This window comes from Anastrepha ludens, chromosome 6, assembly GCF_028408465.1.
Source record: "Anastrepha ludens isolate Willacy chromosome 6, idAnaLude1.1, whole genome shotgun sequence".
NCBI classification, from domain to species: Eukaryota; Metazoa; Arthropoda; class Insecta; order Diptera; family Tephritidae; genus Anastrepha; species Anastrepha ludens.
In genome coordinates, this window is record NC_071502.1 from 109,566,838 (window position 1) to 109,711,016 (window position 144,179).

Here is a 144,179-nt window from a genome sequence, read left to right on the forward strand (position 1 = left end):
GCCTTGTGACTTATTAATAGTAATCGCGAATGCAAGGCGAACAGGAAATTGAAGACGTTTGAATTCAAACGGCATATCCGATGATATCATTGGTATTCGCGGTATTAAAACGTCTTCACCAGAATATTTTCCATTCAAAATTGTTGCTACAATGACGTTATTCATCAATCTCTTAACTGTTAATCGAGTGCCATTACATAGTCGTGGTTGATTTATGCTTCTCAACATAATAATCGGTGCTCCTATTTTCGAGTTTAGCATGTGTGGCGGTAATCCAGGTAAATCAGGGAATTCAAAAATTCAGTGGGATAATTTACGATATCATCTTGATTTGTAACAGTGTCAACGGATCGATATGCTTGTTCTGGACTTGGTATGTTAGCCAAAATAGCCGCATTCATTTCATTCACATATTTATTTTTGCCAGCCATGATGGCTCGTTCACTCAAGGAATAACAGGCAGTGTTTGTCTAAAATCACCTGCGAGCAGCACTAAGGCACGACCAAACATTTTATTTTTACTACGTAAATCTCGTAATGTCCTATCAATGGCTTCCAGTGACTTTTTATGTGCCATCGTGCACTCATCCCATACAATTACGCTTGCGAAAAAGCGGAGAAGGACAAGATAACTGTTCTATTCCCCCCCCCCCCGCTTTAACCCAGCTATGTGTTCAGGTGCAAATGACTTTTTTGCGTGAAGTCTGATATAAAATATGTTATATCTACTCTTCTTAAATTTATATAAACTTTTCCAGGCGAAGTAAAAAAACTGACATATATTTGCTTCAACCGTATATTTGTGAGTACACAGGTAATACGTAAATATATGAATGATATAGGTAATATCTCATATTAGCATAACCTTTCTGTAAAAAATGTAACATTTTAAAATTTTTTTAGAATTTTTTTTTTAATTTGCAATAATAAGTGGTCTTCCTCTTCCTCTTCCTGTAGCTATTCCTTTTCCTCTTCCATCTCCCGCTCTATCTCCTTTCTCAGCTTCCATCTGATACCCATATTGTACAAACACATCCAAGGGTACCTTGGTCCACCTTTTCAGCTATATCTCGAGACCCTGGTCACTCAGAGATCTAAAAAATACTCTGTATTATAGCACTCATCAGTAGCTTTGATTTGATACCCACAATGAAAAACACATCCTAGGGTTACCCGGGTCCTCGTTTTGGCCTTCGGCAGCGCCACCTGGTGGCGAGTGGAATTAATTAGCATATTATACTAACCTTCACTGTGGAAAAAAATATATATATACCAAATTTCATAATAATCGGCCCAGACACACACGACCAAAATGTATTCAATTCTAATGAATGCTATGTGCGGTACAAAAAATACGTGCGGCAAATAGCAAAAACACACTCACTTAACCGACGCACCGCACACACACGCGTTATCGGATTTCAACCAAACTTCACAGAAACCTTTGCCAAAGCAACACCAACAATGTGTGAAACTTTCATTGTTTTCCTGTTGCTGACATTACCCCGGACAAAAGCACACTTTTTTTCGGCTTAATTTTTATATATATAGATATAGATCAAACATAAAGGGTCTTTAAGAAGTGATGCCTAGACGGCATCTTTTCTTATGTAATCTTTGGCATTTGCCAAGTGCCGAGGGTCTTCGAAACGTCGCCCAAAGTCAGAGAAGAGAGATGGCACTACAGTATAGCCACTTCGTCTTTTAATGATATATTTTCAAGATTATAGCTGGGCTATCTTAAGACTGAGTACGTCATGAAATAATACGCAGAAGCTTTCTAATGATTCTGATTAAAATGGTTACGAAAAGTGTAAAAAATTAATTGACTTAATTGTGTAGTGTGAGACAAGTGTCTCTATGTATCAAAATTATTATTAAATAGAAAGAAACAAAAACAATATTCTCAGTGAAACTTTGAACTGTCAGTGCAACTGGCGATCATGGCGCACAAACAAGGCTGTTACAAACTATGTATAAATATTATTGTTGTTAAGCGAAACGAATGGTGTTAGTTTACAACTGTTCGATTGATCAAGCAATCGACTGACCAGCAATTGCAAGCAAATGAAATGATATATGCAAAATGGGGCAATTTAGTTGACCACTTTGTTGCTATAAAAAAACTCATTCAGCGCTTTTACAATCGTACTTTGTCTAATAAAAGAGATATACTCAATTTTTTACTAACGAGGCGTAGCTATTCTTTTGGCTGGGAGAGTAGCAAAGATAGTGGCAGTCTCCCTGGTTCCACTCTACTTGTATAAGTGCAAATTATGACAATTTTTAAACAAGCACTGGTAGGCATATCTTATAAGAATGATGAAAATTCTTGAAAATTTAAAACGATTGAAATTCAATCAAATTGTGTGCCAGTTTAATTGCAATGATGCATTATGGTGAAGTCAGGAATGAGTCTAATGGGCTTGGAGATCGAGAAAAGAAATTCATTGATTAATTATCAAATCCTCTCATAAAAAAAATATATAAAACGAGTAAAAAATTATAGATTTTTCTGGAATATTTAATTTAAAAAAGGGAGAAAAACTTAGAAATAGGCATTTGCACATATTCAGGAATCTGACCATAAAATTGCATATAAAATGAAATAATAAACTCGAACATACAATGGGGAATTTTTTAAGAGCTATAGGAAAGTTTTTGAAAAACAACATACGTAAAATTCAGAAAAATGCATGAAATTTTTATTTAAATCGATAGTGCAGTCCATTCAATTTAATGTTTGAAGATTATTTCATGCAAATGTTCACCGCGACTGCGCTTCAAATGGTCCATTCGCTTAGTCCAATTTTGGCAAACTTTTCCCAATGCTTCGGCCGGTATCTCACATTGAAATGCTTTACTGTTGTCTTCCAATGCGTTAATTGAAGCAGAATTGTCTGACTAGATATGAGCTTTAACATAGCCCCACAAAAATAATCTAAAGGCGTTATATCGCACGATCTGGGTGGCCAATTGACAGGTCCCGAACGTGAAATAAAATGTTCACCGAACTCGCCTCTCAACAAGTCTATTGTTACGCGTGCTGTGTGGCATGTGGCGCCGTCTCGCTGAATCCACATGTCATGCAAGTCAAGCTCTTGCATTTTGGGAAAAAAAAGTTGGATATCATTTCACGGTAGCGCTCACCATTCATAGTTACGTTACGATTCGCAGCATCTTTGAAGAATTACGGTCCAATGATACCTCTCGCCCATAAACCGCACCAAACTGTGACCTTTTCTGGATACATTGGGGCTCTTGCAATTCTACTGACTGATCTTCACTCCAAAATCGACAATTCTGCTTATTTACGTACCCATTGACCCAAAAATGAGCTTCCTCGCTGAACACAATTCTTCGGTAAGAAAGTGGATCTTCCGGCCAACTTTCCAAGAGCCCATTCACCAAAAATGCTGCGTTGCGATAGGTCGTTTGGCTTCAATTCTTGCATCAGCTGTATTTTGAAAGGCTTCACACCTAAATCCTTTCGGAAAATTTTCCACGTTGTTGAGTAACAGAGGCCGAATTGCTGCGAACGGCGACGAATCGATAATTGATGGTCATCATTAACTCTGGCCGATACAGCTGCGACATTTTCTTCAGTTCGCACTCTACGTAAGCGTGTTGGTGGTTTGATGTCCAATAATGTAAATTTGGTTCTAAATTTAGTCGCAATAGCTCGAATAGCCGCTTCAGTGGGTCGATTACACTGACCATAAAATGGAAGAAGCGCGCGATAAACTTTCTTAACAGAACACACATTTTTACTTAGTATAATAAAATTCAATGATTTGCAAGCGTTGTTCGTTTGTAAGACCATTCATGGTTAAATTATAGACCAAACTGAAGATGTTTGACAGTGAAACAAAACACGAAACGTGCGTCAGCTGTTTAAACCAACTGTTTAAAAAGATAATAGCTAAAAAATCACCCGTTATATTGTATAGGTTCTTATAAGAGTTGTGTTGAAAAAATATAGTGAATTTTGATTTTTCTCTACAAATATTTATTTATTCATTTTCAAATTTCTATTTTACCCCCTTCAAAGTAGTCCCCTTCAGATATAATACACCTGTGCCAGCGATTTTTCCAATCCTCGAAGTAGTTCTTATATGCACTTTTCGGCATGTCCTTGAGCTCTCTCAGCTTTCATGTATATCTTCAATCTTTGGAACAGAAAAAAGTCGCAGGGAGTCAAGTCTGGTGAATACGGTGGTTGAGGTATGTTAACAGTGTGCTTGTGTTTGGCCAAATAATCTCTCACAAGCAAAGATGAGTGACCAGATACATTATGATAATGCAAAAGCCATGCATTTTTTTCACAAATACGCACGTTTTTTTCGTATCGCCCCACGCAAACGGCGCATGTAGATTCCCATCACTAAAAACTATGTTTCTTTTAGTAAAAAAAATTATTTAAAAACAAAATTGGATGATTAATTTTGTGGCATCCTGTATTCAAATTTTAAGTCACTCACTAGCCCACCCTCCTGCTCTTGTACTCAATGCCTTTTTTCATTCCCTTTGACCAGAATGAGATTCATCTTTAATACTGAAACTTCCAGAACAAAAGCCAAAATTTCACTGTGCTCTTGAATATTCATAAGGAAATGACTAATTGGCTGCATAAAATTTGAAAAGATGCTTATGAAATATTAATTGCTTTTGTTGTTCCTTTTTTTTCGGCTTCACTGCTTCACAATAAATTTCGCAATACTTGTGCGCTTCAGGTGGATTTGAATTCAAATGCGAATTGCATAGAGCAAATATTGATCTTTGGCGCAATGAAATGTAAATGATAACAAAATGATAAAAAAAGTTGGCAGAATTAAGCAGCAAAAAAGGAGAAAGAAAATTGCAAACAAATTCTAAAAAGTCAATAGAAATTTTCTTGCGCTTGTTTATATGTATGTATTGTTTTTTTTCGCCCTATTTGCATTTCCATTGTACAATGCAAACAATCGGAAGAAAAATCCGAATAATTGCTAAGCAGCAGTAATAGCAAGAAAACACCGCAACAACAACAAATCCAATTATTACGTATCCATTTATAAAAACAATCATAACAATAGCTATAAGAGCACCACACATCCAACCGCAATAACAAAACAACAACAAAAAGTTAATAAAACCGTAATTGTAGCGACACAGCACACACATACAACAACAAAGCGATCGAAATTCAATGGCTACGCAGTCACATAACTGGGGTGGAAAAGGGAGTTAAGCACTGCACGTCCCAAGAACCAAAGAAAGGCAGTGCGCACCTACAATAGAGGTGTGTGTGTGTGTGTGTGAGTGGAGGTGCGACTGGCGTACGCTTTTGATGCGGGAGTGCAAATTCTTACGTAGTGAGCAATACTTGTCTATACGAGTGTATGAGCGAGTGAGTATGTCTGGTATTCGGATGCTCTGCCTATCTGTCTGCGCTCAATGCTAATGTTTATATTATGAGCAGCAACAAAAATAACATTACCGTTAATAGCAGAGTTAGCGAAAGCAGCAACAATTTTAGGAATCAGTGTATGTACAAAATCAAGTAATGCAAGACTCACAAAAACAACAACAACCAAAGGCAACAACTAATCGAACAGAATGGTGCGCACGGAACAATGCACGGAATTGAAATTCAAAACATTTTGAATAGAAAAAAAAGAAAAAAAAAACCAATTTAGGAAAAAAATTAAACCTGCAATATGTGGAATTGTGCAATAATTGAGGCGTGCGAAGCAAAATGCGAAGCAAAATGCAAAGCATTGGCTGTACAATAGAAGAACACTAACATTTTCACATCTAAGTAATGAATAAAAAACTAAAAATTGCAGGCAATTAATAAAAAAATAATAATAATTGGAAGCAATTCGGAAGCGCTGATGAATATGAGTTTCATTTGCGCAATAAAGAAGCAAAAATAGATTGAAATGAAATGGCATGGAGATTGATGGAATTGTATAGAAAAAATTAAAAGATTTAAAATTAAATTGAATGGAATTAAATGTAAAATAACGGAATGAGATGGAAGTAGAGAGCATATAGTAATATAAAATGGAACGGAATAGAACCAGTAAGTTAACTGGAGGGAAATGGAGAGTGAATTAGAACAGAATATAATAGTGATGGAATACATTGAAAGAAAATAGTTGAGGAGTGAAATACTGCAGACTTGAAAGCAAAAATAAAAATAAAAAACAGCATGAGATGAAATGGAATGACATGTAAAGAAACGAATACTATAAAATTTGATAAATTAAAACCTAATGGAAGCATTGAATAAAAAGTTGAAAAGTTGAAACTGGTTACAGAAATACTTTGGCATATAAAACGATGAGGTATTGAAAGTTGAAACACCAAAATTAAGAAAAACATTTTTCTAATAGCGGTCGCTCCTCGCCAGGCAATGGCAAACCTCCGAGTGTATTTCTGTCATGAAAAAGCTCTGCCGTTCGGAGTCGGTATGAAACTGTAGGTCTCTCCATTTGTGGAACAACATCAAGGCGCACACCACAAATAAGAGGAGGAGCACGGCCAAACACCCAAAAAGGGTGTAGGCGCCAATTATAAATATATATATATATATATATATTGAAAGGATATTATATTTTGGAATAAAACGTAGTGAAATGGAATAGAATTGAGTGAAAATAAAACAACAAAATCGAAACAATGTATATTGTCTCATAATGAATGGAGTTTAATAAAATGGAGTGGAACTGAAAAATAGCATAAAGTGGAAATACAGCGGAAAAAATGAAATTAAATTAAATAAGCGCAACGCACAATAAATTTAAATAAACAAATTTAAGTAAAGAAATATGTCATTAATTGAATTGTGAATTGTTAAAAAATTGCTTAAATTAAATAAAGATTAAGTAAACAAAAAACAAAAGGGAAAACTAGAAAAAATGAATTAAAATAAAATACTGCATTTTAAAAATACATAAAAAAATTAACTCATTGATATAAAAAAAACCAAGCAAAGTTAAATTAAACAAATTCAAATAAAATATGGTAAAAAACTTGAGTAACATAGGCAATTTAAATGAAACAAATTAAATTAAACAACTTTTTTTAATAAGTAAGATAAAGGAAATTTAAAAAATTTATAAAAAAATAAAACAAAAATAAAAATGTATTCTAAAATTAATTTAAATTAAAAATTTTAAGTAAAAAAGTATGATATAAATTGAACAAAATTAAAATTGGTTACAGAATAATAAAAAAATGCAGAAGAAGTTGTTCAAAATAATTCAAAAATTATAATAAAAAAATAATTGAATAAATTAAAGTAAAAATAAAAAAAAAAAAATATTTACAAAAAATTTAAGAAATTGAGTTAATTGAATACATTATAAAAAAGTTAAAAATAAAAAAAATAAACTTAAATAAAATAATGTAAATTAGAATAAGTAAATTCAATTTAAATTAAAAAATTAATGAAAAAATAAAATTAAGAAAATAAATGAGAGTAAAACAAATTTAAATAAAATACTGGAAAAAATTTAAATAACATTAACAATTAAAATAAAATAACTTAAAGTAAACAGCTTATTTTAATTAATAACACAAGAGAAATTTAAAAAAAATTAAACAAAAGAAAAAAAATTAAAAATGTACTGTTTAAAATAAATAAAGAATTCAGGAAAGAAGTGTAGTATGAATTAAAATAATTCAATAAATAGAATAAATCAAAGTAAAAATAACAAAATCAAATACAATAAGAAATACTAAATAGAATAAAATAAATTAAATCAAACTTAGACAAAAAAAACTAAAATAAAACGCAGCAGTAAAAAAAACTTAAATGGGATGTAATAAACTAAAATAAAAAATTACATAAAATAAAGTGGCTAAAAAGAAAATAAAGTTAAATAATAGACAGCTCCCTGGTAAACGTCAAACTGCTATATTTTTTCTTGCCATTTGTTAATTTTTTAATGACAAAGTGATCTCTTATTTTGTTGTTATTTCCCTTATTTATATAAATTTTGATTTAAATTTGGGTCTTGTACTACTCCCTTCTCCTCGTACGAACTCGGGTTGATTAAAACAAGTCGTCCAATTGCTGGATATATGCATAAGACGAAACAAAATAGAGCTACTGTAGATAAATTTGAAATATAATCGCTTTCGGGTGTTAATTTTCCAAGCTGGATGCAAAAGTAAATTAACTAAAATTTTATCAAATTAAATGAGAAAAATACTGCTGATATTCGTAATTTTTGGTTTGACTGTGCTAGAATTTTTATTTCATTTAAAATAATTTCAGAGATAAAACAAAGCAAAACCCAGACAGCTCCTCGACTACTCATTCAGAGCATTTCATGCATTTTAATCAAACGCTTGCCTCCTTGGTAGTTGCCATAAGCTCTTTTGTTTACTATTTTAGTCATAAGCACGACCTGCCTGAATTCATGGCTGATTTATTAACTCTATAATGAACTTCAAGTACTCTTTCTCACAGAAAACATAGAATATTTTACAAAGTTTTCGAATTAGATTGACCGCACAAACAGGCCAAACAGTGAATCTGGCGAGTATCTGTTCATTTGCGTGCTGAAATTAACTCCGGTGTAGCCAATTACATGCAGACAGCCCCAGACAATTCTAATGAAATTCCTCTTCATGCATTCTATGAATTCCCCAATTGCTCACATACCTTTCCTTCGCTCAGCAAGCTATAAACAAACTTAATCATTTATTATTTCTTGCGCACATCACACTTGAATGGAATATTCGTTTAAATTGCTTAACGATTCTAATTGTTAGCGATCCATATTTTAATTGTTCAATGTCTAGGACAATTAAAATTACTTAAGGCTGTCATGAGTCTCGCAGGGACTTGATGAAATTCGCGGTCAGTTATAAAATAAGTGTAGATAAATTTATGAATGGGGATTCGGTGAAAAAAAATTAAGATTTCAGATGATATATGGGCAAGCTTTAGTTAGGGTATTCAATGAATTATGATTGGGGAAGAAATATAACTCATGATGCTGTTGCGGGTCAGCTGCCAAGAAGGGTAAGGAAACTCCTATACTCAAAATAGATTTAGGCTTAAAAGCTAACTGCATATTATTAATTTGAATATGTGCTAAGAAAGTCCTGGAAATGTACATAAATATTTTTGTATGAATTTGTAAGCTCATAACACTTAAACACATATTCGAAAATACTTTCTTTTTGCTCAATCATTCATTTTTCTTTTGTGTTCTTATAATTTTCTCAGTGCATTCACATGAATTCGAAACCTGTTCGGTACATTTATGACTTTAATTGGGAAATGAGGCGCAAATAGTAAAATGAAAAACTCAAACAAATGTCAGAAAATAATTACCAGCAAAACATGTCCAAAATTAATTTAGCCTATGTTCTACAACAATAACAACACAAATCAAAAGCCAAACAAGCATGAACTAAGTTGTATACAATACACTAACAGAAAAATACGCAGACGAAACAAAAGTTTTAGTCAAGCAAAAAAAAGTCGTATAAGAAGTCAATGAAAATATGTCGCTTACACAGCCCAAAAGCGGAATTCAAGCCAGCCAGTCAACCTCAGTCAACAGCGCATTGTTTCCAAATATACAACATGAAACAAAAATAAACAAAAATTAATAATAAAAACAAAACATGAGAAAACTAAGAAAATAATAATAAAGCAATAAAGAGATAAAAGCAATATTTTAAAAATTTTAAAATAAAAATAAAAATAATTGTAGAGTCTGTTTCTAATTTTCAATTTAGGTAGACATTTGGAGATTTTTTATGCGCTTGCTGGATTTACACATAGGCGACTACGATCGATTTAGACTGTTTAAATAGCCAATTGCTTAAGTTTCTCGCGCTTTGTCGTGCACAGTCAAATGGATCACTACACGAGTTGAAATGAAGTCTGACAGGAAACTAATTTTAATTAAATGATAGAAGCCGGAGAAATTTCGATCAGTGTTAGTCCATAATTTTTCGTTTTAAAAAAAATTGTAAAATTGAAATTAGGAAAGATTCCAAAGTTGAAATTGGGTAGCGCCATAATTTTTTATATAAAAAAGTTAATGAGAAAGCATTAAAGTAGAATAAAATTTAATTTTTTAAGAACAAATAAAAATTAAGCTTATTAATAAAAAATAATTGGGGCGAATGGAATTGCCGCCTAATTTCTCGTTTTGAAAAACTACAAACTAAGTATAAAAAATTAGAAGGCAATAATAAGAAATAGGAAATGGTGGGCAAAGGATTACCCAATAATTTTACGACATAAAAAAATTAATGAAAAAAACATTAATGAAGGCTTTTTGAGCGGGTAAGAATATTTACCTTATGATATCTTGGCAACGAAAAAAAATTAATGATAATAACAAAAAATAATAAATGAAAAATATAATAAAAACAATAATGAAAAACAGGAACAGTAAAAAAAGTAATTTTTTATCATAAAAGGCAGCTTTTTAAAATAAAATAAAATTTAGATAAAACAATTTTTAGATAAAAAAAATTTATAATAATATAAAAGTAAATAATAATAATGATTAAAAATAATAAATAAAATAAATAAAAAATATAAAAAATAAGGAAGGAAAGGAATTTAGGACAGTGAAAAAAGTAATTTTTTAGTGTAAAAACAGTTTTGTAAAATAAAAAATGTGAGGAGACTTATAATTTTTATTAAAAAAAAATAATGCTTACAGTAGTAATAATAAAAATAATGATACGAAATGAAGAATAAAATAATAAATAAAAAATATATTGTAATAAAAACAATAATGAAGAACATGAATTTATGACAGTAAAAAAAGTAATTTTCTGGTATAAAAAGCAGTTTTTTAAAATAAAAAACGTGAGGAGACTTATACCTTAAAAATGTAATACAATAGTAATAATAATATCTCACTCCCAACCAGGGAAGAATGGAAGACAAATCTTACCGAAATCGATCTGATTATATATAGAGATGGTTCAAAACCAGACGATAAAGTGGGATTTGGAATCTTTTCCAATTCCGAGCACTCAGCTCATCTTATACCCACTCAGATGTGGTTCGATCCTGTCTTTTTTCTCTTAACGAGATAAGTGTTCAGAATTCTGTCCAAGTTATCTGGATACCGGGTCACAGTGTATTCGAAGGTAACTGCAAAGCTGATGAGCTCGCGAGAGCTGGAGCTGCGCAATCAAATGTTAGTAACTTACCCACAATCCACATGCCGCTCTCAACATGTAAAATGATCATTGATCGAGAATTTCACAGCATTGCTGATCGAGGGTAGCGAGTGGAAACTACTTGCGTTACCACCAGACAAATCTGGCCATCCTACAATCTGAAACAGACAAAAACCCTTATAAGTCTTTCGAAACACGAACTAAGGCATATAATATCTCTTATCACCGGCCACTGCCTTTTGGGCACTCACGCACGTCGGCTCGGGGTTCCTCAAAACGACCTGTGCATATACTGCGAGGACGAAGATGAGGAAGTATCGAGCAGACTTTGCTGTGCAGTTGTCCCGGTCTAGCCAGAAGTCGACTCGCTCTTATTGGCTCTCCAACAATTGACAATCTTTCAGTATTCTCGAACCTGAGAATCGAATCTCTCATTAAATTCTCGAAACGAATTAATATTTTGCACCAAAATCTATAGTCAAGATCTCGGTTAGGGGGGGGGGGGGGGGGAGGGAATAAAATAATTTTTTTAGTATAAAAAGCATTTTTGTAAAATTAAAATTTTTAGTAGACTTATACCATAATTTTTAGATAATAAAAAAATCAATAAAAAAGTCTATTGAAATAAAATGAAAAAGTCAGAAAAATAACTTATATCAGTTTCTTGGCATTTGTCCAATTTATTTATTTATGAGAAATATAATTATGAAAAATTTTATTACATTACGAATTACATTTTAGCTAAAGATTATGAGCTACTTTTTTTATTTTTTTTATCGATATTTGAAACGATTGTATCCATGATTAGCCCAAATTTGTCTCGCCGCTTAATCTGGCTATTCACCACTTTGGAACACTGTTGCTCTCAAAAATTATTATTAAAATATGCTTAGTTCATTCTCTAATCAATGCAATAATAATATTGGGTTCAAACTTTATGCAAGATTTATAAAAATGCGAAAAGTTTTAGCAAAACTCTCAACGTTTTTGATAAAAGGGTTTGTTTTAAGTAGTAAAGTCCTCAACAATGACAAACAAAACTAACACTTCATAAGTTTCTCATCATGCCCCATCCTATTGTATGGCGCAGAAACTTGGATGATGACAACATCCGACGAGGCATCCCTTGAAGTGTTTGAAAGAACGATTCTGCAGAAGATTTTTGAGCCTTTGCACGTTGGTGATGGCGAGTGCCGCAGGCGATGGGACAATGAGCTGTATAAGCTCTACGTTGACATAGACTTAGCACAGCGCATAATGATCCAGCGGTTCCCGCGGGCTAGGTCATATTCGCCGAATTGATACAAATGCAGCGGTTCCGAAAGTATTCGATGCGGTACCAACTGGTGGTAGCAAAGGAAGAGGCAGGCCTCCTTTACGTGGGAAAGATCAGGTGGAGAAGGACTTGGCTTGACTTGGTGTATCCAACTGGCGCCATTTAGAACGAGAAAGAAACAACAGGCGGGCTTTGTCGAGCTCGGCCAAAATCACGCCAATTCAGAGGAAGAAGGAGTTTGAAAAAAAGTTTAGGTGTAGAATTTTATAGCCTTATAAGTTGTATCATAATAAAGTACTAGTTTGAAATTTTGATAATTTTTCCTCCTAAAAGTTTTGCGCATTTTCTCCAGTAACGAAATCACGACATTTTTTATATGAAGTAAATGCAAAACGAAAATTTTGAGTGACTTCGAAATTATACTTTTTGGACTAAAATTTAATGGGCTTTGAAACAGCGTATACAAATATTTCCCAAAAATTCTGATTAAAAATTTTAAGACTTTGATGATAATTCAGTAATATTTTTTTTCATTTGCACAAAGATTGAAACTAGGTTTTATATGGCTTTCATAGGAGAATGAACTATATTTTCGTGAAGAAACAATTAAAATTTAAAAATAGATAGGTAAATAGTCAATATTTGGTACTTTTATAATAAATTCGATAGATGACACTTGCATTAAGAAAGCTAAGAAAGAGCATCTTTACATATCAAAAAACATTTCTATTTCCCTAAATTTTTTCCTCATCCATGCCGAAGTCTCGAACCACCGTAGTTTATTACATTTAGTGAAGTTTAAAAATCCAAGTCATTGCAAAAACGTTTAAGCGCTAAATGACGCTGCTGACAGCGCCACAACTCAGAGCCAACCGGCCAGCCAACCAGCCAGCCAACCAGCCAGCCAACCAGCCAGCCCAATTGTAGCCACTAAGTACTTACTTAGCAAACCACCGTTATTCATACGTACATACATACATATTTATTTTAGTATTATTGTTAAACTGGTCAAGAAACGGCAGCGATTGTGGTTTAACTCATGCACGTATGAACGAGTATATGACACGCGCTTGGAAACGTTTTGCCTTCAAATTCACCGGCCAGCTGCTCATTAAGTGGCTCATTATGTGAGATGTGTGTCGCGTCGCTAAATGAGCGAAAACGAGATTTTTAACGCCGACGATTACGAAATATTCCACAAGATGCTGGAAGGTAGACACACTAATGGGCTGAGAGGCAGTACGCAATTTAACGAAAGTAACAACTAAATAAGTGAACTCGCTCTGTTGCATGAGAAATTCGTGTTTTCTGGTGTTGCATAATGAAAATTTTTGGCAGTAAAATTATTGATTGATTGAATGGAGTTACAGAGAAGTAAGGATGCATATGGCATAGATGATTCACAACTGGCTGCGGCAGTTAAATGGTTTTACAAGATTAAGAAATCGGCGTTTAATGTATGGGAAAATAAAGACACTGGTGAGCAAAACTGGATATAGGTGATTTTTTTTGCGGAAAAATCGCTTTGATTTTTAATGTATCTTTCCTTTTAGCTGATCGTTTTTTGCCTTTATTCCATATAAAAATGAATTTCTTTAGGTAGGAAACACGCTGGACTGCATTTTTGTAAATTGCACTCTCGAATAATATGACCCTCATCATTTAAGATGTATTAAGAATTGATATCTATCACATGCACCAATGACAAACGCAGACAATTTCTTTGGAGGGATTTAAAGTATTTTCTTTCTATATTATAAGTTCTAGCAGATATGCGTTTCGTGCTCCCAAAGCTCTTACCTGTGTAGGCCTGTGTCCTCCAATGACAATGTGCCAATCCACCAATCCCTTGTCAAGTAAGAACCGAGCCGGCCAAAGCCGTACTGGCAGATAAAAACAAATTTTTCACTCTTCTACGCTTATCTATGCGATGAAAATTAGGAAGGATAAAAAGCTCGAAAAACTCTGTCACAAAAAACTCTCAAATAGAGGAACTATGCAGAAACCGGAGTTCTAGCATAGCAGTTGATGCTAAACTTCCTCGTCACAAGAGCCCTTGAAATAACTCTTAGTAAGTGCGTCTCATCTCCTTGAAATAAAAGAATTATTAGGGAAATAAGGATGTCCACACCTATGCAATAGAGGCACCAATATTTTTACTAGGCGTTATCAACATACCCATTTCTCTGAACTTCGGACAAAACTCACTATCCGCAAACAGGGGTTTGAGGGTCGGGTGGGGCAATATTTCTATGTAGGAAGGATTGGAGCGATGAGAAAATCTGCACCCAGGCTGGCACGTCTGTCCTCACTTACGGCTCCAGGAATCAAGAGTCGGGATAGGGACTTTTTTTTCAATCAGCCAATTTATCTATGTCCTTTGAATTGACGAATAAAAAAAAAATAAACAATTGGCGCGTACACTTCTGTTAGGTGTTTGGCCGAGCTCCTCCTCCTATTTGTGGTGTGCGTCTTGATGTTGGTACACAAATGGAGGGACCTAAAGTTTCAAGCCGACTCCGAACGGCAGATATTTTTATGAGGAGCTTTTTCAAGGCAGAAATACACTCGGAGGTTTGCCATTGCCTGCCGAGGGGAATACTTTTAGTGTTTATCAGTTAGAAGTCTTTGCGATCCTGCAGACATGCAAAATACGAGGGAGATACTAACATTTTTTCCTATAGTCAAGCCGCGATCAAGGCTCTGACGACGCCATGGTGCAGAACGGAGCTAGTAAACACCTGTAAAGGGGAGATCAAATCTCTTGGGTGTGCAGGTAACATTTTTTTGATCTGTGTTACAGAACATAGGAACATAGATGGAAATGAAATTGCTTATGAGCTTGCCAGGAAGGGAACTGAATTGGTCTCAGAGATCTCCTACCTGGTCAGCGGCATCCACCTGACTGTTGCTAAAGGGGGATGGCACAACTTATTTCTCAGGAAACTCATGGAGTTTCATTCCTTCATGTGCTATTTCATAAATACTTTGGCCTCAATACAATAAATGGTGAGCTCAAAAAGTTCTGTGAACTCCACGTTTTTCAATTTCCAAATTAGTAGGCGGGTATTTACCGGTCATTGGACGATCGGCACGCACGCAGAAAAGCTAGGTTTACTATTTTATCCCCATTTCAGAAGCTGTGCGGACCTTTCAGGGAAGGATAATGTTGCGCACTTTCTCTTTAAATGTTCGGGTTTGGTAGCTAGACGATTCAGGTCACTAGGTGCTCCTTTCTTCGACTGCCTGGGGAAGTGCGCCAACCTAAGTCCCATCAATCATCTGTATTGCATATCGCAGGCAGTATATATCTTCCTGCTCATAATGGTTTCAAAACGGCGCTTTAGTGCTACTTGGGGGTACCAGAGTGGTACTTCAACCATTTCACCTACCTATCAACATAGTTTTTTTACAAGCAAAATTTTTTTAACAAACATAGTAATTTATTCAAAGGCACAAATTTTCAATTACCAATGTTCGTAATTTTTAATTCATCAGCGCTCCTTAGCCAGTAGTCATTAACCATTAACCATTAGGAATTGGTAAATAGTCATTACCCAATGCTCATGTCAAAAGAAGCACTGAAGTGGACAGCATCTAAGGATCATAGGTTGGTAGTCGCTAGCAAGTGTGAGTTCGTTACTAGTCAGTAGCCTTATCTGAAGAAATATTTGTCAGTACTCATTTACATCTAATATGGATCAGTGTAATTTGTCAATAGTCCTTGGTCAATAGTCAGTAGGCAAGAGATATCGAGCAGTAGTCACTAGTAGATTGTCGTCAATAGCAAAAATCATTGGTCAGTAGTAATTTCTTAGGAAATATTGATTAGTAGTCATTTCCTAAGGGTCCTTAGCCACAAGTTACTAGTCATTGGTTTAATATAATTGCTCAGGCGCATATGGAAAGTAATAATTTTCCGGTAGTTAATGGTTCATTTGGCAAAGGTCATTACGATCCTTGATAAGTAGTCACAATTATCATTAAAAAATTGTCATTAGTCAGCAGAAATTTTTAAAGAAATATTGATCAGCACTTATTATCTAAGGGTCATTGGGTATAAGTCTTTAAGACTGGAAATTGGTCACTAGTTAGTAGTCAAATTTCAGAAGCATTGATCAGTTTAAGGCTCAATGGTCACTAGTCATTAGTCATTAGTCATTAGTCGTTAGTCATTAGTCATTGGCTTATAATCATTGTGAAATGCCAGTTGACTTTAATTATTTCCTATGGCAACTGTTGGATTCGTCAAAAGTTATTGGAGTCCTTGATGCAAAGGCTCGCGCCAATTGTCATTATGCAGAAATCATTATTATTATTATATTATTATTTTTGAGTTGTGTGAAAGGGCTTAAAGAGATAGAAGCTCTGAGGAAGTAGATTGGTGACATCGTATCGAGCAACATAGTCAGCAAAATGCCTGAAAGTGAGGATAGCTGGAACATGGTAAAGAGATACATCGAAGACTACGTACAAGGCGAAACTTCACAGACAGATGCACAAGAAGACGAGCCAATAGCATGAAAGCTAGCTACAAATACGGTGGACATAGACGTGGGTGAATCAAATTGGTCCTTTATGGATGTCTTCTTCTGGAATGGCTTCCTTCTGGACACTCCCTAAGTAATGCAGGAAGTAGTACGGGAAGTGTGTCTCCCTAGAAGGAGAGGAGCGATTATTTTAATGGCCACACCACTAAACGCAGTAAACGACGGTCGCTGTAAGTGCGAAGGCATTTTGAGCACATCTCACCCAGCAAAGAAAACAAAAAATAAAGTATTATTACTTTAATTTTTTTCCTTTAACTCCTATTGGAACATAAAGCGTCAACTAAGTATCTTCGCCAAAGCACACGGTTTTGAGCTATATATCCCAGCTCATTCTATGTTAAACCAAGAGAGTTAATTTCAGCTAGTGTTGAGCATCCCCAGATGGTACATGACCTACCCATTCCTCAGATAGGCTGTTGGAAGAGCTTCCAACGTAGGGCTTGCCTAACAACATTGTCACCATTTTTCCTAAGCGTATGCCCTATGTGGCCCTATAGTTCACTATGAAGCGGAGAAATAAATTTGGGTATATACCTATGTCCCATATATATATATATATATATGTCCCATCGACTCCCATCTCTTTTTTCGAATTTCAGTCGTCACGTCAAGCTGGTTACCTGTTTTTAGCGGGTCCGAATAGGCTATTGCATGGGTCCATAAAATTCGCAAAATATGTGACAGGAAGTGGTTGGCAAAAATTTGCAGGCACCTCGTGATTGTCGCGGTTACTTTCCATGTGGTGCAGTAAAGATTGATCAGTAAGAAGTAGCCAGCATTGCTAGAGTTTTAAAAGTCATTGGTTACAAGCCTTTATATATATATATATATAATTGGCGCGTACACCCTTTTTGGGTGTTTGGCCGAGCTCCTCCTCCTATGTGTGGTGTGCGTCTTGATGTTGTTCCACAAATGGAGGGACCTACAGTTTTAAGCCGACTCCGAACGGCAGATATTTTTATGAGCTTTTTCATGGCAGAAATACACTCGGAGGTTTGCCATTGCCTGCCGAGGGGCGACCGACTATTAGCAAAATGTGTTTCTTAATTTTGGTGTTTTCACCGAGATTCGAACCGACGTTCTCTCTGTGAATTGCGAATGGTAGTCACGCACCAACCCATTCGGCTACGGCAGCCGCCTTTACAAGCCTTTAGTCGGTAATAATTAGGCAATAGTGAGTTATTGGTAGACAAGTGGAGTAGTACTGAGTTAAAATCAATACCCAATACTCGCCACTAGAAGTCACTAAGCGGTGGTAATTAATCCATCGTCGTTGCTCAATAGTTTTTGTTCATTGCTTATTTGTCATTCAAAGAAATCTCGGACATGGACTTCCATTGTCCGTATGCCATTATTCGTTTTCAAAGTATCGGCATTTATGGCAATAAAATTCTATTCATTTACTCTGCCTCTACTTCAGACCTTTGCTCTAGACAAAAAGGAGCGTTTGGTCTGACATCTAACGAAATAAATTATCTATTGTGGTCTTCTAGCTTATCTTCTCTCTTAAACTGAAATCCATTAAAGAAACAGACAGCAGGTCATGACTACAGGCAGGCTTTCTCATTATTGCGTCGTTTAACTATAATATTGACAGATAAAATTACCATCTTTTATTTTTATTTCCAATATTTTCTCATTTCTCAGAAACATCAAAAGCAAGAAGAAATGATTGAAAATATACCATTTAGTAGATTATCATATTTAAATTCAGGCACAAATCCTGCGTGCAACCGCGTTTATCAATCATAGGCAGCATAACAGTGAACGATCGTACATACACTAGCACTTACATATAGTCATTTATTCTACCTTGCAGCCTGCGAAATCCGCAGCAACCAGCACTGAAGGCCTTGACATGATAAACGACTGAATGAGTGGCTGAATGAATGATTGTATTTCAAAGCAGCCGAAGCCTGAAGTAGATGTTGCACTAATAAAAGCAACAACTGCAGCCGGAGCAAAACGAAATGACGGGGAACAGCAGCCACTGCAACTGAAAATAGCCAGCAAAAGTGAATAAAAAATGTACTCGCTATCAGAGTCAGTAGGAAAAGTGCCAGCAACTTTACAGTGCCCTTAAAATGAATATTCATATGTACCTATACATATTTACATCGACAAGTGTGTATATATTTGTATAATTGTGCGCTTGTTGCATAAAACACTGACCGCAAGTATTCCTGACTTGTTGAGTTTTTTCGTTGGTTTTCTTTTGCTCATGCAAATAGGTAGTGCTTCTAGCCAGCAGGTAGTGGTGGCTGTTGCAATGTCTGCGTACCAACATGCAAATAGGGAGAACAGTATTTGCATTCCAGCAAACGCACACACACATGCACACATGGTATATATGGTGAATGTACATATGTATACGTGCAAACAAACATTGTTACTAAATTACACGCCGCATACGAGTTGGTAAATACTCCGTTCAGAAAGCAAACAAGTGTGCCAAAGCAGCTAAAGAACAAGAAGAAAAAGAACAAGAAGAGGGAGGTGATGAAGAAGAGCGAGAATATGCATATAACCCTGTAGAACAGCAAATGAGGAAATAGCAGCTGCTACAGCAGCAGTATGATTGAGAAGAAGAAGGCCATTGACTTGGACGCAGTAGGCAAATGAGTGCTACTGCACTAGGACTGTTAATATTTACATGCATACCAGCAAGCATGCATACATACACACATACATACATAGCAAACAAATCCATATATAAGCACTACACACTTCCCGAGACTTGTATGTTTATTATTGGGCGTTAATAGGTTATTAGGGTGTCGCCTGTAAGGGGCTGTGGTGAGTTTATGAGAGTAAGCGAACGTGAGCGCATAGTCGTGGGTACGTGTGGAGCGAGCGAGAGAGAAAGGTAGACAATTGTTAATATATATTGTTCCGGGGTTGTGGAGAATGCAACCCTTAGCGTTCGAGCGCACAAAAAAGGTGAAAAGAGAAGTGACGCTCTTTTTCGCAAAAATGCTGGGAATGCAAAAGAGAAAGACAAATTCAATAATTATGGAAATATTTTCTGAACAAATTTGAGTGGCGTACACTTATATATGATTTCATTCGACATGAAAAAATTGAAAAATTTTAATTAAAAAAAAAAAAATTGTACTCAACTATTTACAATTTAAGAAAATTATTTTGGGAACTTTAATTTTTAAAGCTATACGTATTAGTAGCCCGGATATAAAGAAAATATATGCTATAATATTTTTTCTAATCTCAGAATATTTCTTTATATGACTAACTTTAAGACTGAATATCGTTGAAAATCGCTACGCAGATCGGTAAGTGATCCAAGTATGTGTCTAAAATAGTAGTACACATTTTTTTCTGAAATATGATTCATTTGTTGTCTTGAGTTTAATAAGAAATAAATTGAAAAAGTTAAAAAAAAAATAATATTATAAGTTGAATATTTTGGTATTTGGAGAAAACCAATTGTATTTTTTTTCTTATTTGATATTCCTTGGATTTTACCAACAAAAAAAATTTTTAAATCTTAATTCATGTTTTTTTTTTGTGGTATTTCAAGTTTCTTGGATTTAAATTAAATTAAAAATACTTAGTTTTTCTTGGACTAATAATATTGGAACATTTTTGTGATTATGTTTTTCTTTAGTAGTCAAATCTTTTTGGTCCCAACATTGACAATAAAAATTATGGTGCATTATGCTAATGAAAAAAATTATATTGTTTTAATGAAAGTTTGTCAACTAAAAAAAATTTTTTTTTACTACTTTTCACTACTGAAGAAAAAAGAAAATATATGTAATAAAAATAAATATAAAAAAATTAAACTTTTCTTCTCCTTAATATTGGATCATTTCTTAATCATTTTGTTTTTTGGAATTAAATGTTTTTTGGTCTAAATAGTGGGAATAAAAGTTATGAATATCTATACTAATATTATAAAGAGGAAAACTTTGTTTGTTTGTAATGAATAGGCTCAAAAACTACTGGACCGATTTTAAAAATTCTTTCACCATTCGAAAGCTACATCATCCACGAGTAACATGGATTATATTTTATTTTGGAAATAGAGCTCAAGATATAGGTCAAAACGTGGACCCGGGTAACCTTCGGATGTGTATGTACAATATGGGTATCAAATGGAAGCTGTTGGTGAATGCTTTAGTCCAGAGTATTTTTCATGCCGCTCCGTGACTAGGGTCTCGAGATAGAGACCAAAACGTGGACCCTAGAATGTGTTTGTACAATATGGATATCAAATTGAAGCTGTTGGTGAATGCTTTAATACAGAGTATTTTTCATGCCGCTCCGTGACTAGGGTCTCGAGATATAGGTCAAAACGTGGACCCGGGTAACCTTTGGTTGTGTATGTACAATATGGATATCAAATGAAAGCTGTTGATAAGTGCTTTAATACGGGGTAATTTTCATACCCATTGATGACTAGGGTCTGGAAATATATACCAAAACGTGGACCCGCCGTGTCTTTGAACCGAATTAAACCAAACTTACACACATTGTTAAGTAGGTATTGAAGATGATTTCCGTATAGTTTGAATACCTATTGGTAGATATGGTCTCGAGATATAGGTCAAAACGTGGACCCGGGTAACCTTCGGACGTGTATGTACAATATGGGTATCAAATGAAAGCTGTTGGTGAATGCTGTGGCTCGAGATATAGGTCAAAACGTGGACCCGGGTAACCTTTGGTTGTGTATGTACAATATGGGTATCAAATGGAAGCTGTTGATAAGTGCTTTAATACGGAGTAATTTTCATACCTATTGATGACTAGGGTCTCGAAATATATGCCAAAACGTGGACCCGCCGTGTCTTTGCACCGAATTAAACCAAACTTACACACATTGTTAAGTAAGTATTGAAAATGGGTTTCGTAAAGTTTGGTTGTAATTCGGAGCACTGGCAACGGGTACAGAGTTCTTTTGAACCAGCCATAATGTCGCTTACTTTTTTAACGCTTGGGGCAGAACTGAACTGTCAAATTGACAGTGTGAGTTACAATGTGTCAATATTTCTTTCTGATTTGGATGCCATAAGGAAAAAACGTAAGTGCAACATGTAAAAATTGTTTGTGAATTTTTTTGGAGTGGATTTTGGAACAGTGAATAATTTCTTACGAAATTTGAGAATTTAATGTGAAATCCGAATGAAATTATGTGTTCGTGGAAAAAAATTTTTTTTTCGTTTTTTTTTTTGAAAAATATAAATGTAATTATAATTGTTAAAAAAGCTCCAATGCTTAATAAAACATATAAATTGAAACGAAAAATGCATGGATGATCAGGAAAAAAGACGATTGTTTATTCATATGCGTTGATTTGAAATTTAAAAACAATCTTCTTGTTTCCTGATTTTCAATTTATATTTTATATTTACTCAAAAACAAATAGAAAAACAAAAAATATTGTTTATGCCAAAGCGCTTGAATAAAGAATAAAGAAATAAATAATATGAAAACCATATATTTTCTGTTCTAAACCATATCTATTCTATTTTAGTGTGCCCAGCGAAGCGGGCCGGGTTTGCTAGTCAGATAATAAAAAATAAATTTTAAACTAATTTTATTTTAAGAAAATTATTTTTATTTAATTTGCTTGGTTTTAATATTAGAAACAACTTTTTTTGAATTAAAGTTTTGAATAAAAAATTTTTTTAATTTAAGTTTCCGTAGTCTTAATATTGGAAATAAAAAATATGAACATTTTATTAATGAAGAAAAAGGAAAATGTAATTAAAATAAATTAAAAAAAGTTTACTTTTTCTTGGACTTAGTATTGGAAAGGAAATGTATGGACGTTTTAGTAATGTAAAAGAAAAGTGTATTTTTTTAAATAATTTTTTGTTTCAGTTTTTCCTGAACTTAATATTGGAACATTTCTAATTATTTTTTGTTGTTTTTTAATTAAGTTTTTTGGTCTAATATTGGAACTAAATATTTCTTCAAAATATATTTCTTTTTTTATTAAGTTTTTTTTAACTAAATTTTGTTTTAATTTTTCTTGGTCTTAATATTGGAAATGAAAAATGTGAACATTTTATTACAGAAGAAAAAATAAAATCTAATTAAAATAAATTAAAAAACAATAGTTTTTCTTGGACTTAGTATTAGAGAGAAAAGATATGGAAATTCTAGTGATGAAAAAATGCTTTGTTTTTAATAATTATTTATAAATATTTATTTTATTAAAATTTAATAATTTATTTTGCTTTAATATTGAAAAGAGAAGCTATGAGCATTTTTTAATTAAATTTTTTTAATTTAATTTTTGCTTACCTTAATTGTGGAAATAAAAGAAATGAACATTTTAGTAATGAAAATTTTTTTTTAAGAATTCTAATTAATTTTTTTTGTGGTGTAAATATTGCAGGTAAAAATTATGAAATAATAAAATATTTTTTTTGTTCGTTTTATTAGATTTTCTTGGACTTAATATTGGCGGTAAAATATTTTGTCAGCTATCTGGACTTAAATTTAATTTAGAAAGTAATTCAAAGCATTATTATTAATTTCTTTTCCCCAAGCATGACAAAAACCAAATTTGCTTAAAATCACATCGCTGAAGAATTAGCTAAGAGAAAAATGTCAGCAAAAGCTCATGCCCTCCTGAATGCCACAAGTGTTGCAATGAGCGCGAGAAAATAGTGAGAATGCCAACTCATGGATGTTGGCAAACCAAAACACTCTTGACACGAGCAACAGCGCCAGATGTGGCGGCAAGTGGCAAAAGTATACAGCGCAATGCCAATAATGTTTACTTCATTTTTGTTTTGTTTTAATTTATGTACTTATTTTTTCTTTTGTTTTTTGCAACAGAATTCGTAAAGCAGCAAATATCCAAAAGCAGCCAACTGTGGCAAGAGTAGAGGAGCCACATAATCATTTTTCACACTAGTTGCTTAGTTGAGAAATTCACCACATGCACTAACACAAACACGTGAATTGGATAACGTAGCTCACCACTGCTGGACTACTCGAGTGGACCGAGCAAAATCGCTCGCATAGCTGCCAGCAGCTGGTGCTTGGCATTTTTCACAAAGTATCGGGTTGTTGAGCGTTGCGGACGTGTGTTGACCTGAACGCGGGCGTCAATCGGATATTAAAGTGAAAGAAAAATAAATTTAATAAAACTTAAAAACAGCTAAGTAGCAATTTGAGGAATTGGACAAATTGAAAAAAAAAAAATTAATAAAAAATAAGTAAAAGGAAATAAATAAATAATTAAAAGAAAATAAATAAATAAAATTATCTAAAAAATAGGTGTTTAGCTAAGAACACAAAAAACAAAAACAATAACAAATATACATTCAACAAAGCGATTAGCGGCTTGGCGCTTGTGTAAGTGAAAACTTTATTAGCAGATTTACTGAATTGAATTCATTCACGCTGTTCGCTTATTCTTTGCTCGCAGCCACTGGCTGGCTGTGTGTCGTTGACAGGCCGACTGTGAAGCGCGCCACACAATGCATTACATTTTTTTTTATTTTTTTGTTAAATATTTTTGCCAAAGACCAGTTCGTGTGTAGGGGTGTGGGAATTTGTGCGGGAAAATATAAAATTTATTTTGCATATGGCCAGTGTGACACTGATTTGTATACCGCCGGCACTGCATGTGAACTTTGTGCAATTTTTAGTGATTTGATGGAAGACAAAATTGTATTTTGTATCAGATTTGTTGTAGAAGGAAAGGATTATTTTGAATTTTGGTTAACAAATTTAAGAAAACATTTACAATCAGAAGGTAGAAAGATTATCGATCTGTTAAAATTTTCCAATAAGTAAAGTGTTCCAGCAGCCAGAAAAGGCTTAGTGGACTATAACAGAAAAAAACTAGATTTAAATAAAAAAGGTGGAACCAGAATAAAATAAATATACCTTGAACGCTGCTGAATCCAGATCTGCTTACGCATGACTGTTACTCGATCAAAACTAATAGAATTTGAGTCTTTTCTGGTGGTGTTACAAAGCATGATGAAAGTAAATCTGAAAAAAGAGCCTAGAAAGAAGAAGGCTAAGTCTCTTAAACTGGTATTAAACCGTGGTGCTGTGCCAGGAAAGTTCTTACTGGGAATGTAGAATCTTAAGAGATTTAAAATTTATAAATCTCCCTGAGAACAAATAAAGAACGCTTTTGGGCATTCTCACAAGTCACTACAGACTGTGAAGGCAGGTACACAGGCTTGGAGCATTGTCTAATTCTGCGTCGCGTCCATAGAGATATTATCAGCCATGGTGCTGAACTGTGATGAGGCGAGAAGAAGAGTCGAAAATCTCCTAAATCTTGGTCTGATAGGAACAAAAAAACATATAGTCAGCACATAGCCCACTACCAACTTAGGTTCTTTTAAATAATTGGGTCTCGTTAAGAAATTGTGAGTAGTAAAGGACATAACTCGAAGGATATACCACAATTTCAGATATGTATGTCAGTGATTGTATGAATCTGTGGCTTAAATTCAATAAATAAGTTTGAGCATACAGATAGCTTTGTTTCATTTTTATGCCAGCTCCCTCCAGTAAACAATCCTAATATTAATTTCTTCTATAAATCGAAATCAGAATTTACGACAGTGAATAAAAATTTAGATTATTTAAAAAAATTCAATAAAAAAAGTTCATTCTAATTTAAGTCGACTATCTACTACGGTATGTAAGATATGTAAATAATCAGGTCCGACGAGAGGGGGTGGATCGGGGACTTTTCACCCCGGGTCCGAAGTTCTCAGAGGGGCCCGGGCTCGAGATTATACGTACTTATATAAATTAAACATAATTGAAAAGGACCCACATTTGCAATTTTCCCCCGGGGCCCGGATATGCTCTCTACGGCCCTGTAAATACTCGTAATACTCAGCTATATATTACTGGGTTGGATACCAAATAAAACAAATTCCGGAAGCGACCATCACCCAACAAAAACGAGCAAACATTAGAGTTCCGTCCTACCAAGATAAGGCTTCTCATAAAAATTTGTCAGCCATTCGGAGGCGGCTTAAAACTCCATTTGCAAAACAACATAAAGATACACTCCACAAATAGGAAGGGGAGCTCAGCCAAACACCTTACAAAGAAGGTACACGCCAATTATACATAAAAAGGCCACACACGCACTAAGATAAAAATTGGAAATCAACTAAAATTAATTAAAATTAACTAAAATATTACGAGTTAATTCTGAAATAGCTGAAGTGCCTTGTCTTGCCTTTAAATTCCATTAGCTCAATTTTATTTCACACATCTCTTTTAGTGTTTGCAGCTTAAGAACCTTTTTTACGTACCTGTCCAACGAAACTCTTACTTAACCGGTTTTCACTTTGCGCTTATGCACTCACCCCATTAGAAATTGGCACAATAAAACAACAAAAATAAATAAAATAAAACAAAATAACTGTAAACAAAGGCAAAACTCTTGGAAAAAGTCACAACTTGCCACTTTAAAGTCACATAAAAAGGCGCGTGCAGTAGCAACCGTGACCGTCGCCACAAAAACCAACAGAGCAACACCTACGCAATTTTACGTTGTACCGCCACTCGCATTTCGAAGCGCCCACACTGTGGTAAACAATAGCCGTTAGAGTGTTAGCACCCTTGTGGCATTACTGATATTATCATATTGATTATTTTATTTTTGTTGTGTGCTTTTCGCTTAAGATTTGTTATTGTTGTACATTTACTATTACTCCCAGTAGCGCGTGCATCCACGCTTGTCGCTCAACCGTCATTCAGAAGTGTATTTACTCGCATATCTACTTGTGTGTATTTAGTTAGGGGAGCGTTGGCGTGCGGTGCGTATACGTAACTTGTTGATACTCGAAAATGAGAGAAGGGACTCTAAGCCAGTAGCGTACGATTTGTGGTTTTCAAAGCGCGATAAGCGTATGTGAATATATATATATATATAAATGTGTGGAAGTAAAGAAAAATAAAGTATAACAAAAATAAAAATATTTATATTAAGGAATTTTAATTAATTTGGTAAAACAATTATTTTCGTCTTCAGAGCAGAAATATTCGGTATTGTTCATGATTTAGACAATTGTGTATATGCCAGGTATGTAATTGTGGTTACTGAATTAGGTTTGCTTAGGCGGACCGCTGTTAAAACTAATTCACTACGTCACTACATAGACTACTTGTGGTCTCAATGCTATTCTTATTTGCCTTTAAATCGGAAGCGCTCCAAGTGAGTCTCTATGAAAACTAAGTGGCAGAGCAGTAATCCAAAGTGCATTTTTCGCAGAGATAGCCATTTGAAAAGCAAGCAGAAAATGAACTCTGCGTCTCTTTATACAGTCGGTTGTATAATTATAAACGAAGAATTATCATACTTACCTTTTTTACTTGGAGTTAGAGAAAATATTTTTACATGCATTTTTGGGCCAAAAGTGTTAAGAGAAAAAAGTTTTTAGATTATTCAAAATATCTGTTATTTACTCACGCGCGTTATGTCTGGTATTTCAATTCTTTTTAAGAACTTTAAAAATCCGATTCGGCGTTGAATCAAGTAACTTTTGGACTAGTAGCGTGCTACGCGAGTCCAAGGAATGAAGAATGGCATCTTTCAACTATTTCTTTGTGGAGTACTGCTTATTTTTTCCATAAGCCCCTCTCACGTTCCCCATGATATTGATATCTCGAAAAATTGGTGGCCACTCTAGAAAGGGAATAACATTGTTCAACACACCAACTCAAGGTGGCATGAGATGAATGACAGGCCGCATTATTTTGCTGGAAAACAAGATCTTCGACAGAATACACATTGAGGAATGGTAGTAATTTATTCGAAAATAAGCTCATATTCTCTTCGGGTCTAATGCGTGTTGATGGAAAGGGAACACTGACTTTTCCAAGTATACTCCCAGCCCCTCACACTATCAGGTAACCACCGCAAAAAAATTATTGTTTTTTAAATGATCTTGGCTCTAAACGCAAAGCTCGCCAATGCTTACTAAATCCATCTGGCCCATCTAAGTTAAATTTATTTTCATTAATTGGCAAAATTTGAAAAACCTATATGTTTTTGAAAAGCTATTTTATTTATTTTGACCTAGCATATTCCAAAATGATCTACATATGTAAGACTTTAATTGGCAAAATTTGAAAAACCTATATGTTCTTATTTATTGCAAAATGATCTACATATGTAAGACTTTAAGTATTTTTCAATGCATCTACAAAATGGAAGTTAAAAAAATTGTGTGCAACATTTAATTTTTGCTGCTGAGAGGCGAAGGTCAGGAATTTATAATTTATTATATTTGCCTTTCTGAAAAGTGTCGACTTTTATCGAAGTACTAATTTTTTTTTTTTTTTTTTGTTGAAAACTAAAAACAAATCGAGAGATAAAATTAAAAAAATCCCATAACTTTTTCGAAAAATTATACATTTTTTCTAACAAAATTTGTCAACTTTTTTCGAAGTACTCACCTTGTTTTTTTTGAAAATTAAAAAAAAACAGTTCAAAAGGTAAAATTCAAAACATTCAAAACTTCATCGAAAATTTACATCTTTTTTCTAATAAATTTTTTTTTTCGACTTTTCTCGAATTACAGAAATTTTTTGGTTTTTTGTTGAAATTTAAAAGGAAAAATCAAAAGATCCTTAACATTTTTCGAAAAAACTTCACATTTTTTCGAACAAAATTTATGGCAACTTTTCTTGAAGTACTGACATTTTTTTTTATTTGTTGGAAATTGAATAAACAAAATCAAAAGATAAAAATCAGAATATCCATAACTTTTTCGAAAACTTATACATTTCTTCTAATAAATGTTTGTCAACATTTTCGAAGTACTCAAATTTTTTTTGTTGAAAATTTAAAAAAAATTCAAATATCCATAACTTTTTCGAAAAATTACAAATTTTTTCCAACAAATTTTTTGGAAAACGTTTAAATTTCTTATAAAAAATTCGAAGCTGATTAAGTTCAAAAACCTAGTTTTTTAGTAACTCCCATACTTCATATCGTTCACCCTGTATATTATAATGAACGAAGGTTTTCCGTCTCGTTTTGTAATCAACGGAAGAACCGCTTCTTCCTATTAGTCGGCCCATTTCTCGAGATGACTTTTTTTAGAAAGCAAAGGCTAAAATGTTACCTTTTTCCAATTCTATAAGTTGTCTGCCACGCGGCATTTTAATAAAAAATAAATACTAATATAAAATGGCAATACACCTCAAATGTCTAGATTTTGCTTTTATAATTGCGTAACACTTACATTTGTTTACTCTCTTCTTGCCTCCATTTAGCAGAGAAGCTATTTAGATTCACACAGTAAGGTATTAATATATCAATCCCTGCTATGGGTAGAGGCACTCAATCACACACAACGGCAGAAATTTAGATAAATGTTCTTTCCAATGCCTCCAGATAAAATGCAAAGATTATTTGAGCTTATACAAGTAATACTAAAATTTTGAGACTCCGAAACCTTAAACGGTGGTTAAGCCTCTTTACACAAGGTACCGACAGGAACAACAGTACGAATATAAGCGTTTCGTCAAGCAGACATTGAGGCAACAGTTTGAAGAAAAGCCTTAATTTTTTTCTATTAACAGCTCTCAGCTATAAGATTTGAGTGCACTTAAGAATCACCAGTGGTATCAGTTTTGTGATAGAATTAGTATCAACGGTTGATTGATTACCAAAAAAGATTCACATATCACTGCTTGCATTTTGCCTTCTTCTGCTGCCTCCTTCCTCTCGTTTTCTGAAATGAGGTGCGCCAATACACGGAATCGCTAGAAAGCCGTTTCCAGCCACCTGTTTTCTGACAAAGATCTCTTGCCAGCAATTAAGCTACTTTCCATTTCGCCATTCTGATTAAAGTAGAGAGATGTGGTTTCTAACCACTTCTGCAGCATGCATTTATTGCTCACACTAGCTGGAAGTGGCCGCCGCTTAGGCCAATAGGATATTTTAGCAGAAGCAGGCATTGCCGCACAAAGCGTAAGCTCAATGCTTACTCAAGTCTGTTGACGAGCTAGAGTACTGGTTTATCATGTAAACCTTACCTTTCAAAATAAAAAAATAAAAAAATGCATGTGCCTTGATATTTAAATTCTTCAAATATATCACTCACATATATATATAAGTAATTATTTATGGGGTGGAAAAAGGCGGAAAATATGTTTAGCAAATTTCTAAAAAATTAAGAAGATTGAAGATCAAAACCATCCATGTTTCATTTCTCGCTTTTTTTTCTTATGAGACTTACATTCTGTCAAAAAAGTACCCTGGGGATTTTTCAATAAACGCAAAATAATTGTTTAATCATCAAAATTTATCTTGTCGCCTTCAAAATGGGCTCCATTCGAAGCAATACACATAGCCCAATGATTAGTGAAGTCATCAAAGCACCTTTCAAATGCTTTTGGAGAGATCTTCTTCAGCTCATTCAGCGAGTTCTCCGTAATGGCTTCTAATGACTCAAAGTGGCCTTCGCAGAGCTGCAATTTAAGTTTTGCGAAAAGAAAAATGTCACAGAGGGCTAAATCTGGTGAATACGGTTGTTGTTCGATGACATTTGTCGAGTTTTTGGTCAAAAAAGTGTTCACAATATGAGCCTTGTCAGACGTTGCGCTATCTTGATGCAAAATCCATGAGTTTTCTTTCCACAAATTAGGCCGTTTCCTACGCACACTCTCTCTCACACGCCGCATAACTTCCAAACAATATTCTTTACCGTAGAACCATTTAGAATGAATTCCGAGTACACAACTCCACGATAATCAAATAAAACGAGTAGCAGACTTTCATTTTTCACCGATTTTTACGTGGTGTTTTAGGTTTCGGTGGATAGCGCAATTCAGCCGCCTGTTGTCTAGTTTGCATGTCAAACTCATGTACGCACGTCTCGTCACTTATTATGATGCGTTTGATAACCGTTGGGTCCGAATTCACTTGCTCAAGCATGTCTTCGGCCATCCTCTTCCGATGAATTTTTTGAAAGTATGCCCATCATGCCCAATTGATGTTGTAAAATATTACGAATTGATTCGTGAGACACGCTAAGGTCACGAGATGCCTCCCTCAAACTTTAATGATAGTTTTCCAGCATAATTTCCTTTGTCGACGTTTTCATCCGTTGAAGACGTTGATGGGCGACCAAATCAGGTCAAATCTTCCACGACTTCTAGACCCTTTGCAAAAGCCTTATACCACTCATATACCCTTGTATTTGATAAAGCGCACTCGCCGCAGGTTTTCTGCAACATTTTCAATGATTCGGCGAACGAAATGCCGTTCAAAACACAGGCAAATTCTTTGTTCGATATTTTTATCCATAGTGAAAATCGCAGAGCACACCTGCGGCTTACTGATATAATTAAATGAAAAAAAACGAGTTAATTGACAGATCATGCTCAAACTCTGTCGCACTATAGAGGGCAGTTCTATCAACATACCAGCAAAAAAATTTGATCCTTTGACAACGACGATATGTGTTTTCAACAAAGTGGTGCCTATGCCTAAACAGCCCACGAGTAAATAATTTTTTGCAAACGAAATTCGCGGAAAGAAAAATTTCACGATATTATAATTTATTAGCCACCAAGATCGCTTGATTTAATGCCGTACCAGCTGCCAGAATACGTTTTTTAGGAGAAAAAAATTCTTGAAGTATAATCAAGAATCATTTTTTTTTTAATTTGACGTTGGCATATTTTCTTCGCTGCGAAGTAAAAAAGTAAGCATCTTTTATACTGTCGAAAATCTTCTTCTTTCTTTTGATGTGAAAGTAGGAGGGAAAGGTTGGCAGAATAATTTTTTGACTGAAAACTCCCCTTATAACTTAAGTCTAGACTTCCGTGTCATTTCTATGCTTTCGAAGCGGCGCTAGCTACTATCAAGAAGGTAGTCATTGAGTCATTGAACTATTCAGTCCTTAAAAGGGTAAAAATATATTCAGTCAGAAGGTAGCCAAAGTCATTGCCGTTGCATTTGAATATTTCGCTACCTCACAAAGTTCCATTATTACCCAGTTGGCTAAGCAGACATCTCATGGGGTGATTTCTGTGCGCAAAGAGATGGTATGGGTGCCCTTATGTAATAGTTTGTAACTTTGAAAAACTTCAGAACTTCATAAAAAATATGAAAAAAATAAGTAAGTAGATATAAAAATTATGAAAAAAATGGAACAGTAAAGTTTTCTTAATACCTACTATTATTATTTTTTTTTTTGCTTGTTTGTTTATGGCCTAGATTTTCTAGTTGCTCATCAAATGTCAAATCCTTTTATTTAAAAAAGAAATATTGTTTTATTTCATTAAATACAAAAAAAACAAACACGTTCATAAGTCACTCGATTTTGTTATTTAATTGACTTATTTTGAAATCATTTACTTTCAGGTAAATTTATTTGATTTCAGCCAGCTGTTGAGTACTAAAAACGGAGAGGGCAATTAAACGCCGATAAAAGCAAATACAACCTACAAAACAGAAGGCCAAGTAAAAGCAAAATAACAATAAAAGAAAAACAAAACCAAAAGCAAACAAAAAATACTATAAAATAAGAACAAAAAAACAAAAAAAACATGCGTTAAAAATTCCAAAATTACAGCTGTGCGATATCCGCATATATTGAGGAAATACCATCACTCCAACACATACACCAAAACACACACACGTACATGGCAGCTTAAACAGCTGTAGGCAGTCAACAATAACTCCTACGCAACGCAGAAACTACAAAGAAAAAATTGTGTGAAATTTCACAGAAAAATTTCGTTGAAATCACAAAAAAAAATTTATAAAAATAAAAAAAGAATATTGCGAATATTCACAATCAAATGAATTAAACAATAATAATAAAATATGCCAAAGTGATTTGTATACAATACTGTAACCAAGCGTTGAAGAGTGCGAATAAAATGGCTAAGTAAACAAAGGTAAGGAAAATTGCGAAAAAAGTTGTGAAAAAAAACAATAAAAATAAACATTGTGAGGGAAATAAAAGGAAATACATAAAAAAATCGATGGGCAATAAAATCGATTGAATAAATATAGCTGTCTGTGTGTGACTGACGATATTTAGTGGAGGAAAGATTGCGAATAGCTGAAGGTGTGTCATAAAACTTAGTTTAAATAAAACAATTAGGAATAGCGAGCGAGAGTGTTGAAGATGTGTTGAAAGTGGCAATCTCCGTAATTAATATAATAACTAAAAATAAATCAAAATGAAATGTTAACTGAAAAATAAATTAAAAAAAAAAAAACTGCTGTAAATAGTTGTGAAGCAAGTTTTCAGCGTGAAGAAGTTAAAATACAGCACATTATAAAAGTCATAAGAAATCTTATAAAACCTATGAAGTGAACAAAAGTGTTTTTTAATCTAAAAATCTGGGTGTTGCAAAAATAAAGCTTAGAATTTAAGAAAATATACAAAAATGTTTGAAAAAAAAGAATTTTAAAAGCCAAAAAATTCATGCGTTGAATACAAAATATTACAAAAAAAACGCCAAAAAACAAAATAAGAAGAAACGCCATAAAATTCAACTCACCATTTTGAGAAAAAAAATCAGATTATCGCAGCAACAAATTTAATGGATTAATAACTGATATTACGCGTACTCACAAATTCAATAAAAAAACCATACTCTTGTATAGCAACTTTTTAAGTTTTAAGAGCAAAGCAAACTCTTGAAACTTAAACTCAAAACTGCATAGTAACAACCACCTTTAACACCACCTAAACACCAATTTGCCATCATGTCCGAGACGCAAGACAACAATGGCGATCAGCAGTTGCTGCAGGAGGAAGCTGGCGGTAGTGAGAATAAAATGAAGTCTCGCCTGCGTAAGGGCGCACTAAAAAAGAAAAATGTATTCGCGGTTAAGGATCATTGCTTTATACCGCGTTTCTTCAAGCAGCCTACATTTTGCTCGCATTGCAAGGACTTCATATGGTGAGTTGTTAAAAATAAATAAAAAATAAATAATTGGCGCGTACACTTCTGTTAGGTGTTTGGCCGAGCTTCCCCTCCTATAACGCACACCACAAATAGGAGGAGGAGCTCAGCCAAACACCATGGTGAGTTGTTAGTATGTAGAAATTGTTCAAATATAATGTAATAAGGAATAAGTTATTGCTTAGAAGAAACTCGAATTCAAAAAAAAATAACTATTGCTTACTTAGCACAAAAAAATATAAATTAATAAGTAAAATAAAACCAAGTAACAATTCGGGAAATATTCGAAGACTCATTTGTGTTGAAAACTAGTTTTATGTTCATCATACGCCATGTACTACCTAGCACTTATCGACAGATAGCATACAATAACTGAACGCTTCCTAAAATTAGTATAGCGGGAACGTAAGTTCAGCCAAAAGCTAATATATAATTATATAACCCGCGTGCGCTTTAAGTTCAAGTAAGCCGCATTTCTTTACTCACTGGAAAAAATTTCATAAAAAGGTCAACTTTCGGTGACTTCAATACTAATTCTCTGGTTTCTCTTCAGTTGTTGAATAAATCTGTCACTTTTCACTAAAAACCCTACGTTAAGTCCAATCGTGCACTTTTCTACTCTTATTTCATATAGGGTGGAACCTCACCATTGCACCATCCCGCATTCACACATCATCTGGAAGTAGATCCCAGTGAGACCGTGCACTTATGGTTCTAAGTTGAATGGATAGGTGAGGTTAGGTTAGCCTGGTTGGCAATAAGCCACGCATAGACCTTGTGGTTCCTAGCGATACCAAATTAAATGAACATGAATACTGGAAGTAGACATCATGTAGGATGTCAGCGCTTTTGGCGAATGTAAACAGAGCTGCGAAGTCCGCTTTTGAGACGTCCTCCAGACCCTCAAAGTTGGATGGATATTTTCGTGGAAGAATATTACACCTGGATCTTAAATCTAGGCTTCCATATCATTGCTATACTTTCAAAGTGGAGATAACCACTAACAAGGAGGCACTCATTTGGCTGCTCATTAATGTTATATCCTTTAAGGAGCTAATAAGTGTATTCTTATAGGCAAATTGCAGTCAAAGCTCTTACAGTTGCATCTGAGAATCTCGTTACCTCAAGAAGCTACATGACTAACCAGTTGGCTGGGCAGACATATTAATACATGTTTTCTTCGTACAAAGAGGAAGTAAGGGTTCCTTTGGGTACTTGTGGTCTGCTTTTGGCTAGGTGGGCCTGAAGCCAGATTAGCAACCAATGCGCAAGTACACTAACATGCGTAGGTCCATGCCACGGTAGGTCCATTTGCCTCCACATATTGGAAAATTATTATAAAGAATGCTTATAAAGGTCAGAATGCCGTAACTCTCTATAAGGTGAGAATTAGCTTAAAATCGAGTTCCATCTACGATGTGGAAGATAATGAGGTGGAATTATCCCGGCATCAGGTATTTCTACTGTTTCCTTTGAGCCACCCCTGAAAAGCCATTAGTTCTGGATACTAATGGCCTGTGAAATTTTTCTATTATCTAAAATCCTCCATCGTTCAAATTTATCTTTATTCGCATACTCTTGCCCTTTCATACTCTTTCCCATTGCTTGTAGCACAATTCACAGCTCAACGTAGTCGTTTAAGAGCACCCGTCTCCTGTAGAGGACAATCATCTCACTTAATTTAACTTACTAAAGAGCAGCACTTTAATACATTTTTGAAGGGGTTAAAGCTTTTTAGTTTTTTAACGAACTGATCAAATAACATAAAAAATATAACTTTTCACACATTTTCGTTATTAATCATAAAAAATTGGCTGATTTGGCAACGAGTAAAACCACCTTTGTATGTAAAGGCGGTTTGGTTTATGACTGGCTTTGCCTATTTCAAGGTGCAATTTATGGTACTTCATATAAAGAATACGATGTGTACGAAATTGCCTTTAGATATGACAAATTTACTTTAACGAATGGAAATTCAAATATAAATTTAGTGCTGGTAGCCAACGTAGTTGTAGCTAAATTTGTTGGTGCTGACACTACCATTCGGAAGTGCACAGGTTCAAATCTCTTGACATGAAACCCTATTTGTGAGACACATTTGTTTCTAATAGTCATTTTTTCTAATGGCCACTCCTCTGTAGGCAATGGAAAACCTCCTTCGATTGTATTCCTGCCATAAAAAAGCTTCTCTTAAAAAACTAACTGCCATTCGAAGTCGGCTTAAAATTGTAGGTCCCTCATTTGTGGAAAAAGATCAAGGCGCACACCACAAATAGGAGAAGGAGCTTGACCAAACATGAAACAGCGATGTCAATGTCAGATGATGTTTCAGTGGTTTTAAAAAATTTTGAAAAATAATTCTTAAAATAATACATATACCTATTTTCCATTTTCTGAAGCTTCCGTTTTCATTCAAAAATAATCAATAAGTCGTTTGAGAGACAATGTAAATTTAAAATCGCAATATTTTGTTAACAAATCTGGTCTCGGAACCGTAATCTTTACATATTTCACAGTCATGCACTTGGGAGTAAAATAGCGCGGAATCTAAAGGTCTGTAATATTGCTTAAAAGTGCTTTAACCGAGAGGTAATTTCAAACCCAGCCCTTCAGGAAATAAAACAAAAAAAAAAAAAACTGAAAAACCCCCATTTGAAATATTTTAAAAAATATCGCCACTTTAATGATATTTGCATCCAGACTTATTTTTTTTATTATTACTTCATACCAAAATTGATTCAAAGTCATAATTTAAGACTCATTACAGTTGTCTACATTCTAACATAAACTCAACGAGAAATGAAGTCTTTAAAATAGCTTCAGGGGAATACTAAAACAATAGTCAAACAATCTGAGTCTTAATCCTAGGTTAAAATAAGAATTAAAGGTGATACTTAGCGTTATCGTGTGGATAACCTTAGGCAAGCGCCCGATTACATCTCCAAGTTTATCGATTTATACTACTTGGCTAGGCTTAAATTTCGCCCAAGGCCAGAATTCTTGAAAACATTGAGTCCCCACAAACAAACAAGCAGAAGATTAGGTGAAAAAACCGCAGTTTGCACTTAATATCCCTTCACCTTTAATATTTTGCCCTTCAGTGTCTTCAACATTTCCTCTTTTATGCGTTATTTAGGCGCTGCAGCCGCAGCTCACTGCGTAGCCGTTGGCCTTTAATAATATTATGTTATTTTCAGTATTATAAAAAATGCTTTAAGTGTATGCGGTAGCTAAAGCAGAAAACCAACGCTCGCTTGCTGATGGCTTGAAAGCCATAAAACCATAAAAATAAATAGAAAAAATATATAAAAAAAAAAATTAAAAAAATATTTATATTAGATAGGCCTGCACTGCCTGCGCTATCCGTGTGCTTTTGCACGTGCTTACATATTTGTTTTTGTTATTGAATGTCAACCACCAGCAATGTTGTAAACTAATATTGCAAATTGGTTTAAAACTACTGCGGTCGGCAATACGTATCACCTCGTCAAACAAAAGATGATACGCTAGCTTGTGGTCTTGCCAGCTATGGTACATTGTTGTCTATCTTTCTGTTCCGCCAGCCCACTCACACACACACCACCACCATATTTCATCGCTCCAAAAGTGTAGGGTAAATCGACACTGTAGCCCGTCATTCAAATAAATATACACAATTCAATTTTCACGCCCAACTGGTGGTAGTAGTCGTTCATTGCATGATGAGCAGGGCGGCTGCCTATCAGTCTGGCTAAGTATTGTGTAAAGTGAATCAGTCACATATTTACTGTCGCCCACTTTTGCGTCGCTGGTGTTAATTGTTATTTCCTTTTGTTATTGTTACATTTCGCATTTTGTGCCTTTATTGGCTCCATTTAAAAGATAAAGTGGAAATACGAATAACGCAAAAAGCAATCATGAAAAAAGTGTGCGTGTGCGCGTAAGGTGAGAAAATGGGGAATGACGGATTTCGCGGAATTGTGTCAAAGTGAATGATGTTTTTGACGAGTAAAATACACAGATGCGCACACCTCCCCATCTATAGAATAATAACGTGTGGGAGTCAGTGTGTGTGTGCACCTTTCACAGTGTGTAATCTAAGTGCTCCCACGCGTTCTCCTCACAGCGTGAAAATAATTCATTTGATCATTCACCTACGCCCTACCTAAAAACTGCGAAATAGCGTACGTGCGAAACTTGTTTCGTTATGCAGGTTGCCAGTTTTATCATTAACGCGAAAAATTTTAAGTATTTCCACTCAAAATTTACAGCTCATAAAAAGTTCAAAGTTTAATGCGCTGTAACAAATAGTTTTCTTATATAGTTGACAAAATGAGGAAAAATTAATAAAATAATTATATTTGTGGGGAAAATGCCTGTAGTTATCGTTAAGATATCGATAACAGTGCTCAAAAATATATCGATTATTTTTCAGATATATATGAAAATACCTGCTGCTTTTAGAAATATACCCATAATTATAAAAAAAATAACAATAAATATATATCAATAAATTTCAAAGTAATGTGGACATTTTTAACACACATTTCCAAGCGTATTAGAATCTCTAAAATGTGAAAATATGCAAATATGCAAATGGGGGAAATAAGTAGCATCGTATACGCTTGACAAACAAAAAAACTTTTATAAAAAAATACATTTACAGAAAAAAATCGAAAATTATTTTAATTAACGAAAGTGTTTTTTTTTTTTTTTTTTTTTTTTTTTATGGAGGTGGCAAAAAGCATTGAAAGCCGAAAAGTGTGAGACTTGTCTTTCGACTCACCCACTAAAAACCCCACCCCAGCTCCGTTTCCCTCCCGCGGGACGACCGTTAGGTAATACTTCACGGGAGGGGGAGCGGCCTATTGCCTCTTCATGAAAATCTGCGCTGATGTTAAGCACTTCGCAGTTTGGTATTTACTTATCCTTAAGTATTAATTCTGGGAGGGAAGCGGCCTATTGCCTCTACTTGAAAATCTGCGCTGCTGTTCAGCGTGACGCAGTTGGTGATTCCTAATACTAATATTATTAGGTACTACTTCACGGGAGGGGGTGTGGCCTATTGCCTCTACGTAAGAATCTGCGCTGTTGTTCATTGTGACGCAGCTTGGTAATTACTATCCTTGCCATGTTACTGACAGCGGACCAATGTTCTTCTGAGTCAAGCATGAAATCTACTAGGTTGCTAACCATTATTGGCTTCCCCACCCTATCACTTAATTCTACTCTTTCCAGCTCGAAACGGGGGCAAACAAAGAAAACATGTTCTGCATCTTCAACTAGACAATCGCAAAAGGTGCAGTACGGGTCATCTTCGTGCTTAAATCTATGCAGATAAGCTTTAAAGCATCCATGCCCACTAAGTACTTGGGTCAGGTAGAAATCTATCTGACCATGCTTTCGATTTATCCATCTTGTGATATTCGGGATCAATTGATATGTCCATCGTCCGTTCATGGAGTTCTTCCATTCCTCCTGCCAAGTACGGATGCTTCGCTCCCGTTCAGTCCTTCGGTTAGTCAGCTGTGGATCCGCTCGATGTTTTTTCATTTCGGCGAATTCTAGTGCAGTCAGCTTAACTGGTAGCATACCCGCGAGGACTAATACAGCATCTTCCGATACTGTGCGGAATGCACAGTACACCCTGAGGGCACATAACCGGTATACCGATTTAATGCCTTTCATGTATGTGCTGCAGTTAGTTGCTTCGACCCAGGCTGGTACCGCATATAGCAAGATAGATGATACCACACTGCGAAGCAACTTCCTAGAAGCCTGCTTAGGTCCTCTCGTATTCATCATAATACGTGTCAGTGCGGTTACAGCCTTCGCTGCTTTATCGCTGGCGTATGTTAGGTGCTGTTTAAAGCTCAACCTGTGGTCAATCATTACCCCAAGGTATTTGATGTACAACTTAGACTTTAGGGCGTGGTCACCTACTCTGAGATTTGCTGTTTCGACTATTTTCCTGCTACTGATGAGAACTGCCTCTGTTTTATGGTTTGCAAGGCTTAAACCACTATTGCGCAGCCAATCTTTTGTGATTTCGACCGCTTGGTTGCAAATCGCTTCGGCCTGGTTTAGGAATTTAGCAACGACTACGATTGCAATGTCATCAGCAAACCCTATGATTTGGGATCCTGGAGGTAGTTGGAGACGCAAAACTCCATCGTACATTATATTCCAGAGGAGTGGGCCCAACACTGACCCCTGTGGTACTCCTCCGGTTACTCTGTACCTTTTCATTCCTTCGTCGGTTTTGTATTGCAGCACTCTGTTAGTGAAGTAGCTTGCGACAATTTTCCAAATGTAGGCTGGGACTCGGAAATTCTCCAGCGCATTTAGGATTTTGCCCCAGTTTGCTGTATTAAATGCATTTTTTACATCTAACGTTGTGACTAGGCAATACTCTTTATCTCCGTAGAGCCAGCGAGAACCTTCAATCGCTTTGTGAGCAATGCGCTTAACCGCTATAACAGCATCTGTGGTAGAGCGTGTTTTACGGAAGCCATATTGGTGCGGCGATAACCCTCCGGCACTATCGATGGAAGATTCCAGGCGATTTACAATTAGCCTCTCTAATATTTTCCCTGCCGTGTCCAGTAAGCATAGTGGGCGGTAGCCTGAGGGATCTTCCGCCGGCTTAGACCCTTTTGGTATTAGCACTAGCTTTTGCAGTTTCCACTCTTTCGGGAATGTGCATTCTTCTAGGCAGGAGTTGTAAACATCCACAAAGATTTCTGGATGCTTTTGGATTGCCAACTTAAGAGCTTCATTCGGGATCGCACCGGGCCCGGGTGCCTTATTGCCTTTGATCTGTTTGCAGATGTGCAAAATTTCGTCCGCGTTGGCCAGGCACCGATTTCCATCGTCTTCCATACAGCTGGCAGCATTGGCTGCGATGCCTTGCTGTTGGGGGAACAATGTTTTGACCACGTTGCGCAGAATAACCGGGCACGTCGTGGGCAGCGGTTTGAAAGCTTTTGTTTTTTTCATCACCAGCTGGTATGCAAATCCCCATGGATTGCTGTCAGCATCCTCGCATAGTTTTTGAAAGCACTGGCGTTTGCTGCTCTTAATTGCGTTTTTTAGTCTTTTCCTTTTTTGTTTAAATAGAAGTCTGTTCCTTTCAAAGCTGGTCGTACCTCTCGACCGCTGATATGTTCTTCTTGCTCTATGGCATTCTTCGCGAGCTGCCGAGATTTCTTCCGTCCACCAGTAAACAGGCTCTCTGTGGTTTTTATTAGGCCTTGTTTTACTCATAGCAGCTCACTTTAGTGAGTTGCCTCATGACTTGGTTAGTTTTTTCAGCCGCATTTCCAGTAGGTGTAAAATTTGCCATCATTATCTCGAACACTTCCGGGTCCAAAGTTCCAACCCGGTACCTGACCTCGTGCGAGTTAGATGGCTTCGGCCTATCATGTTTGCCTATAACGCAAAGTATTGCAAAGTGATCGCTACCAGTGTAATACTGGCTAAGGGACCATCTCGTACTACTCACGAGGCTAGAGCTAATAAATGTCAGGTCGATTATTGACCCTTTCCCTGCTCTTTGGAATGTTTGCTGGTTCCCGGTATTCATAAGCGCTATGTCAAGCATAGCGAACGCTTCTAAAAGGGCTTTACCTCTAGGGGTGGTTCGAGGGCATCCCCAGTTCACTGCCCAAGCGTTAAAGTAGCCTGCTACAATGACCGGACTATGATCTTTAATGTCATGTGCAAGTTCTTCCAGTGCGTGTATGGCTTCCGCTAGGGTTAAGCTAGGTGGAAGATAACAGCTGTAAACAAACAGCTTACCAACACGGGCTCGTACATAGCCACGAGTTGCGTTTTTATTTGTCATTCGTGGCCTAATCATTCCACAATTCCATATAGCTGATTTGCCTGTTGTGTCGGATACCCATTTCCGTGTTTATAGGGTTCGCTGAGTATTGTAATATCTACATATTTTGTGCTCTCGTACAGACTGTTCGAGCAGGCTTTGAGCCTTCTCGCAGTGGTTTAAATTCAGTTGGAGAAACTTCATTTATGGCGCATTTCTTTGAGTGCTCTTTGATATAAAGGGCACTTGTTGCTAGTCATCGCGTGTGCGGTGTCGCTTATTTGTTTCTTTTTGCAAATTAAGCAACTTGCTGTTTGGGTGCAACTCTTCGCCTGGTGATCTTTACTGCCGTATTTAAAGCAGGACTTGGTGAAGTCGTCCGTACTTTTGCATCTCGCTGCGACATGCCCGTACTCCATGCACTTGAAGCACCTTTTCGGGTCAAGTTTTTCTCTAATACGGCAGATAACTAGGCCAATCCGTATTTTTCCTGCAGCTGTAAGCTTAGTGGCGATCTCTGGTGCAACTTTAAGGGTCGCCGTTTGCGTCCCACCATAAGCTTTTCGCAAGTTGGCAACTGCAGACAAAGGCACATTTAGTTCCTTGAATTGGCTAGTTATAGCTTCATGGACTTCGTCTTTCGTCGTGATTTCGTCGAGATCACGAACTTCGATTTGGCGTAGTTCAGTTAGTGTCCTTACTTCGACTACATCTCCTAAGGCAGCTTTAACTGCTTCGTTGATCTTCAGAGTGTTTGGATCAGATGATCGCTCAAGCACCAGTAGTAAGTCCCCTTTTGCAGTTTTCTTAACACCATATACTTTAGAGTTAAGCTCCTGTAAACATGGCTCTGTTTTCACACGTTTCAGAATGTCAGCGTATGAGACATTGCCAACGCTTTTCACAACGATCGCGTCTTTACGGGGCGGTCTCTGTCGCCTGCGATTTTCCCTCGTGTTGCCTTCGTCTCTTTGTTTCCCGTCTATTTTTGGACTTTTATTGTTGTTTTCTTTACGGTTTTTCTTGTTTATTACCGTGTTCCATCCTTCGGAGCTTGTTTGCTCTTTTGTTGATACCGGCGTTGCCTTCAGTGTTCCAACGCGGTCACTTTTGCTCTTTTTTGCCGGGCTTTTCCGTGCAGCGACTGTTTCTATACACCTCTTTGGCGTACCATCCGTGACGCGCTTTATGAGAGGCGATGTTTGCGTGCATTCATTTTTTGCTTCGAGTACAACACTTTTGGTCCCTTTTAACATCCTTATTCTGGAAGTCAGAATCGACCTTTCTAACTTCTTATGGAGCTCAGAAATGCTCGAAACCAGATCACGCATTGGCTGGTTAATATTACGCTTCGGGAGTTCCATCATCTCCGTTAGCTCTTTAATTAGCACTGATACTGCGGTTGAGCTCTTCTGTTGTTGGCTCCTTTGCGACACTGCTGTACTGCATGCATGGTGACGCAGATCGGGTTCTTCCAATCAACGGAGGCGAATGGGCCAGTCTCGAGCTCCTTTGAAAGGGGTTTTTAACCAGCTCCCCGCTGCTGTTACTGCCGTCTGCAGTCTCTTTTGGCAGATCCAATGATGGATTAATTGCTGCTATTTTCACTTCTTCTAGGGTGTTTGTATTGTGTTTGCTTGTATTCATATTTTTTGGACCCCAACTCGTAAGCCGTTATCCCTATCCCGGTGCGTAGTCACTTATTCATAATTCCATGGTTATCTTTGCAAGCAGGGAGGCCATGCGAGGGTTGACGAAGGCTCCTTATGAGAGCCCAAGTTCAGAGCCGAATCAGTGCTAACTAGGAATGTTACATCTAGACCTACGCCGACACTTAATGGCGACGGGATATGGAGCGTTCTTAGAGATTTGCCATAGTTTTAACGGGGTGGGGGCGGCTGCACCATTAACCTGAATGCCATTTCAGCTAGATTTCACTCTGCTTACTAAAGAAACAGAATAGTGCAGCCGTCAGCTCGTGGCAGTATGTTCCAAACCTTTTCCAGTATATCGTAATTAAGACCTTACTGGGCTCGGTCTTAATGTAGATCTTATTAAATTAGCAGCCGCCCCTAACATGGGGGACAGACGCTGACCAGGGAGCCGCCCAATATGAGTCAGTCGCTTCTGGATTTTTGTAGGGGGACACTTATTTTATTAAGGCGGTGTCGTTCGCCTTTGTCACAGAAACCTCTTCGGATTAGCTAGCTTTTAGACCGCTTCCTCCGTTTCTGTCGCTCATTGTCGGGGGCTGCTTATTTGTTAGAACTTATTCGCAACTAACCTGCTACTACAGGCCGTCCGGCTATCCGCAACCTGCCGACCCCCACGGTAGCTTAGAGCCCAGCTTAGTCGCCCGATCCCTGGGGAGCGCGACCTCCATACATATGTATCTACGTGATTAACGAAAGTGTAGACATATTTGAATGGGTATCTTCGGCGGCCGCCGTAGCCGAATGGGTTGGTGCGTGAGTACCATTCGGAATTCGCAGAGAGAACGTAGGTTCAAATCTCGGTTAAACACCAAAATTAAGAAAAAGTTTTTTTCTAATAGGGGTCGCCCCTCGGCAGGCAATGGCGAACCTCCGAGTGTATTTCTGCCATGAAAAAGCTCCTCATAAAAATATCTGCCGTTCGGAGTCGACTTGAAACTGTAGGTCCCTCCATTTGTGGACCAACAACAAGACGCACACCACAAATACGGGGAGGAGCTCAGCCAAACACCCAAAAAGGGTTTACGCGCCACATATAGATATATCTTCCAAAGCATTTGAGTACCTGGAAGTTTCAAGAGCGCAAATAGGTAAAGAGTGGATATAAGCCAGTGGAAAAATAGAAATAGATACTAAGTATTTTTGTTTGTTGTTCCTTGTTCACTCCACTCAGGGGCATAGGACCTCAACAAGACTTGTCTTGCGTAGGTTTCGTTAATCTATTTTGCTTTCTGGCAGAGTAGGTGATAAGCCTGCCGCTACCAGTCCTAAACAGTAGGAATGTCCACCTGTCGTTGCTTAGGAAAAATGCCTTCTAACTGTTTAGAGCGCCATCCGTGTTTCACAGTTCTCTGGCAGAAGAATCACACATATGGTTGAGGACTTCGCTAAATTTGGTGTATCTGCGCTATTACCTCGATTGCCCGCTTCCTCTTGCTGGCGCCACTGATGCAATGTGTAACTGTGTATGTTTCTTTGTTTTTTGATTGGATAATGTTTTTGGGGTTGAGGAATGAATTTTGTTTTTGTTTTAGAAACTAAGAGAGTAGGCAAGTTTGCAAAAGTGCGAGGACCGTGCTTTATGTGGAATTCGAACCCACACCCTCTGGAATAGCAGGCCAGTGAACTTACGCTAGACTAACTAGGCCGCCAATATTATACTATATTATACATATTATACGAGTACTAAGCATATAAATGATTTAAAAATAAATATTGGAATTGTATAAATCGATATGCCGACATTTCTTACAGAAATTTGAGGGCCAAATATTACAACACAGTAACAGAACAAAACAAACGAAAACTTGATCCTGAAACCTGATCTTCTGAAGAAACAACAGTTGGAACATTCGCGTATGAAACTGCCATAGCCACAATTAGCACCCACTCCTATGTAGCCTCCCAACAGCTCTAGAAAGAACTTGAAAAAATAACACTGGTTTCATTGAAAGAGTGGCGCATTAAGCCAAACAAAGCAAAATCTTCGCAAGTCACTTTTACACTAAATCGAAAAACTTGCTTGCCCGTTGAGCTCGCCATAAACAGGGCACAACTCCTAGCTATTTATGCCAGTCCGGAGAAAGTCCCTTGTGTATGGCAGAACACGAGCACAAATCCCAAGTAATTAAAAGTTTTCATTTTCCTGGGACTTGTTGCTAATGTGTGGCGCAGTTTGGGGATTTTCTCATTTTTTTACTGACCGTCGTCGAGGAAAGTGTAAGCGGAATAAATATAAATATTAATAAAAATTTTAGAAGAGTTTATAGTGTTTCAATGAGCCATCATTATGGCAAATAAAAAGTGAATCATTCAAAACACGTTTTTTCTTTTTCTCGTTTTTTTTTCTTAATGCACATATAAATAACTGTAAGAGCAATCGCGTCATCCGGTTTTTTTTCGCATATTAACAGTACGTTGTTATCACCGAATTTGATGGCTTATGGATTTGTGTACAGTGTGTGAGCTACGGACTAGGCACAAATCGTTGGGAATTGTGCCCTGTTTACGTCCAGCTCTAAGCTTAAGGAGGTCTCTTGTCACTCGTCTTCAAAAAATAGATTTTTTTACCGCAATCGATAGATATGTTATAGGAAAATATGCCCTCAAAATTTTATAGCAGAATTCAAAGTGATTTCGGAGTTACAGGGCTGTGTACCGTCCTTCGTGTGAATATACTGTCTATCTTCTGAAAACTTTGAAACACGTTTTCTCAAAACCATATCTTTGAAAATGGCGTGTAAGTTATCGTTTCAAACGATGAAAGTTATCGTTTCAAACCAATAATCTATATAAAGATAATTAAAATGCGCAACTAACTAACTAACAAAATACAAAAAAAATTAATTTTTAGTGTTATTTAACACCTTTTTTGAAAAAAAAATAGTTTTCAATAATTAATTGTGGTTCATTCATATTTTTGTACAAGAGTAGTCTATTATATGCGGGAAAACCTTCTGAATAAGACAATATTTTCCTTTTGTGTTTCAGGTGAAAACTACGACCGCAATCTTACACGCCGTTTTCCTAGCGCGCAACGAGAAGCTGCGCGAGATCCCTCATATGTCCGCCATTTTGTTTTTTTTATTTATGTTAAACAATTGTTTAATACTCTTCAAACATGCCTTCAAATAAATGCAAAAGATTATTCCTGTGTGTCGCTTTTTTCGCCTCGAAAAAAAAATTGAGAAAAACACCTTTTTTTGAAGTCACTGATAAGAGTTCCTTAATAATATTTATTATCATCCCCCAAACTAACGTCACAAAATATCTCGGCAGGCGTCTCGACAGCAAACTTATATGGAAAACCTATATTTTCACCAACGAAAGGCTCTGGGAATATAACTCAGAAACCTGTATTTGTTACTACATCGAAATCTCAAGTTTTCCTTGAAAGTAAGCTATCACTTTACTCAGCTATCTTGGCACCAATATGGACATATGGCATTCAACTTTAGGGCACCGCAGCTAACTTAAACATTGAAACACTGCAAAGATTCCAAAATCCTCAGAATTACCTCAAACGCCCGTTATTATATCACAAATGCGCAAATTAATCGTGATCTGAAATTATCCACAATAATTGAAGAAATAAGAAATAATGCCACACAGCACTCGACCACAATCGCACGCAAACCCTCTTGTCACAGATATATTTGCAAATCCCATAACCTTCACCAGACTCAAGAGAAGATCTACAAAAGACTTCATATCATAATAAATAAGTCTATATTATTATTTTTCATAACTTACGTAAATGGTTGCACTACTAATTCTTTAGAACGCTGTAGGCATTTATACATATTTATTTTCTTGATAGACATCAGAAGAACTGCATTTTTAAATGCAAATTACATTTAAAGTCTGTGTCGGAAAATATAACCGTTTTTTTCATATAAGTTCAAAATATATTTCGTTCTGCTTTTTGCTGCATAATAGTCCCACTCAAGGGCTACGACGCCAGTGCTAACTAGGTTAGTATCTTTCGAAACTTTCCCGTAAACGCAACCAAACAAAAATGAGTGAGAAGTACATGAAGCGTTTCGAGGCGGTATTTTTATGCACGCATTCGAAAGGGCCGAAATTATCTTACGCCGCGGCTGCAAAAGTAATTAAAAAATCAAAAAAATTTGTTGTGATGTGGAATCAGCGGTATAATTTCTACAAAAATGTTGATGCCTTGAAGTGGGTGACGCCAAAAAAGCAGGATAAAGTGATCGTGCAACATTTTATCCGGACCCTTCTTTGTGACTACGCCAAACATGATCAGTTCTTGCTAAAAAGGGAATAGATGTGACTATCAACACCATCGAACGTAGTCTGAAGGAGGCGAACTTATCCTACCGTCCCACATCATCAAAACCACTGCTCACAGAAAAACACATTGAGAAACAACAAAACAAGAAAATGTCGTCACAGTATTAGATTGGCCTTCCCAGTCCCCAGACGTCAACTCCATTGAAAATGTGTGGAGAACTATGAACAAGCATCTTGCCGGAAGGCCAGTCCATGATTTAAAGCAATTCGTGCATCAAATTCGCAAAATCTAGTCCTGTTTGTTGACGAGCTACGCAGAAAAGCTGGTTCAAAGCATGAAGAAGATGACAGGCTATACTCAACAACGATGAAGACTACACGGCTTATTGAGTAATTGCGACTCATAGTTTTATACATACTTTCAAGTGAAAAAAAAATTAAATATTGTATATATCTTTTATACTTCATGAATAACCGGGGTTCCTTTTTTCTGACACAGACTGTATGCCGGATATCATACTCAAAAAATAAATGCCATGAAACTATCTAACAGATTACAATATAAACCACTCCTCATGTGAATGACCAAAGAAATGTGAAACTTTGAAGTCACTCAAATTCCTCATCAGATTTGTTCAAGAGTTATTCAGCGATTATTCAATCATATTGGCCATAGATATTGGTAAAGGATATGGACGCGGTGTGCTGGGTGAAAGAGTAAGAGACGAATGTGCGAGTAAAGTATCTGAGAGAGAACTTGAGGAATCCAGTCCAATGATACGAGCTCCGCTAGTTTTGCTATTATTGCAAGTTTGGGAAAAGCCTGGACCAACTAAAAGGGCTCTCAATAAGAAGTCTGGTTTTCAATAGGAACAAAATCTAATATCCTCACAATTTTGACACTTGATTTTTTTACCTAAGAACATTAGTGGCTTTAGCAGTTATTGAAATGAAATCAATTTCGTTCGAAAATTACACTTTGGTAATAAAATCTTTTGTGAAAATGTTAGTTTAGTTACATTCGTTGGTTTTTGTGAAAAAATAAATTCAGTCGAAATCTATTTGCATTTGTCTGGTTCGCCAACAAGCGAAATTTCCGCATCAAGTGCGATTTATTGAGAAGCCTTTGAAGAATACAGAATTAGCTGTGACTCTCAAAAACTTATGTCATTGGATAGCCCGCCATTAGGCGGTCAATGCTGGAGCCTTATTTAGAAGTTTTCGTAGGAGCTGTAGGAGGAAGGCAAAGTCCACTCAAGCTATCCTGTGGGAATGACGAAAATTTCAATGAAAATTTCCTGTGCAATCAAATTTCAGAAGATTGGGTGAGTTTAGCTCTTGCTGCACATATACACAAATATCTTTTTTTACATTCCTTCTTCTCCCCACAAGCTGCCCAAAAATCATTTATATATGTCATTTATGCTATTTGTAGGTACCTTTATTTCAAAATTAAAAACATTCCACTCAGCGAAACATATAAGTACGCCCACAAAACCTCTAGTCATTACAGTCTACTAATAGGCAAGTGCACATTGTGGTATACGTGTGTGTGTGTGTATGTGCCTGTACAAATAATGCTAAAGGCACTAAAAACTACCTGGTAGTGAATAACAGAACGGTGGTAAATATCCTTGTGCAATTTTTCGATGTACATATCGTGCAGTTGAGTGTGTGGGTGGATTGGGAAATAGAAAAACAAAAATCGATGTTCATGTGAAATATTGGGCAAGCGAGCAAAGCTATAGAGCATTTCAGGGAATCCAAAACAAGAACAAAAAAAACGCAAAACAGAAAATTGGTAAAGACCCACAATGGTAGTGATGAAGGGCGACGACAAAACACGGCAAAAAAGCGAACATACGGGAAATAGTAATCGATATTAGGAATTTACGAAACAAAACACAGAAATAGATATGGAGGCGGCACATGTGTAGTTATTTGTATGTATAGTATGTGTGTGTGAAGCTAAACAATAGAAGCAATGAATGTGAAAAAATTAGTGCCTTCACGAACTGAGCTTGCAATTCAGAGCACAGTGGAATGCTTAAAATATATCGATACATAAAAGTGTAAGTTTTTTATGTTTTTGAAATTTTCTCAGCGTTTTAAGTCCTGTATATTTTGAGTATCGTACAAGCCGGGTTATTGGAAGTAAGTGTTGCTTAGCAATATCGCTATATTAAAATATTGATTTTTCGTAGAGTTATCGATTACGATATGTTTAATCGAAAATTGTGTGAAATAACGTAATATTCGTATACACATAAATGCTTATTGAAATTTTTTTTCTAGTACATAAATAGTTTTCCAATCCTTGCGGATATCTACTATATGGTACAAAGTTCATACAAAAAGTTATTAGACCTCACTAAAATATGTAAATATATTAAAATTTCGATTTTTGTAGAATTGTCAACATCTCTATTTCACATCCTTAGCATCTCGATTATCACTTAGATTATGCTCTTACCCCAAAGTAATGGGTGCAGTAAAAATCTTACGATATATATTATTATATAAGAATATGGATATTATTACAAATTTTCGGAATCGATTATTTTTATCAAACATTGAATGCGAATTACGCCAAAATTACAAGTTTAGTCATAGTAGATGTATACCAATATACCAAAATATCGATTTCTTTCAAGAATTATCGAAATGAATATATTGAATCCTGTATCAGACAGTAGCAGAATTCATTAAGGCACATCGATATTTTTCGTCTTAGTTATTTGAAATAAAGCAAAATCTACTCTGGCACCAGAATTTCGTTGAATTTATAAGAATATTCTGATAAACGGAAATATCCATATATGTTTATGAATTATTCATATTCGTGTTCAAATAAATGCACACCTGAAATATAACGAATGTCACTATTCCCTTACTAGAAATTAGCGATTCATTAAAATATATCGCTATGGCAAAATATCGATAATTTGCATAAAATAATCGATATTTATAATATTGTCTCAAAAATGTCAAATACTTAGCGCGCATATTTAATTTTGTCTATGTGTAGATATTTTTTTTAAACTATCAATGGGAAATAAAAGCAAATAATTTCTAATGTATCAGGCAGCATCGAGCATCATATTTTACCTGTAAGATGTCCATTTGAAGCTACAATCTGTGTCAAAAGAAAGGAACCGCGATTATTCATAAAGTACAGGGTGGCGCACGAATCGTGCTACAAAAACAAAACTTAATAACTTTTTTTCTGTGTGAGTAATCGGCTTTTTTTTTATTTTGCAGATTAGTATTTAGATTTACAAAAAATGGAGGCTTGGGATACCGAAAAGAGGATTTGGATAGTGCAGCGGTACCATGCTTTGCAGTCCATCATTTCCGTCCAAAGGGAATTTAGGCGGATAGTTCATGATGACTTAAACTTGTTTCCGTACAAAGTTCAAATCACAAGCAAATTAAACCCTCTGGATTTGCCTATTCGCCTGGAATTTTGCCAAAAAATTATTGAAATGGACGAAGAAGACAACAACTTCATAAATTGCTTGTTTATGTCTGATGAGGCCCATTTTGATCTAAACGGCAATGTAAACAAGCAAAATTGCCGTATATGGAGTCAATCAAATCCGCAAATGCTCCATGAGATGGAACTGCACCCAGAACGAGTCACAGTGTGGTGCGCAGTTTCATCAAGGTGCATTGTCGGGCCATACTTCTTCGAAGAAAACGGTGTAACAGCGACTGTAAATGGGGACCGTTATTTAAACATGTTGAAGGAGTTTTTTTATCCAGAACTGCGGCGAAGACGTATCCCTTTTAACAGCATTTGGTTCCAGCAAGATGGAGCAACTGCACATATAGCCAGACCGGTTATGGAGGAGCTCCAACGAAAATTTAGAAATAAATTGATATCCAGAAATTCCACTTTCCGCTGGCCCCCAAGGTCACCTGACCTCACTGCACCAGATTTTTTTTTATGGGCTTATCTCAAGCAAGAGGTGTATAAAGCAAAACCAAGTAATTTGACTGAATTGAAGCAGTCCATCACAACAATAATTGAGGCGATCCCGACTTCAACCCTTCAGTGCGCAATGAACAATTTTCTCATCAGGTGTCGCATATGCGTGAATGAGCATGGAGGTCATTTACGTTCTATTATTTTCAAAACTAATTAGTTACATAAAATAAAATTGAATTATCTATACAATAAAAAAACAAAAAGTTAAATACATTGATTAGAAAAAAAGTTATTACGTTTTGTTTTTGTAGCACGATTCGTGCGCCACCCTGTATAAAAGATATATATTATATTTAAAATTTTTTTAATTGAAGTAAGTACGAAACTACTAGTCGCAATTCCTCAATAAGCCCGTGTAGTCTTCATTGTTGTCGAGCATAGCCTGTCATCTTCTTCATGCTTTGAGCCAGCTTTTCTGCGTAGCTCGTCGACAAACAGGACCAGATTTTGCGAACTTGATGCACGAATTGCTTTAAATCATGGATTGGCCTTCCGGCAAGATGAGTTTTCATAGTTATCTACACATTTTCAATGGGGTTGACGTCTGGGGACTGGGAAGGCCAGTTCAATACTGTGACGTAATTTTCTTGTTTTGTTGTTTCTCAATGTGTTTTTCTGAGAGCAGTGGTTTTGATGATGTGGGACGGTAGGATATGTTCGCCTCCTTCAATCGACGTTCGATGGTGTTGATACTCACATCTCTTTCCTTTTTAGCAAGAACTGATCGTGCTTGGCGTAGTCACAAAGAAGGGTCCGGATAAAATGTTGCACGATCACTTTATCCTGCTCTTTTGGCGTCACCCACTTCAAGTCGCGCTCGGAAAAGTCATCAACATTTTTGTAGAAATTATACCGCTGATTCCACATCACAACAATTTTTTTTGATTTTTTAATTACTTTTGCAGCCGCGGCGTAAGATAATTTCGGCCCTTTCGAATGCGTGCATAAAAATACCGCCTCGAAACGCTTCATGGACTTCTCACTCATTTTTGTTTGGTTGCGTTTACGGGAAAGTTTCGAAAGATACTAACCTAGTTAGCACTGGCGTCGTAGACCTTGAGTGAGACTATTATGCAGCACGAAATATATTTTGAAGTTACAATAAAAAAAGCGGATATTTTCTTTTAACACAGACTGTATGTCCGCCGCGACTACGAGTTAAATGATCCAACCAAACAATCCAGTCTTTGACTACTTTTTCCAAAAAATCTGGTTGTATAACGGCTTGAATATTGGCTCGCAATGCTTCAAGAGTTGCTGATTTGGTGGTATGAACCAATGATTTAACACAAGGAGTAACTCAAATGCGTTAAAACGTTCGCCCAGTGGGACCAGTGAACAGAACCACTTCTGAAAAAAAAGTTTACACAAAAATTGACTTTATAAAACTTCGATTGTTGAGCCTACTGTAGGGCAAGTTGTGCTATCTCATTGGAAACAAATGTCGTCAATGTTTAGCTGATAAATTTTGGAAACAATAATTCAATCAGGAAGGCTCAATAGAGCTCGCCATTCAGCTCGCGTAACAGCAGCTTCTTCATCATTTCGAAACAAATAAGGATCGAACTTTGGGAACAGATTTTTTTGTTTCAAAGTAAATTTCCACAATTTGGAAGCGTTGTTCGGACATTAGGCGATTAATGTTGAGTTGACAAAACTTATTGAACGGGAATATCAACACAATACGGCATTTTCAGCTATCAAGCCATAATTATCGATATCGATAGTTCTCATGCAACTTAAAAAACAGCCGATATTAGACTCTTTGATTAGACATTCGGCATTAGGCAGCATTTGGTGGCATACTGAATTGAACGCTGGCAACTAAATCACTGATTACTGCAAGAAGCATAGATTCTACATGCTTCAAAATAAACCGTTATCTTCATACTTACACCCGTAAGCACTCATGGACACGTGACTCCATTATTTCTGAGGTAATTTCGTGCATCTAAAACAACTGCGCTAACCCTGAAAATATTCGCGATACTTGCTTATGGAAAAAAAGAGTAAGAGACCTCTGGAATGAACTTGAAAGAAATCAAGCTCACATATATTTCAGTCTTTAGTCAATAATAAAAGTTACAGGAAGTCCATCTATTCTATTCTCGTTTCACTCTCATTTCTCCTTTCAATTTGTGTTTCTCAAAACCGCAAATAAAAAACGCGACATACCTGCACTGCATATGCACACACATACGTACATATGCCACCAGATGTTTGTGTTAATGACAGCGGGAGGCATCTTTTATGCTGTCACGAATGTTTGTTATTTAGCCGCATAGCCACCTAGCAGCGAATAGCCGATAAATGACATAGAAACCAAACAAATTTGAAGTGGCGTGCAACACAATAAAGCCATAGAAAGTAATATGCACCGAGTTGAGAATGCAAAGCAAATAATTCACATATCTACATACATGCATACATATAATACAAAAATACGATGCAAAATAAATAGGCAACACCACAGTCAGTCTAATAGTTCTGGTAATTGAAGCACTTGACCCTGCGGTGAAATAACAGGTGCGAGGCCTATTACCTGTTTGATAGGGAAGCCAAGCAAGTAGTGAAATTTTGCTCTGCAGTAGAAAGTGTGAACGAAAACAGACAATGCGATAGATGAATGCCACAGTGAATACCTACATGGTGGCAAAATAATGGCAAAAGATAATATAAGTAATATAAAGTTTGGAAGAAATGACTCTGGTGAAAGTACAATATCTAAAAACAAAAATGCAAGTAAATGGCTAAGGTGGCAGAAAAGTTGGAAGAAAAGACTTTCGGCTAATCCTCGGTATTATTACAGAACATAATCCATGGGGTCAACATATGAATACCATTGGAATCATTGAGGACCCGATTTGCCTGTCTTGCCTAGAGAAAACGGATTACTTTGAGCATTCCCTCTGTGAGTATTCTGCATTTGCTGGAGCAAGGCTGCGCTAAATTTCGTTGTAAAAACCTGGAGGATATTTTCAGATTATCCAAAGAATTTGGAAAATTTTCACAGGTCTTGCTACGTCTTTTGCTCTGTTCTATCCTGTCTTTTTTCTTCTGTTAATTCTCTCCTTTCCTCCTTGATTATCTATCCTTTCACCACAACTTTAAAAACAATGGGCTTCTTAGCCTACGTGTTTTAGAAAATACCAAATTTATCGGTGCTTCTTGTCTTAATTTTCGAATGGCCAAGGTTATGACTGAAATTTTGGTTGCAATTAGTCCTACGTATTTCGCCGTACGCATAATCTACATGAGGGATGCAGTCAGCATAGCAGAGCTGTATGAGCTTTACGATGACATAGACATAGCGCAGCGAATAAAGATCCAGCGGCTACGTTGGCTGGGTCAAGTCGTCCGAATGGATACAAACGCTCCGGCTTTGAAAGTATTCGATGCGGTTCCAGCTGGTGGTAGCAGAGGAAGAGGAAGGCCTCCTCTGCGTTGGAAAGATCAGGTGGAGAAGGACTGGGTTTCACTTCGTGTGTCCAACTGGCGCCGGTTAGGACGAGAAAGAAACGACTGGCGCGCTTTGTTAAACTCAGCCAAAATCGCGTAAGCGGTTATAGCGCTAATTAAGAAGAAGAAGAGGTCAACTATTTTTTGGCTTTATAATCTGCTATAAACCTAGTCCAAAAATTCCAATATAGCTTTCATCACTCCACTGAAATTCAGTTTTTAAATTACAAATATTACAAAACTTCATTTATTAGCACTCAAATTCCTTCCGGTTTTCTTCAAGAAGTTTTTATTATTTACGAAATATTGAGACAGAAGTGGTTTGCGGTTTGACCAGATATTATTTATTAATGAGAAAAAGCAGCACTCACAACAAAAAGAGTTCCCCTAAATATTAACACCCATTTGTAATTTTACTTACAATAGGATAGAGGACTTCAAGCGTAGTCCTACCATTACCGAAAGCGATGCGTGTAGTAGATTTCCTTCTGAGACTACCTTACTTACTTACTTAGCGGGCAACTGCAACCGATAGTCGGTCTTGGCCGCTAGGAAACGCTTTTTTTTGGCGAGTTCCATCAGTACTTTTCGAAAAGAGCACCTTCTTTGCTGGAGCGTTATTGTCCATTCGCTCAACGTGTCCAAGCCAGCGCAGCCGCTGAATTTTAATTGGCTTCACTACGTCGATGTACTTAACTCGTAGTTCTAATACGAGTAACCACCCATCGCTGTTCGTCAATGTCCAGGACTCAGCACCATACAGCAAGAAAAAAACGCTCTCTTCTGAGATCACCACTTTAAAAAATATCCGCAATTGCGAAAAATTAATTACTTTTGAGGCAACTGCAACCATTGGCATACGCACTGAACACCTCAAGAATATTTTCTAGAAAATGTTAAGCAGTAAAAAGCAAACTTCGCGATGGGCGCCACATTCTCTCACTACGCACGCGTCTTAAAAAATTTGACAAATTTACATACATTTTTATTTCTACTTTTTTTAAATTCATTTTTTTAGAATTTTTAGAAAATGTTCAAGTTTGTAGTTTGGCATCTCATTGAATTTAGTCACTCAAGGTGTTGCTTGTTTTGCTTCATGCAGAAAAATTTCGAGCATTCGTTATAAGGAAAAGAGCAGAAGATCGGCACTAAAACAAATTTCAAAACGAACGCGATTTTTGGGCCACTTATAACTTGCCCTTTGTGGAACTAAAATTTCATATCTTATACATTTTTCTGAAAAACTTTTCTGTAAAATTTTTCTAAAACTTTTATTGAAATTTAGATTAAAATTTTTGGATTTTCTTTTTCCTTGCGCTTTGTGGGACTAAAATTTCATAGGCTATAAAACTGTGTACCCACAATTTTTCTTTTTTTGCTATTAAACTGTTTACCCAAAAATCTCCTAAAAACTTGTATAAAAAAATTTCTAACATTCTGGATTTTCTTTTTAAATTGTAAGTTATAATTTAATTTTGTGGCAGAATAGGCTACATTTTTATAACAAAATGTTCAAATTAAATAAAAGATATAAAAATTGTTAAAACTTTTTAATAACTTTTAGTGCTAACTTATTTAACACAGTATGTAAAAATAGTTATCACAAATTCAGGTGCGTGACCGTAAAAAAAGTAAAAATACCGCCATAAACTGCCTATTACAAAAATATATTTTTCATGATTCTAATTATAATTACAGTAGTTGTATAAATAGCCGTGTAATTTTTGGACTACAACAATGACGTAACAGTTTTCATATAATTTCGAGCCTTTGTAAATGATCAGGTACTTTCGGTCAAGCTCTAATGACTGAATGCAGAGGAAAAACCCTCTCAGCCAGAAATAGTTAGGTAGCATAGAATAGGTATATTTAAAGAGCGGCTATGAGTGTGTATAGAAACATTTACTTATAATTAGAAGTAGCTAACCCAGAATTAGTGTAAGAATTTACCTTACAAAACTTTTGACTCATTTAGCGTGAAAAGGACGAGCAATGGAAACAACAAAAAGTTGGTCAAACATACAAGAACAAACTTACAACCCACAACAATAGGAGCTCCTATAACAAATAAGTTGAAAGTGTCATGAAAATGAAAACAATACCGCAATTTCTAACAAAAAGTTATTTAATTGTTTGCTTAGTATACAGAATTGACAGCCAGTGGCCGAGAATTCTGCTCTAAATTTTATATATGGAGAATAATGCTAGTAACCTTAAAGTGGTAGAGTTAATTATATTTCGCTATATAAACAGAATTATCAAGAGAACAAATAGAGCATGGAATTCAGAAGGTTCGGGTCCCTTTTGCTAATATCCTTTCTAATTTCTCGCTACATACACGTCCGGCAATTTGCAATAATACGTAAAATGTGGCATACGTGAGTTCCTAAAAGTATGATACTATAATAGTTTTGGTAGGCTTTATGGTCCATTGTGGAAGTGCTAAGTTTTTCCGCAATGCCGCGCTTTTTTATTTGAAATATTTGGTATATTTAACGAACTATGTATTTTGGAATAGTGTCCTCATATAAGATATACTTTTTAAACAATAATACTTTTCAAACAATATGTTTGAATATATTTGTATTCGCTCTATCCCCCCTTCAGTCCGATAGAAATATGCCCTGCCAGGTAGTTCTCCTGCAAACTCATTTATCCCACAAAGTTTTCAGGATTTAATTGTTTGAAATCTGAAAAGTCGAGCCAAGAGACACCGAGGGATTTGATAACTCCTAAAACACTCAAGCCAAAAAGCCCATTGTACTTAAAGCTCTGGAAAGTGAAAGGGTAGATATTCAAGAAGGAAAGGAGAGAAGTAGCAGAAGGAAATCGATAGGATAGAATAGTGAAATAGAGGTAGCTAGACCCGTGAGAATTTTCCGAACTCTCCTGTAATAATACCGACTATCATCCGAACGTCTTTTTTTACCACGTTTTTGAAGAAAGTTTTTGTTCGGGCTTGTAACAAAATACTTTGGAGATCTGCAGCGTTCTAGACCGAACCATTGCTCCTTACGTAAATTGCACACATTATCGCTGGCAGCCGCCGTAGCAGAATGAGTTGGGCCTGACTTCGATTCGGAACTCAGAGAGAACATAGGTTCGAATATCGGTAAAATACCATAATTAAGAAAAAGTTTTTTCTAATAGCGGTCGGCCCTCGGCAGGCAATGGTACACCTTCGAGTGTATTACTGCTATGAAATATATATATATATACATAATAACTGAACGACTTCATGATTCTAACCAGTGATCCACAGTTGGCCAACTCATCGGAATTTTCATGGACTCCGCAGTGTCCTAGAACCCATATAAGTGCAACCTTATTCCGTCTTGCAACATAATTACGCTTCTTCTTACTTTCTTGAACAATCTTTGGGGTTTGTTTTGCGTTGTCAAGTGCAGCTTGACTGTCACGAAAGACTCTAATCTGTTTCCTGCTCCATCGTCTCTCAATTATCCATTCTGCTACTTTGCGTTTGGAAAACAGTTGGCATTCCTCCCATAACGTAGTGATACTTATTACTATCGTTTAACCGTCCGTTGTGTGAAAGTTTTATATTCTTTCGTTGTTTAAAATGGCCTGGCCAGGCCACGTGCTTTATTTATAGGCTGGTACGAAAATTATGTCTGTAATCAATTTAAGTGTAATACCGATTATTAAAAAAATAGATTGATTAGTGTTAAAAGAAATTTATTTATCAAGGTTCATTCTTCTTACTGTTTTTTAAAAATTATTTGAAAAATTCAATTTATAAATAAATAAATAAAAATATAAAATTTTAAAAGTTGCTATGAAGTTGACGTAGTTACTGCAGCTAGACATATGCTGCAAGTGTAGGTTTTGGTTTCTAAACCGTGAGTTAAGCACATTGCATCTTTGCAAATGTGGCAAGTAAATCGGGTTTTTCTTTTAAACTTATCCAGTTTGTTACATAGCTTGCACAATGGCCGGTACTGTGAGCTTACGGGCTTTGATGCAGTTTTTTGAGCTGGGGCCGTCAAAGTTGATGGTCGCAAAAGCTTGTATATAATATAAGAAGCCAAGCCAGTAATGTCAAGCATATTAAAAAAAAAATGGCCAATGGCCACCGGTTTGTTGCGCGTTTGCAACTGTAGCCAGAAAGCAGTTTGTCCATTGTATCAACCCCAGACTTATTTTCATTGTAGTCTAAGACAGCTGCAGGTTTATAATTGTTTGAAGTTTCTGTGGCTTGCGTGTAATGTTGTGTCGACAATACTAGCACATATTTGTCTACTTTGCCAACGTATGATAACATAGATACATTTTCATCCAGGAAAGCAAACAAAGTCTGATATAGAGGTCGAAACTTTTTATACGGTCTTGTCTTTTTGTTCAGCGGAAAGCATAGAGGAACAAATTTTCTATTTGGGCGCACTGTGCCTACGACAGCTAATCCCTTCTGCATAAGAGACTTAGCCAATTCGAGTGATGTGAAAAAGTTATCGCAATACACCGTTCGGCCGGAATTACGATACCTCTCTACCAAATCCAGTACCACTCTTTCACCTTGGTTAATTTCTCGTTCTTCATTTGGTCGTTTTCCTGTGTAAATCTGTCCCTTGAGAGGGTAGTTTGTTGAAGAACCGCAGACCCACCAAATATTTATTCCGTACTTTGCCGCCTTAGACGGAATATACTGCGTAAACCTAGTTCGCCCGGAAATAGTTGCTCATCTACTGTTATTGCTGCATTTGGAGTATATGCTTCTTGCAGATTGTGATTCATCATAGTCCAAATGTCGTCGATTGGTGCAGATTTACTCAACAGCATACATTCAGAATGAGTATTAGCTCCATCAAAACGAACAAACCGAAAACAACATTTTGAATCGATCTAACGACATTGTTGCATTATAAATATCAAAATGCCGAGAATGCCATAGCTCCTTTGCCTGCATATTATTACAGTGGAACACACCGGAAAATAAAAGCAATCCAAACCAAGCATACATTTCCATTTCGTCTGTGGGCTTCCACTCTTTTGGTTTACATGTTGGATTAGCCTCGTTCCAGGCCTTGATCATTTCTCCTGCTTTCCGACTCGACTGACGAACGATTATATCGACTATTTCAGGTGGCATTATGTCACGAAAAATAGGCACTGGATTTGGCAGAAATCGATGAGCAGGTCCCACTGGTCTGGTGCTGGTACTGGTAAATCGGTTCCAATGGCGTGCTCTAGATGCTGGCGGTTCCTTTTTCCAAAACATATTGTCAATATCGCACTCGTAACATTGCTCTTTTTCACCTAGTAATCGATTCACTCCACTGGCAAGTTTTGAGACACTAGGCTCTGTTTCGATTACTTCATCCCATTCAACTTCATAAATTTCTTCGTTTTCAGGCAATCCTTCTTCAACCTCAAGCTCATTCTCAATATCAGACACCTCTCCGTCATCAACAGGAACATAATCCTCATCATTATCGTCGTCGGTGACAAACGGAACATCTTTCTCATCTTCCGCTGCAATAAATTTGCTCAACACTTCCTCGTGATGGCGCATTTGCTTACTTCTGCTACCGATAGCTAATAGCCTTATCTACTTCGTTTGAAAGTGACATTTCTGTTCCGGCACAAAACACTTTATGAATAATACAGATCACTATTTCGATTGTTAATAAATACCTACTTTTCTCCACTCAAACAAAAATGATTGCAAAAAGCAAAATCAATCATTCACAATAAAATGTGCACCTGTAATAAATAGAACCAAATTCAATTCTAACGGCATATATCTGGCGCCTGTTCTCGTGTTTTTTTTTTTACTAAAACTAGTAAAACTGTCGAAAATGCGGTGAGAGCGACTAAAGTTTCAACTTCTGAGTGAGAGAGAACCGTATTCTTTCTTTCTTGTACTCTAATTAGTCAGAAGACGAAGTACGGTGCATGACTATACTAAAATTGAAGTGGTGGCCTGTGCAGGCCATTTACCCTAACATATGAAGTTTTTGTGTAAAATGTATTTTTTTTTTCATAACCACTTCGCTGGAAATGGTTATAAAATTTTCAGAAGATTCATCTAACAGACCTGTATGGTATATTTTCGCCGTGTTTTGAAAACTTAACGAAAGAAAAAGGTTTACCCCTCTAAAATTCGGAGTGGCCTGCGTAGGCCACATCACACAACGCACGGTTAAATATATTAACATCCGGCTCCAGAACCTATTACATTCTTGGAGTCTGCGGTAAAGAAAATATCCATCAAACCTCTTTGAAAGCACTTTGGATTGTTCTATTGCCCATGCAATGGCAATTTGACATCTAATTTCCTTCCGAATGAAACTATGGATATAAGGTCGTCCTTAGGTGCCATAAACAGTAGATTCTGCTCATATATCAGCTTAAAGATTTCTCTGTATTCCAAAGTTCCATCATCCTGCCCGAAACCACATTTATGGACCCTACACATTGCTTTTATTGCTTCCTGTTGCATCTTAAGATCTAAGGGGAGCAACTCAAGCATAGCAATTGGGGCATCGTCAGAGGTTGTACTCATGGCAGCCCTAGTGCACAAACACAATATTAGATTAGGTTAGGTATGGCAGCCGCTTTACACGTAGAGACAGCGATGCTACTTAGACGACGAAATGGGTACGTTGTGAGCTGCAGGGGCTGGGCTACATTTCCCCTTCCATACTGAACCATCTTGAGCTTTGGACACAGCGTAAACGGTTGTTGATACCTAAAGTGTATTGATTATCTATGTATATTCATTAAGAAGTAGGATCTGAAATATCGGTTCCTGCTTCTGAATAGAGCCGGGCAAGCGCAAAAAGGTGTTGATTTGTTTCCAACTCCTCCTCATTTCTGCAACTACGACAGAAATCATGCGTGTAAACGCCTAATTTTCTTTCATGATTTCCTATGAGACAATATCCTGTGAGGGCCCCTACTAAGGTCCTGATTTGAAGTCTACTCAGTTTTATAATACTCTTGGACAGACGTAAATTTAGCCTTGGCCATGTTTGCCTAGCAATTTCGCAGGTGCTAGCGCTAATCCATCTCTGATTTGCAGAATTGATTAGTGCGTCCTTAAGGAGAAGCTTACAAGTTGCGAGAGGTACTCCCATAAAATTATTTATGTTTGGCATACAGGTACCTTCTCTTGCAAGTGCCCTGTTTTCTGGTATATCTCTGTGGCCTGGAACCCAGCATAAGATAATACGATATTGTTTGGCCATCTCATTGGCTCATGGTGATAATGTAAGACACTCACTGGTGTTATTTGGAATACATCCAGGGTCCGTAGCGTAGCTTCGCTGTCTTATAGAAAGCAAATATCTGTTGATGATATACAACATTAATCAAATGTGTAGTTATTTCCTATTTATTGCTATTAATATTTTGAAAATACAAGGCTCTTGATGTTTGTGCTTTGTGGCAACTTTACTTTAGCGGGAAATAAACAATCAAATGCTCTGTGATTTCTATATCTGCTGATTTTCTATGGGACCGCTCACTACTCCTTTGTATGTATAAATCACAGCAAAGTGCAAGGCATTCCAATAGGAGTTGCTGAATTGAGTCCACCTCTTTCTCATCTTTGCAGTGCCTAAAATAAATAATAAATAGTTACGCAAAACTCCACAACAAACAGACATGCATTCGCTTTTTATTGCTTCAGTAAGTTCTCTGGCACATGCCGGATATTTGCTGGCTTGCATATATGAAAAAAGTCCATGATTTGATTAATCCCACAACTAAAACGCTTTTTTTTGCTCTGCAGGCCCTATTTAGATTTTTTTGTGCGTTAAAATATACTACGGAACCTGGCTTGAGCGAAAGGTTTACGTATGGGCTATTTTGGGCCCGTATTTGTATGAAGAAATCATTGTCGTGACAATCTGAAAAAAAAGCTCAAAAAATCTGAGAAAGTATACTTCCTATACTACATCGAATTGTATATAATAGAATTAATGTGTTTTAACAACAGAAATACACTCTAAAGTTTACAGCTACTAGAAAAACTCTTTCTAGACTTTTAACTTTCACTTAAGCGAAGTTGAAGTTAAGCCCAGAACCTGCAATTTAATTACCGATACGCCGCGCGCAAATATGCATAGCAATAGCAGCTTTGCTAAGCCCAGTAAAAGCAACAAAAAGGTTGAATAATAATTAACAGCATAGCGAGAACGAATTCGAAGTAAAAGCTTTTGTTGTCTGTTTGCCTAAGAAATTAAACTTTCTTTTCAAAAAGGTGTCACATTTCACACTCGAAAGAGTTCCTAAAGTATTCACAATGCTTGGTGTGAAAATCATAGGATGTGGACGAAAGGGCAATATTTCATAGGCTCATGCGTGAGAAAAGCACAATACAAGCGAGTGATGTAAATAGAAATCAATAACCATAAAAAAGATAGGAAAACTCAAACGAAAAGTAAATTTATTTGGTCAAATAAATCAAAAATATATGTACCTAAGCTTCTGGAAAAAGGCAACTCTCCTGAATTTGAATCATTTCCTGTTTTCCAAAGCGCATCGAACTATTAAAAAACACACACTCAAGTTCATTGAAGGACACAATCCCAAATCCGGCAACAAATTATCGATTCTGTTGGTTGTTATTTTTAGGTGGGTGAAAAATCTGGCATACATTGGCCAATTCAGACAGCCAAGGTTATTTAGTTAGTCAGTCAAGCAGGCAGTCAGGTAGATAGGCATTTAATCAATCAGGTTGTATACAAGTATATCAAAGGAATAAAAAATAAACAAATCACTCAGCCTAGAGCAGCTTTTGATTTGCAAATTAGTGACTTATTTATATGCGAGAGAAGGTGAAGGGATTGATTGGCGACTAACCAAAGAAAACCCCCCCAAAAAAGCGAAAAGAAATACTGTGTCGGATATTTTTAACTATTCTCTTTTTCTGCACAAAGATTAATGCGCAAAAGCCCGGTTTGGTTTACTGATTTTTACTTACAAAAAAGTTTAACAAGTTCAAATCGGAATTACTTGTTCATTTCCAAAAGAGGAAGTTACGTGAGAAGGCCTACGGCGGGGTTGCGTGAAGTAGATGGTGAAATATTTTCCAAGTATTTAAGCTTTGAGCGATTTTACTCGATTTATAACAACTCCCACTGTTGTGATTAGCATTAATTAATCACTCTTTAAAAGCATTCCCTACATTTTGCATGCAGCTGAATAGGTTTTCCTATTTTCCCAATTTAACATGAACAGCTTATGCAGTTGGGTATTACGTGCTAAGCTCAATTACCTAGCAAACTATTTGCGTATTACAAATATATAATGCAAATAATTGTGTTTAGCTGCATATTTCATTAAATTGCTTGAACAGAAACGTTAATGAACACAATTTAGAAAAAAATTATAATATATAAAAATGTGAATAAATAATATGAAGTTTAGTAGAAGAAGTGTAGAGGCTCAGAAAAAAGCGGGCAATATATAGAAAATTAAAAGGTTAGACGATATGGGCACGAATCAGCCGAAATGCAAATAGAAAATGAAGTCACACGCAGCCATGCCAGTACAACATATGAAGAAGGCAGAGCGCAGTTCAAAGCCTAGTTGAAATAGAGAATCGGGTCCTACACCGAACAGATTTCAGAGACGATTTTGATATGAAATTATATCCTAAAATAGTTTATCGAGCCCTACACGAAGTCTACCACAATTCAGAAGTGGTAAAGCTACAAAGAAGGCAAACAGAAGTTCAAGGAAGATAAGATAAGTTCAAAAGAGATAATCCAATATAAACTCTACCTGGTTTTTAATAATTTTAGTAAGAATGCATTGTCCAAACTGCTGCGTCGAAATCTTAGACAAGGTCAGCTGCAGTTCCCAACTAGCCCAGCTACAAGGAATACAAGGTGAGGTTCAAAGACAAAATGCAGCTGGCCCAAATCTCACGAAAAGTATAGAGAGTGACAAATACGAGTATTACATCCATCGAACTTATCTGGATAATTTCGCAAAGAGTACCACACGAAGTCAATTCACAAGTGGCCAGATATTAGACAAAGCGAAAAAATTTCAGAGGCAAGTTGAAAGAGAGAGTCCAGTCTTTTTTTTAAGAATTTTTGCCAGACATTGATTTCAAAATGATACACCGACTGCTACAATTCATAAATAGCAAAAAAAATAGAATTTTTATAAAACAAAAGCAGTAAGTACAAAAATGAGTCGAAGTGTGAGGGTGAGTAAAAGATTATACTTTATATGAGAGCAAATCCATATCAAGCAATCCAACTATAAGGTCAGTCCATAAGTTCATGCTTTTTTTAAAAGTGGCTTTAAAATTAATAAAAAAGATGTTTAAAGTATTTATTAATCAATAATATATTTTCCTTCATTATTTACAATGCTTTCCCAACATTTAGGCAAATTTTTAATTCCCTGCTCAAAAAATTGTTTGTCCTCGAAGCCAAAATTTGCTTCGATATCCCTTTTTATAGTTTCTTTTAAGGAGTAGTTCTTGTTACTCGTATGGGATTGAAGTCCACGGAAAAGGAGATAATCACAAGGTTCAATATCCGGAGAGTATGGTGGGTGCGGGTTATATTCCGCGAATAATTTTTTGTATTCAAAAATCGTACGAAAGTAAAATTATGGGTAAAATACGCGCGAACTTATGGACTGACCTGATATTTCAGACATGGTCGTAAACTTTTCTGAAAATGAGTTTGTAGGCTGGAGTGGAGTAATACCTAAAAAGTATACTGAAAAACATTTGATAATTTTGTGGTTTGTTTATTGTCGACAATTATGATTTTGGATAATTTTTTTAATGAAATATCTTCGAATCTTTCTAACATCTAATTTTAATTTTTTAAAATTAGATATAACACTTGGGCTAAAAAGTACCGGCCCTATAACAATAACTTACGAACTAATGAATAGAATATCATGAAGTTTTCACAGTTGTCTTTTTAAGGTTAGTACTAACTGAAGAAGAGGGTAACGTAATAAAACTAGTGTCATGTACGTGTTAGGCCCGGAGCTTTTCAGCACAGGCTTTATTTTAATTTACTAAATTATTATTTAAATTTGTTTACTTGTAGGCTTCAGTAAAATAAGAAGTAAACTCAATAAAAAAAGAAAAGTTATAATTTTCAGTTATTCCCAAAAAGCTGGCCAAAAGTCGAAAAAAAAGTTTCTAAATAGAGTTTTTTTGTCTTTGGGTTGGCTACAGTACTGCCTTGAGTAGTGAAAACCGTTCATAGCAACGTCCTGTACCCTAAGTATCCTCTGTATTTTCAGTCGCAACGTGGCCTTCGTTTGAGCATCTTATTACTGTCGATGAATAGTGAAAGTTGTACACATTTCAAAGACTTTGTAATGGAGTAAATTGAACAAAACCAAATGGAATCATCTTCGGAAGGTTAGTAAAATACGAGAAATCTTTAGTACATATCAATACCTCGACACAAAATTTTTAGCTGCAGCAATACGTAGATACATTTTTTGCAATTTTTTTTATAAAATTTGAGTCTTCAAACTGTATGGTAATACAACGCCGTCATATGCTGCTTTGAAACCTATTAAAGGTTACTCAAAAAAGTAATGGTTACTGAATAAAACAAGATTCAGCTGCTACCACTTGCTACCTTGCGACCCCGAAAACATATAAATTTACATGCATCTTGATTATGTTCTAGAATATACGCTATTTCACGTGAGGGGGTGGCCAATAGGGGTGTAAGGGGGTGGATTTTCAAAATTTTAAGATCAAATTCGTAATCAGCGACCCCGACAACCCCCGAGTAAGAAATTGTGAATCAATTACTTAATTTTTTGAGTTTTGGCCAGCTTTTCGGGAATCGGCCGCACTGTGCGCCGTAACCGAATGGGTTGGTGCGTGACTACCATTCGGAATTCACAGAGAGAACGTAGGTTCGAATCTCGGTGAAACACCAAAATTAAGAAAAACATTTTTCTAATACGGGTCGCCAGTCGGCAGGCAATGGCAAACCTCCGAGTGTATTTCTGACATGAAAAAGCTCCTCATAAAACTATCTGCCGTTCGGAGTCGGCTTAAAACTGTAGGTACCTCCATGAGGAGGAGCTCGGCCAAACAACCAAAAAGGGTATACGCGCCAATTATACATATACATACATATATAATTTTCAGATTTATTCAATGTTGACATGTTTTGATTTATAGATTTGTTAAACGAAGTATCTTCGGTTTTTTCTAACACTTTTAATTTTTTTTTAATTTTGTAAGATAAAATTTATTTAAACAGTTTTTTTTTACAAAGTAGCTAGTCAACATTTTTTACAAAAAAGTTAACAAAAAAAATGTTTTGTAAAAAAAATCAAAGTTCACATGTTTTGGTTTACAGATTTTTAAATGAAATATCTTCGGCTCTTTCTAACATTTTAATATCCTTTTAATTTTGTGAAACAAAATATACTTTACAAAATTATTTGCAAAAAATTTCAGTTTTGGGGAAAAGGTAAAAAATTGTTTTTTTTTTTGAAAAAAAATATAATTTTGGGAAAATTAAAAAAAAAATTGGAATAAATTTAAAATTGGAGAAATTTTTTTTAACATTTTTTCTTTCTAAAATTTTTTTGAATTAAAATATGCTTAAAAAAATTTTTTTTGGGAAAAATTTAAGTTTTGAGGAAAATTAAAAACACTTTTGTGGACAAAAATGTAATTTTTGGAAAATTAAAAAAAAAATTTAAAAAACTTCAGTTTTGGAGAAAATATTTTTTTTAACATTTTCGAAAAATTCCCCACTCAGAATTTCGTTTGTATATTTTCCTTTAATAGCTGAGACTATTTGCAGTAATCCCTGAATGTTTCATAGTGAAATTCCTGTAACTTCTCGAGTTGTACTCACATTCGACTACGTACAGCAACTCACTTCAAAATACCGCTGTAGCGAAGCGCTGCCCTGCATACGATTCCAAATTACTTCCGGTAGCAAATCGATTGAAGTTTCGCTATGTGCATTTAGAAGGAGAAGCATCTGCATTAGATTATAAATAAAGGAAGTAGCAATATAATCTTTCTTATAGCTAGTTAATCAATATGTGAAACAAACCATCTTTATTCGTGAGAACTAAATATTTTGATTAAATGCCATACATACAAGGTGGAGCAAAATTAATCATGCCATTTTGTTTCTGAATACTTTCTCTGCTAAATAAAAAAAGATTTTGAGTAGCGGAAATCTTTATTTTGACCTTTACGCGCTCGATTGCTTGTCTTTTTTGTATAATGCAACTATCTGGCTCACAAGTGTCATATGTGATTGACACGCCATTTACAAGAATTCTAAATCTCCCGTTAGGTTGATTAATTTTGCGCCACCTTATATGCCAACTATTTTTCACTCAGATACATAATCTTTGTTACTGGCTACATTTTTCTAGGACTCTGTATGAATATGCGCAGTGTAGCTGTTTGGTTACATGCGAGCTCGACTAGACAGGAAATCTTTGAGCTTCCTGCTACTTGCAAAGAGAAGGTGGGAGCTTTTTCTGGATATCTGTTGTCTGACTTTAGATATTTCCACTTTGAATCAGCTCTAAGCAAGGACATTTACATCTCAAATCGCAAGGTCTTTCTGGTCATGGCCAAATCGTAAGCATTCGAGGGTGTCTCTGAGTTTATTGAAATGTCAGCTCTCGACAGTGATGCAGATCTCAACTGGGCATTCTCCGATGAAAATCCACACTGCCAGACTCAATATTATTTTGATTCAGCTAATCAGCTGTACTGCTTTTCCGAGGATGGGGTTCAAGCATTTTGGCTCTCACTTTTTAACTACTTCTGTAAGACGAGCAGCTTTTTAGCAACATACAGCGTTTTTCTATCGGTCTTCTGTCCACCTTACCTGATTTGTTTAATGGGTATTGTCTTTTCTCGGGCTTTGTCTACTCCCATTTTACTCTAGAGTTTCGTTAAATGATGCCACGTTGGGCGACTTTCCAGTTACCCAAACAAATCAGAACATCAACTGATGACTTTAGATTTAGTACATAAAACATAGTAGAGACAGAAACTGAGAAAAAACGTTAACTAGGCTAGTTTCCAGAAAAAAAATGCATAACACCCTATAAAACCCTATAAAGAATAATAATTTAAAGCCCATTGATTCTGCTTATACGGAATAAGTTATACTTACCACTTTTATATATATCTATTAGAACAGAGCAAGAACAGGAGGAAATATTTAATAGGGTCCAGGCACCAGATGCCTTTGTATCAATGGTTTTTTTGTTATTGGATACGCCTTTACCCCTCGATATATTCACAAAAACTCAGTAGCGAACTCGTGAAAGACGAAATTTGAAACTTAGTTGAAGAATATTAAAAACTTATCTATTGAAAAAAAAAATTTTTTTTGGTATCGAGCTAAAAATGTGTGATTCATGAGAAATTCATTAGAAGGTTCTCTTGAAGAAGTTTCTCCGGATACGGAAAATAATTCGTTTTTCCAAAATATTACAGATTTTTCTAAATAAATGAGTTTAAAGACAACAAACTGACACTTTAAAGTGATTAAAAATCTTGCTACTTTTTATACAATACATTTTTTGTTTTTCCTAATGGTTTTGAGCGTTTTCTGCATATAAAAATTTCGAGTATTCGTCATATGGAAGAAAATGTAAAAAAAAAATTATCAAAAAATAAGCAAATGTTTAGCCACTATCAGTTCCCACTTTATCATATTAAAATTAAATGGTCTATAAAACTAGATATCTAAAAGTTGTCTAAACATTCTTTTTATAAAAGTTGAAATTTAAATTAAAAAAAAAAATTAAAATAAGATTGTAATTTCGAAGAAAATATTTCTATTTTTTTTTAATATTGTACAAACTTGAAACTTTAAGTTATATGGTTTTTGCTGTCGTAGGAATTATATTTTTCTAACAATATAAATAAAAATAACAAATAGAAAAACAGGTCAATAAATTCTAGTCGTATAATTATTTTACGTAGTGTACGAGTATTTACATCTGTTCATCAAAATGTTTATACCTCACCAGGAATGTGTTTTCGCGCATTAGAACTAACTGGCATTCACTTCTGTTTTTCTGAGTTGTGATAGAGAATTTGAAGAGTGCGCCCAAATCCATGTGATCTTAAACACCCACACTTGTTAATCCAGTGGCTGCTAAATACTATAGACTACCGAGCAGCACAGACAACTGCAGGCGCAGTTGTGGTGAGCCGAATGTGTATGTATGCAAATGTTTATGTGTATGCAATTCTATTTATTTTGTTTTCGGCTAGATAAGCAAAATATTTTATTTACAAATACATATACACAAACACATGCTCGCATATATGTATATTAAAAAAAACCAGCCTACATAAATAAGTAAATAATAGACAGTCCCACACAAGCGGCCGCAAAGTTGGCGTACAACTTTTTCCTTTGTAAATATGTGCATGTATCTATGTATGTGGTTGGGCAACCTTACCGACACTTTGAAGATTTCAAAACGACACCAATGTGTCCCTGAATATGAAGTGATGTCATATTGTTGTTTAGCGGCAACCAACAAAAGCCTGGCAATGGCATTTGAAAACTTTCCAAAGCCTTCGGGGAATTTTACCGGAGTGTCATTTTTGGCAGGATATAAATCTAGGCCGTTATGGTGGTTTAGCCCTAAGTGTCTTAAATCACTATAATGCGCTGTTGATCAGCGTGTCGCTCAAAGTTTTGACATGCGTAGAAGTTAGCGGCTGGCATAGTGGCGTTTGTTAATTTATGTTGCATAGTCTAAGGTGGAATTTGAAAAAACAAAAAAATATGGATATTTATGCCGCCGAAGTAGCTGTGGTAGAAGTAATACACACTTTGTTTGTTCATTAACTTAATAATGGACTTACATATACCCAAACCTTATATATAAGACATTTGGCTGAACAATTTTCTTACCTTTTTAATACCACAAAGGGCTACATTATCTAAAATATAGAAATTATTCTGCTGAACTGAAAAACACTCGATAAAACGCTGTAATGCTAATTTGCGAAATTAAAACTTTGGAAAGTTGTTACTAAGAACTTTATTTTATCACTGTCTAGACAAGATTGCAAAATGTTGGTGGGCTGGTGCTGATGGGACACTATCTAACCTCTCATCACGCAGCCAAAATGGGATTAGTTCAGAGCGATGCGTGTAACACATGCCACAAAGCGAAGCTGAAAGTACTTTAAAACACCTACTTTGCCACTGCCCTGTTCTCTGTAAGACTCCTTCCTTGAAGGACGTTACTGGCAAAACGCTGACCGGCTTGCTAAAGCTCGCGAAGGCATGCATTATGAATTATATAAAATGATAGTTTTGACTCCATATACATAGACCTGGCAACACAGTGGACAATGAGGGTCTAAATGAGATATTTTTGCAGATCAGCCAGCACTACATAACGTAACCTAATCTACCGATGTGGTCAAGTCAGGCCCTTCTATGATTAATTTATATTCTACCTGCCCTAATTACTTTTTATCACATCCATACGATTCCTTTTCATACATACCCGTTGCAAAATTATAAGCACAGTGCTATTTTTTAATAAAACTACCAGCGGACCCTCTGCCTGCTTCGCTAGGCATATCAAAATTAGAAATGAATAATGAACACTCGATTTAAATTCACTCTATGTGTATTTATTCTTTTTTTACAACATAAAATTAATGTTAATTTTAAACTTAAACTAACGCAAAGCCTTTTCGTAAACTACAATTTTTGTTTTGCACTGAGTTGTGGTATAAATAAACAGAACTGATGGCTTTCCTACACATATAATTGTCCGTGGAAGAAACATGGATATTCTAAGTCAATTCCGCATAATTCCAGCGATTGTCCTTGTGCTTTGTTTATTGTTTATTTCTTCGCGGGCGTGGCATTTCTAAAATAAAGCGATGAAAATATAAGTAATATAATTTTCTTTTTTCTATTGTTGAAATTAAATTTATAATTCTTTTGGCCGCATAAGTTGATTTCAAATAAGTTAAAACAAAATAATTGAAAAGTAAAGAATTTAATCAAAAAAACATGAAAAACTTACAATGTGCATTACAATCGCTAACAACAACAACGAAACCACCGTTTTTTTATTTTCACTGATTATTAAAATTTTACGCACAATATATTTTATTTTTATAAGTTTTTTCCCAAAAAAAAACAACAATGAAAAACACACTTTAAAATTGTTGACCACTCACCAAATGGTTTTGATACAGCTGATTATGTTGACCTCAGTATATCCAGTAAACAAACGGTGGTGAAAGTCCTTTATAAGGAAGTTGTGGTGAAGTTTTAAGTACAACACAATTTTCTGTACGCAAGGTTGCTCTTTGGCAAAAATAAAGTAATCTTTAGAAATCATAAAAAAAAGTAGCAAATTTTAGAGTAATTTCTTAAAGAAAACCTAATAAATAAAAGTTTACTTGAATAAGTAAACACCAAAAGTATACTAAAATGACTATTTAATGCGTTGTTTGATACAAAATTATATTATTGCTCAAAACCCTCTGCGCGCTGTCGCTGTCTTTTTGTTTCTGCATCGCATCGCGGTGAATTCACGTTTTTCAGAAAGTTGGCAACAGAAGAAAATTGAAGAAAGTACATATAATATTTTGCTCATATTTGCTATTTTAGTTGTTAAATGCAAATGTGTTTCAGATTCTTTTTAATGTTGTAACTACTCTTTGGCTTTGAAACTGCTTACACTCTCAAAATAATCCAACTCTTTTAAACACACATACAAATATAATTATTTATTTTGGTTTTTCCACTCGTCAAAGCAGCACATAAGGTTGCAATATTTAATTAGTACCTAATACAAACTTGTTCTCTTTTAACAATGATAATATTACTATGTGAAATCAAGTAAATATGCATTTTTGTATTATATCCTGGGCATTTGTCTTCAGCGCTATACCAATTGTCGAACACTTGGAGCATGAAATTTACAGAAGTATTGTAACAGAAATCCCTGAGAGCGCTATTTTAGTTATACCTGCTTTTAGGCATTTATCTCGTAAACGTACATTTGCCCATTTCTTTGTTTTCAAACCAATTGCAACATTTATCTAAGCAAAAAGATTACACATGGCGTATGAGTAACCTTACCCAACCACTTCAACGTCGCCTTGCAATTTTATTTTAACAGACACACTCAAGCTCACTCGGGAAAGTTTCAATATTTCATAACGCTTCTGCTGCTTCTTCTACACAGTTGGCCAATTTTTAATAACTGTGCTCATATGAGATTTTCAACTCTTTTTTCTTCTTGTAATTTTCCAGCACTTCGACTAATATCTTTGCATCACACGTTTTTTATGCCCACTTCAACACTCGCTGACTATTTCCCTTTGAAACTCATTGCGTTGTAAAGTTTTTTCATTAAAAATGGATTTTCATTAAAAATGGATGGCTAGGGATAGACACACATACACACATATATGAGTGTTAACTGATTGTGAGTGTGATGTGAGAATGCACTGAGCGGGAGAAAAAGCAATAAACGTGTTGAACTTGAAAAACATTCTGCATATCACATACGAGTACGTACGTGCGTTTTGGTGAGCTTAAAAACACAATTGTAATAGCGTGTGTGAAAGGCAAATTGCGAATGAGCTTTTTCCACATTATTACTACAATTTGTTTCGTTTTTTTCCATCCTTACCACTTATAGCCATGCTCACGATCCGAATGATCACCTACACGCGTGAATTGTCAATGCGTTGTAAAATTTTAAATGCTCGTAAAATTGCAAATAACAACTTTTGAAATAGTCAACAGTCGCTGCAGAATGAAATAAAAATGCAAGCGATGTCAATGCAAATTACAGCAATAACAATAAATATGTGTAAAGCAAAAGGGCATTATTTATTTTTCTGGTCTGTTTGTTCTTTCAAGGCCTGTAAAATGTGTATGTATTGTCAACTTGCAGGGCACTAAGTTTGTAAGCAGCTGTCGAAATATTCAAACAAAGGTAAATGGAACTGGGAAAAGCAAGGAAAGGCTCCTAGTTTCGTCCGCTTTATTCAAATTCAGTGAAAGCCGTAAAAATATCTGAAATATTTAAAAATAGCTAACAAACTCTTTGAAGATGTAAGGTGTAACTAGGCCATCCTCAATAAATCCAACCAAAATTTGTCTTCTTAAACCTTCAAAAGAGGTTGAGCTCTAAGATAAACTTTTGAATTGTCGCATCCCTTCTGTACTTATGTACATGAAAATTGTGAATTATTTCTTTCGATCCCGAAATAGCAGATTAACCGTCGGTAAACGTCCAGAAAGCAGGTAACTGGGTGCCACATCACTTGAAGGAAAGAGATATCGAGAGATGTTTGGTGAGGTTTTCTGCATTGCATCGTCACTGGCGATGAAAAATTGATCTATTATGATAACCCTAGGCGTCGAATATGTTGGAGACTGCCACGTGAATGAGGTACATCGGCAGCGAAAAAAAATGTTCTTGCTTCAAAGGCTATGTTGTGCATCTGGTGGGATAAGAAGGGTGTAATTGTGTATTTATTATGAACTCCTTAAACCATCTGAAACCATCACTGGCGATCGTTACCGACTACAGCTAATGCGTGTGATTAAAGTTCTCAAAAAAAGGCGGCCGGAATGGGACCGCAGACATGACAAACTGTTTTTGCTGCTTGGCAACGCCAGGCCACATCTTGCTAATTCGGTATAGAAATATTTAAAGAGACTGAATTGGGAAAACTTGTCCCACGCGCCAAACATTGCACTTTCGGATTACCATCTGATCCAATCAATGCAGTCAGCCCTTGTTGGAGAACGCTTCACTTCTTACGGGAGCATCGCAAACTGGCTCAATGAATGGATCAAGAATTTTTCGTCAGAGGAATCCGTAAGCTGTCTGAAAGATGGAGTAAAGTTGTAGCTTCCAATGGCACATAAGTCACATAACATCTTGTATTATTTAATTGCTTAAATAATTCGTAACTTTCACTAACAACGGGCGGACACTTATTCCTATACCGAATAAATGAAGTAAAAAATATTGTAAATATTTTTGTAAGAATTTTGGGAAAAATAAATTAATCTATGTATCTATGTATATAAAAGGTAGATTTCTGAGCAGAATATAAAAAAAAAACAAATATATTCACTACATTAACGAAATATAGCACAGGGACTTATTGACAAATTATGACAATTCATTTATTTCTCACTTAATTTGAAAAAACTTTTTATGAAAACTATATTTAACTCTCCTACAAAAACTAGAAAAATTCAACTTTCAAACTTTCTGCAAATTAAAAAAAAATAACAAATTTCCATAAAAGTTCCAAATTTTTCTGAAAAATTAAGAGTACGCAGACTTATAGCTTAATGAATTTTAACGCTCCGTTGGGCACCCATGTCTAGCCAGATTGACTGTTTTGACTTTGGACGTGAATTTAATATATTTATAAAGGTTGTCAAAAAAGTTTTGCGGTATTTTTATTGAATTTTCAAGTGTTCATAAAATTGGTTATAATAATGCGATTTAAGTCAAATATGCGCCGTTTTGTTCGATGACGAGTTCCCAACGAGATGCCAACTTCATAATGCCCCTCTTATAGAAGCTCGCTTCCCTATTGTCAAAAAACTCGGAGAGCCAATTTTCACAGGACTCTCTTGTGGACAACTTCCGACTACTAAGCTCGTTCGCCATGGACAGAAATAGGTGGTAATCACTTGGTGCGAGATCCGGACTAAACGGTGGATGCAAAAGAACCTCCTATCCGAGCTCCCGGAGCTTCTGGCGCGTCACCAAAGATGTGTGTGGCCTGGTGTTGTCCTGATGGAAGACAATTCGGCCTCTGTTGATCAAAGATGGCCTCTTCTGCATGAGTGCTGCATTCAAGCGGTCCAGTTGTTGGCAGTACAGGTCCGAATTGAGCGTTTGGCCATAGGGGAGCAGCTCATAGTGAATGATTCCTTGCCCATCCCACCAAACACACAGAAGAACCTTCCTGGCCGTCAATCAAGGCTTGGGAACCGTTTGCGCTTCACGTTGTCGTAAGTGATCCAGTTTTCATCTCCAGTCACCATCCGCTTCAAAAACGGGTCGATTTTGTTGCGATTCAGAAGCGATTCGCATGCATCCATACGGGCAAAAATGTTTTTTTGCGTCAAGTCGTGTGGCACCCATACATCGAGCTTATTTTTAAATCCAAGCTTCTTCAAATGGTTTATAACGGTTTGATGACTCATGCCCAGCTCTTGGCCGATGCTACGGCTGCTACTATGCCGGTCTCTTTCGATTAATTCAGCGATTTTATCGCAATTTTTGACGACAGGCCTTCCGGACCGTGGCGCATCTTCGATCACCTCTGCACCAGAACGACAACGTTAAAACCATCGTTGTGCGGTGGAAATGGAAACTGTATCGGGTCCATAAACTGCACAAATTTTATTGGCAGCATGAGATGCATTTTTGCCTTTATCGTAGTAGTACTGTAAAATATGCCGTATTTTCTCTTTATTTTGCTCCATGTTTGCGACGCTATAACTCACGAACGACTAAAAGCAAACAACGATTAATCAAACGCGTGTTAGCATGTGAAAAGAGCTTTCCAAAAAGCTCTAGTGTGAACCGATGTGACGAATACAACTAGAACTACGCGCTTGCAAAGACAAGCTTGCGGAAATACCGCAAGACTTTTTTGACAACCTTATATTATGTATTAGCTAACGAATTGGCTTCCTGAAACTCAATTTTCTATCAATTTCTATCAATCCTACCTTTAAAAAGGTGTCTCGAACAGGTCGAAAAAAGCACACATTCGGGGACCCAACCAAAAGGTTTAAAAAAGCTGTCCAGCGGAGGCTTAATAAGGTACAAGTTCCAAGTGGTTCAAAAATAACGTTGATTCTTGACATTTTTGTTGTCTCGTATTCTGTGCACTCTCTCCATATAACGAATGCTCAGCATTTTTTCCATATGCAAGGAAACACCCAACACTATCAACAGAAAAAAAAAATATGGTTTTATTAAGACAATCTCCATTTAATATCGCCAAATTGCATAAATTTTCATTACAAAATATTGAAAATTGAGCGAGTAACAGCGAATCTCCGGAGATCCCTCGAAAAACTTTATTTTGCGTTGTAGACCATAACTCGCAACAGAATCATCCGACACAAAAATATTAAAATATAAAAAAAAATGATTTTTGTCAAACAAAATAGCTAAGTTTAGTAGTTTTTGAAAAAGCTCTCAGAGATATTCGGTGAATTGTTTGAAAAAGAAATCAGCATAAATTCAAAATGACTGATCCTATAAGTTTTGAGTTATAGAAAAAATATTGATACATAAAAAACAAATTATGAAATATATTCGTTACAAAATTGACATTAAACGAAAGTTAAGCTCTTGAATAAATATATTTTTGAAAAGGATTGCCACCTCTCAAAAAGTTTAAATAGTAAAATATTTTGCAATATTGGTTTAAGAAAAGTTTAATACAGATATTTTTTTATTAAGGTTGCCAACACTATAAAAGGTTAAATGGCTAAAAAAATGATATTTTGTTAAGGCTAGACATATTTTATGAATGCTAATAATCTATATAATTAAAAATAAATTCAAAACAGAAGGAGGTCAGACTTTAAATTGAAATAAAACAGCAACAATTCAAATTGATTGTACACTTTTTATTATTTTTGTGTAGCACCGTCCACGACATTTATTTTTTAAAGATAATCCTTTTCAAATTTTGGCCGCAACTGCGCCGTAATTCGACCAACACCAATTTTGAACGACTCGCTAGAGGACTTCGGTCGGTATTTCGGGAATAACTTTAGTAATGTTGGCTTCCAATGCCTCAATCAAAGCTGGTATATCCACAAAGCATTTAGACTTTACATACGTCTACAAATAAAAGTCCAAAGATGTGATATCACACAATCTTGGTGGCCAACCCACTGGCTCAGTAAATGCATTGTTGCACGGACTGTATGGCTAATAGGACACTCCTGTAGGAACCAATTGTTGTGGAGATTGATAGCTCCAATTTTCGGAATCAAAAAATCGTTTATAGTAGCGTGATTGAGTTCAAGATTCACTGCTGCATAGGCGCCAGCCTCATCTTTGGGCTAATTATTACTCCAGCCCATAGCTCGCACCAAACGATTGTTTTCAATGGCTGTTCTTGGATGGGATTTTGATTGAACTTCAGCACAAATATGTCAATTTTGCTTATTGACGTAGCCGATAAACTAAAAATGGGCCTCATCACACCACAAGTTGGCCCGAGCGCGCGATAAACACTTTTCACTTAGCGTCGATTTGAGTAATGTATTTGCACGACATGTAAACGTTGTTGAGGTGTAAGTCTTTCCAAGATGAAATGTAAAAGAATATTGAAAAAAAAATGTGTATTTAGTTCCGCAGTAGTCATGCGAGATCTGTCAAAAGCCCCTAATGGAAAAAATACCTCCACTCTGATCACCCTTTATAATACAATAGTAAAGCTTTAGTAAAAATATATTTTTGAATATAGTCAGCAACTTTATAGAAAATTTCAATTAATATGAATGTCAAAAAATATTCAAAAGAAACCTCAATTATTCTAAATACATTTCTGAACAAGAAATTCGCACTGGAGTAACAGCTGCTTAAATACTCATAACGTCGATAAGTTTGCTCTTCTCTCTCTTCTCTTTTTGCTCCTATCTACTAGAAATCTTTGCCGAAGACCCTGGGCAAACAACTTGGTAAATCGACAGATGCCATCTTTTCCTCGGCGTTAGAATGTGGCTGTAAGCACGAAAAAAATCTATGCAGTTAAAAGTAATGAGATCTTCGCTAAACTTATAGGGCTATGAAGAATGATATTGGTCACGACCATCAGCTTCATTCAAATCAAATAAAGGCCTCTCTAAGTCTTTCGAAAGCAAGAAGAGGTTAGGAAAAGGAAGACGACCCTCTGTCGTGTGATTTCTTCTCTCTAGTGTTGGATATCGAAATTCTAGCTGCCCAGCTCAACTACCATGGCGCAATGTACCGAAAGATTCATATAACTAATTATTGATTTATGTATTTTGAAAAAAAACCTAAAAATCTAAAAACTTTCGCTTATCACATATAGAAATTAGCCTCCTCCTCTGCGCGTGTGTCATATATATATATTTCAGCACAGTCATGGAAAGTATTGTACTTTTATCAAACATAACTTTTTAGTTTAAACCATTCGGCTGAGATATTTACTTTCTTGCAAATGTCGCCTTATGTGCATACCAAGGAAAGAGCATCTGTAGAAAGTTTGACTTTTTTTATTTTATAAAAGTGAATGCGGTTGGAGGTCATTAGAAGTGGTGAGAGGCAATGCGGTTCTCGCTTGTACTAACGATATTCATTTCAAAATACACATTTTCATTAATGCAGTAATCTCAATATTCCTTTTACGCAACATTTGTGTCCACAATTTCGCCAAAGAAACTATCGTTTGCTTTCAGCAAAATGAACATTTTGACCTTTTTTGAACATTCGAGCAGGAAAGTTCAATTTGTGTGTGAGTGTGATTTTTGAACTTCTCTGCGCGGACATGGAAATGTACCAAATGTCATTAAAGCGAAGCTATCTCAGATATTATCTAATAAAACTACAAAGTTGGCAATACATACAAAAAATGGCATATGTATATATGGGTGTATGTGTGTGAGTTGTTTACATCGTTCGCATGCCATTAAGCGGAAAATCAGATTTTTAACCAGTGAAGCATGTGCAACATGCAAGTGTGGAGTAGATGAATATTGGAGATATTCAAGCAAGATTTTAAATAAATTAGGGCTAGCCATAAGTACGGAATTTAATGATTTTCTGAAAATTGCATTGGAATACGGTTACCAGCTGTCTAAAAAACATTAGAATTAATTAAATGTGGTAGATAAATAATGAACTTACAACAATATTTGTAACAAATGAAACCTGTTTGGGAATACTTCTATAAAAACATGTTTCTGCATAGGGTTGCCGTGTTTCTAAATATATATGTGTCTAAAATAAAAATCAATGAATTATAACTATAGTAGCTAAAAATTATAAAATACTATTGGCTCAATAAAAGCAAAATTGTGTGATAAAACTTGAATTTAGGCAAATATTTGTACAGGGTTGCCAAGCAAATAGAAAAAAATCATAAATCACGGTGATACAATATTGATGCAAAACGAGAGTTTAGCTTTTAAATAAAAAAATATTTGAATAGGGTTGCCACCTCTTAAAAAATTAAAATATTACAAAATTTTACAATTTTTTTTTTTACGAAAAGTTTAATCGAGATATATTTTGAAATCAGATGGACAGCAATGTAAAAAATACATAAATTGCTAAAAAAATAAATATGTTAGTGACAGTAGTGACGCCAAAATAAATCTTTTCTACTAAAGCTAGACATATTTTTGAGGATGACTGCTAATAATCCATATAATTAAAAATAGTTTAAAACCACCAACTTTGAAAAAAATTTAAATTAATATGAATGTTCAATAATATTCAAGCATAAGATCCACTATTGGTATCAAACTACACCTGACTGAGAAATTGTATTAACCCATTAAATCCCAACCTTATATAAAACAATTTTTTTTTAAATGCGTTTATAAAACGTTTATTGAAATAGTGTAATTAAGCTCCTTAAAAAAGAAAAACACGAAAAAAAATCAAAGAAATGCATTTTTTGTGCTGTACCCAATCGAGTACAATGGGATAATATGTATATACATTGCCTGTATATGAAAATATGGAGTATTAAATAAAAAGACACTTTCAAAGACTCCCTTGGCTATTAGTTCGGTTAACAGTATGGAAGTTTTTGAAACATTCTCTCTCCACGCAAAGGGCTACATTGCATAACTCGCAAATCCATCGAATTCTTTGGTGACACTCCCCGCACTCAACTGATTCGATATCCTTTTGGGAAAATTGTTATATGAGGAACCAGCTATTGATGCCGTTGTCGATCGTTTTGAAGATATGCCCCGGATATTATAATTGCGTAAATAAAATCGCACAATTTCACGTTGGTATTGCAACAAGTCGCATTGACTCTTACTTGCCATTTTATAAAGCTTCCATGCGTTTACTACGCACGAGCTTATCATTGTGGTGAAAAGAGGCCACCACCATTTCTTTCCTCTAAACTTTATATAGTAAGTATTCAAAGCTTGGTCGTGGAGGTCAACTCCTCCCATTCCTGAGTTGTATTCCGCTATCAACTTCGGCTGATGGGCATTCACCTTGCGCCTCTCTTGTCTTGACCATCGTTTGACGGTATGTAAAGGTTCAATTCTATCAAAGTTTGTTCCCACTGTCACAACACTATTGTCATTCCACGTCACAAAAAGTATTCCTGAGTCAGAAAACCTACAAAATTTGTTACAAAACAACTATTCAAATAAATCATTATGATAAACTTACATAAAATCAAACGGGGAGACCGTTGCTTCTTTTGTAGTTCTTTGTTCGTTTCCAGAGGACATTTTTTGGTCCGCCGTTCACGAACAGTCCCAGTAGCCTTAAATCCTTGTTCTTTCAAAATTCTAAGAAGGTCATATGACGTAAAGAAGAATCGAAAAATACGATTCCAAGGTTGGAATATCATCACGCAATATATTATCCTCTTCAATGTCCTCCTCATCTGTGTCACAGTGGGTATTTGGCGGTATAATAGTACAACACTGAACTTTTTCCGTGATAACTTAGATTTTGTCAAACAGAGAGCTTATTGCAAACTAAACCATGAAAAGAATAAAAATAGCAAAGGTGCACGCAAAGACAAGTGAATAACGGATAACGGGACTCAAAAAAAAGAAGGAGAAACATGTGTATTCCTTTTCGACATTGATCTGTATTATAAAGTGGCGAGTACATTTAAAAATTTGTAAGCGTTGGCTTTTGACGTCGTTTCAAAAAAGATGCTTTTTCTGTACTCAAGCGAGTACAATGGGATCGAATGGGTTAATCCACAAAAATTTTTGAACATCCATCTAACAGGTAATAATTTAGTTAGTAAGATACTTGAATCAAATATTTATGGAATATGAAAAAAATATATTATATAATACTATAAGTAGCAAACTAAAATTGTTTGAAAAATCTTTATTCTACAAATATTCCCGAATAGGGTAACCACCTTTAAAAAAAAATTAATTGAATATAATTTTAAATGGTATTTGAGATACACTATCAGGGTCAAATAAAACCTGTGTGAGCATACTTTAATCCGGATATATGTTTGCATAAGGTTGCCACCTATTTCAAAAATTATAATTTCGTTAATAAGATATTTGAATACGGACATCACACGAAAGGATTTTGAGGGCACACTATTGGTCCAGATATATTTTTTCACAAGGTTGCCACCTAATTTAAAAAACATAACTTAGTTAAAGAAGTATTTGTATGCGGACATCAAACGAAAGGAGTCTGAGGGCACACTATTAAGCCGATTATATTTTCGCATAAGGTTGCCACCTATATGAAAAGTAATAATTTAGTGAATAAAGTATTTTAATACGGACATCAAAGCTCCCTTAAAACACATGAACGCTGTAAACGTTTTGAGTAGGGTTGCCACTTTTTAGTAATAATAATTTTTTTTAAGAATTTTAAAATTTTTCTTTTTTAATGTATAGCTGAAACCTGTTTGAGAAAAACTTAATGCAGGTATATTTTTTAACAAAGTTAACACAGACCTAAAAAATATGAATTTAGTTACTAAGATATTCAAATACGGACAGGATATAAAAGATATACAATATACAAATATTTAAATCCAGCAAAATTTTTTAGTTGAATTGGGTAAATTTTTGGCATTTTTGTAATAAAAATATTTTTTTAATGTATCTTTTTAGATTCATTGTTAAAGCACAATCGTTATAGCGTACGATTTTAATTATTTTATTACCAAAGTCCCGGACTAGACCAACATACGCTTTTTCGTTCATTCGCAGAAGCTTCCTGTTTTGAGTTACACCTGGTAAAATTTCTTGTATACAATTTTTCTTTTTCACACTCAATGACATTTATGACAGATTTTCACAAAATTTTATTTAGAAATTGGGGAAAAAATTATTCAAATTATTAAAAAAAAATTATAAAAATTATAAAAAAATTGCTCGCTAAATTTTACTATGGCTTCCTGATGTTATTTTAACCTTTTAACTACCAGTGTTGATGGATTTTTACAAAATTTCTTTCGAGAAAAAGCGAACTAAAGTATTTAGTAACGTTGTAGTTAAAATGTAGTACGAAACCAAAAACACAAAAATGGTCGGCAAATTCTAATATTCTCCTCCTAAAGACAGGTATTAAATTCGGACTGAATTGGAGATAATATTTTAAGTAAATTTATTGCATTTGTAAAAGGAGAAGGAAATTTTGCTTATTTCAAAAAAAATTGTGATTTGGTTTGGTTGAGGCTCCAAGGAACACCCCTTGCATTAGTTCACACTTAAGAAATGGTTTCATTCGATTTACCTGGCATGCCACCTACTGTAATTGCAATTGAAAATCAACATGTCAATTTCGGTTTTTCGAAATACTAACCAGCCAGAATTTTGTATCCAAACGCGAGTAAAAAAAAACTGGCGATAGCCAAAGTGAGTATATTCCAACTCCTCACCTTCCTATAACTCCAACGTATATGTGATTTCACTTCAAGGTTTTACAATTCCCAATTTGATTGGCGTTTGCAATCACCATCAGAAATACTCTTCCCAGTTGTGCTCATCAGATTCGTACACGAATTGCTTCTCATATGGGCAGTTCAGCAAGTTGCTTGTGCTAAAGTCGCCCAAGCGCACAACCATTATTGTATTTGCACAGAAAATGGCAAGACTGCAAATACTGAGTATTGTGGGTTTTTGTTTCTTCTTTTCCTTTTTCCATTATCCATTAAACCAGACCGAGCCACAGCCAGCCGGTGTCCGCCATATTCTGCTTGCCGCTGAAAACAATAAAAGCAAACATTCATTTAATGGAAGTTGTTTTGCTATGTTGAAAAAAGAAAAAAAAAGACAAATCACATTATCACCGAAAGCGTTCACTCATTCACCTGACACCTTGAAACTTTAATTAGCCGTTAACATGTTTGCTTTCCAGGTCATAAAATATTTCCTTGTTCTATAACGAAAATTTCATCTACCATTTCCCACTAAATACAAGCTCATTTCCAACTTGTTTTCCCCAGACTTCTAACGTGAAATTTACTTCCATTTTTTTCATAAATTTCTCCCGATTTTTGTTTTTTTTTTTTTTGCTAATTATCCTGCACTTATCTACCACATGTGGCATGTGCCGCCCAAGGGGCACAACCGCAATAGTCAAACATGCGAGGAATTTTTTTCGTTTCTTTTTCGGTTTATGCCCCACTAAACATGCAATGCCGCTATCTAGTATGCGACCAGGTTTTTTGTTTTTTGTTCTTTTAGACTGTTTTTGTTTTGCGCCCACACATTTCGGTTAGGCTATAAAACTGTCACAGCGCCACAGAAAATCGTAAAAGAGATGAAAGGGAGCCAATGAATTACGCACAGCGCTGCTCTTAAAATCTGCTACCAAACGCCAAGTCGTTAGTACGAAATTGCTGTTCTGTAATAAGCGTTGGATCAGGTCCCCCTTTCCATTCCTCTCTTACAAATATTTACTTGTGTACCCGCTTTGTGCTACCTTTCAATGCTGCACTTAAAAAGTTGCCATTGGCCTTCTTGCTGCGGTACTCTTCACCACAACCTTCTTGCAATTTTATGTTGAATTAAATAGCGTTGCATATTTATAGGCGTTTTAAATATTGAATCTTCAATTTTGTATACTTATGAAGATGTGGGTATAGATGTGTACGCTGATCACTGTTCATATACGTGGCATTGGTATGAGAGGGAAAATTGGTGGATTTTCTTGGTGTAGCTCTTGCTTTTTTTTATCTTCCTGCTAAGGCGAAAAGCTATGTGCGCTTTATGAAGCGGAAAATATTCCAAATATACACTCTGGGTAGATCCGAGAGCATTCAAAGGAGTCAATACACAGATAATAGTGACAGGGCGGACCTATGCCTTCAACGTCTTTGTAGCAGTGAGGAAAGTTATTAGATGGAAACTTCATTTCATGTATCCCCAATCAACAAATCCATCTTAATAATCTAACCCCTAATCAAAATGCAGATACAACAGAGATAGCTAACCATTTGAAATATCCTTTGGCTAGATTTTTCTAGGTATCGCGAAAACTTTTTCTGTGCTCACACCAATGCGAATTAATACAAGCTGATTTCGGTAGACCAGCTAATTGGTTTCTTTTTTTTTGTTTTTTTGCGAATCTGTATCTTGACACTCCAAGTTTGTTAACATTCTTTCTGAAATTTTTAAAATCAATAATCGCAAAAAATAAAAATAATTTAAATGTTGTTGTTTTACTGAAGTCACCTTGTATGAATACGCGTTGGTGCCATTATGGTATTACCTGGTAAGAGAATGTGAAATGTCAGCTCTTCTGCAGCACAGTTTCCGCCGTAACCAAATAGCTTGGTGCGTGACGATAGTACACGGATTCGAAACCCGGCAGGCAGTGACTAGCCCCTGAGTGTATTTTTGCTATGTAAAAGATCCTCATGAAAAAATCAGCTGCCGTAGGGAGGTGACATAAAACTGTAGGCCAATGCATTTGCGGAAAACAACAAGACGAGCACTACACTTAGGAGGAGGAGCTCGGACACACATCCACAAGGGGTGTAAGTGGCAATTATTTATATATAAGTATAACACCTATGGTGTTCCTTGGTGTAAGAAAAAGTTATTATTACATCGCTCAAATCTAAGTATCTGACGCCCAAAGAGTTGAAAGTAATCAGTGATGTCTCCAATCGTTATCGCTTCATCAGTGCAAGGACCTTATGGCTCTGAGCTATGGATCTGTGGATCTATGGACGAAGAAGATAAAACAGAAGATCTAGCATTCGTATCTATGGTACAACGATTGCGGCCGTGAAACACTCAATAGTCCGCTCTATCTCACATCGCTTACACAAGAACGGTCACGACTAAATTACAGCAACACAATAAAGTTCTACAATTCATCGGAAGAGAATTGCAAAGGAAGGATTTCTGGTGTCGCATACACGCTTACTCCTTGCTCAAAACTCAGACACATCATAAGCATATCAGCAGCCATATCTTTGAATAGATTGATGAGATCCATATACTCGACACCTCATCTGAGAAGAAATTCTGCAACCTGCTGCCTTTCATTTCTCCCTTAAAACTTAGTTCACACCTCTCAGGAAAGGCAAAAACTTTTTACGAAATGCTTGAAAAATACACTCCTTTCTTTACGACCATTTTTCTTAATTTTTTATATATAGAAACTAATTTGGCAAAAAGCAAATCCCAACTCATGTAAGCAAGGGACTCATCACCACCCAACCTAAGTAAGCAGTATTGTCAACTTCAAGGATTTCCTTCAACATCTGAATTTTCACGCTATGAATATCCTTGAAAGTACAAATCAAAGGGAATTTCTTAAATGTGCTCGCTGAAAAGGACATTTAAGCGATTAACCTTTTTTAAATGCATGGCGAAACCCCGCAGTAGCTGGAGCAAACTCAGCAAATGCTTTAATGATAGCCATCAGCTTAGCAGATATGCGGACGGATACAAACACAAAAGCTATCTGGACACAAGCACATTCAACTCACATACTCAGGCATACATAGATATTTGAGGACTATCACAGCAAACGCTTAATTGCTAGCATTCCAATGTGCGAGGGCATAGCAAAGGGCAAGAGAAAATGCAAACAAGCAACCACATTCATAAGCAAAAGATGCAACAAACAAATATTTATAAAAGTGTGCATATTTTTGTGTGTGTGTGTGTTTGCAAGATAATGCCGATTGTTTTTGCTTCTACGATAGAAGTGTAGGTCGACTTGCTAAACGTCCATTAATTGCAACAACTAGCAGGATACACCCAGTCAGACCAGCTCGACGAACGTTGGCTATAGAACCGAGAAACCTGAGTGACATTAGTGAGCACTTACTGGCAGGCAGCAGCAAATGATTGCGAAAGCGATGACTCGAAAAATTTTCATAGCAGATTTAGTAAAAAGCAGAGAAAGTAGAGAGGAGTAAAGAGACAGAAAAACAAGCAGCTATCGACGATTGCAGTATGAAAAAACAAAAATCATATAAACTTGCCCGCATGAAATCGTGGACTGCTGTGGGCAATGCTGCATGAGTGACAAACTGGCGATACCCCACCTTTTTGCCCACAGTTTTGAGTGCTGCTGGTTGGTATAGACCACCTTGATGAAAATGTTCCCGGAATATATTCAGAAAATTTAAAATGCAAGTTTTTTGCTTATTCCTAAAAAGTGATATGATCGCCCTCAAAGTGCTGCGCCTCAACTGCAACGCACTTATGCCAGCGTTTGATCCAACCCTCGAAACATTTCGGGAACTCTATTTTAGGTATAGCCATGACAGCTGTTTTCGAATTTTCCATTACTCGCTTTCGCTGATTTTTTGGTTCGATCAAATAGAAGTCAAGTGAATACGCTCACTGTTGTATGGTGTTCGTTTCGTTTTTGATCAAAAATTCACGGATAATAATGGCACTCTGCGAGGGTGCGTTACCAAGGTGCCAATTCCAGAGATGCTTTCCCGCAAACCCTTTCTTTCTTGGCGAATTACTTCACTTAAACGTCTCATAACGCCCAAATAATAGTTCCTTTAACTGTCTGACCCTCTGCCAAATATTCATGGTGTACAATGCCGTTGTAATCCATAAAAACTGTCAGCATCGGTTCCTATTTGACTAAAAACGACGTGTTTTTTTGGTCTCATTCATGCATTCGGTGCTTTCATTTACCTCAATGTCCTGAACGTATCCATCAGCAATGTTCAAGACCTCTGCCATGTCACTGAGGATTGATTTGCAGAAATTTTTTTTTAACTTTTTTCACTTCAAAGCTGTTTTCATCCGTTTTCGATGTCCATGGCCTGCCCCTACATTCGTTATCCTCAATAGACTCCCCATCTCTTCTGAAACGTTCATGAAACTGATAAACGACTGTTTTCTTTAAAGTATCATTATCTCCGAAAAGGGGTTTCCAACACTTTTTAAGGTTTCGTATCATTGAAATGATTCTCATGATAAACATAGTAGTTCCGAAAGCAAATCCATTTTTTAAACTGTAAAAAATTAAAAACACTGGCAGAGGTAGATTTATTCAAGACGTCGTAACTTTTACAAATGTCAAGCAATAGTGATAAAATTTTGGTGGGAATCTTAATCACAAATGTGGCAATCTAACAAAAACAGAACAACAGAACTCAAATCAGTCGACTTAGAGCGTCACCTTGCAGTTGCTCCGGAAACTTTTAATCAAGGTGGAACAGTGGCGAGCATAACTGAGTGCGTGGGGTTTTTTTCAATACTTACAATGTTTTTCGAGCTACAATTTTCATTTTATTATTACTACAATATTTTTTTTTTTAATCGAACTTTCAAACTTTATAAATCAAACTTTCTAATTTTATACAAAATCTAGAAAAACTCAGCAAATTTTCATCCAAATTTTATACTTTTTTAATCTGAATCTTTAGAGCATGTTCGAGTACGCAGCTTTTCTTTTAGCAGCTAAAAATCTACTGGATTTTTTATATTTTTTTTTTTTGTGACGACTTTTTGCATTTTATTCCAGATAGAATGAGTTTCTTGAGGAAGAATATGCGCAAGACTATTTTTAAAACAAAAAAAGCTTAAAAAGCATCAACTCCAGCTTTTATAAATTGAAATTATTGAATGTATGAAAAACCCGTAAGGGCCATCAGCAAAAATAAATTTCCAAAATCAAACCAATTCTTAACCTTAAAACTTGCATCTTATTATACCAAAATTCAATGGGCAGGAAAGCTATTAGGTGTGCAACTAAGTTCTCGCTGTTTTTTGATGAAAATATAACTTTATTCGGAAAAAATGGTTACAAGTGAATCATTGAAAGTATTCCCCATCGCTGGCTACTACTTTTCCCCATCTTTCTGGTAGATCTCGTATACCATCGCGGTAAAACTGTTGATATTTTGAGGCTATCCACGGATCAAGCCATTTTTTGATGTCTTCATATGAATGGAACTGCTGGTCAACTAGACCATGTGCCATCGATCGGAACAGGTGATAATCGGACGGCGCAATATCTGGAGAATATGGCGTGTGGGGTAGGATTTGCCATTTCAGTGTTTTCAGGTAGGTTTTAATGGGTTCGGCAACGTGCGCCCTAGCGTTGTCATGCTATAGAATCACTTTTTCATGCCTCTCCACGTATTGCGGCCGCTTCTCACACAGTGCTCGTCTCAATCGCATCAATTGAAGTCGATACCGATCCCCAGTGATGGTTTCGCTTGGTTTTAACAGTTTATAATAAATAACACTAACTTGCTCACAGACAAATACATAGCACAACCTTCGCAGCGTGAATTTTCGGCCGAGGCGACGACGTAGAAGCATGACCGGGCAGTCCCCATGACTTTCTTTTCTTTGGATCCAGAACTTAGTTGAGTCCCTAATACAAACTCGAATTTTTTTTTTTAATTTAGATCAAAAATTCTAAAATGAAAGAGAAAATTATTGAATTTTTCCATATTTTTTATAAAGTTTGATTTGTATTTTTAGTTATTTTTGTTTTTTTTTTGTTTTTGTTATTCCTTAACAATATAAGTTGGGAAAGAGAAAATCATTATTTTCGCGTAAAATTCAAAACCTTATTTAAGGGGTTATATACCTTGTGTTTTTCAAAAAAATCAAAATAAATTTTATTTCTTTATCGTAAAGTACAATCCCTTGAGAACATTTTCCAAAAATTTCATAGAGATCTGAGCAATAGATCGAAAGTTACAGCGTTTTAAATTGTGCGTCGTCACGTCCTGAGCGTACGACCTTATGCGGCGCTTGAAACTTTAAACGCGATTATCTCAAAAACGTGTTTTTCCAAAAATGCTTTTGCGGTGGACGCGATTGCAAAAAAAGTATTCAACCGATTTTTATAATTTTTTTTTTAAATTGTTCGTAATTGATGTCGCCTCTTAGTGAATGATCAACTTTTTATGTATAAATTTTTATTTTGCAGATATGAATTTTTTAATGCCAATTTTAGGACTGTAGAAGTGGAGTTTTTTAAAAACATGTTCCTATTTTCACAAAAATCAAAATATTTAATATATTGATCGTTCACTAAGAAGATATAACCCTATACTAATGAAATCTTTTCGATTTTTTGATTTCAGTTGACTTGGTGGACTTGAATCGCGTCCACCGCAAGCCTCTTCCAAAAAAAGGGTCTTGGGGGAAAACGCCATAACTCCGCCATTTTTAAATATTTTTACACAAACAAAGCCTTTTTTTTCTTTAAACATTGTAATATCCAATAATAAAAACTTTTATACAATAAAATTATTGCTACACATCTTTAAAAAAAACCCAACTTTCGCTAATTTCACCGGACCACAAGGTATATAACCCCTTAAGATGTTTCGGATTATCCGATTTGGGTCAAATATGCACCGTTTTGTTGTATAATTTGTTGCCATGGTTTTAGTCCTAATTTCTTATCACTCAAAAAGTTTAAAATGAGAGAAAAATGTGGTAATCGCTTGTTGCTAGATGCGGACTAGAAGGGTTATATGCATTGATACATACTTCCCAATCAAGCTCCCGGAGTTTTTGGCGAGTCACTACAGACGTGTGTGGTCTTGGGTTGCCCTAATGAAACACAACATCTCTTCTGTTGGTCAATTCTGCCTGTTTCTGGTCAATCGCTAGTTTCAAAGGATCCAGTTGTTGATAAATTTTCTTGATCCAAATTTAGAGATCTAAATTTCTCATAATAAATTATTCCTTTCAAATTGCACTACAACTTCTTGGCCATTAGTCCTGGTTTGGCCACCGTTAAAGCTGATTCATCACGTTTTGACCACGATCGTTTTCTCACAGTATTGTCGCATGTGAACATTTCTCATCCCCAGTCACCGTCCGTTTAAGACATAGGTCGATTTTATTCCGTTTGGCCAAGGCTTCGCAGATGGAATTAATTTCACCATTTTTTGTTTTTTTTTTTTGTTAATTAGTGTGCTTCGTCGAGCTTCTGATAGTTCTAAAAATAACTAAGGATCTGCTACAAAAACACATCTCTCGGCACATACAATCGCTCCTTGTCAGTGCATAGCATTTGGAAAAAGGTACAAAATAAATTTAAATTTTAAAAATTATTGTAAATATTAAAGAAAAAATCATCAAGCACTTAATTTTGCTCACCACTGTAAATATACGTGTGTATGCCATTTTATGTGCATGTGTGCGCTCACTTATTTGTGTGAGTTAACTGATTTTGCTGCTCTGTTGGCCAATGTTTGCTCGCATCGTTTTATGTCGCTGTGTGAACATCAAATTACAGCGTTTAACTGTAAAATGGTTTCGGTGTCCTTTGACAGCCTGCGAAAAGGATGTTGAGCAGCCCTTACCTTCAGCATTATTTCACAGAGGTTTTTGTAATGTTTTTTTTTTTTTTTTTGGTTTTTGAAATTCTCTTTTCATTCACTTCTTCTTAGACGATATGCGCTTCGGTTAGTCCTTTTCATCTGCTTGTATATTCTTCGCGCGCCACATTTTTCTATCCTTTTATACGTTTACTTAGTGCTCAAACTAGGTTAACCGAATCACAGGGTGTGATAAAGGATAAATTCGTGCCGATTGTGGCGAAATGGTGTTGAGGGCGGCTAAAAATATTATTGTGGGACGAACAAAAGCTAACAACCACCGAGAGTCTAAGGAAATGACAGCGTTTACATAGGAAGACGCAGCAAATAATCGTCGAATTTTTTTTTATATTTCCCGAACACAGATACCGACAAGCAATGAGTGCTTAAATAGCGAAAAGCATGAAATTCCTTGAAAATAAAAAGAATAAAAATAAACCAGAAAATAAGTAAAACTGAAGAGGAAATAAAAGAAGGCCCAAAAGTATTCATACAAACAAAAAAAAAAAACAAAAAAAAAAATCGAATTAGAAACAAAAAAGTTCAAATCTAGATGGAATCGAAGTTTTTGTAATAATTTACTTAATGAAAGTTAAGTAGATAGATGAACTTTGCGTACAGCAGAAAATAAGGTACACTGCGACCTAGATACAATTTTGTAGCCTAACAACAAGTCCCTGCACATCCCAAACTTTGAATCCCCAGCTACCTTCATACAACCTAACGAAGAGGGGTTAGCTTAAGGTGAGTGCGGAATCAGTTGCTAAGCAGAAAAATTAGGTTGAAATATAAGCGGCCCACACTTTTTTTTTATTTAGGAATATTTTTGTATGGTCATTGAGTGCTAAAACTCCAAAAAGTATTTATTTGAACTGAATAGATCGAGGCTGGTCAGTGCTTCAAGGGCGCAGTTCACTAAAATGTGGCTAAGCAAAGCTAAAGTAAACTGCTAGATTAACACCTCTTTATGCATGTAAAGCTATGAAATTAAGCCAGATAACAGATGCCAAGTCCTCTACCAGTATCACAAGCCCGATGAGAATTGCAGATAAGTGAGCAAATACATGAAATAGCACCGCTGGTTTTACCATTTACAAAAAAAATTACACCTCAGCTCAGAAACTTTGGAAAGGGACTTGCTTAATTCCAACGATTTCTTTGCTGTTTGGCAAAGGGCAAGCATTCAATCGATAGAACTCCTCCTGTCCTACAAAACTACGTTAATTGTATTTTTAAGTTATTTAATTTTTTATTCATTTTGAGGCTTAGATATGCAATACCCAGCAGGCAAAAATCAACAAATTCGACACTTGCTCTTCTTTGCCTTTCAAAGCAAAATGCCAAAAGCTACCGAAGCAGCCCGGAACATTTGCGACGTGTGTGGAGAAGGTATCATAGGTGAGTCGGAAATGGTTTGCAAAGTTCAAAAATGGTGACTTTGACATCGGTGACTAGTCCCGCAGCGGAAGGACTTCTGAATTTGTTGGAGAACGTCTCAAATCAGTTTTGAAGGAAAAATAAGCTGCGATCATAAAACGATTCCCAATCACCTTCATTCAATGGGACTTACCGAAAAATTGGGAGCCTGGGTGTCTCACGAGCTCAACGAAAAAAGGAAAGAAAGCCGCTTCAAATTGCTGATCAGCATTTCGCCCGCCATCGAGCTACACGCGGTTATAAACAGAGCTTTGTGTACCGAATCATCTCGGGAGATGAGAAATGGTGCCTACACATCAAAGAAAGAAGTGGGTGGCTCCAGAAGATACGCCAAAGCCAAGAGTCAAGCTAGAAAATCAAAATATATGTTAGGTGGGTCTGAGAGAGCATGGTGCACTGGGAAATTCTCGAAAGAAGGTAATGGTCAACAAGGAGCTCTACATTGCCACGCCAATACCGCGTGAGTTAGGCTATTCGGGTGAAAAGACCTGATTTACATGTTCAAACCATATTGTTTCACGACAACGCACAAGTCGTCAAAGCGTCAATCCAAGAGCTAGAATGGGAGGTTCTTCATCATCTGCCTTATTCTCCAGACCTTGCACCGACCGATTACCATCTTTTCCACTCCCTGTCAAACCATATGAAGGGCGTTACCTTCGATAACAAAGAAGTCCTTAAAAACTGGCTCAACAAATTCTCTACCACCAGACCAGACGATTTTTGGCGGAACGGCATCAATAAATTGGTCGAGAGGTGGGAAGAGGTTGTACACAGTAAACTTAATGATGTAATTATGGTTTTTTGTTTAAATAAAAGTCTGCGGCTGCCACTTTTAGGTTAGGCTACGCTAACTTAGCCATTTGTTCTTTAAAACGCGTTCACTCAGTGTACATATTGTAATGCTCTGGAATTATGTTTCTAGTCCTATCACTGCTACCCTCAACCCAATCCTTTTTTTTTTGGGCAACGAGGCTGTCCATAAACTGTACAGATCCTTGATTAAGTGGATTCCTAAAAATAAGAAGTGTATTCATTGAAGTTCGAGGGGCATTCGCAATTTAATACATAGATACTGAATGCCCTCTCCTCTTCATCTGGACAAAAATTTTGATTTAAGGCTTCCACTCAGGTGTCCAAGTATCCAATAGTCCAAGGACTCGTTGGTATCGCGGCGAGAAGTCGCTTATTGTTTACTAAAATTTATTTTTCCAGTAAAATTTATCATCGAGTACACACAGTAAGTGCGATAGCTTAGAGCTGTATAATTTGCTGTTAGTAGCCGCCTTATCATCTTATCTACTTGAGAAACAGAGAACCCAACGAAACTTGCATGCTTTCACTCGATACCTGAACTGTTGCTTTTAGGTATTCTTCTTGTCCATTCATCCACCTCCTCATTTCACTAAACACCGATTTCTTCAGCAAGGCCATTCAGATTGACACTGTAGGTACCCTCGACGTAATTTTGAGAGCTTAGTGTTTATCGACCAACTTGGCTTGATTGAAGTCTGACTGTCTTGAAAGAAGGCGAGACGACTTTTTGAGCAAAGTGGTGCCTCCTCTCCATCGATTTCAACGACATGTTAGTACCATAGAGCTTACGAAACAGTCTGTAAACTTCTCCCGATGGCAGTTGCTAAGAGCAGAAACAAGGGATAAACAGCGTGGCCTTTCAATAAACTATTTCATAAATGATGTGAAAATTTCGGATTTGTGCTAAGTTAACAAAAAGCTAAAAGATTATAAAATTCGCTATTCTCAAGAGGTCCACCATACAAAATTTTGACAGCTTCACTCTTTTAATTGCTAGAGTAAGACACTGACGCACAATACCTTTAAAAGGTGCATGAAAATCAAAATAAAATCGATAGTCTGTCTCGGTATACAGGTCTAGCCAGTGCATTGAAAACTCTGTCAATTGGGACTAATGAGGTCTGCACTTAGCAATCTTAAAGCAGCTCTTATTAGTTTAATACAACTTCTAAGAAAACTATGAAAAGCTGTTTAATTTTGCTTCACTCACTTACCGCATATTTTAGGCAACCAAAGTCATCATCCTTAGCAGAGTCCCTTGGCGAGTATGGGATATGTAGCGAGTATGTGAAAATAGCTTAGAAATGGTGTAGGCAAAATGAAAATGCCAATCGATAATGAGCTCATAATATATACATACATGCATACAAAATATTACTGTACACACATACATACACACGCACACACATACATTCCAAAATCTGCTTATTTCATTTGCCGTTTGCAAAATCACATTAATCACTGCAAGTGAACAGCTGTAACGGTCATTTATTTGTAGACTTTGCCACCATACAAGGGTGCTAAACGAAGATGATGAGACGACAATAAATATTTACAAATGTAAAACAAAAGAAAAAAATAAAAAAATATACATATATAAAACTTTATTCATGTATCTGCTGATAAGAGGCATTTATTTAAGGTAGTCGCTAGACAATGGGCACTTATTTTTGGAGTGCTGTGTACAACGCACACTGTTCTCGCCTGAGAAGACTCCTACTGAAAATCTCCGAAAAATGTTTTTATTCGTAGCAAATGTAGTTTAACACGAAATTTTTTAATTTTTTTAGATCAACTTGTGGCCAAATGAGGAAATCCCAAATGCGCTGTTAGTATAAGAAAAATATTGACATTTAGGAACAAAACACCAGCTGTTTCAATATTCTACAGCTATTCCTCTTTCAACACTGCAATACCGCATTCATATCTTTTTCCTTCGTCGGTTTTTTGTCGCCCAGTGTATTCACACGAAAACTGACTAGACAAGTCCTTCCCTCCTAATTTACACACTTACTAGGGTATAAGCTTACTTATTTACATAGCGATTTGCCTTTCAATTGCTTAGGGGCATTGAAAATCAATAATTTGCTAGTCGCCACTGCTTATAGTTATTTCTTTGTTGTCTTTATATTTTCTGCACCATTTATTACATTCTCACTTACACTTGCCTAAAGCATTTCTTCTTACACACACAGCAGGCCAGCAGAAGAAAATTCTTTGATGGGTGCTTTTTGTATATGCATACTTACCATACTTACATTTATGTGCATACTAATGTAGTTTCGATAAGGAAAAACCTCTTGAAATATATATCAACGCGTCTCCCAAATCCATGTACCATCTGGAGGAAATTTCATTAGGTCAGGACGGCCATAAAGTCTTGCAATGGCTATTTTACTATCTCATATAAAATACATTTAGATATCAAGCACTGAGGTTTCACCCTTGATTCTTTAGTTCAATATCCCGTTTTCACTTTCGAAAATAACATACAAGTTTCCATAATTTGAACGCGTTATTCTATCAGGTAAGTATCCGAGGTTAAAATTATAAATCTGTCTACTTGAAAAACGGCGCTTTAGCGCTACTTGAGGAATGCCAGACTGGCAATTTAACCATTTCACCTACCTACTTGACAAATATCAAAGAAGGCAGGAAAAAAGGTACCGCCAATGAATTATTTACTACCGACGTTAAGGGCGTCACTTTGGAATACCCTTTATAAGGCTTATGTGGGTGCCTAGTCACAGAGATATGGCAGGAAACTGCGAAGCGGATAAACTAGCCAGACATGGAAACTGTGAAGTAGTTTCCCGCTAAATGAGGAGGTCGAGATCCCGTTAACTACCTGCGATTTGCTCCTGAAACCTCTTTGCGTCAACTCAGCTAGGGCTGGGAAAGTACATAAATATGTACCGTCGCGAAATTATTCAAGCCACGTGTAGATCGGAGGTATTCGAAGGATCTTTTAAATTTAGCAAAATCCCAGGTCATGAATTTGAAGGGTGGACGGGGGACTTTTTACCTCTGACCCGGAGTTCTCAGAGGGGCCCGAACTCGAGAGTAATTCGAATTATATGAATTAGACATAATTGGAAAGCGCCCGCATTTGCAATTTTCCCCCGGGGCCCGGATATACTCTCTACGGCCCTGCTTACAGGACATTGTCCGCGACGTATGCAAACTGTGTGACTGCTGTACTTCGAGTAATATTTGCGTCAGCTGCATGGAGAATGAGATGGAATTAACTCAGCAAATTCTCTTAAGCTGTTCTGCTCTCGCGGGACTGATATTTAGTTATGCTGGTTCTCATTTCTTTGCTATGCCCGCTGATATCTGAGTCCTTGATACTAACCACCTGATGAACTACATTAGCAGCATGAAGCGCTTACACAGCCTTAACTCATTGTATCCTATTAATTGGATCCTCCTTATTTATTTTGCAATCATTCAGCCTAACTTAATGTAACCTAGGTATTTGTGTGACCTTTACATTCCGTCACTCACTTTGCATCAGTAAAATTTGTCGGAGGTAAGTAATGTTTCGAGCTGGTAAACCAGTTTATAGTGCCAACTTTTTCAAGCATCTGTGCGTTTAGTAATTTTAGTAGGCATTTTTACTTAAGCTGCCAAAAACTTCAGTTCAAAGAGTGTCCCAAAAACTCAGGAGTAGATCAAAATGTAAGAAAATTAAAAATAATTTTTGTATGTGGAAATTACTCAAACTTGTTTTGAGAAACAACGAAAACTTGCTATAAAATGCAATGGTAAACGTAGGAAACGTATCTAAGGTTTTTGCAGCGAAGACTTGGCGTTTCCCCCAAAGCTTCTTCAGACATACTCTGTGGGCAAAAAGTAAGGTGAATTTATTTGTCACACTTCGCGGGATTCAAATTTCGCTCTAGTTATTTTCGTCATAAGTTGGCAGCACTGTTAGTAAGATCGGGGCCAACTTTCACGTGAATGTCATTATCAGTAATATATTTACGCTTGTGTTTACCAAACGACCAAGAGGGCATTTTTCGATTTTTACAATGTCTGATTTGATTGAGCAGAGAAGTGCCATCAAATTTTGTTTGCGGCATGAAATTTCAGCTGCGGAAACGTTTAGCATCTTGCAGAAGGCATTTGGTGATTCGACCATCTCGCTGAAAAATGTTTATAAGTGGTACAAAGGCTTCAAAGAGGGTCGAGAACGTGTTGATGACTTGGAGCGCTCCGGACAACCATCGACGTCAACAGATGACCAACACGTCAATAAAGTGAAGGAGTTAGTCCTCAAAACTCGTCGGCTGACTGTTGAAGACCTTACTGATATGATCGGAATATCAGAAGGATCTGTGAAACCCATTTTGAAAGACCATTTGGGCCTACGAAAAGTCAAATCTTGTTTGGTGCCGAGAACTCTCAATTTCTTCAAAAAAGTCGTCGCGTTGATGTGTGTGAAACAATGCTTTCAGACTATCAGGACAAGCTCAAATGCATCATTACGGGAGATGAGACTTGGATTTATGCTTACAACCCTGAAATAACCAACCAATCAAGCGAAAATCGTGCTAAAGGCGAGGCCAGACCGGAGAAAGCACGTCAAAGTCGTTCAAAAATAAAGGTCATGATGACAGTTTTTTCGATTTTCGTGGTGTGGTGCACTATGAATTCCTTCCACCTGGCCAAACTGTTAATAAGGAATATTATTTGAGCGTTATGTGTCATTTACGTGAAGCAATTCGTCTAAAAAGACCAACTCTTGGTTTTTGCATCACGATAATGCACCGTCTCACACTGCACTCGTTCTTCGTGACCATTTCGCCAAAACTTCCACGCATATCGTTCCGCAACCACCGTATTCGCCTGATTTGGCTCCGTGTGACTTCTGGCTATTCCCAAAACTCAAGACACCACTCCGGGGAACGGGTTTCGAGTCGATTGAGGAGATAAAAGCTGAATCGAAGAAGGTGCTGATGGCTACACAGGAAATGGACTATTTGGCATGTTTCGGGGATTGGAAAAATCGTTGGCATAAGTGTATTTTATCGAGAGGGGATTATTTTGAAGGGGATGAAATTGATTTACAAGAATAAATAAAGATTTTTCATTTTACAACCAAATTCGTCTTACTTTTTGCCCACAGGTATGAACGATTTTCCGTATTTGGTGATCGAATATTTTCTCTAAACCCAAGTTGAGAGGAAGGTTTTAATACTTTTTTTTAAATGGTCATCCTTTGTTGGGAACAACGTATGATTTTTTTGGCTTGAAGTGATTACAGTTTAGCAAGTTTTCTAGTGGCTGATACATGCATAGATATATGGTCGTTATTGGATTGGTTCCTGAATTATTTTAGTTAATTTTTATTTATTTACTTATTTTAATACTCTACAGTATAAATTACTTTACAGACTAGACACAAATGTAAAGAAAAGCAAACCAAATCCGGCAACTATAATATTAGGAATCAAGATAAATACAATATTAAGTAACTCAATTTATATTTTTTACCAAATTAAATCTGGATAAAGCAAAATCAAGCAGATAATGAATTATAGTTTCGAAATGCATGAGCGACAGGTGCATTACTCGCAAATTTAGTCCTGAAGTTTTCGCCATAAAAAGGGTAAACAGTGCGAAAACTTATTTGGGGAACCTTAAAGCTTATCCGCTCAAGTAGATCTGGATAGTCAACGATGCTATTAACAACACTGAAAATAAATGAGAGTGAAAAGATTGTCGTTATTTTTTCAAGAGGTTCTAAATTAAGTAGGCTTAGCTGAGAAATGAAGGAAGGGGCAGGCAACTGAAATCGTACTGCTTAAGAAAAAAATTTAGAACGCGCCGTGAACAGCAGTTTATAGGTATAGGGATCGGAAAATTCAGATATTGAAGGAGGTGCTAAAAATGTACTGACGCCTCGAAAATGAAATGAAATGTTAAACGAAAACACTTTTTAATATTTAAAGACATACGAGACCTTTTGCACCAACGATGAAGCTTCTGAGCATCTGCTGAGTGCTTAACAGATAAGACAATTTTTAAATCATCTCCGAAGAGCAAGGAAATAGAAAAAGTAAAACATTTGCTTATGTCATTGAAAAAAGTGGCAAAAAGAAGTGACCCTTAGATGCTCCTTCAGGAGACACCATAAAGTGGTTCGAATAAATTCAATTTTTAGCACACGCTCTCTGTTCGTCAAATATGACTTAAACCTTTGCAGACTGGTGGAGTGAAAGCCCAAGCCAGCCAACTTGTTTACTAAAATCTCGTGCGACACTTTCTCAAATGCCTTATTGAAGTCAGTGTAAACGCAGTCAACTTGGAGTCCTTTAGACAACAATAGCATACACAATTAGCTAAAATAGCACCCCCTTTTACTAAGTCATATCCCAACTTTTCTTTGACTTAAGTCTGAAGATTTGTGTTTATATTTCATATGAGATAAATGGTAAAATTTATCTGAATTCTTGAACATGGTAAGGACAGTTTCTTTTTCCTAACTTATGTTTCCAATATTTTACAAACTTCTCGTTGTGCTAGCTTGGAAACTCTCCAATTGCACCAAAGGGTTATTGTGAAGGATTCATTTCTTAAACGAATTGATCTCTACTGTCCTCCCTTCATATCAAAACGGAGCTTTAATGCTACTTGGGGAAGGCCAGGCTAGTACTTCAACCATTTCACCCACCTATCCTCTCTTCAGGTAGTAGTCTGGTCAAATACTCATTTTTTATAGATATTTTTTAGGAATTTTTTTTTTAATCAAATAAAATGCTATCGTTTTGATTTTATAGTATGTTATTATTGACATCAAATAATATACAAAAACAATTTTTTTTTACATATTTTTTTTAGCACCAAAGTAAGCGCCTTAAAAAAAGATAGGTGGCTTGTCAAGAGGGTTTTGGCTCTTCAGGGCGTCTGAAACGAAAAAGTTAAACTGATTATTTTTCTGTAGGTTTGTCACTCTGGCAGGTGCTACCATGGGAAAATTTTTTTGAACAATACCAAAATGGCGGACTTTTTTTCAAAAATTTTTCAATTTTATTTGACCAGACTAATACCTACATATTTACGCACCAAAGGTCCAACTAGTCTAGTTGAACTTTATTTTGTTAACTAACTAACAGAGCCCTACGGATTTGCTAATAAAACCTCCTCAATATCTGATTCCTGCAAATAATATGAGGTGCCGCAAAATTCACCATCCAATTTTGTCTTGAATACCTTTTTTACTAAATAAAAACAATTATTCTGAGTGATAGAAATCTTTTTTTTTGATCTTTACAAGCTCCATTGCTTGTCGGTTTGTATATAGCAGCTGTCTAATTAACAAATGCCACGTATAAGTGACGTACAACAATCACTGAGGGTGATTAATTTTGCGCCACACCCTACAGGTGGTCTCCTTAGCATTGCCTTCATTACAGCCACGTATGCGTCACCTTGCACCACTCCTTGTCTTGCAGCCTAAAATAGTGTTAAATGGTAAGATTTGACCTCAAAACCCACTACTTGTCTCTGCATGCTGTACACACACACCCTCATAGATACACTTCAGCATTTACTGTCAGCATTTACTAATGTACTGTCTATTTGTAGTTTGAATTAACTATAAATTTACTTGACAATCATTTTGTAGCTGGACCGACAATTGGCTATTCAACAATATTTTTTTTCTCTATTTGTTTCTGGTGCTTGGTTTCTTACCACTTTTATATACTACCTCCTTTCGTTGACTTCTACTTCTCTTTTCATATCTTCCCTCTTCATTCAGTTCTACGTTCTTGCCCTACGCATTGCTTATCTGATTATCTGTCGTTTGGGCTGTGATGCTGTAATTCATGTCTTAAACTCGAAGCCGTTTAGCCGCCGAGTAGACTAAGGGTGGCGATCTGTCCGACTGCTATTTGGGCTTCTCTGTATCTGATTATTTAGCTGTCAAGTTGGCTTTTGTGGTGATAAGTAAATACAGCTGGACACGCGCACACGCATAGATACATAGTTCATTCCAACAACCGTACTCGCTTGCAGAAGTTTAATTCAACGTAAATCAAAGACGATAGTTAGGGTAATACTAACTGCTTCTACTTGCATTAGTGTGCGTATTTATATGGTCTGCTGGTTTGGCTTATTTTGCTTTGCTTCGCTAGCTATAAAGGGTGTTAGGTGTTAAACAGGAGAAATGATTAACGGTTTTTCATGGCCGGAATTGGATGGTATTGATCTGCCACACAAGCAACGAAATCTTTGATCTTTTACGGGAAAAGTTTCCGGACCGTGTTGTCTCTCGAAGGGGTGATCACAATTGGCCACCGAGATCTTGTGATTTAACACCTTGTGACTTTTTTCTTTGCGACCACGTGAAGAGAAAGCAAGAATGCTTAGAAATTCTTCAGTCCACCGAGGAATGGGGTGGAGCCGCCAATCTTACAGGCGAAGAAATTATCAGAATTGTAATCACGCCAACAGCCCAGGGTCGATTCAAGACCACAAAGATGGAATTCGTGAGGCTATCGAGGATATAGGGCAGCCACTTTGCAATTCGGTTATAGAAAATTTCATGAAAAGGATATTGTCCTGTTAGCGTGATCGTGGTGGTCATTTGCCTGATGTTATTTTCCACTATTAACGGCATACCTTCCTCTTTATAATGAAATAAACATCCGATCATTTATATTAATTAATTAATAGCATTCTTCTTTGAATATCAAAATAACACTTATTGGAATAAATAACTCTTATTGGAAAACCATATATATACTTACTATGTATTATATAAAAAGATGATTTGCGAAGGCTTCAAAATAGTTCCGGGATATAAGGCGAACTTATCGGTCATTGGCGACCTCGTTTCTTGAAATTCGGCTGGTAGCCTACACAGTATTAAGATGGTTTCCCTTGCTGAAGGGTGTACAAAAATAGTCAGGATTTTTGTGTCATCTGTACACCAATGTGCATATCTAGGACAAAAAGTTGGGGGAAATTAGAAGCTTGCTAAAAAAGAAAATTCATGTGGCATTTAAATAAAAAATCCGGCATTCTTGCAATCCATTAAATCCCTTAAAATAACCTCTTGGTTATTTATTTTCTAGTAATGTCTCATCAGCTATTCCTAGAAGCAGCTACTTCTAGAAGTATGTATATGAAGAGCAGTCAATATTAGAAAGGCATCGTTTCTGCAGTTGAGCAAATTCCACATCGACTCTACCGTCGAGATAAAAGCTCGTCTTTGAAGTTTACTTTCATACGTTAAATTCGGAGAGATGACCGTATCGTAACGCCTCACAAGCTTTCAGTTCTGTCCCCACTTCTTACGAAAAAGTCATCTTCTGACGCATATTCTGTGCAGCTTTATTTATAGTTTTATAGAGCTGGTGCTGCCCTTTATTCCTCCCTGGAACCATTGGAAATAATAATAACATCGAGTTGGTAAAACAAACTGATTTCCCTATCGAACTTTATGCTCAAATACTTGTGATGTTCTGTGTGTATAAGCAATGGCCTTATGAGGTTAAAATCTAGATGGAAAGCTTGTCTCGATAGAATATTTCACTTCAAAGGTGTCTTAGTCGGAGCTGCAAACCGAAGGTCAGTTCAACTCAGTTCTACCCAAATTGTGTGAGAAAATATAAAAGATCCATTTGTTCCCTTCTACAACAGAGCGCATTTCTGGGTATAGCAAAGTGTGCTGAAAGCAGAAACTGAAGAAAAAGAGAAAATAGTTCGAAAGGTTGGGTCCTAATGAAACTCATTATTTGAGTTTCCCATATTTAAGTCATGTGATAACAGTTAATGGCAGGACCCCTAAAAAATCTGGACGCATGTAGATTGTTACAGATAATTTGAGCAGCTCTCAACTATCGAACAATAGAGAAGTGAGGGATTTACTGGAATAAGAAGCTACTCAAAAGAAGAACAGGCTTGACTAAACTACTACTAAACCACATTTTTTTGAAGCAAAGATGAAGAAGAAGTAAAGTCTATAGAGGCACACATTCTTGGCCAATGCAGCATTGCTAGTAAAAACATTTCAGTTTTCTATGGGTCTGGATTGGGTTAGGCTAAGTTATGTGTTGACCATGAGAAGACCCGCTTGAGCGATTAATCAAAGAACGTTGTTTGTCCTACTACAAAGAGGCAAAAGGAGAGGACGCAAGAAATGAATGCATTGAGGTGGGGATTGGATTGAAGTGGTATGAGAAAAAGCCCGAACGATGACTAATTAAGGTTGTGTTAACCACTACGTACTGCTAATGAACTTCATCAGGAAGGTTATATCTAAACCTACTATATCCGCAAGTCCAAAGAAGAAGTGACAAGCAGGATGCCTAAGGATGCCTAAACTTTAGCCCCGCTAAGGTAGGGCTGCTGAGAATAACGCGTTGAGTTTTCTTATTATCATTGGTTGATGGTTATTAATTATCCTTGTCGATGACAAATCTCGCATTAGTAAGGCTAGAGCCCCCTTTGGATGGTGTCTTCTGCGGAGCGCAATAACAACATCAGCGTTAACACAAAAATAAAAATTTTAAAATCCAGCGTAAAATGCTAGCTGTAGGTACATGGAAACTGACCAAATCCGCCAGTATGAACTTTCAGGCTTTTATAAATCGCTGCCTGAGGAACATCTTCCGCATTTTTTTGCCCAAAACAATTTCGAACTCAGAGATACTGAAAAAGGTGCAAAGGGTGCCAATCCAAATGTTCATACAACGCCAAAAATGGAGATGGATTGGGCACACTCTACGCAAAAATTATGCATGTGTTGCACGAAGGGCATTGGAGTGGGACCCTCTCACGAATGTTGGTCGCAAGCCTGGTAGACCAAGAGAAACTTGGAAACAAACAGTTGAAACGGAAGCTGGAAACATCGAAAAGAGCTGGAACTTTGGCAAAAATCGCACAAGATAGCGCACAGGCGTGGTTGATACCCTATGTCCTACGAGAGATTAAGGGCCTGAAGAATTAACCTTAGATTTGCATGGATGCCAAGGGGCCACCAATAAAATTCCAGAGCTGAATACTTTCCCGCAGACTTTAATAGGCTAAGTGCCATCTAGTTGAATGGATTGACAGAACTTGACAACAGTGTGAGGGGATTTTTTGAATAAGAGAGAAAACTATTAATTACTGGATATCGCAAAGGAGTTTCGTAATAACTGAGTGACTTCTTCATACAGTCTCATTTACTGCATAGCCTCTCACGCCGATTTCCTAAAGAGTTGTGTTTTAATAACAATGAGAGCCTTACCTAGGTTCCTAGTAGAGAACGGCCTTCCCTGGTATTTAAACAATATTTCTATACTAAAATCCACCAACAGAACTAAATTTTTCTTATTTTGTCAGTGAACTGTCAGCTTTTCGGTCTCTCCACATTTTGTTGATTTCGTAATCAATAAATTTTGCTGTCCACTATTTTTGGAGGAATACCGCATTTGTTCGCTCATACAAATATCAGTATGTGAAATCAAGTCTATGCTGTAATATTAGCTCACATGAGTTTGTGTGCACAATTGAATTTCGGTATTATCCCCTAACTGCTCTGTTAACAGGATGAAAATTTATCGATTCGAGTATTAGCTCATGTGCGTGACATGCACACATACCCACATGCACTTACACTGTTAATCATTGTGTGTGTGTGTGATATGCTACTTTCATTGTATGAATACATATATATCCATTAATACATACAAACATATGCATGTGCGTACATACTTAGTTAAGTACCCACTTGAGTGTATCTGCTTGTTCAACTGCCAATTACAATTGTGTGTTTGTTTTTATGCCATGCACACACATACATACATACATACATACATACATGAATATTCATATGTATGAGCGTATTTGTATGCCATTTAAGTGCACTTGGCGATTCCCCATGTTCAATTACACAGAAAAGTATGCATTTTACGCTTTTGTGTTTAAATTTTTTTTTTTGTTTTATTTAATTTTCAATTTTTTATACAAAAGCTCACTCAAGCAAACCTAAGTAAGCATTTATATTCCAACATATATACTCGTGCGTGTGTGTGTATGCGTATGTGTATGTTTAAAAAGCCTTCAGCTATCACTTTGTATTTATATCCATGTATCCACTTTTACATTTTTACAATAATATTTCTTTAATATTTTTCCAACGAAAACTTACACCTCCAATCACTCAGACTTATACCTCTACCAATACACGTGCAAGCGCGCTGGCCTCATTTTAAGTAGCTAATTGAGCGGCAATGATGGCATTAAATGAATATCCGTACGAGTTGGTTAATTAACTGAATGAAATTCAATTTCTTGTGAAAATTCAGGTACTCAAACAAATTTAAATGGTATCAACTATCGTTGAATGCAAATGCAATTTTGAAAATTATGCAAATTTTTTTTTGTCTTTTTTTCTTATTTAACTACTAAAATGATAAATTAATGTTACGTAATGGTGCATTTAAAACTTACCATAAAAAGTTAATTTAAAAAGTTAACAGATTTAAAAATAAAATTGTTTGCATGTCATTGGCACAACCCTTTTTATAATTTTAGTTACACAATTTTCAGCTTTTTAAAATAAGTTCATGAGTAAAATGTAATTTTTTCAATTACAAAGCCAGAGCATACCAAAGAACTGCATATGAACGATTACTTATGTACAAAAAATTTAAAATTATTACAATAGGAATTATTACAAAAGGGTATTTGATAAATTTATAACACAACGATAAAACATTTTTTTATTACATAAAAAATGCATATTTAATAAAATGCAAAGAAATAAAATAAAATTAAAAAATCGCTGCTCTGCTTAATTTGCTTTTATTTGTAAAAAGTAAGGAATAAAAAAGCCCACACTTTGTGAAAAAAAACTTATTGAAAAGATTTTTTTTACAAAAAATTCCATGGTATGATATATTATTTTATGTAACTGCAAGCAATTATAACACCATAATTAAAAAAAGTCGCTAAAAGTGTAAATAAACTTTCTTCCTATAAAAGTTTTTCTTTTATTAAAAAAAAAATATCTACCGTTCAGAATCGGCTTTAAACTGTACGTCCCGCCATTTGTGGAACAACATCAAGACGCACGCCACAAATAGGAGGAGGAGCTCGGCCAAACACCCAACAAGGGTGTACGCGCCAATTATATATATATATAAAACTTTTTTTCATAATAATAAAATTTATTTTTATAAAGTTATTTTTTTAAATAAAAATTGTATGGTTTAGTATTTCCTTATTATTATTTATTAAGAAGTTACTAAAAATTCAACTAAAATTCATTTTTACAAAAGTAACTTCTTTCATAAAAAATTACATAGCATATCATTTCATGTAAAGAAATTTTAATGAACAATTTACGAGAAAAATTAATAAAATTTATTTTTATAAAAGATATTTTTTCAATAAAAACTGTATGGCAGAGTATTTTATTATTTAGTTACTGCCCCAAATGATAACCAATTTAATTTAAGATGTTATTTAAAAATTTTCATAAAACGTCTTTTTATAAAAGTAGTTTTTTGTAATAAAAACTTCAGTTTATTTTTTTTCTAAATAAAAATTTTTACTTACAAAAGAAACTTTTTTTGATACAAAATTTCGGGGCATAATATTTTAATATATGTAAAAATATTTTAAATTGGAATTTATAAATAATTTTACAAAATTTTTTTTGTATCAACATTTTTTTTTAATATAATAAAAACTGCATATGAAATATGACAGTTTTTTCATATAAATTTTATGGTAGAGTATTTTACGTAAATAAATTTTAACTAAAAATTTTGTAAAATTTATTTTTATAAAAGTATTTTTCTCAATAAAAATTGTATGGCAGAGTATTTTATGTAAAAAAATTTTGATTAAAAATTTTGGTAAAATGTTTTTTTTTTTAAAATGTATTTTTCGCAATAAAAATTGTATGGCAGAGTATTTTAATTTAAGTAACTGCAACAAATGAGATATAATTTTATTAAAAATTGTATAATTTTTTTTAACTAATTTCAATTCATTAAATTTTAAAAGTTTCAATAAATTTTTTTTCTAAAAGTTTTTTTTTAGCCCTGCTACTATATTAGAAAAAAAATACACATGTTATGTTCGGGTCTTATTTTGGCCCCACATTTTTTTATTGAGAAAATTCGAATTTGTACAGTTCAAAAATATTTTTAAGGCTTGTGATCAATGCAATATGCCATCGTTAGAGTGGTTGTGTGACGGACAAACAGGTTTTTTGCAAGTTATACACTCAGTAAAGGTCTTTTTTGCCTTTATCGACGCGCAAAATTTGCACCTTTTCCGTTCACTAGCGCATTTTCGTTTTGGAGAAGGCGAATTCGTAGATGGTGATGCACTGTCTTCTTCTCGAATTCTTCGTACCAATGATGCAGAGGCTTCTGCGCGAGCAAGCCGACTACGCCTCTTGATATGTTCTTGAGCTAAAACTTCTCCGAGTTGCTCTAAAAATAGGTGCCTTTTGTGCAATTTATTTTTTTGCCGTTCAGGATATATTTCGCTCCATATTATAAAAGCGTTTAAGCAGAAATATCTAATAAATTAGAAAAAGGCAACTGGGCACCGATTGGCTTTTTTTGCACGAATATGTACGAACCATTTGGTCCAATGTTTCGACTCCACCTTTTGTCGAGTTGTAGTATTCAATTATTTCCGGAATTTTTTTTGGATGATCTTCCAAAATGTTGCTATTATGGTGAAGGGTGCTAAGCAAATAAATCATTCTGTATTTTTTAGGCACATACAAAACTACAGTTTCTTTTTCATGAAAAAAAAAATTTACTTGAGTGTATTGGAAGCTGACGCAGTTCTTGTGATGTTGCATGAACCGGCAGAAAACGTTTGTTGTTCCTTACTGTGCCAACAATAGTAATTTTCTGCTTTAACAGTCCTAATGCAAGGTTATGACTCGTAAAAAAATTATCGGTAGTCAGATTTCGGCCACGGTATGAAGACACTAAGTCTAGAACAACCCGTTCGCCTTGATTCCTTTCAGCATTGTCTCCTACTTTGCCCAAGTATATTTGGAACTGTAAGCAAAATGCGGTGTCAGAATCCGCTTCTATCCACGCTTTCATGCCATATTTCCCAGGTTTACTTGGAATGTATACTTTGAAAGGACATCTACCTCGGAACGGAATAAGCTGTTCGTCAATCGTTATGTTAGCACTTGGAACGTAAAGCAGCTGCAAGTTTTGAGTCCATTGCTCATAAAATGTGCGAATAGGAGCAACTTTATCTCCTCTTTGTTCTGATCTTCTTCTTTGCCTAGTACACGAGAAATATTGCTAAATCGTTCTAAAGACATGATTGCGCTCAAAAACGGTAGTCCATGAAACTCGTCCCACAGGGAGTTAAGACTTTCACCGTATGACCAGTAGACTCCTAAAAGAATAATATGTCCGTTATACAATTATAATAGGAAAAATATATTGTAAATAAATACCAATAAGTATAAGAAATTCCAGGTAAGCATCGAACTCAGTAGCATCTATAGCTTGAAAATTTTCGAAAACAGCACTTCCTTGCAAATTGCTGTAGTGAATTATATCCCTTTTCATAGCTTATGTAAGGCATACATCAAAAGTATCACGAATTTTTGAAATACGATGAATAACATAAGAAGTCACTCCAGGTTTTCCGTGAAGAATATTTTCACTTGCTGCACGACTTAGACATTTCAAAGAAGGTATTGTTGTCCACTTTATCATCCGATCTTTATCAAAAACTTCTATGCTATTAGTTACGGTCAATGAAGAGAAGGCTTCTGCGCCACTGGAAATGGATTGTTCTGAAGATAAACATTCGTCTTCCTCAAGTACAAAATTAGCATCACAATCATCACTTGCATCGTCTTCAAGGTCACTCAAGAATGCACCAATGTCATGTTCAGTCATTTGTCCACGCTGACATTATGGCCAAGTAAATACAACCACGAATTTTACCGTATAACTACTGGTATGAATTTAGAAAGAAAAAAGTCGATTATATATACTTACAGTATGTCTAGATTCCATGTTTTATCAAAATCTATAAACTTAGTCTATAAACTTAGATTTACAATAGCAACTGATCACTACAATATTTAGCACAGAACTGAAAGTATTTGGTTTCGTTGTTATTGAATACAAATATTATAACTGTAAACGCATGATGTTATATGCAATTTGGGTCATCAAAAGACCTCAACGTAGTAGCAGGGTTAATTTCACTGTATTTTATTTAAAAAAATTCATACTAATTTTAATTACGAACTCATTAAAAATTTTAATCAATCTTTTATTTGTAAAGTAATTTTCATTTCAGTCAAAATTTTATGGCATAGTGTCTTATGCAAAAAAAATTTAATTAAGAATTTACTCATAATTTTAATAATAAAAATTTAAATACTAAAGCAGCTGAGCAGAGACTATTTCAACATGCAAGAGATCACATAGGATCATCTAAAAATAGCAGAATAAATTAAAGTCCCAATCTTTTAACAACACATGTGAAAAACCGCTAAACTTTCATAAAAATTTCGAAAATTTACATTTTTATATTTTCCACAATTTTTTGGTTTACACAACTTTGTCTTCCACTAAATTCTAATATCATCAAATAAAATATATCAATTGTGAAGTGACTGTTGCTAGCAATCAAGAAGAAATTAGGTTTACTGCTAACTGTGTTGCGCGTTTTCTCCATAAAACGCAGACGTATGACAATATGCCACATACCAAAAATGCTTAATGAAACGATTCTCAGTGACTCACTATTTTATTTTTTTTTTTTTTCAAAGACCAATGCATTTTTTTCACTTTGCGCTTAGCTTCTTTACAACACCAACAATTTTGGTTCACATAATTTTTTTCTGGCTTCACCATGTGTGGAAGGACATATTCCTATTACTGTATAGAAAACGTGTGAGTATTCTCCTTTGGATCACGTTTCGCAATTGCCACTGACCAAATTATCCAGTGAAATGCTTGCCATTTTGCTGCGGTTACCATTGTTATAACTGCCGCCACAAATATTTACGGACGCCAATGCTAAGCGAGAGGAATGTAAATTTGTGCACACGTTTCAGCAAGCGGCAATGCTAACTAACACAGATGCACATAATTGTTATGTATTTTACATAGAATACAAACTTAGAAACTAAAATTGCTGGAGAGAGCTGAGCATAGAAATATTTTGGATTCAACTGAATGCTATACTTATATACAACATATACATACAAACACCTCCATACATACATCTATTCTTCTGTGTTAGTCCATATGATTATTTGCCTTACCCCACATTTTGCCTATCACTTTCATAGTGCCTGTCCAGTAACGGGCGAGAATGCTAAGACATATTTTGCGGCTTCACTGTCAGACGCCTTATCTAAAGACACTATTCTCCGGCATTCCTTGCATAGTAGACATACTTCTATGTTCTATCCATACAACAGAGCTAAGTGCCGACCAATCACTTGTTCACTCATTGTGCAGCTCATTATGCGCTGCAATTATTTCTTCTACTTTTTTCCTTAACTTTCTTCAACTACTTCCCCCTGCAGCTTTTCTCCTGCCCCAGCATTGAATTATCATTAGCAAATGTGGTTTATGAGCTTGGAATGGGAAGGTGACAGTGCATAGAGAAAAAGAGTGCGAATGCTTGTTTTCTTTCACTCACTTCATGCTAATGGATCTGGCTGACAGTGCAAATACATCCAACACCCGCATTTCAATGATTTCAAGTACGTGCCAGTAACATTAAGTTGCACAAATGAAGCGCTTTTGTGCAGTTATTGGAGGCATTAATATAATTCAGGGCCAAATGGAAAACGTAACTGTGGCTACAAGGAATACTGAAGCGACTAAAAGTGGAGGGATATAAAATAAGCAGATAAGCAGGAATGTGGGAGAATCGAGCAAGTGGAGCAGAGTAAACATACTTATAATACAAATAGCCTGCTGGAAGGAGCGATAATAATGAAGCAAAGTGGCGCATATATTTGCCTGGAAATTTGCCGACAGTGCCGCTACTGATTCTGGTGCCCTCTTGAGAATATCATGGAACTTCTTCTGGAAGGGAAAGCAAGTGATGCGAGCGTTCATTGTATGTTTCTACGACAGTCGGTTCTGCGTAACCGGAACGACCCTAATTTATATCCGGCCAAGGATATTCCTCGTATATGCATGGGGAATGTTTATGCTGCTACAGCAAGAACAGTATTCATTGTACAGACAATGTAAGTAAAAACACTCTACCATGTCTAAAGAATACTACAACTTCTGATATTTCTCAATAAAAAACATAGCTAAGAAATATATTAAAAATATTTGTTAATGTAACTTTTTCAAGTCAAAGACATTATTTTGCATTTTTTTGTTATGATTTTTAATGTTGCCATACAAATTCTTATATGGCATGGCAATCCCGGCAAAACGCTCAAGCAAAAATACCAAGCACTCATACCATCGCACACTTGGCTGCATATCAAACTCACACCAAGGGTGCCTGCCAGGAATAGAAAACTAGGAAAAAGAAGAAAGTTTTTATTTGTATTCTTGAATAATGGCAAAGAGCGAGTCCATGCCAAGTATTTTGGAATTTTGTTAATAATTATTATTTTAGTAATAGAATTATATTTAAAAAATATTGACAAGAGTTAATAATTTGAAAATTTCTTATTTATTTTCAGTTTATTTCAAAATTTCTATGAATTTTTGATTTTAGGATAAAATATACTTTAAAACTTTTTTGAGAAAAAAGTTATGTATTTTTTTGTTCAAAATTTTTAATATCTTAGACTTTGCTGAGTAATCTTTCCCAGTTTCATAATTGGGAAACGTGCAGAAAATCTGTTCGAAATACCGCTCTAGCGAGGTGTTGAGTAAAGTTTCACAATAATTTTAAACAAAAAAAAATTAAATAAAAAAATATGCACATTTGAAAAAATACAGTGTTTTGAATATATATAAAATTTCTAAAAATTATAAATTAAAAAATTTTAAAAATTTTGAAAAATGATATATTAAAAAAATATATAAAATTTAGAGTAGAGTAGGGTTTTCAATAAGTATAAAATGTTGAAAAAATATAAAATTTTGAATAAATATAAAAGTTTGAAGAACATATAACCTTTGAAAAATTCTAAGCTTTTGAAAAAGAATAAAATTAAAAAGAAATGTAAAGCTTTACAAAAATATAAAATATACAAAAATATACCATATAATTCGGTAAAAATATAAAATTTTTAAACAAAAAGAGTTTTAAATAAATAGAAATTTTGAAAAAAATATTGAATTTAAAAATATATTGTATATATAACTTTGAAAAATGTAAATCTTGAAAATATATAAAATTGAAAAAAAAAATTAAAAAATAAAAAATTTTGAAAGAATATAATCAGTTTTGAATAAATTCTACCGCTACTGAAGCAGCTGACGGTTGGTTTCGTCATCCATTGGATGGCGTCTGCCTTCAGTATTAAAATCAGTCGGCATGAAATGATGCGGTCAAAATGACCCCTACCTTTCAATTTTTTTACAAGTTCACCTGTTCAGCTGACGTGTTTCCCCCCCTCTACCCCGCAGCTGACTATTTCTTTTTTATTCTACTAAATGTCAATAATACATGAAAAAAATTTCAACCGGTATAAAATGAGTTGTTAAAAATTTTTTTTCGACACGTTTCGCAGCATCGTACGCACGTACCCATCGCTACTGGACCAGGTGACGGTTGGTTTCGTCATCCCATGGATGGCGTCTGCCGTCAGTATTAAAATCAGTCGGCATGAAATGATGAGATCAAAATGACCAGCGGCTCCCGAACTAGAAACAAATGGTAATCAGAAGGAGCTATGTCTGGGCGGGTGAGGTAGAATTTCCCATCCGGAATTTTCCGAATAATTTTTGACCGGTACTGCAACACGTGGCCGAGCATTGTCATGATGGAAAATCAATTTCTCGTGTCTGGTCGCCCATTCTGGTCGTTATTCGGCTATTGCTTGCTTCAAACGTATCAATTGTTGCCTGTATAGCTCTCCCGTGATAGTCTGACCCGATTTTAACAGGTCATAGTACAGCAAACCCTTCTGATCCCACCAAATACAGAGCATTACCTTAAAACCATGAATATTCGGCTTTGGTGCTGATTTGCCTGGTTGGCCTGGCTTCACATATGATCTTTCACGCTTTCGGTTGCCGTAATGAATCCACTTTTCATCGCCAGTGGCAATATGATGCAAAAACGATTTCTTTTGTTGGCGATTAAGCAGCATTTCAGACATGCATCGTCTCTCAACGTCTCACGGCTTCAATTCGTGTGGCACCCAATTTCCTTGTTTGTGAATGTATCCGGCAGCTTTTAAACGTTTAGAGATGGCTTGTTGAGTGACTTCCAATGTTTTTCAAGTTCTTCTTGAGTTTGACATGGATCTTGATCGAGTAATGCCTCCAATTCTTGTTTTCAAAGTTTTTTTATGGACCTGATCGCTGTTGCCTTCTGTGTCAAAATCACCACTTTTAAATCGTGCAAACCACACTGAGCTTCTGAGAGTAAACGATGTGCTTCTCTTGCAAAAGCAAACCTCTCGCAAACACTGTTTTGTTGGAACGTAATTTGACATATTGACTGTAATGAAAAAAATTTGTGTGTTTTTGATTTTTTGGCGTGCTTTAACATAGAATAGCTGTCAATGTCAAAATATTAACTACATAAATAGATATGAGGTTAGTAACAAATACGAAATTAATTAGTTGTACACGCGATAAAATATTGAACATTGTGAATAATTATAAAATTTTAAATAAATATAAAATTCTAAAATAAATTACATTTTTAAAACACATACAATTCTGAAACAATATGGAATTGAAAAAATATGAAATTTGAAAAAATATAATGTTTTGAAAGAATATAAAGAGTTTTAAATAAATATAAAAGTTTGAAAAATCTAAAATTTTGAAGAAATATAAGATTGATGGTTTTGAGAAAATATAAAATTTACTAAAATATATAATTTTGAAAAAAATAAAATAAATATTATGAAAATATATAAAATATTTAAAAATAATAAAGAGTTTTGAAAAATATAAAATTAAAAAAAATATATAATTTTTAAAAAATATGAAGAGTTTTGAGTTAATATAAAATCCTGAAAAAATACAAATTTTGAAAAGATCTAGCAATTTAAAAAAATATGGATTTGGATGGATGGATGGATTTTGAAAAACATATATTAATTTTGAAATAACATAAAAGTAAAAAAAAAAATCATTTTTAAAAAGTCTGTATTCTAATAACTTTAAATTTTGTTTAGTTATTAGAAGAACCAAAGATATTTCATGGTGATTTCTCTTTCAGTTGTATCCTTCACGTATTAGCTGCACACGTTGTAGCTTCACGTATAAGTTTTTCGAACATTGGAAAGGAGGGATTTCGCATGCATTTCACTTGGAGGGATCTTGTATGTACTCGTAAAAGCTAATTGAGAGTTTTGGAATGTTAGCCTACGAAGTTTCTATGATTTTCAATTTCAATCCTTCCTCTTTAGCTCGAAAATAGAGTTCAAATCGAAATATGAGATCTAATTTTTATTACATATCTGTTGTAATGCTTCTCAGTTACTACAAACTTTGAATAGTTATATCTATTAGGTGCGCAACTAAGTTCTTTTTCTTGTGTACAGAGCGGCTACTGCTGAGTGTTCGCATTTACTGGAGATGCAATTATAGTGACTCCTGTGCAGCCGAACTACGGCAACTTTCTTACAAACGTTTCTACAATCTTCTTTTCCACAAAATTATAAATGCATTTATTGCATTAATTTTTAAATTTTATATTAATTTTTCATAAAAGTGGAAGCAAATTCTAGATCAGTGTTTTATTTGGATTTATTTTGAACTAGTGACGAACTAGTCGCAAAAAACTGGTTCGCACTTTTGGAAATATTATTAAAGCCAAACCAAAAATTCCACTAACCCCTTTTTAACAGATTTGTATTGTATCAAAGAATTGAGTCTTGTAGCAATGCGTGCTGCCTTTTTGCATTGCAAATTTTGTAGCAATCATTTAGGCGCATAATTTTTCATTGAATTCGTTTGGTTGTGATCGCAGCGTAAATCATTTTAAATATTAGTAAGCTATGCGGATATCAAGAATGGAATGCAACGAACTGAAAAATAAATGAATAGAAAAGTAGAGATAAAATATATAAGAAACAAAAAACAAAGAACCCCAATAAAAGCACTTCTGCTTTGGGTCACATATAGCAATAGAGCATGAAGGTGAAGAAGATGTGTGAAAAGGAAAGATATTTTTACTAATAAATGAATTTTTCTATGTAAAATGCCTTTTCTATATTTTTGCTTTAGTATTTTCTTTTATTTTTATTATTATTTTTTTTTCTATGAAAAATGCCTTTACTATTTTTATAATTTTTTTTATTCACCTTGCAGCCTTCAAAACATTAAAATGCTTTTATTTTTAGAATCCACATACTTACTGTGTAAATAATATACATATGTACATATATGTGTATATACTGGTTTTTGCAATAACATGAAAACTTACTCTGTCTGTACGTATGTACTTATACATTTTTATTGCCTCGCCATAAATTTGTTCAATGCTGACTTTGCGTGCCAGCAAGTAAAAGCACATATTTTGCTTATCACAAAAATAACAATTAAAATAATTGCCAGCAGTCATATATTTTTTCGTTAGCATATGCCATAGGGGGTGTGTGTTTGCGTTGCTAAAAAAATTCGCAATTCATGTCATTAATTAACGGCGATTGCGCATAATTTATTAAAAACAAAACCGGAAGTGCTAGGTGAGGCAGACTGAGACCAGAGTGGAGTGGGTCGGGATGAATGAGGTAGCGTGTAATGGGTTTAGAGATACGCAAACATGCATTGAATTTAAAGCAAAAAAAAGAAAACACGGCTGAAGGAGCGCCTGTAACTAGGATATTTTCAGTAAGTCACAGCAGTAATCGTTAATGTAATGCGAAAAATTTTAAAGGTAGTGTATTTTGTTTTTATTATATTAAAAAAATTTCAAATGGCTGGACATGAAAATATAAATGTTGAAAATTTTTATAAAAACTGTATAAAAAATTTTATTGAAAGTGAAGAGCCATTCTGTCAAGTGATGCAGGTATTGAAGAAATTGTCGTAAAAGTTTGGAAAAATTGGTTTATTTTTAGGTATGAGTATAAAAAAGTATATATACATATATAAAAGTAAGCTGAAAAAATTTTAAATTTTTCTTTGAATTTTTGGTAATTATTTGAAATTTTACGATTTATGCAATATTGAAAAATTTTATGTAAGGGAGAATGGGGAGTTGTGAGAAAAAAATTGTATATAATAATATAAAATATAATACAAAATACAAAAATGTTGGGAGTTGTGAGACACCATGGTTTAAATCAATAAAAATGACTTATTTTAGTTGTTAGTTCTTTATTAAGATGAAAAATAAAAAAGAAAAGACAATTGTTATAAAAAAGTGTATAAAAAATGCAATGCCATCAATCTGATGATTCGCAGTGAGAACACGTATAATAACCAGTTCGTAAATTGGCGCAATTTAGGTGCACAGCTCGATCGCATACATTGCAATGAATGGAGTTGTTTCTGCTTAACTTTTTCGGCATTTGCACCCTTGCAGATGATGCAAAAATGATATATATACAAACAATGCATGAATATTGCGAGGTACTTATGAAAGATGCGTTAAAACGTCGAAAAAAACGGTGTCTCACAACTCCCCACATTTGTTGTCTTACAACTCCCCAAATCGTTTTTTTATAAATGGCCGCGTAGTCATAAACACATCGAACGTTCATGCCCAAGTGAATGTGTAAATTCAAAGCTAATAGGACAATTAATAATTTGTATATATTAACATTTGCAATTTGCTTCAACAACTGATCAAATGTATCGCAAAACAAATGATGAAAAAAACTTACCGAGAAATTCCAAAACACAGTAACTGGAGAGACGCGTCGAATGCGAGTAAATATGACCAATGCTAGCTAAAAAGTGAGATCGCATCGAGAACACTTGTTGACACTTAAAATCGAATGTAAACAAATGAATAATGCCGAACGGTAACAATGTCTCACAACTCCCTATGTCTCACAACTCCCCATTCTCCCCTAGTGCTTTTCGAAACGAAATATCTTCACTTCTTTTGAGCATTTTCATATATTTGTTTAATATTTTGGGACACTATTCAAATCATATTAAAGAAACCAAAAATTTTTTTTTTTTTGTTTGTTAAAACTTTTTGTGTAATTTTTGAAAATCAGTATAAGGGCTTCCTAGAATATTGAAAATACAAGAAAAAAATGAGGAACATCGAAAGGCAAAATTGGAAGTTTTGCTTACATTTTCAACAACAAAAAAATTTCCTTTGCAACACAAAATTTCTTAAAGCTTATATTTTATCCACAAAAATAAACAAAAATTATAAAAATCTTAAGAAGAACCCTCATAAAAGATCACTCAGAATCTTAGGCTAGCAGACATACAGGTATGTATGTATGTATATATACACTTTCGAGCATCCAATTATTTGTTGAAAAAAATAAAATAAAAAAGGAGAAAAGGTGTTTTTCAAAAATGGCAAAAATAAAGATTTTGCTTAAATTTTTAACAAAAACAACATTTTTTTTTTCAACAAAAAATTTTTTAAATAGCCAAAACAATTAAAACAACATTTTTTGTAGACTTTGAAAAGAACCATCAAAAGGTTCACGCAAAGCCTGAGGCTAGCAGGTTCAAGCTTCCAATAATTTAGGGAGAGCTGAAGTTTGGAGAGTGTCACGTTCTAGTTTTTGTTTTAAGTGTCCTTTTCTTTGGACTTTCATCATAGAATTCATCCACAAATCCTATAAGAAAGAGTCATGCATTTCTCTGACTGATTTTGTTTTTTGTTGACTGGTATTCTAAATTTTGAAAATTTTAAAAATATTACATTACAAAAACTATAAATTTCGAAATTATATTATAAAATTTGAGAAAATTGCGATGCTCTGAAAATGAGCAAAGAACTTCATAGACTGTTCATTTCTTTTCTCTTGGTACTAGATCTATTCGACTACGCCACTGGGTGGAAAACATTGATCCCCCAAGCGATTTTGCATTTTGACCTTTGAATGCTCCGCTGGAGTGATCTGGACACGAGTTTCACCAGGCAATCAGCTGTGTCATTGCTTTCAACTCGCTCATGCTTCTCAGTAGATCACAAAGGCTGCTTTTTTATGGCGGCTCCAAAAGTTGAAGAAAATTTTGCAGACGCCAACAATCTCCGAAGTTCTTTATATTCATTTAGGGCCTTTAACGCAACTTAACTATATGACACTAATCGTATTTGTAATTCAATGAAGGGATTTTCTGAAGCAGATTTCTATTCTATTTCGAAAATCTCTGCTTGGAATATGACTAGATAAGTATACACTGGCAGGCTTTTGTGGAGCATCGATTCAATATTACTTCCTCTAGCCTCGACCTAATAATATAACAAGCTTGACTTCCTTCGCCAATAGCTGCAGCAATTGCTCCATAGTGGTCCCTTTCAAGAACTATGAGCTGCTACCAATTTTTGTGAAATAATATCCGGGCATTTTATGAGAATAGTTTGAGAATCCTGTTGAGACTACCAAGTCAACAATTTTCGGGCTACGTGTATAAAACCAGCGCAGAGATCCCAAAAACCGCTTTTAAATTCAAATTGAGGGGTCGAAATACCTGTCTTGACGTCAAGAGCAGCAGTTGAGTGAATACACAAAACCACTGTGATGACAAAACAGACCAAAGGGTGGAGTTTATCGAAAACAAGAACGAAACTTACTTACTTAGTGTTTGTATGCCAGAACAGTAATGACTTTATCCCCATAATAAATGACTATCATGTCCAATTGTGCCTATGTAATATTCCTAAAATTTTTTCAAGAATCTGTTGAAAAAATGTGTGGCTTTGTTGGTAGTCATTGTGTATTCTGGTTTAATTTTTTATCTAGGACTAACCTAGGAATTCCTTTTGTCAGAACTGAAATTTGGTTTCTCTCTAAATGTATTTGAAACAAGGAAACTTTCTTCATCTTTTTTAATGCAGGCCCTGTAATAGGTTTATCTACACTCCTTTTCTAGCACACCAATTTTCAGTTAAATTTAATGCTGATTGAAGTCTTGTAAAAATTGTGCAACTAGGACAGTACGCAATATATAAACTTTCCACTAAAATTTAGAGAATCATAATCCGGAGAAGAATACATATTTTGTATTACATAATTCTACCTCTAACACTGCGGGCATATAAAATTCCACATATAACTTCTCTCTGCAAGAGCTTTAATTGTAATTTAGCGGTACAAGAGGCTACAAATGAAACATCTGAACAGCAAACGAATAAGTCATTTATACATTTCATCTGTACTCTGAGTCTATAATATTAAAAATACGTGCACATGTACATATACTTATATATATTTGCACACATACATATCTGTTCCATTCACTAATATTTCATTTTTCCTGTTTCTCTTTTCAGGTAAGTCTGCAATTCAGTTCAACCGTTAAGTAACAATTTTAAAATTGAATCAAAATGCATTTTTATAACTGCGTGGTAAGCTCGATGGCATATGTAGTGGGGCTTGTACTTATTCATGGAGGTACTTAATTACATAGCAAATACATAACATCAATTTTCAATTAAATTATTAATTAAAACATACAGGTATTTTCTTGGTCTATCTACTTGAATATAGGATGGAGAGGGCAATGAAAATTATATTTTAATTTTAATACAAGTTTTTGCTTTTTTAAGTATTTATGTTTTATAATTCAAGTTAAAGTCTCTTGAAAACTATTAGTTATTATCTAGAAATCCAAAATATGTGCGTGTGCCGGAATATAACCTCAGCTACTCGACTTTTTGACTTTTCAGCTTCCCGCTCCGGCTTCTTCAAATCCACGCCTTTTGGTAAATTCATTTTTTGTCATATCAACTTCTTTTTCGGTTCAGGCCTGGGCGGTGTTGTCCATTTTGGCTCTTCTATTTATCTGAAACACAAAAACCAAAAAAACAACAATTAAACAGTATGACTGTAGTTATGTTCCGTACTATACTAAAAAAAATTAACCAACTGACGCCGTTTTAAATTTCACACTCTGAAAATCTGGTTTTTTCTTCAGGTGTTTAATCAAATCAAATAAATACGAAATAATTTAAATAATATAATATATTAATATGATTCTAATAGGACTATGAATAAGTTCGTGCGGTTTTTTTTCGAAATTTGAAACTTTATTGACGTAAAATGGTTACAAATTTAATATTCAAAATATTGTCCATCGCTTACTACTACTTTTTCCCATCTTTCTGGCAATTCACGGATTCCCTTTGTGAAAAATTCGGTCGGTTTTGCCGCAATCCACGAATCGATCCATTTTTTGACTTCATCGTAATTACGGAAGTGCTGGTCAGCCAGGCCATGTTGCATCGATCGGAAGAGATAGTAATCGGATGGCGCAAGGTCTGGACTATACGGCGGGTGGGGTAGGACATCCCATTTGAGCGTTTCTAAGTATGTTTTGACCACTTGTGCAACATGTGGCCGAGCATTGTCATGTTGCAAAATAACTTTGTCGTGTCTATCGGCGTATTGCGGCCGTTTTTCTCGCAGTGCTCGGCTCAAACGCATCAATTGTCGTCGGTAGACATCCCCCGTAATCGTTTCATTCGGTTTCAGTAGCTCATAATACACAACACCCAGCTGGTCCCACCAGATACACAGCATAACCTTCAGGCCATGAATATTCTGCGCCGACGTCGATGTTGAAGCATGGCCAGGGTATCCATACGTTGCCCGACGTTTTGGATTGTCGTAATGGACCCACTTTTCATCGCCAGTCACAATTCGATGCAAAAAACCCGTTCTTTTGTGCCGTTGAAGCAGTTGTTCGCATGCCATAAAACGGCGTTCAACGTCTCTTGGCTTCAATTCATACGGCACCCAATGGCCTACCTTTCGGATCATTCCCATGGCTTTTAAACGTTTGGAAATGGTTGATTGATCAACTCCCAAAGTTTTTGCAACCTCTTCTTGCGTTTGAGCCGGATCTTGATCGAGCAATTCCTCCAATTCGGTATCCATGAACTTTGGCGGCGCACCCTCGCGTTCTTCGTCTTCCAAGCCAAAATCACCACTTTTAAAGCGTGCAAACCACTTCTGGCACGTTCGCTCAGATAGAGCATGCTCACCATAAACTTCCACCAAGATACGATGACTTTCGGCTGCTTTTTTCTTCATATTAAAATAATGAAGAAGAATTCCCCGCAAAAACACATTATTTGGCACGAAATTCGACATTTTCAAGTGTGGTAAAAATATTGTTGTTTACGCTTCAAATAAAAAACTTATACTGACGTTTGTGCCTTACGACAGTAGCTCTCCAATGAATGTTTGGAAATGTGGATCGATGGAATAATAATCAAGTTACGCCATCTGTTGTAAAACCGCACGAACTTATTCATAGTCCTATTATTATTATTATTATTTATTTATTAAAAATTAAAATTATAAAGTAATATGTTTACTGCACTAGCTACCAGGGCTATCGGCTAGGACGGGCGATAGCCATTGATGTTGTGAACAACATATACAAATTTCAGACAATTCTGTTGAATAGTTGTTGTTTTTTTTTTGACAATACCAGGCCGAGAAACGTAGTTTTGTGATAGTTGAGTTTAAAGTTTTAACCATTTAAATGCGACCTCGTGCCGCCACGTCACGAATTTAACTCTATTTGCTAAAACGGCTGTAGAAACAAAAATACTGGGAACATCCTTCCAAAAATTTTGCAGTATATTCTTAAAAGCCTATACTTTCAACTTCAGGGCTTGGGTTAAGCCGCATGAGCATGCACGCCGTCAAAGGCACTCCTCAAGGCGGAGTACTTTCACTCCTTCTCTGGAATCTCGCTGGAAACAGTTTTCTTCGAAATCTCGAAAAAGCAGGCTGCAAGGTTGTAGCCTATGCAAATGATATTGCTCTCTGCGTGTCAGGCAAACACCTGATTACCCTCACTGAGCTCATGCAACGCTCAATCAATGTTCTGTCAAAATGGTGCACCGAATGCGGACTAAATGCGAATCCAGCAAAGACAGATCTTGTTCTCTTCAATAGGAAACAACAATCTCCTCCACTGCAAACAATAACTTTAAAAGGGGAATCATTCCTTCTATCAAATTCAGCTAATATAAATATCTAGGAATTATTCTAGATAGGAAGTTGAGTTGGAAATTCAACATTGAAAACAGATGTAAAAAAGCTTTAATAGCTCTTTATACTTGTAAGAAAGCTATAGGCAAAACCTGGGGTTTTTCACCTCGGATCATTTATTGGATATATACCTCGATCATCAAACCGATACTCTTCTACGGTGTGGTTGTATGGTGGACAGCACCCGAAAAACGGTGTAGAGTAGCCACAATTGATCGAGTCCAAAGAACAGCCTGCCTCCTGATAACAGGGTGCTTAAGTACAGCACCTACTAAGCCTCTAAATACGTTGCTTCACTTGTTCCCTATTGATCTGGCTGGCAAAGCGATTGCAGCGAAAGCAGCGACACGCATGAATGCTATATCGAAATGGAATAAGTATCTTGGCCATTCGACCATACTGAACAGGAACACTGTTATCTCTTCCGACATAGACTATCATGTAAGTCTTCCATCACCACCCTTGCTATTCTCCTGTTCACTCCCAACTAGGGAAGAATGGAGCATAAATCTAACCGAAATCGATAGCCCTCTGCTTATAAACACAGATGGTTCAAAACAAGACGGTAAAGTGGGATTTGGAATATTTTCCAATTCCCCCCACATCAATCTATCGTTTAGATTACCTGACTACTGTAGCGTATTCTGTCCAAGTTATCTGGATACCGGGTCACAGTAGATTCGAAGGTCTATCGACAATTTCACAGCATTGCTGATCGGAAGCGGCGAGTGGAAACTACTTGCGTTACGACCAGACAAATCTGGCCATCCTACAATCTGAAACAGACAAAAACCCTTATAAGTCTTTCGAAACACGAACTAAGGCATATAATATCTCTTATCACTGGCCACTGCCTTTTGGGCACTCACGCACGTCGGCTCGGGGTTCCTCAAAACGACCTGTGCAGATACTGCGAGGACGAAGATGAGGTAGTATCGAGCAGGCATTTGCTGTACAGTTGTCCCGGCCTAGTCAGAGGTCTACTCGCTCTTCTAGGCTCTCCAACAATTGACAATCTTTCAGTACTCTCGGACGTGAAAATCGAATCTCTTATTAAATTCTCGAAACGAATTAATATCTTGGATCAAAATCTATAGTAAAAATCTCGGTTAGGTGGGGAAGTCATACAATATAATGAACTCTAGGACAACACAACGGACCCAACTTGCGGTCTATGTGGCACTCCGATGCGGGGTCTCCCTTAAACCAACCAACCCATACTTTGAATATATAAAAAAAATATTTTTGAAAATTCTAGACCAGCGGGACCACTTAAAGTCTAACACTGACATTTCCGGACGTTTAATGGGAAAATTCGACTCTGCTCAACCGGTTGAGGTCCCCATGATTAAAAATGTATACCACCGGTATCCAGGTGGTTTTAAATCTTTAATTTTGGAGACCACTAAAGTTTATAATAATAAATTTATAATATAATAAATTTTTATAATACCAAAAACACAAATTTCAGAAATTGAAAATTGCTTGGAATAAATTTTCGATTACAGCCCTGAATGCAAATACAGTCTTCTAATAGCAAATAATGACCCTGAAAGAACCTTATAATTTATTTGAATCCAATTACTTGATAAAATTTCTTCACGCCATTATGGATTTTTAAAAATTCAGTTCTTAATCAGCAAAAACCACATACTGAAAATTTTCAGCAAAACTTCACAATTTTTTAAAACAGTATTGTCATATTGATCAAATATTTCAGTGCAGCAAATCATAAAATTTTGGGCGGTCGCCGTAGTCAAATGGGTTGGTGCGTAATTATTGTACCATTCGGAATTCACAGAGAGAACGTTAGTTCGAATCTCGGTGAAACCAAAATTAATAAAAAAAAATATTTTTCTAATAGCGGTCGGCCCTCGGCAGGCAATGGCAAACCTCCGAGTGTATTTCTGCCATGAAAAAGCTCTGCCGTTCGGAGTCGGTTTGAAACTGTAGGTCTCTCCATTTGTGGAACAACATCAAGATGCACACCACAAATAGGAGGAGGAGCTCGGCCAAACACCTAACTGAAGTGTATGCGCCAATAATTATTAATATTTTTTTTTTTTTTTAACTCATAAAATTTCAATAAATATTTAACATCTTGTCCAACATTTTTTAGAGTTTGCGGAGCCATTAAAATATTAAGTCTGACACATAGAACGAAATAAAAGATATGAGCTACCATTATTTTTTTACTCATCAACAGAGTTTTCAGAATAGCAAATAGAGCCAACAAATTTATGCAAAAACTTAAAAGCAGAGAAAATTTATAAACACACAGCAAACATCAAAAATCTCTAATAATTCACAAGAGAAAACTCGAAAGGAACAAAAAACACACAATATCACGTGCTCATGCAAATATTGGCACGTGTGTGCGTGGGTGCTGTTAGCCAATGTTTGTTTATTTTCATGCTTCTGTTGCAGCTTATTTGCTCTCACACAGTTTGACAAGTGCACTGGTGTGAATGTGTGCGTGAAGTTATTATACCCAGTAGACAATAAGACTTGAAGTAAAGGTACATTTGAGAATGGCCTGCCTTCAAATCACTTTGTAGGAAGTGGCAAGCATTTGAAAATATTTTGATATTGACTTGAGAAAGAACTACAGCGAAAACGTTTAAGAAGCAGCTGTGTGGGCAAAAGCAAAAATGCGAATACGAAGATTTGGAAGCATTACACAACGAATACTCATGCAGAATGCCAGAAGAGTTTGAATGCATCTTTGGGAGTGGTACAACCAACTGTTTCCAAGAATCTCCCCTCTCTTCCCTATGGAAAAACATAGCTCAGAAAATTATATGTGAAGTCCCTCAAGACACATTGGCTCTCAAGCCGAGTGTTATTGATGGAAATATTCAAGATATTGTGTGGTTTATGGAAGCATAATGTCTCTTTGAAATGAGCTTTGGCAAACAGAATATATTTAAAACTATGAGCGCGTCATTCTCTATCATGATAATGTCCGGTTTCGTGTTGATACACCGGGATCTCGTATCCCAACCAACTTATAATGCTCTTTCATGAATTGACTTAATTGAGATTGCAAAAAATTTGCTTCATTCCATCTTAGCCTTGTAAGTTTTCCTTTTTCACGATATCCACAAATAATAAGAGAGATGGGAAACATTATACATTCTGATAATTGGCGCTTCTACCCTTTATTGGGTATTCGTCCGATCTTCTCCTCCTATTTGGGAGCGCGCGATATTTTTCTAGTCATGTTTTTGATTTTCCAGTTTTATAGTGCAGATTGTTTTCTATGAGGTGTTTTTTCTTGATAGAAATACTCACAAAGATTTTCCTTTGCCTGCTGAAGAGCGAACAAACTTTCTTTATTATTTGGTGCACCGTTCCCGGGGTTTCGAGCCCGTGTGCTTCAGAATAATAGTCACGCATCAACCCATTCGACTACGGTGATGGCTAGGATGAAGGGGGATGCTTTAGATAAAGCCATATTCTCACCGATGTGTGATTGAAATACAGCCACAATTTTGCATAAAAAAACTTTATTTTCAGGTAATGCAGTCAACCAACACTTTCATATTTAATTTTATTTAATTGTTTTTTTTTTTTTAATTTATTAGCAATTTTTTAGTAAGATAATTTTTTAGTCAGACATGTTTTCAATATTTTTCTATGTTGTTATTAATATTTAATTTTGTGAAAACAAATGTTAAGCAAAATCTGCAATAAGTTCATTTTCTTCATCTAAAATGATGGTCTTGAAAAACTCAAGTGCCGTGGGGTACGACTAAAACTCACTGAAGTGAACTCAGATTAAAATTTCAAAAACTTGATTGTTTGGTGGACTCATCCTATTACGTAAACTTGTTTCTTTTATTAAAAAGAAAAAAAATTCTGAAAAAGTTTTTGTCTAAAAACAATTTGTTTCAAATTTTTTTTTTTTGCATAAAATAAATAATTAAATTTTTTAAATTATAAATTGAATAAAACATACACCAAAATGTATGTAGAAAAAGTTATTCTAACAGCGGTCGCTCCTCGGCAGGCAATGGCAAACCTCCGAGTGTATTTCAGCCATGCAAAAGCACCTCATACAAAACAATTTGCCATTCGGAGTCGGCTTGAAACTGTAGGTCCGTCCAATTGTGGAACAACACCAAAACGCACACCACAAATAGGAGGAGCAGCTCGGCCAAACTCCCAAAAAGGGTGTACGAGCCAATTATGTGTATTTACATATATATGTAAGCTTTGCGTACCGTTGTTAGTGCTGCCGCTCACATGTATACTAATATAAGCTTAGTATACTACACAGAGAAGAGAAGGATAATTGAGGAGATTGCACTTGTTTATGCGATGAGTTAAGATTGTGAATTCAAAGCAGATGGTCAATCTACAAAAGTAATAGGAGTAAAAAACCTTTAATTGTTGATTTTTCTATTTCTAGGTTAGTCGACCGCGTGCAATTACTTGTTATAAATTTAGTTCGATAAGGTAAAAATAAAGTTTCTACTTCTAGATAAATCATATTGTGTGTTTATTACTCCCAATAAAACAACATATTACATATATATATATGTATACGTAAATTTGGATCTTCTATTACATTTTTTTATTTTTTTATTTTTTTTTCTAAACAAAAATTTTTTTTTACTTTTTTTCTAAAAACATTTTTTTTAATATTTTCTACAATTTTTTGTTTTGCAAAAATAAAAAATTATAAATTTCTAAAAATACAAATTAATTTAAATTACGAAAATAAAAAAAATTTTTTTAATCCTTTCTCAAAATTTTTTTTAAATTTTTTTTTTAATTTTTTTTTAATTTTTTCTCAATATTTTTTTTCTAAAAATAAAAAAGTAAGTTTTTTCTGAAAATAAAAATTTTGTAGAAAAAATTTAAAAACAATTTTTTTGAAAAAATTTAAAAATATTTTTTCGTAATATAAATAATTTTTTTTTTATTATAAATTGTTTAAAATATGGGAAATTATTAAGGTATTCAAAAGATTCGACTCAAGGTTGGAGCGTTAAATGTATAAAAGGAGTGTGTTTGGAGGGATAGAATTTTGGGGGCGCGTATTGCACTACTAAGAGGAGTGGTTTCGAGAAAAACGTGAAAAAAGTTTTGTATTAACATACCGATTAACTAACTAAGGAAGTATCAACCCTTCTTAAATATATATAACTAATATTTTCAAAGTATATTTAACTTTAAAAGTAGTTAAAAAACAAGATTTAATTTTCTGAAGTACGATACCCGTTCCGTAATAGATTTAAAAAATTTTTTGTTTTTTAAATTCAAGAAATTCCAATACAGAATACAACCCACTTTTGAAATTCCCACTCATTGAAAAGTAAAAAATGTATATCAAATTAAAAAATCACATTTCATTTCAAAACTTTCAAACTGTGTTCGCTTGGCGCTCTAAATGTGCACACACTCCCACATATATGCACATACAAAAATGTCACATATTCGCTTCTATTGTCATAGCTAATATTGAGATTGTTGTTGTTTCTAGGTGTTATGCATTTCGCATCATTTTTGCTTTTCTGCTGTTTCCGTGTGCATTTTACGGCTGGTATTCTTGTGACACTCAGCAATGCGCGTTTTTCTATGTATGCACATAAAATACACACGCATACTTAAACATATGTGGGTGTGCGTTGTTTATTTGCGCACGTGAGTTCTCATTTGTTTCGTTTTTCACATTTTCGCTCAAATATACAGCATTGGAAAATTCATCAAAAATCAACAGCTAGAACTAATGTACGTATATGTGTGCATAAGTGTGGGTGCATATTTGGGATTGTGTGTGGACATTTAGATGAATGTGTGTGTATAGTAAAACCCCTGCAAAGTAGAATCGCGTATGGGGGATTGAAAGCTTGCAAATGTTCTAGTCCCTCTGGTGTTTACGAATAAATTTATTGATAATGTTCAGGTGCGTGCGTTGGTGTGTGTCTATGGTGGGATCTGGTGTTGGTAAAAGTTTGAAGTTGGTAAACAGTGAGTGAAGTTGGCAGATTTTCGAATCATCCTGATGTGCCATCATTCAACACTGCGCTGAGTTTAATAGTAAAAAGTATGAGGTTTCCGGATTTCAAGACTTTGTGAAAAATCAAATTTTGCTTGAGTCTTTAAATCTTAAAGAAATTTATCTACTTTTTGCTTCTTGTTTGGGCTCCTTTTGAGGTACTATCTATTTAGCCTTAACCCCTTCCATCTAACTTAAGACGATTTCTTGATTCGAAACGTTATATGCCTATTGTGTGTCGGTATTCGCTTCCACATAAAAAATGCCGAGAATTCATGATATTGTGAAAACGCAGCAGACCGCCAGCAAAAAAAAAAATTGAGAATCTTGAAACTTGCATTTTATTATACCACAACTCAATGGACTATAAAACTGCATACCCAACATTTTTCTAAATATTCTGATAAAATAGTGTGAAAATTTGTTGAAAATTTAATTTTTTTTTTAGTTTTCACAAAGTTTGAAACTTGGATTTATGTGATTTTTATAGGAGAATGAACTATATTTTTGTAAATAAATTACACAGGCCGACAAAATTTAACCAACATTCAGATCCAGAAACCAGACTATATATTTCCGAAGGTTTATGATGCGCTGAATCCAAATCTGGCCTCAGAATTGCTCTATCAGCTCTGGTTTTCGAGATATCCTAACCTAAAAGTGCAAAAAACCCCATTTTTGCCCATATTTGAGGTTATGTAGCCTTGCAGATGTTTTCTTTCACCAAAATTAAAGGATGACATCTTTAAATACAATCCTTCTTTTTTCAAATGGCGTTTTGTTTGCTCAAATATCATTTTTTTTCGCAGAGATATCGCATTTTGAAATTTTCATGTTTCGAAATTTTCCTACACCTGAAAATCGATTAAGATAACATAGACATGATATATTCGATTACTAATTTTCTTGAATTGAGTCTTATTTTTCTTAAAATTTTGTCTCACACCATAAGTGTGCTGACTCACCACATCCCTACACTATCTAACCTTTGGGTACCGAGTCACACACAGCCCTAACCCCTAGAAACATCCCCTATCATACCGCGAGCAGGCTAACCCACATAACCGCAAGCAGGCTTTCCCACAAACTCCAAATTTACATACTATTAATCCACATATTTCAGGCCCTCAAACCCAAGAAAATTAAAAAGCGACTATATCATGTCTATGTTATCTTAATCGATTTTCAGGTGTAGGAAAATTTCGAAACATGAAAATTTCAAAATGCGATATCTCTGCGAAAAAAAATGATATTTGAGCAAACAAAACGCCATTTGAAAAAAGAAGGATTGTATTTAAAGATGTCATCCTTTAATTTTGGTGAAAGAAAACATCTGCAAGGCTACATAACCTCAAATATGGGCAAAAATGGGGTTTTTTGCACTTTTAGGTTAGGATATCTCGAAAACCAGAGCTGATAGAGCAATTCTGAGGCCAGATTTGGATTCAGCGCATCATAAACCTTCGGAAATATATAGTCTGGTTTCTGGGTCTGAATGTTGGTTAAATTTTGTCGGCCTAGTTCCATTAAACACGAAAGATACGATTATCGTAAAACTCAAACTAATAAATTAATTTTAGTTATCAATCCGAATTTTGCATGGACAGAGAAGCAGATATTAGTTTAAATTATTTCGGATACTTTTCCTTGTAGACTAGTGTTATTCAAATAAAATAACAGTTAAAAAACAATGCCAATACTTTTGAATAAGCCCTAGAGCTTTAGTGCCTAGTCCGTTTTTTATATTCTTTTGTTTTTTTTTTCTTTCATTTTTACACTTTCCAGCAGAGGTTTGCACTCCTAAGTATTTGGCTTGATTGACGGATGGGTTTCTCGATTCATCCATAAAGATTGGCTTATATCCTCATTTTCTATTTTTCAGAGAAAAAACTTGTTTAGTTTAATCCTCAACTTTTTGCCCCAGGAGGCAGCCTGGTTATCATCTTAGTAGCATCCGCAATTGTTGCAATTTCATACTGGTTTGCGATGGTTGGTCTTGTGTGTAGATGAGATACAGCAGAGACTCCAAGAAGTTCCCTTGTACTAAGTCAGCATTAATTTTTTTTTGAAGGGGAATAGACATTTTGGCTTTTAACGCAAAAGCGCCTACCTTCGCAATGTGACCAATCACCTCGTAAACTTATGTCTTGTACTTTTATTCAATTCAAAGTAAAAAATGTCAGAAAATAATACAAATTCAAAAATCAATTTACTTTTGCTCGATATGACCACATTTTGCCTTGACTATGGCTTTCAGACGGTCCAGAAACGAATCACAAGCTGCCCAAATCTTACTTGCAGGTATTTTGGCCTACTCGCGGACAATGGTTTTTTTCAGAGCCTCGATACTGGTGAAGTCTCGACTAATTCGGACCTTACTCTCCAAAATGACCCAAAGAGAATAATCAATCGGATTCGCGTCTGACGAATTTGAGAGCCGTTGTGTGGACGTTATGAAGTTCGGAACTTTGTTTTTTAGCCATTCTTGGTTCACTCGAGCTTTGTGACGCAGTGCCGAATCCTGTTGAAACGTCCATGGTCTGCCATCGAAATGTTTGTCTACCCACGGCTTCACGGCTACCTACAAAACACTTTGCCTATAATATGTCGCATTTACCTTGACGCCAGGCTCGATGAAAACGATTGGAGAGCGCCCATCTGCGGTTACAGCGGCCCAAAGCATTACCTGTGGAGGGTGCTGCCTCCTCGTGGCCAACCGATGACTCAAACTCTCGTATGAACGGTGGGTCAAATAAACGCTATCGTTTTGGGAGTTTACGAATTGCTCAATTTGAAAAATTTTCTCTTCAGAAAACACAATGTTCGGAAATTGACCGCTTTCGGCCAAACTAAGCAACTCCTTCGCTCTCTCAAGTCTGACTTATTGCTGCTTTGATGTGAGATCATGATCCTTTTGGATTTTGTAAGGCTTTTTCAGTATGCGGCGCATGCTAAGGTCAGATATTTTCAGTTCCTTCGCCATTTGATTGGCACTTCGTCGGGGATTTCGCTCAAGTCTCTTCTTCACTTTTGAACCATTTCACGTGACGTTGCAATCTTTTGTTGACCACCTCCATAAGGTTTCGCGATGCTACCAGTACCATTGTAACGAGTAATGGTGCGATAAACAGAAGCTTTATTTACTTTAAGGTGCTCCAGTTCACGAACAATCGCTGGTTGTAATTTTCCAGCCAAATATAATATATTACAATCACACTTTTGCGTTTGAAATCAATTACTGATTCTCTTAGAATTTGGTCGATTGTTAAGTAGTTTTTTCTGAAACTAAAATGGTGAAAGGAAATCGAGTTGCTCTTTGCAATAAGTGGCAGTAGAAGTGTCGGTAGTATTTTCTCAAATAATTTTGACGTTACTGGCAGCAGCGATATTGACCTATGTGAGGTGACTTCGTTAGGAGATTGTCTAGGCTCGGGTATCATTATAACTTTTGTGAATTTCCAGTGTAGTGGAAAGCTCAAGCTCAAGCATTTATTAATTAAGCTGGTCGAGTAAATTATGCAGTTCATTGAAATATTTCGTAACACTTCGGCGGCTATTAAATCAAAACCAGCAGACTTTTTCAACTTCATTGTATTGATGTCTTTGCCAACTTCTTTCGCTAAAGCTGGAGAAATGTTAACATCGCATTCATGCAAACTTTTTGTTGCTTCGATTGCGTCGTAGCTGTTATTTCGGCTAAACATTTCCTCAAGATGCTCAGCTAATATTTGCACATTTTGCTCATTTGAATATCTTTGTATATGTTCGAGTTTTTGACTTTCCATTGCGCTGGTGCTATTGTTTTAAGTATCTTAGATTGAACCCCCTGTATAATGTTGAGCAGGTAAAGCTCGAGAGCTGTATAGCTGGCATCCATATTGGCTTTATAATGAAATTATATGATAGGTCTTGTAGTCTAATTTGAGTGCAAATTTCAGCCGAATTTACAAAACTAAATTCCTAGTTTTCAAGTTAAACGTATTTCTTGGTTTACTTAATGATGGCTGCTGATTACTTCTTCGCACCAGATATCATATGGAAGGAGCTTGTCCCTAAGAAATTCACATTGAGTTAATTAAAATGAGGCATGAGGACCAGGAAACAACAAGAATGGGCAACGCAGCATAGCACGCCTCCTTTTGATGTTTTAGCATCGCACTTTTAGTAATTTAATTTTCCATAGTTCATCATACCCCACTAATAGTTTGAAGTTGGTTCATGCTTCTCTTCGTAATCACCAAGCGTTAATTTTCTATAAACTCCTCATAAACTTTCAATCTGTATTTTCTCTTACAACAACAACAACTATTAACTAGTTATTAACCCATTACTGCATAAAGTTTGTCCTTATACTTATAATGCATTTCTGTGAAAATTTCGGGTTATGGAGATCACATAAATCGAGTGGTGAAAGAAAAGTTACACATTTGTCTGTAGTTTGTTGTAAACAAGCCGTCCGATTTATCGAACGTTATGCATACCGGCACCTCAAGCTATCTCATGAGAAATAAAAAAAACCGAATGCTTCTAGCAAAATTTATTTAAAATATTACTGAAAATAAAGAAATACAAAAAATTAATTATATATAAAATATATTTAGGTATTGGGCTCTACATGATACTCCATGAAACACTTAGGATGGAGCCCTACTTCACATTTTTGGCATTTGTATTTTGATTTCCCACCACACTTATTTGCACAACGGCGTATCGTAATTTATTGGAACAATCCAATGGTTGAGGCAATCAAACCGTGTAGTGGACAATGGTGTAGCTGGTTTTCGTCCTTGATGGGGGGGGTGTTCCGTGTGTCACAAGCAGAGTTCCACATACCTCCTAAATGCAAACAAGGACTCAGAGTCCTTATTACAGGAAACATCGACGAAATAGGCAAAAATTGGCCACCACCATTTCCTTATCCGCATCCTTGTACGCAAATTTGCAATCGCCTGATCGCATTTATCCACTCCACCCATATACTTATTGTAGTTAGAAATTAAAGACGGTTGGGGGAGTGCAATTTTTGCTTTATTCACGTGTGACCACCGCGTGGCTGTTGTCATTGTCATGTTTTTGAAATTGGTTGCGACCGTAACTACATTGTTATCAGATCTTGATTAGATTCCCTATTTGTATGAAAACGGCGGAGTTCGCACTTAGTTCGCAATAACTTACGTCCTAAATGATTCAAATTAGCATCGTGCTCTTCATCCGATTTGTCACTGTCCTCATCTGTGACTTGGCCTTCAAGTTCGATTGGTGGCTCTATGTAAATAATATTTTCATTGTTAATATTTCTATCATCGCTCTCCAAAAGGCTCAAAATTTCACCTACAGTCAATCTGGAAAACGCAAAAAACCAAACCACATAGAGCGTGCTATGCATAAGGTTCGATATATCGGACGCCACAACTAAATACTACAGTAAATGTTTGATAATGAAGCAAACTTCACAATTTTTTATGTTTTGCTTACTAACACACTTATGCACTAATAACCACTTGTCACTAAAATTGTTTGCTAAAAATATACCAAATAAATTTTAAAAAATATTTTACCCTTTACGCGAAAAAGTCTGCTTGCAATCCGCCATATTGAAAAATTTAAAATAACGGGAACCTTTTACGAGGGGTCGACAAATGAAGGGTTGCCATTGTTGAAGAAATAGTTTTCTTTCGATTACAACCTTTAAGTCACCTCCACATCACAATTGCATGATACAAATTTAATTTAACTCATGTCCGATATATCGAACGTTATGCTGTAATGGGTTAAGTAATTGCAGCTTAAATCATCTGAACTGTCAAAAGCAGAACAGGCCACTCACTCAATTACTGCCTACTACGCTGACACTAATCTGCCAATAAATTATTATGAGTAGTATTCGGAAATGTAATTGACATTAAGAAATTGCCCGATTAAGAAACTTTCTTTCTAACTCACACATACATAGATGCATATATTCAATCACTGTTCCGCGCACTTACATGCATACTAGAACGTTACTATTAATTAATTTCATATATCCACAAATCAGTGTGAGGCTATTGTTAATGACTGCTGGAATCAAGAAGTTTGGTATACTCCGAGAGAAATCTGTTCGAGAAAAATTAATAATATAAATCATTAGAAACTGGTTACTAAGTGCCGCAGTTTGTCTTGTTTTATTCCCTAATGAATTGACTCAATGATATCTGCTCCCAAGTACTCTAGTTTATAGGCAAACAGTGGTTCATAGGTCGGCGAAAAGTGTAAAGAAGAAAATTTACTGATTTATATTCTATCTGCGTACTTCTTTCTATGATTGAGAAGTTTACAAATGTGAGAGTATTAAGAAGTGAAAATTTCCTATAGAAAGTGAAGTGTATTCGTAGAGTAAAAATATACTTATAAAATATACTAAAATATAGAAAACAAAACAAATTCAGAAGAAGAAAGTATTCAATAAGGCACAGAAGTCAATATTGTTTTCCAACTGGATATTAAAAAATGTGAATTTAGTTTTTTTTATGAAATCTCAGGCGCTGGTAAGAGTAAAAACTTTTTAAAATTTACAACAATGTAATTTTTTATGGTTTAAAAAATTGTTTAGGGTCTGAAAATTATACCTGGTAAGTTCAATAGTAGAAAAACGTTTTTTGAAAGCTCGCAGCGCACATATAAACGAGTGCCCGAAATCGATTTTTACAAATTAACTCTTTTAAACAACGAAAGGGCTAATGCAGAAAAAGTTTAATGGAACAGTTATAAAGGGGTTTCGAATAAGAGGTGTTATTTTGATATTCAAAAAAAATGTTACTTTTTAATATAAATGATCGGATGTTTATTTCATTAAAAAGAGGAAGGTTTGCCATTAATAGTGGAAAATAACATTAGGCAAATGAACACCACGACCACTTATTAAATTTTCCATAATTTTGCAAAGTGGCTGCCCTATATTCTCGATAGCCTCACGAATTCCATCTTTGTCGTTTTGAATCGACCCTGGGCTGTAGGCGTAGACCTTCTCTTTTACGTGGCCCCAAAGAATAAAGTCACTAGGTGTTAAATCACTAGATCTCGGTGGCCAATTGTGATCACCTCTTCGAGAGATAACATGGTCCGGAAACTTTTCCCGTAAAACATCAATGGTTTCGTTGCTTGTGTGGCGCGTAGCGCCGTCTTGTTTAAAATAAACTTTATCCAGATCAATACCGTCCAATTCTGGCCATACAAAATCGTGAATAATCTCTCGATAGCGATAGGTAACACCTATTATTGGAAAACCCTTTAGAAGACATATACAATATTTATTAAGAGAATATCAAAAAATGATAAATTTTAACACTCTTCTCGTATTTCTAATCAAACTTCAACTCATTTTTCTTTATATTTATAATGAACTTTATTAAACCAAATATGTACCATTTTGGTCGACCACCTTTTGCCATTTTCCTTCTAGAGACATTATTCCATCAGTGTAAAACTTTTGTGGTTTCTCGGCGAAAAACTGCGACAAGTAATTTTCACAGGCTTCTCTTGAAGCCAACTTTACTCCATCAAGGGAGTTCTGCATTGACCGAAACAAATGGTAGTCCGATGGTGCAAGGTCAATGCTATATGGTGGATGCATCAAAATTCCCAGCCAAGCTCTCCCAGTAAATGTGTGTGGCCTAGCTTCGATCCATTAAATTTTTCACCGACAATTCATGTGGTACCCAAACATCGAGCTTCTTTTTGTAACCAGCCTTTTTTAAATGGTTCAAAACCGTTTGATGATGAATGTTTAGTGCCGTGGCGATGCCATGGCAGCTAATGTGACGGTCCTGCTCAATTTTTTTCATAATTTCATCGACTTTTTCAACGATAGGTCGACCGGAGCGAGGTGCATCTTTCGCATCGAAATTTCCAGAACGGAAGCGAGCGAACCATTATTGTGCTACACGAACTGATACAGCATCGTCCTCGTAAACTTCACAAATATCGTTGGTGGCTTGCGTGGCATTCTTCCCTTTTTTAAACAAAAATTTCAAAATATAGCGAATTTCTTCATTATTTTCACTCCTTTTTGAACAGCTATAACTTTTTTTCAACTTCTCCGAATTAAATTTTTTTTTTGGTTACATGAAGCCTAAAAAGTCACCTTCCTAACACCATATGATATGACACAATGTGATTGGTAGCACTGGAGATAGATGACTTCAACGACATCTATTGAAAGACTTTTTCGACTACCCAATATAAACCCTTTACTCAATTTTTGATCAAGTCCTGCCTGCTATTTGTGGGGTGCGTCTTAATTTGGAGGAACCTACAATGAACTTTTTTATAGCAGAAATAAACTGGGAAGATTGCCATTGTTTGTTGAAAAAATGTTTCTGCCATTTGTTTTTTTACGTCCGGAGTCTCGAACTTGAGCACTGTCGAATGGTAATCTCGCACCAACCCATTCAATTACAGGGAGAGAATGGTGTGTTTATGGACGTGAAATTAAAAGTTTACTATTAAAGATATTAATGGTATTTTTTTTTTGTAATTTTTTGAGACGTAAAATTAAGTGCAGTGGGTTCGCGCTTTAACAAATTAATCCACTTTTACCCAGAAAGCGATTGACTTAAAATATTGCAGAAGGTTCTATATCTATTTTTATAGTTCTGATTTCTCAACGCAGGTTAGCCATGCACAGCAAACTCAAGGACCTTGTGAGGCACTCTAAAGTTGCTGGACTCAAAGTCAATGTAAAGAGAACAAAATTGTTGGCAATAAATACAAATGACCCATCCGTCAATATTGGTGAGAAGAGCATTGACAAAACTGAATGCCTTTGAATATCTTGGAAGCCAATTCATGGCTTGCATGGGTAATGCAAATGTGATGTTTTCATAAGGCTGTGTGACAGTCCAAACAAATCAGCGTGCATACCAAACTTCGAATCTTTCATTCAAATGTTAAATCTGTCCTTCCGTATGCTTGTGAAACATGGTGGAACATCCTTCGCATTTGGTGGTCAGACAATTGGATATCGAACGCCAGCTAACACTGACGATGCCAACAAAAACCATTCGCGCAAGATATCAGAGAGCGCGCGAGGAAGTGGCTCGGTCATACACTATACAAGGGAGGCACGGAGATCAACAGGCAAGCACAAGACTGGAATCCCCAGGGTCAGCAAAACCAAGGCAGACCTAAGGGTTCATCGAAAGTGAAGAGAAATTTGTGAAAAAAACCGAATGTGGCAGCATGTAAAAGCATGTAAAAGCAAAAGCAGGGAACAGAACGGAGTGGAAACATTTTGCTTTGGCCCTATGTGCCGCAACGGACCTCGAGGAACTATGATGATGATGAGGTGGTTCTATTTCCACTTCCGTGTGACATATTTAGGATTTTCCGGTAAAAGTTTGATGAAACCAAAAATGGCTACTTTATACAAATTTAAAACCCATGCACTTCCGTGGAGCTAATAGACCACAAAATCTTCAGCAGTAGACTTGTATAAGTTTTACTCTGTACTACTTACTGGCATGAAATGAGAAAAAAAAATTCAGATAGATGGTGAGATGATGAATAAGCACTCTCCCTTTAGCAAAAAATATAAACCTCCACCCTTTCGACTTCCCAAATTAATCCGCCACGTTCTCCCGCTCTCATCGGAAGTTACGTATCTGGGAGTGAAGAAGGCCAGTATAGCCTTCTACTCTTGCAAATATATGTTCGGTAATAAATGGGGACTCACACCAAAGGTCGTGCTGTGGATGTACAACGCAGTGGTTTTGCCAGTTTTAACGTAAGGATGCCAAGTTTGGTAGGAAGCTCTTCGGAATGGCTTTAATAACATTAAACTGGGAAGGGTGCAACAAAGGACTGCATGCATTGGTATCACCGGAGCATGTAGAATTTGCCCCAGTGCTGCCCTGAAAGTCCTTTTGCGCTTATTTCCCATCCACTTTTCCGTAATTTCCATTGCTTGAGCTGCAAACAGGTACAATCGGGTTAAATGAGATTGGCCTATGGAGGCAATCTCTTAAGGAACATAGCAGCATTTTCGGGCAGCTAACACCATATTTCTCTGAACTTCCGCAACCAGAGTTTGAGGGTCGTGCTAGGGCAATCCTTCCAAATAGGCAGGATTGGATCGAGGGGAAAATCTGCACCAAAGCTTGCACCTCTGTCTTCACTGACGGTTCAAAGATGGAATCGGGAGTCGGAGCAGGGGTTTTCTCTAAGTCCGCCAATTTATCTATTTTCTTTAAACTGCCAAATACTGCTAGAGTTTTTTAAGCAGAGGCCTTTGCGATTCTGCAGACACACAAAATGCTTAAGGAACGCGGGAGCGAGGGAGATATTAACATTTTATCCGACGGTCAAGCCGCGATCAAGGCTTGGACAACGCCATGATGCAGAACGGAACTAGTAAACACCTGTAAAGAGGAGGTAAAATTTTTTTTATCTGTCTTCCAGAATATAGGAACATAAACGGAAATGAAATTGCTGATGAGCTTGCCCAGAAGGGGACTGAATTGGCCTCAGAGACCTCCTACCCGGTCATCGGCATCCCCCTGACACTTGTTATACGGGAGCTGCACAAAGTATTTCTCAGGAAAGCGCAGAAAAGATGGAGCTCCATTTCTTCATGTGGTATTTCGAAAACCTTTTGGCCCCAGTACGATATACGGAGGACCCAGAAAGTTCTTTGGACTCCTCGCCATTCAATTTTCAAACTCGTAGCTGTATTTACCGGTCACTGGGCAATCGGCACACACGCGGAAAAGCTAGGGTTACCATTTAACCTAAATTGCAAAATCCGTGGAGACCTTTCAGAGAAGGAGACTGTAGAGCTTTTTCTCTGTAAATGTCCGTGTTTGGCAGCTAGACGATTAAGATCACTGGACGGTACTTTCTTCGACAGCCTGGGGCAGTGCGCCAACCTAAATCCAATCAATCTCCTCCATTATATCAACAGCTCTGGCTGGCTGTAGATATCTGCCTGTTGGAGGTCTCAAAACGGCGCTTAAGTGCTACTTGAGGAGTGCCAGACCGGCACTTCAACCATTTCGCCTACCTACTTACCTACTCTCCATTTGTTTCCAGAAGCAGAAGCATATACAAGCTGGCACAAAACTAATCATCCCATTTTGATTTTTAATAACTTTTTTGCAAAATAACAAACTGATTTTGAGTATTTTCATCACTCTGTGTTGACCTTTACACGCTTCAGTGCTTACTGTTTGTATACTAGAGCTGTATAGTTCACAAGTGTCAAATATGAGTGGCGTATGATGATATTTACAAAAATCACACTTTTTCCGATAGGATGATTAATTTTGCGCCATCATGTAAATGCAGTATAAATCGACTTATTGTTTTTTCGGTCCTCTACTTTACTTTCGATAGTTTCAGAGATATCCCTTTGTTCATAGAGGAGCTGAAAAAGTGTATAAATATCAATACCGACACCTTGACACAGAATAATAAGAAAAAGTTATCTTTTCATGTTTCCCAATGCAGCGAAAGACTCGCTGAAAAAAATGTTGTATTGTTTCGCAAGCTGCCAAAACAAGTCTTGAAATTCTTTGCCCGCTAGAGTGATGTTACTGAATAGCTTCGAAATATATCACACTTACTTTCACATAAATGGCCGCCACTCATGTGCACTCAAGTGCTTATAGATTATACTAATCAGAGCAGCTACACGCATACATATACACCGAGACAGAAAAACTAATCAATTACTTTGTTTCTATTTTTTTGATTTTTTTTTTTTTGATTACTTCAATGCCTATCTCAGTAGACTGTGTTTCTTTCGATTTCTGTTTCATAGCTTTTTATTTATTCTTCTTCTCTTACTACATAAACTTTCCAAGATGCTACAAGCTGTTACATATTTTATTGTATATCCACTTTTTGTGCTCTCTTTGTTATCTTCGCCTCCTTAATATGAACATGACACATGCTGTTTTCTTTTAATATGTGTGTGTTTGTATGGGCGTGTGTATAGCTTCAAGTAGTTTGCCCACTCAGGCGTATGAGTGTTGTCATTAATAAGCAGATATGTAAGTATGTATATGTGTATGTGTGAATCAGTATGTGACTGCCGTGAATGGTTAATATTGAATAATTCATTGGATGAGAGGAAATGTGTTATGTGTGCGTTTATGTGAATCGGCTTAATGTTTGGCACTGAAAGCATTAAGCTTTAATTTTCTTTACACAATATTAGAAAGGAAAAGTCATTTAAAAAGAAGATTTCGAGTGAATTAAAATCATGTACACGACTATTCGCATGGCCTAATGTTTTTACAAAATTTTAAAAACGTTTATTTTTACAATTTCTCATTTCTATTTTAACCAATAATTGCACATTTCAAATAACAAACTTTTCAATTTCCACATCATGTCATAAATATTAGGCTTGATGAAAATATTGAAAGAAAATATACTTCAGATGGTATTTTTCGCTCGAATCTTATACAGCTTGCTTCTCTTCGGCATAACAATATGCAGCAGCTAACACGAAGACAAGAATGCGATATAGCAATTACGAAAGACGATGAGCTGTCGGATATTGGAACACCTGTCAATTTATTCCTACAGCTTAATACTTTTTTTATGCAGTGCATTTTAGTTTCCCAATTTGTTCTCAAGTTGATGTGAATTATTTGAAAAATTTGGTTTGAAACTACAATTCCCATTCATATTGTCTCTGATAAACTAAATAAAATAAAATTTAATTCCGTTAAATATTTCAACACAATATTTCTTACTCGTGTGGGTAATTTTGACCTTTATTTTTAAGAATATGAAGAATAGTAAGCTTTGCTGGAGTATTAAGCACTGCAATAAAATTATCGCTCAGAAACCTTCATGTGGAGTCATCTCAGATGAAAACAATGTGCTTTAACGGCTAATAGTGCCGAAGTCTTGTCTAGTTCTGTTAGCTGACATCGGCTTAAAAGGATTTCGTATAAAACTTATTTATCATCAATATTATCTTCAAGAGTATTTATTTAAACTGAATTACACATTCTTGTGGAGCATTTTAACCCAACATTTCCTACCCGTGTGCATCATTCTGAATTTATTTTTAAAAATCTGAAAAACACTTTTTATGTTCTTGAAGTGGCACTCAAGGAATAATATGCTTTGCGTCCCAATAGAGGCAAATCTGCCAAATCATGGCTGCAGCTGCACTAAATCGTTATTTGATAAATGTAATCGATCACCGCCGCGGCCGCCATATCTGCCGTTCGGAGTCGGCTTGAAACTGTAGGTACCTCCGTTTGTGGAACAACATCAAGACGCACGCCACAAATAGGAGGAGGAGCTCGGTCAAATACCCAAAAAGGGTATACGCGCCAATTATAAAGGGTGGTTAAGCTTTAAGGGCCGATGTGGAACTTGAGTAAAATACAATTTTTTTAAGACATTATTGTCATTTCTCTTTATTATGATAATATCAGTATAATTCAATTACGTATAAAACAAAATATTGGCCAAATGGCTGCCGCGGACTCGGCGGCACACCTCCATCCGATGGTCCAAATTTTCGATGACGCTGGGGCATAATTGAGGTTCTATGCCGTTCATGTGCCGAATTATCTCATCCTTTAGCTCTTGAATTGTTGCTGGCTTATCGGCGTACACCTTTTCTTACAAATAGCCTCAAAGAAAGAAGTCCAACGGTGTCAAATCACATGACATTGGCGGCCAATTGACATCGCCGCGACGTGAGATTATTCGGCCAACAATTTTTCGCGCAAAAGAGCCGTTGCACAGTGGTTCCGCCATAGGGCATTGGATGAAAATAGTCATGTTAAAATTATCCAACAATATTTAGCTAAATGTTAGTTCATTAGTCATAGTAACTTAGAGTACAAAAGAAATTTCAACTGCACATACAATTCACTAATAATTCTGCCTCCAAAGTAAGAGAATTTGAAAAGGGATAGTTAGCGTGGTCTCCGCTCCGTACTTACGCAGTTTCGGGAAGTGTTATTTTTCTAAGAATTACTGTGTTTATGACCTGTTGTACAATGGAAATTCAAGCTGAAGGTATGTAAAACATGTTGAACGTTTTCTTATCTTTTTTAATTATTATTTGATGGGTTTTCAGACCGTACGAAATACGTACTTTAAAATTTCCCATTTTTTTTTTTTATAAGAAGTTTGTAAAGTTTTAACTAAGTTCGCACGAATTCGCACAAATGAAACATACATTAAAATATTCTTACATATGTCCTCTTTAAGGAAAAATAGTTTCCAGCTGCGATGACCTGCGACTGCGTTTGATATAGGGTCTAATCTGTACCTATGTGACTCATCTACGAGTAAATGTTAGATTTGTGGTGCGACACCTAAAGAAATGAATGACTTAGAAAAGTGTAGAAATAAACAAGTAAACTCCAGTAGATTTGAATTTTGTTTATTACCCCTGCATTCTTGGATTAGATTTTTTGAATACTTTATGCATGTTTCTTATAGAATCGAATTTAAAAGGTGGCAAGCACGTTCATCTTAGGAAAAAGCACTTTTAGCTAAGAGAAAGGAATTTGTTCAGAGGGAGTTTAGAGAACAATTAGGCTTGATAGTTGACAAACCGCGAAGTGGAAGAAGTGGCACCTCTAATGATGAAAATATAGCACGAAAATTTTTCCTTCATTCAACCATATCATCCGAAATCACAGGAATAGACAAACACGTTATAGACAGATGTAGTTATCTCCTACAATTTCTTTCATCTGGTTTTAAAATTAATTCGAATAAATTCAAAATATATGCACTAGACACTGCTAAAATTCTAGTTAGTAAATATTCATGGTATAATTTACCTGCATCAGTTCATAAAGTGCTCATTCATGGGTCGGAGGTAATCGATCATTGTTTATTATCAATTGGAGAATTATCAGAGGAGGCAGCTGAATCATGTAATAAACTAGTGAAACAATTCAGACGTGACAATACCAGAAAGCACTCAAGAACTGTAACTAACACGGATCTTTTACACAGGCTTCTTCTTAATTCCGATCCATTTATATCT

At 35.7% G+C, this 144,179-nt stretch overlaps 1 protein-coding gene across 1 annotated transcript; it reads left to right on the plus strand.

The window, feature by feature from the left end:
• Positions 1-23,805: 23,805 nt before the first annotated feature.
• LOC128866787 (protein kinase C, brain isozyme-like) lies at positions 23,806-121,165 on the plus strand. The gene is made up of 3 exons (XM_054107769.1): positions 23,806-24,318; positions 32,330-33,885; positions 120,426-121,165. The coding sequence occupies exons 2-3, from the start codon at positions 33,689-33,691 to the stop codon at positions 120,427-120,429; spliced, it is 201 nt and encodes a 66-aa protein (XP_053963744.1). The 5' UTR covers positions 23,806-24,318; positions 32,330-33,688; the 3' UTR covers positions 120,430-121,165.
• Positions 121,166-144,179: the final 23,014 nt, after the last annotated feature.

What these genes read in the sequence shown, in the direction of transcription:
- LOC128866787 (XM_054107769.1), top strand. Translation starts at nt 33,689, where the DNA reads ATGTCCGAGACGCAAGACAACAATGGCGATCAGCAGTTGCTGCAGGAG.